This window comes from Talpa occidentalis, unplaced genomic scaffold (assembly GCF_014898055.3).
Source record: "Talpa occidentalis isolate TD23 unplaced genomic scaffold, MPIMG_talOcc4v2.1, whole genome shotgun sequence".
In the NCBI taxonomy this organism is placed as follows: Eukaryota; Metazoa; Chordata; class Mammalia; order Eulipotyphla; family Talpidae; genus Talpa; species Talpa occidentalis.
The window spans coordinates 152,952,148-153,072,513 of NW_026555331.1; the positions used below are offsets into that span (position 1 = coordinate 152,952,148).

Consider the following 120,366-nt stretch of genomic DNA (forward strand, 5'->3'; position numbering starts at 1 on the left):
ATCCATAGCACGTGCCTGCTTGTGGGAACAAGCACTCCGAGTGTTGCCTTGGGAATGTCAGTCTGGAATTGTAACATACAGAACTAATTTCCCTCTAGTTCCTTCCCTCCCGTTCATTCAGTTACTGTGCAAACACATATTAAATGTGTACTATGTTCCCGGCACTGTGCGAGAAGCTGGCAATACCCTGGCGGATCAGACCCTACCCTCGTGGCTTATATACAAATGGGGGGGCTGGCGCGCGAGAGGGGTAGGACAGACATGGGGCCAGGCCGCCAGCATAAAAACATGTATGGGGGCTGCTGGGGCCACACATTGGATGCTTTATCCTGAGCATCTCTCCTGGGAGACACTGATGCAACTTCTTGCTGTCCATTCTAAGCTTCTAGCAGAGATGCTAGGTACCGCTTTTAGACAGTGTCCGAGCCAGGGGTTCTGTTCCACAACACACCCTCGATGTGAACTGGTGATTAGCTTGCATCTGGTTCTTTGGAAGGTACAAAAGTTTAGGAATGGGGACTGGGCAGAAACTGCGGGCAACCGTAGCCTGGGTAAGGCCCGGGCACGGCCTGGAAGCCAAATGTATGTAAGAATGACACATGCCAGCGGACATGGGGGTGGCCCTCAGGCTGGGGCCAGTGCCCTGCACATGCCACCTCTTGTGGGCTGGGGAGGTGGGCGGCCAGCAGAAGTGCAGGCAGCGCTGGCAGTGGGATATGGAGGAACTGGGACACCGAGGGACGCTCCCTGGTCCCAGAAGGCCTAGACAGAGCGGAAGATGGACGAGGGGGTGAGGACGAGGGAAATTAAGGGCAGTGTGGGCTTTGGTGATTTTTGGGTGGGGGAAAGGTAGAAGAGCCCCCCCTCTCCACCTGCTCAGTGCAGGTAAATGAGCCCTCCCCAGCCCGGCAGGGGGGCTTTCAGGAGAGCCTGGAGGAGCGCGGACTGTTCAGTGTCACATACGAGCCCTGCTGACGAAGCTCTGAAAATAGAAGCCGGGAACCCAGATTTCCAGTTTCTGTGCTGCAGCGGGCAGCGGGGAGTCCAGCGGAGGGTCAGAAAGGAACCTCGGGTGCGGGGGGCCTCCAGGATGGCCCCAGGAACGGGAGGGCCCGGCCACCCGAGATCAGCACTGCGGGCAGGGTGCCGCGGGCCGAGTGGGTGGCCCCCTGGGCCGGCCAGTCACCCAGGCTGGTCAGCGCCCCCGGGCGCAGGGCACGGCCCGGAGACCCGCCCCCCGCCCCGACCGCGCCGGGGCGAGAGCGGCGGTGGGGCCGAGGGGGCCCGGGCGGCCGCCCCTCCCCGCGGGCCTGCCGGGGCCGGGTCGCGGCCAGCGCGGCGGAAGGGCCGGCGCGGTGGGAGGGGCCGGCGGGGGGGCGCGCGGGCGGGGGCGCGCGGGGGGCGCGCGGGCGGGGGCGCGCGGGGGGCGCGCGGGCGGGGGCGCGCGGGCGGGGGCGCGCGCGGGCGGGGGCGCGGGCGGGGGCGCTGCGCGTGCGGCCGCGGGGGCGGCGGTGCGTGCGCATGACGCGGGGGGAGGGCCCGGCGCGCGCCCGGCCGTTGTTGTTGCCGCCGGAGGCTGCTGCGAGCGGCGGGATCGCGGCGCCGGGAAGCGCCGGCAGCGGCGGCCACAGCGCGCGGCTTCGCTCCCGGCCCGGCGCCCGCGCGGCCCGATGCGCTAGCCCCCCGCGGCCCGGCGTCCCGGCCCGCCCGCCCCGCGCCCGCCGCCCCGCGCGCCGCCCCGGCCCCGGCCCCGGCCCCGGCCCCGGCCCCGGCCCCGGCCCCGGCCCCGGCCGGGCCCGCCTCGGGCCCCGCGGCCCGGAGCCATGAACTTCCAGGCGGGCGGGGGGCAGAGCCCGCAGCAGCAGCCGAGCCTGGCGGCGCCGGGGGGCGGCGGCGGCGGCGCGGGGGGCGGCGGGCAGTTCGGCGGCGCGGGCGCGGGGCCCGGGGGCGGCGGCGGCCCCGCGCAGCAGCTGGCCGGGGGGCCCCCCCCGCAGTTCGCGCTCTCCAACTCGGCGGCCATCCGGGCCGAGATCCAGCGCTTCGAGTCCGTGCACCCCAACATCTACGCCATCTACGACCTGATCGAGCGCATCGAGGACCTGGCGCTGCAGAACCAGATCCGGGAGCACGTCATCTCCATCGAGGGTGAGCGCCGGCTGCGCGCGGGCGGGCGGCGGGGTCCCGGCGCGCCCGGCCGGCCACGCGGCCTGCTGCTGCGGTCGGAGGCGCCGCCGAGCCGGCGTCCGCGCTCCGCCCGGTCCGGGGGCGCCTCGGGGCTGGGCGCCGGGCCGCACGGCCGGAGGACGCGTCTTCGGCTCCGGGGCGCGAGGGCGGTGGCGCCCCGGGGCCGGGTGCCCTGGAGCCGCCGCGGCCCCGGGGCCCGGGCCAGGTGCGGCCAGGCCGGGCCGCAGAGGGTGGGCGCGGTGGAGGCCCGCGACTGGCCGGGAGGTGGGGCCTCTCGGCGCGGCCCGGCCCTGCCCCGCGCGCGCTGGGGACCCGCGCCTCCCGGGGGTGGGGGGCAGCCTTCCCCGCCAGCGCCCCGGGCCTCGAGGGTGGCGCTCGCTGCGGCCCCCTCTCCCGACGCACGCCCCCTGCGCGCTGGCCGGGCCTGGCGTGGGCCTGGGGCTCTGCGACCGCGTGGGAGGCCCGGCCTGGAGAGCTGCGCTCTGGCCAGGTCCCGCGCCCGCCAGCCCCACGGTTACTCTCCGGGGAGCCTCTGGGGAGGGGGCGCTGGCCTCTGGACGCTGACGGGGACACAGTGCCGGATGTGGGGACCGGAGCCCCAGGCCACAGCGCTGCCCAGCGCGCCTTTCTCTGGGCTCTTGGGCCCTGGGCTGGGTGGCCAAGGGGGCAGAGGAAGCTGCTGGCAGATGCCCCGCAACCCCTGGTGTGGTGGGGCGGGCTGCACCACCGCGCTCTGGTGGCACGGTGACCTTTGAGCACCCGGTGGGCAGATGGGCCTCGCCCTGGGCCATCTGCTTCCACCTCCCGCTCCGTTTGAAGAGGGACGCCCACCAGCAGGTGGTGGGTTTGGCCGCAGTGGAAATGCAAGGAGAGTTTGAGGCCTTTGGCTGACTTGGAGCTGTGAGCAGCGGCCTGTGGGCTACTTGGGCCTCACAGTGAGGGCCCCAATTCCATCTTCCTCTCTGGGGGCTCCCTCTCAGCTTTCAGAGCTCCCCATGACTGGGGAGGGAGTCTTTGGTTTCTGGAGGAGTAGAAAGCCCCATTTAGAGCTGGGGGTGGTCCTGCCCTTTTGTTGGAACATTCCAGTCTGACTTCCTTCTGCCCTTTGCCCGGCTCTTTCTCTCCTCTCTCTCTAGACTGAGTTCCTTGTGAACTAATTAAGTGTCAGAGAAAACTCATTAATGTGGATCTGAGTAGATGGCCTGAATCACCATTGTGGCTGGGGACAGGGAGATGGCATTTCTGTGAGCCCCGGGGCCCCAAGGAGAGGAGATGACCAATTTTCCTCCCAGTCTGAAGGGGGTGGGGTAGAGGGAGCCGCCATTCCCTGAAGTTTCTTGGATGGAGGAAGTAGAACTTCCCCATCAACTCCGGGATTCCCCCCCACCCCTTCTTGGAGGGTGAAGACTGGGTGGGACAATCCCAGAGGGGCGACAGGACATCCAGGATGGGCAGGAGAGGCAGGCACGGGCCGCTTTGACATCTAACTCCGGTGTCCCTTACTGAGCCCCCGGAAAGCTCGAGGCCTCCGCTGGACATTTTTGCCCTGGAGGGCGTGATTCCTGGGACACGTCGGTGTTCAGTCCTGTCTTAAACACGACAGGCAGCAGGCAGAATTCCCCCCCGCCCAGCCCGCCCCCATGACCAACTTCCCCATTGTGGTTTGGAAGTACCCCTGTTCCCACTGCCTAACTGGGAAGCCGGGCAGCGCCACGGCGGAGCCTGGGACCTGATGTCTCATTGTCAGCAGGCCCAGCTGCTCCGCGCGCAGCCCTCCTCAGCACCCCTGGCCCCGGTCTCCCTGCTCTTTCTTGGCAAAGCCTCCCACCTCCTTCCTCTTTCTCCCCCTTTTATTCCATCCTCTAGCCTGGAACCCGTCTCTATTACCCACCTCACCCCTGCTTTGCCACTGTCGCCCCAGCTTTTCTGCTGTAGGCAGCCTTCAAAGGAAAAAAAAAAAAAACCAGAAAACTCCTTCTCCAGTTTCTTCTCTGTATCCTTCCTCCCCATCTGCCAAACCATATTGCCGCTGTCCTGCGCCGTCCCGCCTTCCCGTCGCTGGCGGCGGGGGGCCACTTTCTGGGCGGTTCCCTTGCTCAGGCAGAGCTGAGAGCCCCCCCACACCCCTGGGCCCAGAGGGCTGGGTCATGGGTGTTACATAAACAGGGCACCGCCTGGAGGACCGGAGCTTACCAGGGTGAGCTTCTTAGTGACAAAGGGTGACATTTCCCTAGGGGTTCATGAGCCTCGCCTCACTCTGGTAGTATTTGGGGACAGGATTTATTTGTCCTGGTTCTGAAGGTGACCTGAGGGGTGCTGCCAGGATCCCTCTGGGGTGAAGGAAGGGCAGCGGCTCCTACCTCCCTGTCCTCTCTCTGCTTCTCTCTGGCGCCTCTGGCCCCACAGCGGGGCTGAGTGAGCCGAGCGTCGCTGCGTCCAAGGCTTGAGACCATGCAGCCCCTTGTGCAAAGTTCCTTCCCCTCCAGAAGCCAAGAGAAGAGAAAACCTGTCTCCCCTGTAGTCTTAGGAGTGGAGCGGGCTGGCTGGAGCCAGGAGCAGGGGTCACCCCTGGGGAGACCTCAGCGCACAGCCAGGGGCCCGCAGGGCCTCCGGGAGAGCCTGCAGGGAAGGCCCTTCTGTGACTGTCTGGGGCCTCCGGGCTGTGTCCTAGAAAGAGGACAGCAGAGGGACCAGAGCTTCCCTCCAGGCGGGGACAGCCCAGGCCCGTAGAGCACGGGGACGCTGTGCCAAGTGGGCAGGCGCCAGGAGGAACTGTGGGGAGAAGGAGCCCCTGGGGCCCCTGCCGTGGGCCTGGGAAAGCTGGCTGCCCCCTGAGCAAGGTGCACCTGGAGGGACCAGGCCCCGGGGCAGGACAGGCAGGCTGGGTGCCAAAGGTCTCGCATGGAGAGCCTGGAAGTGGGCCTGGAGGTGGCCCGTGGCCATGGTGTGCCATATGGCTGCCACCGAGTGGGGCACAGGCCTTTGTCACCTGGATGACTTGCCCCTTTGTGTCCTTGGCGTTCAGGAAGGAGCGCTTTTGAGGATCCTAGCGGCCTCACCATCTCGTTCCCCTCCGAGGCTCACTCTTCACTTCCGTCCCCCTTGAGCCGGGCCTGGTGACAATCTGAGGGACAGAGAAGGTGCAGTTTTCCCTGTTTGGTTCAGATCTAGGCTAGAGAAAGGTGGTTCCCTGTCCCGGCCAGCTGTGGACCCCCGGCGTCCTGTGACTCCTCCGGGCTGCCTGCCTACCGAAGACAAGATTCGCATCCATTTTAGAACAGGGAACTCTCTGGGCTAATTTGTCCTCCTGCCTGCTCCTTGCTGGGCGTTGTCTGACCTGGTGCTAATCTGCCTCCTTTCCAAGGCTCCTTCCAAGGGAGCTGATTCAACAGGCCGGAGAGGGAGGCCCCGGGACCTGTGTTTGCCGCCTTCTGGGGCCATCCTGGTAATTTGCAGCCCAGGCAGCGAGCTCCTGCTGGGGACCGTTGCTTATTTAGGACTTTGCACAAAGGAGCTCTAGGAATTCTGAAAAGGAGGGTAGCCATGTGGGTGCTGGTGGCCGGGGAGCTGTGTTTGTTTCAGATGCATTTAGTTAGCTCAGCCCGCGAGGAGCACAGTGGAAAGCAGGCGGGAAGGTGGCGGGGCGGCGGGTGGGAGTGGAGTGGAGGGGCCGTGCTGGCACGTGGACACCCCTGGCAAAGGCAGGGGGTATGGGCCAGCCTGTAGCAGGTGCCAGCGCAGGGGGCAGGCAGGAATACACTGGTCGGAATAAGGTCCAGGACTTTAAGAACCAAGGGCAAAGGCTCGCGACCCCTCACAGTCAGAGGAGAGGGATGGAAGGCTGCAGAACCTCAGGTGGTGGCGAGAGGGACCCCCTCATAGAAATAATCCACACCCACTGAGCTCTGGCTCTGCCAGGTGGACCACACCGGGCAAATACGGTTGTTTTTGCGGCCTTGCTCTCTATTTAGTATGTGGGTAACTCAGAACTGCAGTTGACCTTTTAACAAGAGGCGAGAACACCCCACTTTGCTGTCAGAAATCTACCCGGCTGCTGCCACCCACTTCCCTCGACCGCTCACTCATTGTTTCACCAACAGTGAATGCCGGGCACGGGGTCTGCGTGCAGAGAGAACAGGTTTGCAAAGGGAGCAAAGGTGAGAGCCTGGTGGTGTTTGAGCAGCTGCGGGTTGGTCTGCGTGGCAGGGGCCTCGAGTCCCGGGGGGCAGGCGAGCAGGAGTCTGGTTCTGGGGTTTCTAATGCTCGATCCTGTCTTAATTCATTTACACCTCACCGTGTTCCGGGAAACCAGTGCAGATGGCGCGTTATCCTGCAGCACTCGGGTGTCACGGGCGGGTTGCAGCAGGCACGGGCCGGGCAGGTTGCCTTGCAAGCGCGTTCTCACGCAGGGCAGCGGCTGGGGCAGGCCCGCGGGAGGCCAGGTGGCAGGAGGAGCGGGTTTAAGAGCACTCAGTGTCCACAGGGGCCTTGGCTCTGGGGCCCTCCACCAGCTGTCAGCGGGTCTCTGTGCTCGAACCTCGGAGCAGAGGGAGCAACGATGTCCTCCGCGCAAAGCAGGGCTAGTCCGGGGAGCTGAGGCTTGGCGGGGAGGCAGGTGGCCCTGGGTGGTCCTGCGTCCCCATCAGCATCCCCTGAACACCGCGACCCCGGCCCCCCGCCCCCCCCCCCCCCGGAACATGGCCTGTCCTCCTTGTCTTTTTTTTTTCAATAGGGACTTACATTTATTTATTTATTTATTCATTCATTCATCCATTTATTTATTTATTTATTTTTGTGGGGCCCTCGCCGGTGGCCGGGGAACGAACCGGCGCTGCAGACGCTGCAGGCAGCCTCTCAGCCCAGCGCTCAACTGCTGCGCCACCAGGGGAGGCCCCCTCCTTCTCTTTTTAACACGTGGGTAACTCAGAACTGCAGTGACCCTTTAACAAGGGGTGATGACACACCCTCACAGTAAAGAAATCCGCCTGTATGTCGTGACTGTCCCAACACAAAGCCGCAGTCTTCCCTGCTGTGGAGACAGACGTCTGAGCAAGCCGCAGATGCAAAAGTAACAGGGCGCCCTTTCCAGGGGCCTTCCCCAGGCACTGACCCCACATCTGGGGGCTCAGCCGGCCGTCCCCATGGCCAGTTGAGTCGGTGAACCCGTGGCTGTAGGACACCGACTGTGTTTACTGAAAAACACCTGCATGGGAGTGGCCTGCAGGGTGCAGACCTTGCTGTTCCGGGCCCAGCTGTAGCCTGTCCAGACGCCTGCCCTGACCCCATGCTCACTCCCACCCACAGGCCCCCGGGGCCGGCACAGCTGACCTGGAGGCCTGGAGCCCCTGCTGCGAGGGTGCAGATACAGACAGCGGTGCCTGCTGGCCTTGGCAGGACCCGCAGCCCAGCCCACCGTATCTTTTCCCACCGGCCCTTTTCCCCCTCTAGTTTGCCGACGACACAGCCTGGCCCTTCCTCAGATGACGCCCCCGAGGAGGCTGGACGCCATGCGCTTCGGTGGCCAGGCTGCGCCCCACTGCGCCCACAAGGGCTGCTCAGGGGAGCGTCTTCAGAGGCAAACTAGGAACTGAGCTTGGGAAACTTAGAATGTGACTGAAGGGCCCGAAGGCCTCTTTGCCCTGCACGCACCTGCTGCCGCCTGTATCCCGCCTGCACCCCCAGTGGAAGTCCCTTCTGTGGGCAGCGTGGGCACGGTTGTGGCATAACGGGGAGAGGCTGGCTCGAGCCAGCCTTGAACATGTTTACACACTGAGAAAATCGGAATGAGTTTAAATGGCAAAAGGAGTGCCTGCTTGTTAGAACAGATTCATAGGCGGGAGGAAGTAGGATTGAGTCTACCCCACCACCCCGCTTCCCGCCCCCCTTCCGAGGGGCCCGCTGGCTTCCGATGTGCGTCCGCCCGCATGTGGCCGCTGTCAGCGACTCGATCGACTTGACGTGGTTGGTGCTTCAGGTGCCGGTGGGCGTTTTGTGGAAAAGCGCTTCCCTGGGAAGAGCCAGGCCCCCCAGATTCCCATCAGGCCCCCTCTTGCCCCCGCTCCGTAGCAGCTTCCTGCCTGGCCACTGACAGGCAGTGGGGACGTGGCAAGCCCCCCAGCCCTGGCCTGTGTGCTGGAGCCACATCCGGTTGCACCTGTGCCACTGGGTGACCCTGCCCAGGGGGATTCGGTCCACCCCTCTCGTCTCTGACTGCAGCACCCCATCCAGGGAGCACAGGCTGATCTTTGGGGGGCATCTGAGCCTGCTAGCACCCCCCCACCCCCCGCCTGCTGCCTGGGGTGCTCTAGCAGCTGGCCCTTCACAAGGTCCGGTGGGGGAGTGAGATTTCTGTGCCTCGGTTTCCTCATCTGAGATGGGGGTGTACCTGGAGGCTGGCCGACGTGCGCCAAGGCCGGGCGTGCTAGGGCGGCCGAGATGTGGGATGCTGGTCGCTGTGGTGCTGGCTCAGGTGCCCAGCGCAGGGCGGCTGCTTCGTAGGCTTCTCCCTCCCCGGATCTTCCCCTGGGTCTTCGTCCCCTGGGGACACATCGGGGAGAGGAGGACCCCGCTGGGTGCTGCCTGTTTTAGGACGTTTGCCCCACTGCTTTCCCAGCAGCCGGTCCCGTTTCCGGGGTGAGTCCTCCAGTTCCCTGCCCCCCTCCCCGGCGCCCCTGCCCTCCCATAGGTTAAAAAGGAAAAAACGATAAAGCGCCGTGAACTTCTCGCTCTGTTTGGTCAGAGGGGTGACGCCGGCCGTGCTGGTGAGAGCCGACGTGGAAAGGCCTTTTTCTGGTCTTTGTGTTTGTCTGATTTGGTTCCTCTCCTTCCTCTCCTTCTTGGTTCGTTCATCTTTTTCTTTTTCTTTTTTTTTTCATAGCTGCCTAGGAAGTAGTTCTTTTTTTTTTTTTTTTTTAAGATTTATTTATTTATGCATGCAAGAGCTGGGGTGCAGGCCAGAGATGCGGGGGCAGGGAGGTGAGAGGATTCACCAGAGACAGAGTGGGGAGCAGAACAGGCAGATTGACTGAAACACACTGCTGAGGGGAGCAGCGGGGAGACAGGAGAGGTCTGCTGCACCATGTGGGTTGCTCCCTGGCCGGCCGGGGATCGAACTCGTGCTGCAGAGGCTGCGGACAGCTTCACAGTGCTGTGCTTAACCCCTTGCACCACCAGGGAGGCCCCGGTTGTCTTTTTCTTACCCTCGTGGGGAGCTTGCTGCAGCGGACACTTCTGTTTTGCTGGACGTGAGCTGCCGTCTCTGCCCTCCGGGCCCTGAGCCAAGGGGACCCCTCAGTCCCTGGCCCCTTGGCTGACCTGCATGTGCTCTTAGGGTCTTGTGTGGAGTGTGTATTTCCCGCCCCTTCCCAGAGCGCCTCCTTGCCCCGGTGCCAGCCACCATGGCAGCTTCTCTTTTGCCTTTTAAAATTTTTTTTTTTTTTTAAAGATTTTTATTTATTTATTTGTTTGTTTGTTTATACAAGCACTGGGTACAGTCAGAAGCGCGGGAGGGTGAGAGAATTCACCAGAGCCAGAGCAGGGAGCAGAGCAGGCAGAAGGACCGAAGCACACTGCTGAGGGGAGCAGCGGGCGGCAGGAGAGGTCTGCGCGCCATGTGGGACCCTGCTCCAGTGGCCGGGGAGCAGCCGGGGATTGAACCGGCGCAGCAGAGGCTGCGGGCAGCTTCGCAACCCAGTGCTCAACCGCTGCGCCACTGGGGAGGCCCTCTTTTGCCTTTTAATTAGATGTTTTGGTGCCTTGCAAGCCCCGGGCCCAAGCAGGCGAGTGGGATGGAGCCCAGCTAGTCTCAGCTTTTGACGCGCACGCGTGTGTGTGTGTGTGTGTGTGTGTGTGTGTGTGTTGCATGGGGGTGGGACTGCTGGGGCACCTGCTCAGCTCCTGGGGGCCTCCAGCATCAGCCGCCCAGTGACAATTCCTGTCTCAAGGGCTTTTGTGTTCAACAGGCCCCGAGCCTGTGCTGGCCAGAGCTGTGAAAATGGGTCAGCTTTCTGTCATCACAAAGCCCCTTGTGCTTGGTTGTGGTTCTGGATGGTTCTACATTGGTGATGCCCTCTGTCAGAGCCTGTGGGCTTGTGGTTCCGACCTGGGCTCTGGAGCCAGGGGACAGGACTTGAGTCCCGGACCCGCCACTTTTTTTTTTTTTTTTAAGATTTATTTGTTTATGCATACAGGCCAGAGGTGCAGGGGGTGAGAGGGTTCACCAGAGACAGAGTGGGGAGCAGAACAGGCACATCTACTGAAAGACACTGCTGAGGGGAACAGCAGGCGAGACAGGAGAGGTCTGCTGCGCCATGTGGGTTGCTCGTGGTAGGCCAGGGATCGAATTTGTGCTGCAGAGGCTGTGGATAGCTTCATAGTGCTGTGCTTAACCCCTTGCGCCACCAGGGAGGCCCCCGGACCCGCCACTTATTGGCTGTGCGACCTCGTAGGCTCCTGCACGTCTCTGTGCCACAGCTTCCTCCTTGCTAAAACGAAGCACTGAGCCCCCAGTTCTCAGTGGGGTGTGCAGGGAAGGAAGTCAGTGGGTGCAAGGCTGTTGGACTATCACCATCCCGCTTCGGTGCTGGGGAGGGGCAGCTCTGTCTGCCGTGCATGATACTGTGCGACGGCGGTGGTGAGGAGTACGCAAGGGCGTGTGAGTGCCTGGCACAGGTGCCCACAGCTCCAGCTCTGCCAGCATCATTCCCTGAACCCCAGCCAGTGGGCGGGCAGCCTGGAGCTACAGTTTGGGGTGAGCTGGCATCGCCGCAGAGTTTGGGGTGAGCTGGCATTGCCTGGCAGGCTCTGGGGAGCCGTCCAAGTCAGTCGTTGTCTGAGGTTCCAGCTGCCAGTGCGGCCTCGGACTTGGGCTTGCCCTGAGCAGCATTCTGGCTGCCAGCGCTGCCTGGATGTGACTGTTGCTTCAAGCACTGCCTCTAAGTCAGCGGCTGTGTAGGTGAGTCCTGCGCACATTGGAATTTTCAAGTCGTCTTGTTAAGATAGTCAAAAAAGACGAAGTTGACTATTTTTTTGAAGGTTTATTTATTTATGCATACAAGAGCTGGGGTGCGGGCCAGCGGTGCAGGGGCGGGGGTGAGAGGACCCCCTAGAGACAGAGTGGGGGGCAGAACAGGTGGATCCACTGAAATACCCTGCTGAGGGGAGCGGCGGGGAGACAGGAGAGGTCTGCTGCTGAAATACACTGCTGTGGAGTGAACTCGTGCTGCAGTGGGTGCCGCTAGCTTGATAGCGCTGAGATTTTAACTCTGCACCACCAGGGAGGTCCAACAAAGTTAACTGTTACAGCGTATTTTATTGAATCTAGTATATCTGGAATATTATCGTGGCATGCTAGCAAGAGAAAATCGTCAGTGAGCTGTTTTATGCTTTGTTTTGTACTGAGTCTTCCAGTTCTTTGTCTCACGTCCAACGAGCCTCTCCTCCCAGACTGGCCGTGTTTCCGGTGCTGGGCAGCATGGGTGGCCCGTGGCTGCCGTCAGAAGAACAGCTTTCATTTTAGCCAATAACAGAAGATGCTTTTTGATCAAAACTGAACCCATGTCCTTTTTGTTTCACCTTTTTTAAAGTACTTAAGATTGTAGAATAATGCGCCTTTCATACATGCCCTGCCATCTTTCATTCATTCATTTAACAAGCGCCACGTCTTGAGTGCCCGCTGAGGCTGTGGTGATTGACAGAAGACAGATCTACTTACAGGTGCTGCTGAGTTCACAGCAGCTTTTTGTCTGTTTTCTTAGAACCTGGGCGTGCAGCCTCTGTTGTGAGGGTTTGGCCCCGAGCTGGTTAATATCAAGGGGTTCACGTATGGAGCCCAGTCACACAGTGCTGACCAAGGAGGCCAGGTGGGCAGGCAGGCCAGACCCCGCCCCTGCAAGGTGGACAAGAGTGCGTGTATCTGGGGGGGCTGTGTCATGAACCCTGAGTCTGCATCTTGGTGGGTTGGCCACAGGCCTCAGTGTGGCTCATGCCATTTCCGTTGGTGGTTCACCCCACATGGCTGCTGCTCGGGGTCTGTCCCCGCCCCTCCCTCTTCAACCCTCCCTCCTTACCCCTCCGTCGCCAGCCTGAGGATAATCCTGAGTTAGGGTGAGAGGAAGAAAGGCAGGCAGGAAACGTGGGCTCCCAGCTCCTTCCATCTCCTCGGGCTCGCCCACGAGTTATGGAGCGCCAGCGGGGCCTGTCCAGGCTCGGCGGAGCCGCCCAGCCCCTGACAGTGCGGTGTGACGGCCTCCCTGGCCGTGGCCTCACCACCCTCCTGCCTGCCGTGCTGGGCATCCTCCCGAGACCGCAGGCACCGCCCTCACTTTGCAAAGCCAGAGAGGGTGGAGGGAGACCCCAGGGTTCAAGGTCACAGTTGAGTGGCTGGGCCGGCCCTCTCCCAGGTGCTCACCCCTCCGCCTCTGTGGCCCACAGTAGAGGTGCTGGGCACCCCCAGCCAAGGTCATGGTGTTCCGGGGGGCCCCCTCCCTGCATTTCAGGCAGGGGCTGCATTTTCAAGGCATTTGTGTTTGTGCTTCATCCTTAGCTTCTGTGCATCCTTAGCTTGCGGTGCGCCGTGGCAGAGACTGTGGACTCTACACTTCCCCTTAGAGAGCTGTGGCTGCCACTGCATCCCCGCTCTCTCTCAACCCCCGCTGCGCTGTGAACTGGGGATCCCCTGCCCTGCTCAGGGAGGAGGTCATGGTGGACCAAGCCCAGGAACGCTACCTGCTGTAGCAGCCAGCGTGGGGCCCTGGACACCCGCCCTGGGTATGGGCGGGAAGGGCTCGGCCCTTTGCCCTGGCAGCCAGCAGGGAGCCTGGGGGCCCTGGACTGGGCAGCCCTTGGCAGGACCGTGCAGCCCCTCAGCCAGCTGCGGAGACAGGCCTCATCTGTGGTGCTTGTCCTCCAGCCTGTCACCGTGGGGGCCCAGCCAGAACCTGAGCCAGCAGGTTCTCCCCTCACCCCGGAGCCTGGCTCCTGGTCCGCAGTGACCCTCGGGCCCTGGCTCTTCCCCATGGCCTGGCCACACCGCAGCCTCAAAGGGGGTGTTACTGCCCTTACCCTGTGAGAAAAGAGTCCCACTGAGGCACCGACAGACGTGTCCCCCTCAGGCCCAGCCTCCCCTGGCCAGGCCCTTTGGGCCGGAGCAGCCCCCACTTTTGTCTCAGCTGGTGTCTGCTATACCTGAAGCTCCCCTCGGGATGTGGAGTCAGAGCCAGCGGTGGGAAGGCCAGGCAGGGACTGGCCTGATAGGTAATGCCTGACCAGCCACCGGGAGCCTCCCTGCATCTGCCCCCAGCCCCGGGCCCACTGGCACTGGCCCAGCCTTGGTGCTGCCCGACAGGTGGGCCCCAGGGCACAGGAGCACCAGGCAGGTGGCCGCAGCCATCAGGCCCTGAGGGCAAGGTCCCTGGTGGCTATGGGGGCGAGGGTCCCCTTTCGGAAGCCTGTGTCCTCGCTGTGGGGGAGTGTGGACAGGGATCCAGGGTGGGCCCACTTGGGCCTCCCTCTTGAGTGTCTTACGGGCACCGGGAGCAGGGGAGGGCAGGATGCTCGAGGCCCTGGTTGCCCTGCTTCTGTTGCTGCAGCCATGGGAGGCACAGGTCCCGCCCCGCTCAGCTGAGGCACACCCTGAGCCAGCAAGGGTTGACCTCTGCCCGAGGAGTCTTCTGGGGGGGGTGGAAACTCAGAGGGGCGGGGACCCTGGGCCCTGGAATGAATCGCTTCCCTCAGCTGTAAGAGACCATTTGTTTCCCGCCTTCTTGTCCTGTGAGTGAGCGAGGGTGGGCTGGGTGTGCCAGGTGTGTATCAGTTGTGTATCAGTTGTGTGCCAGGGAGCTGTGACTGGTGTGGGGCTGGGATGAGGGTGGTGGAGGTGGCAGCAGAGAAAGGTGAGGCCCCTCTAAATTCTTGACGTGGGGCAGGGGTCACAACCAGACTGGCTGCTGCACACCACAAACCTTATCTTTCCAGGGCGCCTCCAAAACTTGATCGAGGGCAGGGCAAGATTTTGTTTTTCGTTTTTTTAAAGATTATTTATACAAGAACCGGGGTACAGGCCAGAGGCGCAGGAGGGTGAACGGATTCACCAGAGACAGAGTGGGGAGCAGAACAGGCAGATCTACTGAAATACACTGCGGAGGGGAGCAGCGGACGAGGTGGAGAGGTCTGCCACGCCGTGTGGGTATCTCCGCAGCCGGCCAGGATCGAACCTGTGCTGCAGAAGCCTCAGACAGCTTCACAGCACTGCGCTCAACCCGCTGCGACACCAGCGGGCAAGATTTTCTTTTGCCACAGCAGGGGAAGATCCGAGCTGCCCTGGCTGGGCAGGCCCAGGCGGTGTGGCTTCTGCTGGGGACCACGGAACAGGTCCCAGGGCCTCTGTCACCGCTAAGCGCGCACCCCTGGCGGGTTTCTAAGGGTGACCCGGCTCCAGAGCTGCGTGAGCGCCGCCGCCAGACACTATTGTACCAAGTAGTGATTTTATTATGAAAATTGCCGGCGCCGTGTGTTTTTAAACTGTGCACACGAGCCACCCCACCACCCAACTCTGTGTGCTGCAGATGTCACAAGATTGACAGCTCTGACGGTGACAGGCGGCGCGGGGTTCTGAGCGCGGGGTGGCGGGATCAGATCTGGTATCTCGGGTAGAAGGGGCTGAGCACCCACAGATGCTTCCTGACGGCGAGGGGCTCCTGTGGTTCTGGGGCGGTCCCTGCAGGGTGGCCCCAGTTTGCAGGGGAGGAAACTGAGGCCCAGAGAATGAGCCCGTGGGTGCCAGTTCACCTGGCAGAGGTGCAAAGCCAGGACCAAGCCTGCACCAGGCCCAGGGAAAGCGAAAGCCTTTCAGACAGAAGAGCGGCGAGACGGACACTGTCTAATCTGGGAGTGGGGTCATCTCCGGTCAGCAGGAAGCCCAGACTCTGCAGATGGGCCCAGCGGACCCACCCTGCCAGCCTCTGAGGCCCGCTAGCCTGGGCCATCACCTTCTCAGGCACGCAGGATGCGGTCAGCACTGCCCGAGCCCCCCAGCAGTCCAGGGCGAGTCCTGCCAGCCGTCCTCCAAACAGGCACGTTCTCTCACAGGTCACACGGCCACAGCCCTCACCCCTCCACTGCTCTCCCCTAACCAGGGGTCCTCAGTTGCCCCCCGTGTCTTGGTATCGGGGTGGAACGGGGCCCGTCGTGACCCTCTCCCGGTCGCACAGCTCAGGACAGCGGCCAGGCCTCCTGCAGGGCCCTGCTCTGGCTTGAGACGTGCTTGCCGCTGGGCCTTAGTAGCCTCCTGGCCCTGGGGCAGCCCTTGACCCTGAGTGAGGCCTGAAGACTGGGAAGTCCCACCACTCACAGGAATTCCTCCCATCAGGCCCCATGGGGCTCTGCTTTCTGTGGTGTTAAGGGGGTAACTACCTGGTCTCCCCATCTGGAGGGTCCATCCCCTATCCTACCCCTTTGTAATATGTAATAACCTGCAGGGGAGGCGGCTGCTGTGGAGATAAATTGCTCCCAGCAACTTATCTCCCCAATGGTGCCTCAGGGACCCCTGCCTACTCGGTGACCCTGGGGTCCCCACGTGGAGCCTCTCCACCTCCTGACGTCCCCTCTGCAAGGCCTGGCTGACACTCCTCTGTCCAGGAGAGCGCCGTCCCCACGCGCCACCTCTGTAAGGCTCTTGTCTCGTGGATTTTTTTGCTACTATTGTTCAGGTCATCCATCTCACAGTTAGCAGATTTAATTCAACATTTCTGTTGAACAGATTGAATTTGCTTGCTCTGCCAGGACAGGGTCCACACGCCTGTCCTGCAGAGAATCCCACAAACCATTAAGGAAAAGATTTTTTTTTAAGGTAGATTTATTTATTTGTTTGTTTATTTATTTATTTATACAAGCACTGGGTACAGTCAGAAGCGCGGGAGGGTAAGAGAATTCACCAGAGCCAGAGCGGGGAGCAGAACAGGCAGAAGGACCGAAGGACACTGCTGAGGGGAGCAGCGGGCGGCAGGAGAGGTCTGCGCACCATGTGGGACCCTCGCTGGCAGCCGGGGATCGAACTGGCGCTGGAGAGCCTGCGGGCAGCTTTGCAGCCCAGCGCTCAACCACTGCGCCACCAGGGGAGGCCCTCTGCTATTAATTTATTAACAACGGTGTTTCTAGCCACACTTGTTTTTATCTGAGGTAAGCAGAAGAACTATTTTGGGAATTGCATTCAGAAGTTTTATAAAAAGTACAAACATACCCATAAGTGCATATTCATAAACAATTCAGATGTTGATTTTTATACAGAAGTTTCTAGAAGTCTGTTTTTTCCCAATTATACCTCCGAAAAAGTGCTTTGCTTGCTTGCGTTAGGCCTGATTATCATCATCCAAAGGAAGCCAATCGCGGGCTCTCAGATACAACATCTAACTTTCCTAAAGATTACGGACAAAAAGAAAATTCTCTTAATTTTGCACGGTTCCTTTAAATAATTGGCAGGCGATTTCTACTGTTAAAAGTTTTCTGGAGAAGGAAAAACAGCAACAACGAAACTACAAGGCCCACCTCAAAGGACAATTGTGTGAGAATTTAGGGATGTGCTGTGTGCCATAAAAGCTTTTTGTGAGAAACTTCTTATGCAGATCTGGTCTGCACACACAGGGGAGCACTCCTCGGCCATCAGAAAGACAAACTCAGGCCTTCTGTGGCCACGTGGGTGGAGCTGCGAGGGCTGAGCCAGCAGAAGGAGGGTAAATACAGGATGGTGTCACCGGTGACCTCAGGGTCAGGGTCAAAGGGTCAAATGAGGACAAACATTAAAGCCTGCAGACTTGAGGCGTCTAGAGCGAGGCAAGTGCGAAGGGGGGAGAGCACCGTGGACAGTGGAGGGGGACGGCGGCCACAGAGGGGAGCCATCCCGTGCTGTCAGGACGCGAGCCAGGATGTCAGCGGTGCTGTGATCAAAGAGAAATAATTAAAAAAGAAAAAGATTTTCAAGCCCCAGCCACACATGGGCAAAGAGCAGGCCCCCCGGGGGAGGGTGGGGGCCGGCCCTGGCGCCTCTGGCCACAGGAGCCCTCACGCCCCCGGGAAGAGCCACTCGAGGGCCGGCCGCAGCGGGGGAAGGTGGGCGGGCTCCCCGCCTGACCCGCGCACGGGCAGCTGTCCCCGGCCCTCGGACACACTGTCCTGCGGGGCCCGGGGTTCCCAGCCGCGCCGAAGCGCCCGAGGGGCCGAGCCCAGTGAATTCCGTCGGGACGGGGCAAACCCTGCACCTGCGGACCCTGAGAGCCCAGGCGTGAGGCTCCTCGCAGGGACCCGGAGGAGGGCTCGGGAGGAGGGCTCGGGGCGCAAAGGGTGGCGGGGGGACATCCCAGGTCTTGGAGTGAGAAAATAAATGTAAACAAACGTCAGACAGAGTGAGCCGGAGCCGCGTCCGCTGGGGGCGGGGTGAGCTGCTGAAGGCCAGGTCCCATGGAGGTGCGGACGGGAGTGGACGCGTTCTGGAAGCTTCTGAGTGCAGGAAAGGGAAGCGGGGAGGGGGCCACGAGCAGCGTCTGAGCGTGTTGTGAACGTGGTTGGATGCCTCAAACGAACCTTTGAAGAGCGGGGAGAGGGGCTGCCCGCCTCTCGTGCCCCCAAACCGCCCACCCCTCACCCACCCTGCCCGCGGGGAGCAGGCTGCTTGTGGAAGGGCTGCCCCAAAGACGTCAGGAGACAGGGAAGCGGGGACAAGCCAGGTGGCCGCCCCCGCCCCCGGGCCTTCCTGTGACCATGTCCTTCCCCCGTTTCCCACGTCCACGCTCTTCCTTCCGTCTTGCTTTTGGGGAAATGATGGTGAGAGCCGCTGCCCTTGCCGGGTAGAGAATCCAGCACGCTTGAAATGGGGGCGCCATGCGGCACCCTCAGGGCCCCACTTCCTTCCCAGCTCCATGAGGCTGGACGTTGGGTGTTGACTCCCTTCGGGGGACCGCTGGACCCCGACCTTTCCCTGGTGTCCCGGTCTCTGGGATCCCCTGTGTCTGGGGGTGTGGGGGGGCGCCAGGGGGCAGGGCTTTCGTCCCTAGCCTGCTGGGCCGGGCGGGCCACGGGTCTGTCTGCACGTCTGTCCCCGGGGTGGGGTGGGGGGCTGGTCCTCGGGGCTGGTGGCCGCGCACCTGTGTCGGTGGACGTAGCCGCCTCGCAGGTGTTGCTTTCCCTTTGATTACGTTTTCCTGGACTGTACCGGTGTTTGCTGTCGGGGATCTTTACGTTTCCTGAGCAAATCCATAACCCGATGAGCCTTGTTCTCTGCTGCGGTCGCCTCCTGGCGTGGCCTCCTCTGTGGCTTGTCCTCCCAGCTCCACACAGAGGCCCTGGAGGACAGCAGGGGCCACGCAGCTGGGGGCCCCTGGGTCAGCCACGGAGCACCTTCCTTGATGTCCCCCTGTGGGTCGCACGTGGGCACCGGCCACCAGGCCTGGTGCTGGGGTGGACCTGGCCTGAGAGCTGAGGTGGACCAGGCTGGCTGGGGTGAGTCTGGGCACAGGTGAGGGGAGTATTAATTAGAACCAGCTGCTGCTGGGGTGAGGCTGGTACCGGGTCCGTGGCTCTGGTGCAGGACACTCAGGTGTGCTTAGGAGGAGAACTGTGCCGTCGAGCCCGATGCATTTTTGGGGTGTCTTTGGCCCCGTTACGACTTAGCCGGTAGCCCCGTGCCAGTCCTATGCAGACCAGGGCCATGCTTGGCCTCACCACGGTCAGGCAGAGCTGGGTGGTGGCAAGGGACTCAGTGTATGTGTGTGGGGGGTCTGTTCCTCATGGCGCCAGGGCCCTGGGGTTCCACAGCCCATGGGACCTGTGGTTCAAGGGGTGGGCTCCTGTGCTCCCCACTACGCTGACGGCCTCGCGCCTCTGGCTACGTGGCGTGACAGCCCCAGGGGCTCCCCTTTTGCTGTCACAGCAACTGTTGTTCTGCTTCCTCCTTTGTGGGTGCAGGGTCTCCGGGGTGGGGGAGCTTGTAGTGTCTCCCCCTTTTTGACCCAAGGCTGGGAGGGCCGGAGGTGGGGACAGTGGGTGAGGAGGAGCCCAGGCCGGGGTGCCTGGTAGGAAGGCCCAAGGTAGGGGGAAAGGAATGGACGCGGCCGCCGGCTGGTGGGGCTGGGCTTGGCCTGTGTCTGCAGAGGACTGGCCGAGGCATGAGCCAAGGCCAGGGCTGGCGAGGCCCCAGGGCATGGGGCCAGCTCGGCCTCCTCAGCGGGCAGCCCCGGGCAAGCTGCCGTGTCTGGGGCTCAGCGCGCTCTCCGTGGAGTGTCCAGTTAGTGTCTAACTAACAGGTGCCCTGGTGGCTGCTGCCTTGCGTGGACAGAGCACTGAAGGGGACCTGGCCGGAGGCGGGTCAGAGCTGCCAAGGCCCATGCCTGCCCTCCTGCCTGTGCTCAGAGCCCAGCCCGGCAGGTGAGGGCTGGCTAGAGACGAAGAGACAAGATGAGTTTGGGTGGGGAAGGAGGCCTGGGAGGCCCCAGGGACTGCGTGGGGCACAGGAAAGAGTCTCTGGATGGGGAGGACGGGGCAGCCTCCCCTCGGGCTCCCGGGTGTGGGGCGGTGGGTGGGCTTGGCCTTGGGAATGGGCGGAGCCCCAGCTCCCTACTTCCCCCCACGGGAAGTTACCTGCCCACTTTCAAAATGTGTGCTGGAAAGCAGGCCCTTCAGATGCTTCTCCCTGAGACTCAATGGCCTGAGTGTGCCCGGTGACCCTCAGGCCAATTTCCTGGACACGCTGCGGGGAGCCGGGGCGACCCCCTCTTGGAGCACAACGAGCTGATTCTTCGTAAACTTTCGCCCCTTGTTCCTTCGTTAGCTCCTTGCTTTTGTAAACACAAGACAGTGCCCACTAGAGGCCGTCCGGCGGGTGGCAAGGAGTGTTGTCCAGTCAGTGCATCTGAGGAGCCACCCTGGAGGTGAGGCCACGCGCCGTGTCCAGCGGGTCATGGCGGCCGAGTGACGGACAGAGAACCTGTGGCCCCAGGGGTGGGTCTGGGCAGCGAGCAGTGTCTGTCCAGGCTCCTGCCGGGGTTTAGAGGGGGGCTGGAGTCGGGGTGTAGGTGGGGCTTTCCAGGCGGCCTTCAGACAAGCAGAAACTGCTCTGGCAGCTGAGTGGTGCTAGAGGTCACTTCAGGGCTGAGGTGACCGCCCACCTTTGCTGCCCTTCCTTTGACCCCTCCCACAGGGGACACCGGCGAGGGGGCAGAGCCCCGCGCTCCTCAAGGCCGGGGAGGGTCAGGCAGTGGGGTCAGCCCTGCCAGCCCTGGAGACCGTCCCCTTGGAGCTCCCAACCGCGTGCACGACGGGGTGCGTGGGGTTAGGATGCAGATTTATTCTCACAGCTCTGGCGGGAAGCCAGAGACCAGGGAGCCGGCTGGGCGGGGGCAGGTCGTGGCCACCGTCTTCTCTCTCCTGTGGCGTCCACCCTGTGGCCGGTTTCCTCTTCCTGCAAGGACTGGAGTCCCTCGGGGCCGAGGGCCGAGGCCCACCCTACTCCGGTGTGACCTCATCTCAGCGAATGACATCTGCGAGCTCGCGGATACCACATCAGGCCCCATGTGGACGCGGGCGCACAGCCCAGCCTCGCAGCGTCATCCACGCTCTGGAGAAAGATGGACGTGCCCTGGGCAGCCCGGGACGCAAGGGCTGCATCCAGGTCCCTGGACAGAGATTCTGGGACAGAGATGAGGCCGGCGACGGTGCCCACGCAGAGCTGCTGGGCTGCCCACCGGAGCCCAGTGACGAGAGCGGGTGCTGGCTTATTCCACTCTGGCTCCCCCGGCGGCTCCTTCCGCTGCCACCTGTGTCCAGCAGCCACGCCAGGACTCACCGCCACCCCACAGTCTCCGTCCAGCTTGTGCTGGACCAGAGGGGTGAGGGCTAGTCTGGGCGTGCCAGCTGGAACGGAGGCCCAGGGGGAGGGGGAGGCCAGCTGGCCCCCCTTGGAGGTGCGAAGGCCGCGTGATCCCCACTCAACTCCAGGACGTGTCCTGCCCCACCGCCCGGCCCCTTAGCACTGGTCTGTGCACACACGCTGGCCTGTGATTTTGTTCCTAGACTCACCCAGCCAGCCACCGCCTCTGAGGAGCCTGCCACCTCCTCCACGGAGAAGAAAGCCCGGGGCAGAGTGCATGCCCAGCAGACACCGTCATTCATTCATTCATTCACTCACTCACTCGTCCATCCATCCACCCAAAGAACCCCCCACTCCCTCACGCCCGCTGGGTTCTGGTGGGAACCATCAAACACTCCAGAGGAGCCCCCGAGGGGCGGAGAAGAGCACCCCAGGGTGGTGTGCTAGATGGGCGAGTTGGCCAGATGGGCCCTGGGAGGCGAGGGCAGCCTCCGCAGAAGCGCGACCTTCGTGGCAGCCGCAGGACCAGCAGGCACGAGCCCTCCCCCTGGTGGAGGCGGCCGGCGGAGCGAGTGAAGAAGAGGCTGCTGGGAGCGAGCACCAGGGCACTGGGCCGGAGCGTGGAGCTTGCTGGAACTGCGCCAGGAGGGAAGCTGGAGGGTGGCCCTGGGATGTGCTCGGCCCCCCCACCACCACCTCTGGGTGGGGGGGGGGCGGAGCCCACTGTGCTGACCACAGGTTGGAGAGTGTTGTGGGGGGTTTCCCCTAGAAGGTTCCAGGCTGTGCCCTTTGTCCTAGTGGAGAACACTGGGGTGGAGGGCTGTGGGATGAAATCTGGGCCTTCCCTGCTGTGTCTCCTGCTGTCTTGGGGACAACTCCCGAAACTTGAAGCGGCCTCAGGTCACAGTGTGAGTGGGAGGGTCGGGGACGCCTGAAAAAAACTGGGAGGCAGCCCAGAGTCACCCCCTTTCTCCAAGGACTTCCCAATCCCCAATCCAGAGACCAGTGCAGGGGACAGTTTGCCAGGGACTGTCTGGCCTCAGCAGCTCTGAGGGGATCCCCGCCTCGCCCTTGGGCCTGTGGCATGGCCACCTCCATCCATCTCGGCTGGGGTCCCCCGCTTCCCACCATGCGGTGGGCGCCCTCAGCTGCAGGGAGATGCTTTGCTGCCACCTTGTGGGCAAGAGGAGGCAGACCGCATTGGACCCGGCGCTGCCCCAGCCCTGTGCTGGGGGAGGCAGAAGCCGCCCCGGGTGCCCCACAGGCCACCTTGGCTTTCAGCCCGACATTTGCACCTCCTTATCTCCGAGCTCCCCTGGGGTGCGTCCTCTCAGCTGGGCACACCCGGGCACTTATCAGTGAATCAACCAGCAAATATTTGAGTGGAGAACGAGGTGGAGTTCCTCGGGGTCCCCTGGCAGGGTCCCCTGGCGGAGGCGGCCCTTTCCTCCCCCACCGCGGCGTCCTCAGTGCAGGCCGATGGCTTCTTCAGCGGGGGCACCCCGTGCGGGCGGCGGTGTGTCCCCCACACCCAGACACTGTCTCGCATTCGGTGTCCACTTCCTGGGCAGAGCCCCTGCGGCCACCCACCCTCCCACCGGTCTGTGCCCGGCGCGGGCGTGGGCAGGGGCCAGGCCTGGCCACGGCTGAGGGGCCGCCCCAGAAGCAGAGCGCAGAGCAGCGGCCTGGGGCAGCAGGTCCGTCCTCACCCACACCGAGCTTGCATCTTCACCTCCCAGCATCCGTGGGGTCCTTCAGCCCTAAGCCTGGTGCTTGAGAGGCAGAACTGGCACCGGGGAGTTTTGTGGGGTGCCGGTCCTGTCCACGGGGCGAGCCTGGAGCTTTGTGGGACTGGCACCGTGGGAAGGAGGGCCGTGCCTTGCCAGGTGGAGGCTCACCCCTGCCCGCGCTGCCGTCCCGCCAGGAGCTGCTCGTGGGACTCGCTGGCGGGCGCCTTTCTGGGCTCTCCCACTGGCTCCATACCTTGCCGGACGCTGCCGGACAGGCGTGCCCTGGTCCCCTTTCTTGGGTCAGGAGGGGTTCTGAGACGGAGTAGGAAGGAGGCAGCGGGGAGGAAGCAGAAGTTGGCCCCCATCTGGAACTGACCCCGCAGACCATTAGCCTGCGTGATGCGTGGGGCAGTGGGCCCTGCTGCGTCCCCTGAGCACAGGAGGCCGGGAACCCCCGGGCTGCCTAAGCCTGTGTGCATACGTGTAGGGGTGTGCACACGTGTGCACATGTATTGTGTGTGCAGCTGGGGGCCTTGCCCCTCCTACCCCACCCTGTTTCCCACTGACAGAGCCAGTTAGTTGGGTTCCAAAGCAGCCCACCCCCTCCCGGGGCACCCGGTCCCTCCTCCCCTGGTCCCCGCAGTGGCTGCCCTGGGGGGAGGCTTTGTGGATGAGCAGCCTGGTTATTTGAGGGAGGGGTAACTCCCTGTGTGTGGGCTGGACAGACAGACATGCTGACGGAAGTTGAGTGTGGGAGACTAACCCGGACACTGGAGTCAGGATGGGGCTTGTCCTGTCACCTGAAGCATCCTGGCTGTTACGTGGGGGCCCTGTCCTGAGAGGAAGAGGTCCCCCCAAGAGAACATGGACTCACCCAGGGGATCTCCGGGCTGCAGCTCCAGCCCGGGACTTGGGAGTTTCCGGCCAGGTTCTGCGGAGCACCTTCCCGGGCCCTGCCTTCCCCAGGCATTCCCCACCCCAGCCCCTCAGGAATGCGCCGCTTTTATCTGCACTTGGCTTCTGACGGTGCTGTGGAATTCTAAGGCTGAGGGGGACGCTGGCAGCCGGGGGCGCGGAGGGGAGGGCGAGGGCGCCTGGGAGCACTGGCTGTGCAGGGCCCTGCAAGCCCCTCGTCCTCCCACCTGAACTGGTTTCTCCTGCTCAGCCCGGGGCTCTGTAGACTGTGGTGAGCTGGCTCCACTCCAGGGCCTGGGACAGACGGGGCTGCTGTTGAACGCAGGGGAAAGCGCTGCGGGGCCACTCCCCGCCCTGCCCGCCCTGCCCAGAGCGGGCTGGGCCCTGCCCTTAACAAGCCCGGAGCAGCCTTCTGGAGCCGGGGGCCAGCGCTGCGGGCCAGCGCCGTCCTCTGCTCGCTGCCCACTTCTGGACGGGAGGCGAGACCCAGTGGACCTCCGGGGACTCGGCTGTGTCGCCAGGGCTGAATGGCCCAGAGTCGCCTTTTGGATTTCAGCCGCCCGCATTTCACAGCCGCCGGGCCGCGTCCAGCCACGGGCAGAAGAGCCGGCGGGAGCGCCAGCAAGTCAGCGTCTCGGCTCCCCGCCTCGGAACGCGGGGCCTGCAACTCAACGGGCGCCCTCCTCGGGGTCCCCAGTCTCCGGATAAGGAGACTGAGTCCAGGGGTCTCCGCGGCCGAGGCCTCCTTTGGGGCGAGCAGCCTTCCCGACCCGCGTCGCCTTCCCGCGGCTCTTCCCCCGGAGAAAGCGCGGATGGCCCCCTTTCCTCCAAAGCGGGGCCCCGAGGTGCTGCGCTGAGGACTGCTATTTACCTGGCCTGCCCTTAATGACGGCTGCTCACCTGCCTGCCCCGTCCGAGGAGGAGCCCTGGGCTGGAATTTCCTGTTTTCCGAGGGCTCCGGGGGCTGCCCCGGCAGGCCGGCTCCCCGCCGCCGTTCCGGGGTGTTCCAGGCCGGGCTTGCCGCCTTTCTCAACTGCTGGGCTGGCGCCCGGCCCCGCCAGGTCTGGACTTGCCGGCTGCGAGGCGGAGGAGCCGCGGCGCTCGGCCGGCCGACGCCAGGTGCCCAGAGGCCGGAGGTCCGTGCGCCCCGGCCGCGGCCCCGGCCCGGGCCCCGCCGCGCGCCCCTCGCCATGGGCCTGGCCCCGGCCCGCCGGCCCTGAGCATGGAGCGGGGCCGGCCGCCGGGGGACAGCTGCAGCCGGGAGCGGCCCGCCGCCTGCCGCCGCGCCCTCAGCGTCTGCGACTCGCTGGACCTGCGCGGCGCCCCGGCCGACCGCGCCGCCGCCGCCCTGCAGGCCGCCCTGTGCGCCGCGCGCGAGCAGCCGGCGCGGCCGCGGAGCGTGTGCTCGGGCGGCCCGGGCCCGCCGCCCTCCGGCGCCCGCGGCCTGCTGCTCGGCCTGCTGCGCCCGCGCCCGGGCCGCCGCGGCGCGCCCGGCCCCGCGCCCCCCGCGCCCCCCGCGCCCGCCCGCCGCAGCCCGCCCCGGGGCGCCCCGGCCGCGCGGCCGCGCCCCACCAGCATGACGTTCCTGGAGGTGAACCGCCTGGAGCTGGCGGCCGACGCGGAGGCCGCGGGCCTGGGCCGCGCGGGCAGCGCGGGGCTCCTGCGCGGCGCCGCGCCCTGGAGCAGCCAGCGCTGGCCCGGGCTGCGCGGCGCCCCGAGCGCGCGGCGCGGCCTCCAGGCGCTGCGGAAGAGCTTCAGCTTCCGCCTGCGCCGCGGCCAGGAGCTCCGGCGCGCCGAGTCCGGGCCGCTGCCCCGCGCGCGCACCCGCAGCGACGGCGACGCCGCCGCCCTGGGCGCCCTCGGCGGCCCGCGCCCCGCGCCCGCGCCCGCCCGCCCGCGCGCCGCCGGCCTCTGGGCGCTGCTGGCCAGCCGCTTCCGCCGCCGCGCGCCCCCCGCGCCCCCCGCGCCCCCCGCGCCGCTGTGGAGCCGCCGCGCCGCCGCGGCCCCCGGGCTCCTGGGCGCGCCCCGCGGTAAGGGTCGCGAAGCCGGGCCCACCGGGGAGAGGGGGGTGCGCGCGGCCGGGGGCCCGGGGCGGCGGGGCCTCCCTCTCCCTTGGCAGTGGCAGGGCCGTGGGGGCCGCGGGGCCCCGAGCACGTCTCTTGCTGCGGCCGGCCGGGGCGCCCCTCTGGCTGCCTCTGCAGCTGAGCGGGGGGCTGCTTGGGGCCCCGCTCCCGCGACTGCTTGCAGCGGTCACGCCGGCCCGAGAGGCCCAGGCCAGCTGCCCGGATGCTGGCGGCGGATGTCCACTCCCACCCAGAGGCTAAAGGCGAGGGGGCCGGCCACGGGGTCGCTGGGACGCTGGAGACACCCCTTCCCTGGGACACTGCCAGAGCCGGGCGGGGCCGGCCTGATGCTGAGACTGGAGCCTGGGCAGGGACCCCGGAGGCGGGGCCTTGGGAAAGACGGGGTGCAGGCCTCCCGAGGAGGGGCTTGGGGGGAGGCTGGGCGGAGTCCCCGGCTCCCAGTCGCCCCGCCCCTCAGAGCAGGGCCAGGTGGGGCCCCTCCCTCTTCACCCTGGCCAGGAATGCAGTGGGTGGCCCCACCCTGCCTGGGGGAGCTGTCCCTACTCGTCGTCGCAGGAGGCTGTCCCCCGCCCAGCTGCCAAGTGCCCAGCCGGGCATAGGTCTGGGCTGAGACCTGCTGGGGTGGCCGCTGACCTGTGCCTGGTGTCTGGGTACTAGGTGGCTCAGGTGGGGACACGTGCTTGGCAGGCGCAGTCAGAAGAGGAGGGACCCAGGTCCAGGCTAGGGCATCTGAGCCCGCACCCCTCAGAGCCTGAAAGAATTGGCCTCTGTCCTCCAGGATCTAGGGGGGCTGGGGTCCCCACTGCGTGGCACTGCCCCCCAGGAGACAGCGGGAGGTGGGCAGTGCCGGTGTGGGTGCCACCCGGTCCTGACAGGCCCATTCTCTCCCGCAGACTCATTTGTCAACAGCCAGGAGTGGACCCTGAGCCGCTCGGTGCCGGAGCTTAAAGTGGTGAGTGCGTCCTTGGGGGGCCGACCGCCCTGGGGCTGGTGGATGCTCGGGGAGCGAAGGGCCTGGGCGTCTTCCCGCCCCCGACCCCTGGTCCTGCAGGCCTCTCCCGAAGCCGCCTCCTCCTGACCCTCCTCCCTGGCCTCGCCTCACGCAGTCTTCTCCCTCCCACCGCCCGGCGCTGACGTGTTCTCCCCACCGCCTTTCCCGCAGGGCATTGTGGGGAACCTGTCCAGCGGGAAGTCGGCCCTGGTGCACCGCTACCTGACAGGGACCTATGTCCAGGAGGAGTCCCCCGAAGGTGAGCAGCACGGGCTGGCCGGGTGCTGAGGCCGCCCTCGCCCCTTCCTCGCCTCCTGCGCTGTGTGGGGCTCGAGCCCCTGCCCTTCTCGGCCCTCCTGGGGGCGTCTGCTCGGCTCGGTGAGCTGACCGTGCGTTCTGTCCTAGGGGGTCGGTTTAAGAAGGAGATAGTGGTGGACGGCCAGAGCTACCTGCTGCTGATCCGGGATGAAGGCGGCCCCCCCGAGCTCCAGGTGACGCTCCTGCCCCGCCCTCCCAGGCGCCCTCTGTCCGGGGTCCGGGCCCAGGCGAGGGAGTAACTCTGCCCCATGCCCCTAGTTTGCCGCCTGGGTGGACGCGGTGGTGTTTGTGTTCAGCCTGGAGGATGAGATCAGCTTCCAGACGGTGTACAACTACTTCCTGCGTCTCTGCAGCTTCCGCAATGCCAGCGAGGTGCCCATGGTGCTGGTGGGCACGCAGGGTGAGCCGCAGGCTGTGGGCTGGGCAGGCCGGGTGGGGAGCCTGGCACTGGCCGGCCGCGTGTGCAGGCCACGAGCCCTCTGGTGCGCCTCTTGCTCTAGCCACACTGCATGGTGCCCCCTCCGCGTGGTGACATGTCCACATTACTTGTGGAGAGTGGCTTGCTCGCTGCTGCCAGGCCGGTGGCAGAGCCGAGATACGGCCGAACACTGCGTTCTCGTGCTAGCGCCCTCTGTGCAATGCCCTGCGCCCGTGGCCTAAGTCAGCCCCGCCTCTGCCCCCAACAGACGCCATCAGTGCCGCCAACCCGCGGGTCATCGACGACAGCAGGGCCCGCAAGCTGTCCACTGACCTGAAGCGCTGCACCTACTACGAGACCTGCGCCACCTACGGGCTCAACGTGGAGCGCGTCTTCCAGGACGGTAACTTGGGCGTGGGTGGGACGCCCCCAGAGCCAGCGGGGCCAGCGGGGCGTGTGCTCTGGGGGGCGGCTCTAAGCTGGGCTTCTCCCTTCTCCCCAGAGGGGTAACTGACTCTGCTGTCCCCTGCAGTGGCCCAGAAGGTAGTGGCCTTGCGGAAGAAGCAGCAGCTGGCCATCGGGCCCTGCAAGTCCCTGCCCAACTCCCCCAGCCACTCGGCCGTGTCCGCCGCCTCCATCCCCGCCGTACACATCAACCAGGTGCGCCAGCCGCCCCGCCCCTCCGCGCGCACTGGGGCTCTCCCCGTGTGTCTGCTGCGTGTGCCCCTCGTCTGTCCTCTCACCTGGTGTGGAAGCACTGGCTCGGGCTCCATGCCACCCGCACGACTGGCCTGGCCTCTTCTGCCTGCGCTGACCACCTCCCTGCTCGATTCCCCTTCCCACCCACTCATCCCAGCCCCGCAGCCCCCCAGCTCAGGCCGCCCCAACATTGCTCTGGATGGCACAGTCAGAGGGTTAGGAGCCAGGCTGGGGGACGAGAGGCCTTCTCTCGGGCCTGCTCAGGACTGGCACCTGTCCGTGGCACTGGTGCAAGCTGTGGTGGGGGACCACGGTGTCTGCACTTGGAAGGGCGGTGCTTGCCCCGGGAAGATGGATGACCTTTGGGGCAGGTGGGACTGTGGGGTGGGTGTCCTGCTGGCGTCCTTCCTGTGATGCGCCTGGACACTTGCCACTCTGTGGCCGCACCGCCTGGTTATTTGGGCCCTTGGCACCTGGGCAGAGCCTCCTTGTGGCCCACACTGGTCACTCCTGTCTGCTGGACTGATGCCCTGAGTTGGCACAGAGGCACTCAGTCGAGTGACCAGTCACAGCCGCTGCCGTCCCAGGGCGACCCCTACCCCAGGCCTGCCCTGCTCCGCCTGTGTTCTGATGGCTTCTGGGTGCTTTTCCAGAGACCCTCCCTTAAGGACTTCCAGAGGGCAGTGGGGTTCCCCCAGGAGCTCCACGTGGAGCAGGGGGCGTGGTCTCTGAGCAACTCTGCCCTGCCCGTGGGGCCAGTGGCCCAGGCGGCTCCTCTAGCTCCTGCGGGGGCTGGGACCCCTAGGAGTCTGGGCAGTGAACAGCTGTGGGCAGTTGGGGTGGCCCGTGGGACAGGACGCATCCTGAGTCCCGAACAGGCACAACCGTGCACCATTCGGGCTCCATCTTGGAGCTCTCGTCTCTGCCCTCCTCCCCCGTCTCGCTCACTGACGCAGGCCCCGCTGTCCCGCAGCTTCCCTATCACCCCGCCTCGAACAAACCTTCTCCCCGCACCCCGAGCCCCACCCTCCGCATCCTGGCCATAGTCACCGACCGGGGGCACCAGGGTGACCCGCCACCTGCCAGCCCGGCTTGCTCACTGCCAGCCTGTCCCTGACCCCACCCTGCCTGTTGGTCCTGAGTTAGCTCCTTGGTGGGCACAGCGGACCCCCCGCCCACCCTAGAGGGGCCACCGGGGCGGAGATGGATCTGCTGGCCTCCAGGCTGTGTGCCCTCCGCCCAGGGACCCTCCAGCAGCTTGTGGCCCCTCTGCTGCTCCCACACCGGGTTCCTGGCCCTGCCCGCTCGCTGCCTGCCTCTGCCCCAGGGCCACCCTCAGCAGCCCTCTCTGTCTTCAGGCCACGAATGGCAGCAGCGCCTTCAGCGACTACTCGTCCTCAGTCCCCTCCACCCCCAGCATCAGCCAGCGGGAGCTGCGCATCGAGACCATCGCCGCCTCTTCCACCCCCACACCCATCCGCAAGCAGTCCAAGAGGCGCTCCAACATCTTCACGGTATGTGCGGCGCCCGCCCCGCCGGCCTCGCGCCGGCACCGCCAGCAGGGCGCCCGCAGCCCCGCCACACACGGGCTCCGAGGGCCGCGCCAGCCCCTCCTCCACATCGGGACCTTCCAGCCTTGCTCCCGGTCCACAGGGCCTTCCCGCCCAAGGCAGAGCCACATCCGCCCTCCTGCCCGCCGCACGCCCTCCGCCCGCCCCCTCTGGGCTCGAGGGCTCCCCGGCCAGCCTGACCAGCCTGACCCGTCCGTGGCTCCGAGCCCCCACCCCTGACTGGCACTTTTGATGAGGCCCGAGGTGAACTGCCCGCAGCTGCTCCGGGGTCAGCGATAGAGCCAGAGTCCAGGGTCCCACCCGCTTTCCAGGCCCTCGAGGCCCAGCCGCCTTGGTGATGGGGCTGAGACGGCTGGCCCTGACCCCCGGCTCCTGAGGCCGTTCTGTGCCCTGCTGCTCCGTCTCCACACCTCCTCCCCGTACGCCTTCCACCCGGGGTCCCCACACCCAGTGTCTCTCACAGCGCCCACCCCCAAACTCCCTTCTCCGGCCAGGACTTGGCTGGGCCCCGGGGGAGTCTTGGGTGAGACACAGGTGGGTGAGCCGCGGCCGTGTGGCTTCGCAGGGGGCCACCCTGTCGTTCCTCGTCACTCCAGTGCCTTCTGAGCAGCCAGGCTGACGTCAGCCTGGCCCGCTCTCCGCCGCCAGGCCTGGCCAGGCTCTCAGGAACCCCCTGGCCGGTGCCCCCAGGCCTTGTCATTCATTCTCGCTTCCGCCCTGCCCAGCACCCTCCTGCCCGGCCTGCCTGCCTCCCCCACCTGTGCCTGCCCTCGCCCCTCCCTGGCCATGCTGACTGACCCTCTTTCTGCTGACAGCTGCTGCCGCACACTGCACCCCAGTCTGCCCCTGCAGAGACCCCAGCTTCTTGTCTCTCCCCTTCTGCCCACTGAGACCCTGGCTGCCTGCTTGTGCCTGTTGCGGGGACTGCCGTCGCGGCCGGGCGCCTGCCCCCTCACCGCCACTCTCAGGCCCCCACTGTCCTGCTGCTGGCGCCCGGGCGTGTGGCCGCCCCGTGCCCGGCCCGGCTCCGGGTCCTCCGGCCTGGCGCGCCGCCCTAGCTCTCCGCTCGCTGCCTGCGTGCTGCGCTCCCGCCTGCCGCCCTCGCTGCGCCCCGGCCCGGCCTCCGCTCCCAGCCCTTCCATCTCTCCATCGTCACAGCGGCGACCTTATTTTTTCTTTCCATTGTTTCCATGGTGACCTCACTTGCGCCATTGTCCCCAAAGCGGCCTCCAGTCGTGCCGTCTCTAGGGGTGCATCTCGGGACCTCCCCTCTCATTGTTGCTGTCGGGGCCGCCCCCCCACTCATGGTCCTTCCCAGCAGAGAGAGCCCTTCCTGCTCTGTGGCCGGCGCCCTTGTGACCCCCGCTGGACGTGGCCCCTGGCATTCCCGTCCATGTACTTCATGTACTCATTTTGTCGTCATGCTCGCCCGGCTACCCCCGGGGGTGCCCCTCTGGGCTCCTGGGATCCTCTGGCGGTTGGGGGTCTCTCGGCTCGCCAGCCTGGCTGGGGCGGGCTGCACCCCACTCTCCCTTGACTGGCTTTTCTGTCTGGGGACCCGGTGGCAGCGATCCCGTCCACTCTCCTCCTCCCTGGGCCGAAGGCATAGAGGCCCCGGCCCCCGGGACAGGCCCCGGCCGGCGCCGGCCATGGGGCTGCGAGCGCCCTCGGCCCGGGTCTCCCGCTCCTCTGGCTGCGCCCCCGCGCTGCCCCGCAGTTCATGACCCGCCCTGTGCCCTCGGCTCCTGGCCTCCGGGGAGAGCAGAAGGGCTGCGGGACTCTCCCCGCTGAGATGCCGCTCGGCCTCCTCCTCCTCCTCCTCCTCCTCCTCTTCACCCGCTGCCGCCTGGGTCTCTGCCCTCACCAGTGCTGACCGACGTGTGCGGGGCTTGAGTATAACTTGCCAAAATCTCTATTCTTTCGATATTTGCAGATATGTGCCACTGTTTCCAACTTTTCATCAACAAAAAGGCCTTTCCAACTCCTTCCAAATTAGAAGACCAGGTGGTGACACAGCACCTCTGGACATTCTCCCCTGTGCGGGCCGGAGGCGGGCCGGGCCCTGGGACTGCTCTCAGATGAGAAGCGGCCGCCGTGCTCCCCACTCCAGAGACCCACAGGAACCTTTGTAACTAACCCCACCCCCAGGGAAGGCTAGGAGCGCTGGAGCCCACGGCGGGGGGCTGCCGGGGACCAGGCCCGGCTGGAGGCGCTGCGCCAGGCTCGCTGCATGGAGAAGAAGGGAGCTCGGCCCCACGCCCGGCGCGGGCCAGCGCGACGAGGCCAGAGGGGCGGGCGTCCTAGCGCCCGGCAGGCCCCGCCGCTCCTGGGGGAGCTTTCCTGTCCTCCCCTCCTCTGCTCCTTCCTGCATGGACTTCTGCGTTCCTGCTCCGCTCCACCCCGCCCCGGAAGCCGCCGCCGCGCCGCGCTTGCCTTTCCCCTCTTTGGCCTCCCCGTTTCCTAGGATCCGCATCCGGGCGGGCTCTGCCCCAGGAGCCTGGCGGGCACAGGGCCTCGTCGGGCCTCTCTCCTCTCTCTCTCCATCCACTGTGCCCCTGGGGCCGCGCCGGCCCGCCCGGCCGCGTGCCATGTGCCGCGTGGCGTCCGGGCCGCAGTCGGGCCGCCGCCCGCTCACTTCCAGGCTCGGCTCCGCCCGGTGTCGTGCCCCGCACTCCCGGCCACCCCCAGCCCACCGTCCACCTCTCCTGCCCCTCCCCGTCTCTTCTGCCCCGGCCCCTGGGCTGCGCGCTCCTCGCGCCCTCAGTATTTCGTGTCCTTGCTCTTTTGTAAGGGGCGGGCCCGGCTCAGTGCCCTGTGCTGCTCTGTATGGTGCCGTGTGTAAGAATAAACCCGTTGGAATACTCGTGGTCTCAGTTCCTTCCCGGTCCCGCCGCCCCGGCCCGCCCACCGCTAGGGCCTGTCCAGGAGGAGGGAGGCCGGGAGGCGGGGGAGTCCAGGTGGGCAGCCGTCCCGCCCGCCCGGCGCCGCCCTGACACGCCGCTTCTTTTCTCTTGCAGTCTCGAAAGGGCGCCGACCTGGACCGCGAGAAAAAGGCGGCCGAGTGCAAGGTGGACAGCATCGGCAGCGGCCGGGCCATCCCCATCAAACAGGTCAGCACGCTCTTCCTCGGTGGCCCCCAAATCGCTCCAAGATGCTCTTTCTGGGGCCTGTTTGCTGAGGGTGATGGTGGAAAGGGCAGGCCCTCCCCGCCCAGCCTTAGTCCCTATCCAGACCGCGCCGCTCTGGCGGGTTGCCAGGTCTGTGCCCCAGCTGTGGTGGCACTGGGCACCCCCTTTCTGAGTGCGCGGTGCCCCTGGTACTGCCGCATCACCACCGGGGGGCAGCAGAGAGCCACTGCCGTCGCCTTCCAGCCAGCGGCTCCGAGTCTGGGCCCAGAGCTGGGAAGCCAAGCCTGGCAGGCCCAGCGGGAGGATGGGCCCTACCCCACCTCCCTGAGAGGAGAAAGACACCCCTAAGCTAGGGCATTTGGACGCTGAGGGCCACCCCGGTTCCTTGTGCCGCAAGAGCGAGCGCGGTTGGTAATAGGAGCTTAGCTGCGCTGCTCCTCCTGTTGCCCCCGCCTCCGGCCTGAGGAACTGCTGGCTGGGCCGGGCTGCCCAAAGCCGGGGCTCGCTGGGCCCTGCGACTGGTCCCGGCAGGCCCGCACCCCGCTGAATGATGGCGGTGCTGCTGAGCTGCGCTGGGCGGGCGGGAACCAGGAGTCTCTGGAGCCCAGTCCAGAGGTGCCCACGGGGCTGCCCAGGGACTCGGGCTGGTCTGTGTGCCCACGGGCTGCTGGGCTGGGCAGAGAACTTTATGGGAGCCGCCGGCTGGAGAGCGTGTCTGCAGGGGCTACGAGGCCGGGGTGGACCACTGAGGAGATGTGGCCAGGCACCCGAGCCCAGTGGTCAGGTGCGGCCTGCAGGCTGAGGCTTCCGGGTCCCAAGGGCAGTGAAGTTGGGGTGCATGTGTTGAAGCTGGGGGTTTCAGGTCCAGTCAGAATGGTGAGCTGGGAAGGAGTCAGGGTCGCAGAGGGCAGCGTGGACACCCTCACGGCCCGCGTTCTTGCTGCGACCCTCCCTGAAATGTCACCGCGCTGTCCGGCGGGAAGGCTGGGGCAGAGCTGGCCTACCTGGAGGCCAGTGGGGAGCCCTGGGGAGGAGGCAGCAGCCAGCCTCCTCTGTCCATGGGTGTCTGGGTGCAGAATCGGTCCCCACAGACCTGTTGGTGGTGCGAGCCCGTTGCTCGGGGCAGACTCGGGGCGCCTGTCTCCCAGGCGCTCTCTGGGCGGGTGCACACACAGCAGTTAGTTAGCAGCAGAGTTACCTGGCGCCCTCACCTGGAGATGAAGAGCCCCCAGTGCTCCCCTTCCTGTCTGGAGTGGAGTGGCCCCACTGACTTACCTGTTCCCAGAGTCCCCCACGTGCAGGGGAAGGGGAAAGGGGGGGCGGGTGTGAAGGGTAAGGGTAAGCCCTGTGTCCTGGCACCGGGTCTGGAGCTTGGACTCTGGGGTTCTGGCCTGGCAGGGGTCAGCTGGGTCGCTTGGCTGTCATAGGCCCCCGGGAAGGAGCGTGGTGCCGGGCAGGAGCCCAGGTGCTGGGCGCAGCGGCCACACGGGAGTGGGGAGGCACCTGCCGTCAGGGGGCCTCCTGCCGCTCTCCCTCTCCCTCCGGGTGGCCGTTCCCCTGCCCGCTCTGGGCCGACCTGCTCCTTTCCCGGCCCCCCACCCCTCCCTCCCCTCCCCCCTCGCTCCTGCTGGGAGTGGAGATTGCATTTCAGTTGCCATTTGCATTCCCAATCAATCCGGACTCCGCAATTAAGCCGGCTGGCGGAGCTGGGAGGGAGGCGGCGGCGGGAACGGGTCCTCTGGGGGCTGTCGCCTCCGCACCGCTCCCATTCCGCCCCAGATTGCTTCCTGCTCCGCGGCGCGCAGCCGCCGGCCTGGGAGGGAGCAGGGACCCCTGGAGCTCCTCTTCCCTCCTTGGAAGCTCGAGGGCGGACGGCGGCCCTGCGGCCTCTGCTCCGCGGGCGCAGGGGCCACGGGGTGGCGCGGGGTGGCGCCGGGTGGCCGGGAGTGGGCGCGGGAGTGGGCCCGGGCCAAGCCCCGGCCGCCCGCCTGCGCTGCCCTCGGCCGCCTCCCCACCCCCGCCTGCGAGATCATTACCTGGCCCGTCATTACCTGCTTGCTGGGCTGCCCCTGAGGCGCCAGGTGGAGGGAGGGCTCGCTCCTGCTCCCGCCCCACCGCCTCTGTCTCACCCTGGCCCCCGCCCGGCCAGGGGAGACTCTGGCCATGAGTCCCTCTTCGCGTCTGCCTGAGGAAAGCTGAGACCCAGGCAGTGGGGCCACCCCTGGGTGGCAGGAAGGGCGAGCAGCAGGAAGGGGCAGGGCTCTGCTCCAGGGGCTGGTGAGCAGAGACGCCAGTGGGCGGTGGAGCCCAGGAGCTATGGGAAGGGGGTATCACGGGGGCTGCCCCCTGCAGGGTCTGCCCTGGGGTCATTTTCCTTCATCCAGGGAGAGGGAGTTGGTCTCTGTCCTATTTCTGACCTGTGAAGGGGCAGGGGCCAGGCCCAGAGGAAGGTCACCAAGGGCCTTCTGGAATGTTCCAGGCACCCTGTGGCCCAGCACTTGTCTCCAGCAGCTCCTGGCGAGGATGGGGTCTCACACTGAGGAGAGCCCCAGCCCCAGGGCTGTGTCCTCAGAACCACTTGAGACAACTTAGTGCCTTTTCTTATCTTCACCTCAGCCCCAAAGTCGGGGTGAGCGGGTAGGTGAGACAGGGGACCCTGAATCCCTTTTCTGCTCATTATTTCAACAGAGCAGGGACGGGGTGTGTAACGGCATCGGGCCCAAACCCCCCCCCCCTCCCCCCCCGCCCAGGACAAGCTGGGACAGCAGCTTTCTCAGCTCACCCTCGGTTGCCTCTTCCTTGATACCTGTTGGGCTGGGCCTGGTGCTTCCCTCTCCCAGTTACTGCTGATTCTGACCCCCGGGCCCACGACTGGGGGCTCTTCCCCTTAGGAGTTTGTCTGGGACTCTGCAGGGAGCACTGCCCTGTGCCTGGGAGGAAGGAGCTGGCAGGGGGAGGGTGCCTTCTGGGGCCACATGGACTGGGGGGCAGGGGCCGGCCTCAGTATATCCCACCTCCTGCTCGTCCAGACCCCATCCCGAGTCTTCAGCTGCTGCGGTCTGTGGCTGGGCCAACCCACTCTCTGCCTTGGAGGGAGTCTGGGGCATTCCGGGGGCAGCTTGGGGGGTTTGGCCTAGTTCTGGGGCTCCCACGGAGGGGAGGCCAAGGCCCTTCTGGCATCTCCAGTGCAGGCCGTGGAGTGCTGCGGGGTGCCGGGAGGCCCGTACAGTTGCCCCTGTGACTGACGTGCCACGAGCCGGGTGACAGAGGACCCCGTAGGGGGTCCCAGTACCTGGAGAGGGCGCCCCCGTCACTTCTGGTGGGGACTCCGCGCCCTGCGGCCCGGGGGCGGCCCCTGTCTCCGACCTGCCCTCTGTCCGCAGGGGATCCTGCTGAAGCGCAGCGGCAAGTCCCTCAACAAGGAGTGGAAGAAGAAGTACGTGACCCTGTGTGACAACGGCCTGCTCACCTACCACCCCAGCCTGCACGTGAGTCCGGGGGCGGTCAGGCAGGCACGGTCCTTGCTGGGGTCACAGGGCTCGTCCCCCTGGGAGACCGTATGGGGGCCAAGGCTCGGCTAAGGCCTGCATGGAGCTGCGTGTGGCCAGCCTGGGAGGACACGCACCACCCGGCCACTCCGGGGCCTCCACGGCCGCAGGAGTCAGGGCCGAGCCCACTCCCACGGCGTCGCAGAGCCAAGAGCCTGTGTGCCCCGCTGTCTCTCGTGGGCCTGGTGGGAGGACGGACACCGAGAGGCTGATCCCCTTAGGGCTGATGGGCCCGCGAGGGCCTTGCCTGCCCCTCTTGGGAGGAGGGGGTGGGGTAGGGGTGTGTGGGGGTGCGTGGCCCCTGTGGCAGCCCCTCCTCCCTCCCCTCACTGCGTGGCTCCAGCACAGCTGTCACCAGAATCCATCTCTGTCACCACCCCACTGTGGGGCTAATGAGTTCTCCTGTGAAGCCCCTCGAGCACAGCACGTGGGCCGGCCCCACCCCCGGTCCTGAGGCCCAGGGCCTGCCTCAGAGGGTCCCTTGCTGCCTTTGACTCTGTGCGAGGTGTCAGGGTGGCACGACCCCAGAGCTGCTGGGGCCCAAGGTCCCAGCACTGCGTGGGGGGCCGGGCCGCTGTCCTGGCCGGGGCTCAGCGGCCCTCCCCCTTTGCACCAGACACCAGGTAGGGACCCTGCTGAAGGGGGGCCGCACCCAGGTGGCCACTGGTGTTTGGTCCGATGGCTCCATGCACGCAGACCAGTCCCGCGTCTGGTTAGGGCGAGGAGGGTGGGCGCGTCCTGCCCGGGCCGGGCCTGGGTCCCCTGGCTGTCTCCCCACACGCCCAGCACCATGGCTGTGCCTCTACCCTGCGGGTCCTGCCAGCAGCTGACCTGTTCGCAGCTCCTGGTCGTGCGTGGGGCGGCCTCAGGCTCCCCTTTGAGGGCCCCTCACCTGGTCCTGCTTGGAGCTGGCCCTGCCAGGGGGAGCACGGGAAGGTGGCGTGTGGCGCGCGGTGTTGGCTTAGGAGAGGTGGGTCCAGGCCAGAGAGGACGCAGGTTCACGCGAGACTCAGCCGCGGTTGCACCTGGAGGCTCAGCGGCGCCTGGGTTTCCCCGCGTGCGCCAGGGCGCCCCCTCTGGACTGGCGGGGAGTGCTGGAGCGGTGGGGGCTGGAGAGATGGCGGCTGGAGCGAGGGAGGCGCGCGTTGCCAGGATTTAGGCCTGGCGCGGGCGTAGGGGGCCGAGGCCAGGCTGTGTCCCTGTCCCGGGCGCCCTTGCAGCCGCACCTGTTGCTCTGAGTGAGGCTCGGGGCGGGGGCTGCCAGCCTGCGCGTGCGCTGTTGCCAGGTGAGTCTCAGTGGCAGGCCAGGCCCATCCTGAGGGTTGGGGTGAGTGCAGGGCGCCCCCGCGGGCCAGCTCCCCTGGGCCTCAGCTCTCCATGGGCTCCCCGCCGGCTTCATAGTAGACACGCACGTCCCTCTCCGTGCTGTCCGCTGGGAGGAGCCGGCCCCACCTGTAGACACTTGTTGTTTGGAGGACGGAGTCAGGCTGGAGAGTGTGTGGTGGGGGCTCCAGTTCCCCGGAGCTGGGCCTGGGCTGGGGAGCAGGGTCCAGCTCGTGCCCCGCAGAGGCTGCCCCTCCACCGACCCTGGCCTGGGAGCGGCCCCCGGGGCTCTGCATCCGCGCTGCTGGCTCACCTGCCTCCAGCTTCCCTGCGCCATCTTTATCCAACCTGAGCGGCAGGTAGGCCTCCTTCCTCCCGGCCAGCGGCCCGTCCGCGGCAGGAGGACCCCCGCCAACTGCAGGCGCGGGTGGCTGTCCCGGGCGGCTGCGGGCCGCCCCGCCGGGGCTCCTGGAGGCGGCGGCCGGCCGGGTGGGCGTGCGGAGGAAGGGCGCCCGGGCCTCGCCTGGCCCCAGAGAGCCCGCCACAGCCTCCCCCATTTTGCAGCCAGCGGAGCCATTCACACAATCACCTTCTGTTAATTCTATCTGCAACATCAATTAAATTGTTTGTAGAAACTAATTGAATGTGGCTTAATCACACATCTTAATAGCTTTCCACGCTCTGAACTCGTTGTTAATTCCAGTAATAAAACGAGATGAGAACGCTGGCTGGGTAATTAGCGAGGAGGCTGGGGAAGAAATTGCTGTTTGATGGTGGGTAATAAAGGCGGCCGTGGTGACCGCTCTCCTGAGCCGCTGCCGCCGCTCCCGGTTCTGCTGACGGAGGGAAACACTGGCCACAGACGTTCTGGGCCCTCGGCGCTCTGGGCTCCCCTCCGCTCTCCCCTGGGGCCAGGCGCCCCGAGGCGGCCAAGCTGGGGCGCACCCTGCTGGCCCGAGCCTGTGGAGCCTTAGCTGCGTCCTCCTCCTCCTCCTCCAGTTCCCGGCTTCTGGGCCCTGGAGCTCGGCGCGTGGGGTTGGCTCCCCAGAACACCCCAGGCCCCGGCCTGGGCAGCCCAGGGCTGCTGGGGCCTGAGAGCTATGGCGGCTCCGACCTCCTTGTGAACTGGAGCGGCCCGTGCCGGCCCCGGGGAGAGGCCTGCAGCTGTGCCTTCGGCCCCGCCAGCTGTTGACAGTTGTCTGGAGCGGCCTGTCAAGATGGTGTGGGGCCGGCCGGGCGGTCAGAGGCCCAGGAGCGAGGGAGTGGGGTGTTGGGGCTTGGAGTGGGGCGGACCGAGACAGGAAGTCCCCAGACACCAAGCTGGAGGGGGCCCTCGCCTGGGCCCACGGTGTCCCGGTGCCCTGAGTTTGCTGGAGGACCGGGAGGGCTCTGCGCCTGCGTCCTTCCCAGCCACTGGGGCGGGGCCGGGGGCTGAGGGCGGTATGGAGCCGTGCTGGGCGTCCCCAGGGGCAGGAGCTGGGGCTGGGTTCTCAGTCACGTGGTTCTGTGCTGGGGACTGCAACCCAGGGGCTGGGGCAGGGCTGACCGAGGCCCTCAGCTTCCGGCACAGGTGGGGCAGGCGGGCACGGTAGCACAGTGCCTCAGGGAAGGGAGCACCCCCGTGGCCCCCAGGGTGGCCCTCTCTGGCTGGCTAGGCTCCTCCAGCCCCCTCTGAAGGGCCGCTACCTACCAAGGTGGCAGAGCCACTTGCAGAGAAGCGGGGCCTCGCTGGAGTGGATGTGGGGTGAGGCCGCGGGCCTCTTCCTCCTTGCGGTCCCCTGCACGTCCCAACGGCCCGCCCCGCAGTGACACTTGTGACAGTCGTGCAGGGGGAGGCTGGTATTTGGTGGTTTCCTTGTTCTACCTTCATGTAGGCCCGTGTCATCTTGGCTCCTGGTGACCCCTTTCTACTTAATGTTCTCTTGGGCCCCTGGTGAGGCACCCCATGCTGGCCTTGCTCTTCTAAGCAGGAGACACCATCCTGTTTTCCGGAACTAGAGGGTGAGGCCAGGGAGGCCCGGGGACAGGAAGGCTGATGCTTGGAGCAGGTGGGGGCCAGGCATGGAGGGTACACAGCACAGGAGTTGGTGGGTGCCTAGGAAGCCCCCGGGATGCAGACGTCCAGGTGATCCCAGTCGTTGGACTTCCAGCCACAGTTGAGTAGGCGTCACGGCCCAGATTCTGCTCTGGAGCTGGTATTTTGGGAGCTGCAGCGAGGGCATGGGTTGGGAACTTTGGAGGAGCCCCTAGAGTCAGGAGTGGGCAAGCGGGGGCCCACAGGATGGGTTACCTGGGGCGCCGGAGGCAGGCTCTGCGCTGCAGCCACGCGCTGCCTTCCCCCCCGGCGGGGTCACCTAGCTGCTGCTCCCGCGCTCTGCCCCCGCCCCCAAGGCAGGCTGAGGTCCTGGCTCTACCTGCTGACCTGGGTTTCGTCCCCTGTGAAGCGGGCATAGATGCGTCTCCCGCCGCAGGGGAGGTGAAGGTGACGGTGCAGCACGGGGCTCAGGGCAGAGAACCCCGGGCTGACTGCAGCGGCGAGCACCGTGTTGGCCCGTGAGCCCTGGGCCTGTCTGTCCGGGAGGACGGCCAGCAGTCCAGGCTTCCCTTCAGCTCTGCCCGAGACTGACGTCAGGGCCATCTGAGCACAGGTCGAGGCCCCGGCTGGCAGGGGAGCTCCTGAAAACGGGGTTCACGGGCATGAGTCCAGCCCCCAGAGCCCGTGGGCCATCACACCTCAGCCAGCTCTCCCCTGGGGCCCTGTGTCCCTGCTCCCTCTGGGCCGAGCCCCTGCTCGGCAGGTGAGCCCAGGTGTGACCCAGGCTGGGAGCGCCTCTGGGCCTTGCTCTGGCGGCCTCTCCCTCCCGCGCCCCAGCAGCTCCGAGGGGGCCAGGCGCGTGGGTCGGGGCACCCTGGGCTGCGGGGGCGCAAGGCCTGACGAGTCCTTCCCGCCCTAGGACTACATGCAGAACATCCACGGCAAGGAGATCGACCTGCTGCGCACCACCGTGAAGGTGCCCGGCAAGCGCCTGCCCCGCGCCTCGCCTGCCACAGCGCCGGGCACCAGTCCCCGGGCCAACGGGCTGGCCTTGGAGCGGAGCAGCACCCAGCTGGGCCCAGGTGAGGAGCTGGGGGGAGGGGAGCCCGCCGGGCCTGGGCGCCCGGCTCTGGCCTCGCGCCTCGGGGGCCAGATGATTCCACGAGGGCACCTGCGGGTGTTGGGGCCCTCGTCCCTGGACCTCTCTGCCCGGTGAGGCCGAGCAAGGTGAGGGGGCGCGGCCAGGGTCAGCCGGCACAGGCCCGGCGTCCGCGGCACGGGTGGGGTTCGTGGGGTTCTGCTCGGAGGGCCGAGGGCACGGTGCGGCGCGGCGGCTCGCCCGGGTGCGGGGAGCAGCTGGGTCTGGGCCTGGTGGGGGCTGGAGGGAAGAGGCCCAGCACCTTGGAGGCTCCTCCCGCTGCTCGGCCCGCCGCCCCTCCTTCCCCCAGCGCCCCGAGTCCCAGCCGCCTGGAGGTGGCTCCTCTGGCCCCACTGCCCGGGTCAGCTCTGAGCCGCTCAGGTGCTGCCTTCCCAGGAATAGGGGTGTTTCGGGTGCTTCTGCCCACCAGCGTGTGGGAGTCCCCGAAATGGATGGGTCAGACCGGAGCGAGCTTGCGCGGTGTAAAGACTGCCGGGGCAGGCAGGGGAGCCCGGTGGTGTGTTCAGGCTCCACTCCCCGGGGGAGGCCTGGGAGGCCCAAGGCTCTGCCGCAGGCCTCTGTGGAGGTGGGTGCCCCCATTTTACGGATGGGGCCCCATAGGCTCAGAGGGGCAGTGCGCCTGCCGGGGGCCGGCGGGGGGGCTGGGGTGTGAATCCAGGTGCGTCTGGCTGGAAAAGCTGTCCTCTGGGTCCCGCGTCAGAAACCAGCCCTCGCTCGGGCAGGGGCTCTGGTGGAGGCAGGGGAGGAAGGGAGCTGAGAATGAGAAAGACCACCGGCTGGAGCTGGGGCGCCCCCGGCGGCGGGGGGGGGGGGGGGGGTGCCCCCGGGGTCCTCGGTGCTGTCTGAGCCGCAGGGAAGTCTCCAGGCTGCGGGAGGGAGACGCGAGTCGCCCCACCCCCGGCCTGGGGCTGCTCGCGGGGACCAGAGGAGGAGAGCTTTAGAGCCCGAGTGGGGGGCCCCCGAGTGGGGGGCCCTGCCTGGCCCCTGCCAGCCCGGGAAAGCTGGGCTGTTTCCCCCCAGAAAGGCGTCCACACAGGCCGCGCTCCTGGGCCCGATGCTGCTGCACCTGGGGAGAAGGGGTGCAGCAGTCACCCACACACTCACCAGCACCCGCCAGCACTCCCAGCGTTGCTGCCAGGAGCCCATGGACGGGCGTCTCCGAGCCCGTGTCCCTCCGCCTCACGCTGACTCCGACCTGGCGCGCGGCTCCCGCTCACCGGGCGATGTTAACATCTCATTATCTTTGTTACTGTAATTACATTATCCGCTGCTTTATGCAGAATTACCCTCCGAGGACTAATTGATGGCTCCATGTTTAATTCATTAATCATTAGCATCAAATTCGACAATTACAGTGCACACTGATTGTGGGATTGCAGGCGTAATGAGGGGAGAATTAACAAAGAAAAGGGAAAGCACTTTCCCCTCCCTGGGGTTTTGGGCTGGGGGCTTGGGGAGGAAGTGGGGCCTGTGAGGTCTTTGGGTGGGGTGAGGGGTGGGGGTGAGATTTGGAGCCCGGGAGGTGAGGGGCTCCCCGGGGGGCCCTGCAGGAGGGAGGGAGGGCCTCCCAGCCCGAGCGCGGGGCCTGTGAGGGGAGTGGGGGGGCCTGCGGAGGCCCCAGCGCGGTGTGAGGGGACGGAGATCCCTGGCCTGGCCCCCCCCCCGTGCCCACGTCCACTAAGGAGCGCTTGCTGTGTGTCTGGAGCTGCTGGGCGCTGCTGCAGCCGGACAAGAGCAACAGGAAACGCCTCCACCTTCCAGTGCCGCGCCAGCCCCAGGGCGTTCCTTCACCTTGCAGTGGTTTCAGCTGGGCCGTGAGGCTTCCAGAGCTGGGCCTGTGTGACTGGGGCTGGCCCTGCCTGGCTTTGTCCCCCCAGGCCCTGTCTCCGCCCCTCACTAACCAACACCCCGGCCCGGCCCCTCTGCTGCCTCCCGGACCCGCGGGCCGCCCGCCTCCCGGCCCAGTGCCCCTGGCTCTGTCTCCCCCACACTAGGTGCCGGCCCCGGCAGGGGCCCCGAGGCCCCCGGCTGTCCACACTGGCCCTCCACAAGGGTCTCGGGCCCGGGAGGCAGCCCGCCGCCCGCCGCCTCCACTGCCCGCCTGCCCGGCCTCGGTTCCCCTTGGCTCTGACGTTCTTCCCTGATGGGAAACGAAAGATTAATTTTCTCCAGCCCAACAGGATAATTACTAATACTAATTAGACATAATTACTTGAATTTGATACACTTATTTCTCGTCAGAATGGCAGCAAAGCTGAGGCAAAGCAAATGGCATCTGTGGACTAGCGCGAGGGGTCGGGGCCCGACCTGGGGAAGGGGACGGGGAGGGGGAGGGTGGCCGACGAGCAGCGCCTGCCCCGGCGGGCTCCCCGGTCACAGAGAGGGGTCGAGGTGTGGACCTCTGTTCACAGAGGAGGGGGTGCCTCCTAAGGCATGGGGGGCCCTTGGGAGGCCTCTGGTCTTCCCACAAGCCTGGGCCCCGAGCCTGGTAAACGCAAGATCCGCTGGTTGCGGGGCAGCGTCCTGTGGGGCTCTCGGGCTCTGCCGCAGGCCTGTTTTCCAGAAGTACAGTGTGCCCCTCCCGGCCGCCCCTCCCAGCCTGACCCTTCCCCCCTCAGGTGCCCCCCACTCAGCCAGCAGCCCGGCCTGGGCTGGCCCGCGCCCCGAGGGGCTGCACCAGCGCTCCTGCTCCGTCTCCAGCGCCGACCAGTGGAGTGAGGCTGCTGCCCTGCCCCCAGGTACGCAGGACCCCGGCCGAGGGACGCGGTGTGCCGGCCTCTGGCCTGGGATGCTGCGCCTGCGGTGCCGGGTGGGGTGCTCGCTTCCGCGCCCCGCCGGGAATACCCTCTCCAGCCCCGTGGCTTCCTGCCCCTGGGCCCCTTCCCTTGCCCCAGGCCCTCGGCCAGCCGCAGGCCTTGATCCCCAGGCAGCTCCTCGGCTGCCTGGCGCTGTCCCCAGGCGGCGCTGGTGGCCCCGCATCCCCATCAGCCCCCCGCGCAGCCAGCTCATCAGCCTCTCCGCGGGGGGCGGGGAAGCGGCTGAGTAGGGAGGTCGCGGGCTGGGGCCTGAGGCCTGTTCTGAAGGCAGCGATCTGCCGCCTGCAGGCTCGGTCCCCGCGCCCAGCTTCCAGGGTGTTGTCTGGGAACTGGGTCTCCCCCGGCCGCCGCCGGCACAGCCCTGTGTCCACGAGGGGGTTCCAGGAGGCCGGGTCCACCCTGGCCCCTCCCTGGCCTTTGTCCACCCTGGCCCCTGGCTCACACTGTGCCGCGGCCCGCCCCGCTCCTTCTGCCTGCCTCTTGGGGAGCACCTCCTGCCCCCAACTCCCCCACATCCCGCCCTCTGGCCGGAGCTTGGCATGGCTCCGAAGGCCGCAGGCTCAGGGCACGGCTCTGCCTTCCTGAGGGTGTGAGTGGAAGCCGGGAGGGGGGCAGCCGGGGCACCCCATTCCCGCTGCTCCTCCGCTGGGGAGGGCCGCACACCAGCGCTTCCGTCCGGTTTGCTCCCCAGAAGCCCTCGCCCCGGGCCAGGCCGGCGGGCACGGGGTGCTCACGGCCGAGTCCCGGTCCCCTGGCCCGGGTCCTGGTCCCCTGGCGGCCTGCGAGGGGCCCCGGGCCCTTCCCGGGCCACCACCCCCAGGGCGGGCAGGCCGGCCGGGCCGCGGAGCCGGGAAGGGGGAAGGCGGGGCGGGCGGCGGCGTCTGCCTCTAATGAAGTTTGACATTTAGTGGTGAGCACCGGGCGGGGTGTGGGAGCCGGGAGCTTGATTAGCGCGCTCTAATTGACAGTAATTAGGCAGCTCCCTGATTGTTTCTAATTCTGCTATTAATTGTGAGGAGCGGGGAGTGTGATTGAGGATAAATTTGGTGCGGAGCTGCTGGGGCTTCGGCTCCCCGCGAGTCCCCGGCCGCCTTCCACCCCGCCAGGCTGCAGGAGCCGGCGCCGCCTGTACCCCGCCCTGCCTGGTCTCCTGCACCCCGCTCCCCACCTCCTCGGCCCGCGGCCACAGCTTGGGGTGCACCCCTCCCCGGGGAGAGGTGGGGGCCGGCTCACCCGCCCCGGGGTGGGGGGAAGGCCCCCCCCCCCCCCCCGCGGCGCTGCCCGCCCTTCCCACACGTCTCCCACTCTCCCCTCCCCAGCCAGTGGCCCCGCTGAGGTGCTCAGTTCCAGCCCCAAGCTGGAGCCCCCCCCATCTCCCCACTCCAACCGGAAGAAGCACCGGAGGAAAAAGAGCACCGGGACCCCCCGACCAGACGGCCCCAGCGGTGCTGCTGAAGGTTAGGGGGCCCGGAGGGAAAGCGGGCGCAGGAGGCGGGCAGCAGGGCGGGGCTGCGACCCTGAGTGGCGCCCCGTGTCGGGTCCGGCGTGCGCCTTCCCGCTGGCAGCGGCCGCAGCGAGGCCAGGCCCGAGGCGCGGCTCTGGAGCCCTCGGCCTGGCTCGCGGGCGCTCGGGTCCGGGCCGCCGGCGCTTGCCGGGCTCACGGGCAGGACCCGCTCTCTGTAGCTCTCGCGTCCCCGCCGCGCTCGGCCTGGGCACACAGTAGGCGCTTCGTGTGTGTGTGTGTGTCGTCGGCTCGGCCTGGCCGCGGTCGCCTTGGGGCTCGGGGTCCGGCTCCCCCGTGTTCTCCCGCAGACGCTCCCCCAACCCCCGCGTCGCCGGCGGCTCGTTCAGGTCCCCCCGCTCCGCGACGCGTCCCCCGCGCAGTCCCTGCTCCCACGCGGGCCGGACAGGCGGGGTGGGGGCGGGTCCCCTCCGCGGGACAGGCCGCCTTCCCCAGCTGACCCGGCCGGGGACGGCGCTGAGTGCGCGTGGCCCGGCCCCCCACCGGGGAACGAGCCCCAAATGCTGGGGGAGACTGAAGGGCCGGGTCGGAAGCCTGCAGCGACGCGTGGGGCAGGGAGGGTGCGGCTTCTCTGTGGAGGAGGCAGTTCGCTCAGCCGGGGCCTCAGGCGGGGCCGGCAGGGGGCTGGGGGGTGTCACCGAGGAGAGGACTGGGCTGTGGGCCTCCTCCCAGGTCCCCCCCGCTGCCTCTCCCGTCCCCGCGGCGGGGCAGGGGTCGGGGACGGCCTGTGGCCTTCTGGGGCGGGGAGCAGGGCCTGGGCCCGCTGCACCGTGTTGCTTGGGTCCGTCTAGCCCCGAGCCCGTCCCTGCAGTCGCCCTCGGTCCGCACGCGCTCCCGTCGGTGGAGGAAGCCTCTCCCCGCCCACTTGCCCTTCCTGCCTGTCTGTGCCAGGGCGGTGGGGGAGGGGCCGCTCCCAGGAGCCCCACGCCGACGCCGTCAGGAATATTGGGTTTAATGAGCTGCAAAATGAGGCGGCTGCAGCTGACATGTACGGATGGTGCCCACACCCGCCTTCCCCCTCCCGGCATCGCCTCCTAGCACCCCAGTGCATTCTTCTCCAGATACTCAGCTCTGCCTTCTCCAGGGAGTACCCCTCTCGGATCTCCAGGCCCATCCTTGCCATTGCCAGGGATGCCAAAACGATGCCTCACGCCCCCACCTTGGCACGCAGACTCCACAGGTGGCTGGGCGTGGAGGTTTGGGACTCCACTGATGTGCAAGTTACAGCGAGCAGAGCCTTCGAGGCTGGGCCGGGGGGAGGAGCCATGCCAGGCAGCAGGGGAGTGACTGGAGCTGTGGCAGCAGGTGCCCCTGGCCGTGGTGCCTGCCCTGATGGCAGCAATGCCCCCTCCGCAGAAGCAGAGGAGTCCTTTGAGTTCGTGGTGGTGTCCCTCACCGGGCAGACGTGGCACTTCGAGGCCTCGACGGCAGAGGAGAGGGAACTGTGGGTGCAGAGTGTGCAGGCCCAGATCCTCGCCAGCCTGCAGGGCTGCCGCAGTGCCAAGGACAAGGTCAGCATGGAGGCCTGACCGGGGTGGGACCTTAAGGTGACCTCGTGACTGACCAGCCACCCCTTGTCTCCCTGCTCGGCAGACCCGACTGGGCAACCAGAACGCAGCTCTGGCTGTGCAGGCCGTCCGCACCGTCCGCGGGAACAGCTTCTGCATCGACTGCGATGCCCCCAGTGAGTGCGGGGCCTGCGCCGGCCGGGCCGCGGCAGGAAGGGGAGAGCGTGGAGCCGGCAGAGGAGGGCAGGGAGGAGGGCTGCCTGCTGCTCTCACGCTGCTTGCCCTGGACTTCATCGGGCCTCCTCTCCTCCCCCAGACCCAGACTGGGCCAGCCTGAACCTGGGCGCCCTGATGTGCATTGAGTGCTCGGGGACCCACCGACACCTGGGGGCCCACCTGTCCCGCGTCCGCTCCCTGGACCTCGACGACTGGCCACCTGAGCTCCTGGCCGTCATGACTGCCATGGGCAACGCCCTGGCCAACAGCGTCTGGGAGGGGGCCCTGGACGGCTACGCAAAGCCGGGGCCTGACGCCTGCAGGTGCGTGGCTGGGCCCGAGGCTGGCCGGGAGAGGGGCGGCAAAGGTGGGGTGGGCTCGGCGGCTGCGACAGGGTTAAAACTGGCCGTTGCTCTGCTTGGCAGTTGGCCCCTTGGGGTGCCCCTCCCCCGCCTGGCCTGTCGCTCAGGCTCCTCACAACAACAGCCCTTTCTGAGCCGTTATCAGCAGGTCAGGGGGCCAGCAGGAGGCGCATGCGCGGGGGCCCTATCGCTCTGCGGTGGAAGGTGCTAGCCCCAGCCCCGAGATGGGGAGAATGGGAGGTAGATAGGCCAGCGCCAGGGCCCCGCGCAGGCCCCCAGCCCCTTTGTTCCAGCGCTGCCAGTCGGAGGGAGTTCAGACGGCCAGATAAGCTGCCAGGGAGCCTGCCTGGAACTGCTGCCCCAGGGGCCGCCGGCAGTGTCCTCCCCGCAGCTTCCTCCACACCCTCTGCACTGCCCCCGCCCGTGCGCCCTCTGCCTCGGACGCGTGCCTCGCCCTCGCGCCGCCCCGTCGGGCACTCGCTCACCCTTACCCCTCTTCTGGGTGCTGGGGTCACTTCCCGACACCCTCCCCGGCCCCCGGCCGCCGGCGGGGCTCTCCGCGCTCACGCGGGCTGACCTGTGGTTGCAGAGAGGAGAAAGAGCGCTGGATCCGGGCCAAGTACGAACAGAAGCTCTTCCTGGCCCCGCTGCCCAGCTCGGACGTGCCGCTGGGGCAGCAGCTGCTGCGGGCGGTGGTGGAGGATGACCTGCGGCTGCTGGTGACGCTCCTGGCCCACGGCTCCAAGGAGGAGGTGAACGAGACCTACGGGGACGGGGACGGGCGCACGGCCCTGCACCTCTCCAGCGCCATGGCCAACGTCGTCTTCACGCAGCTGCTCATCTGGGTGAGTCGTGGGCTCCGGCCGCCTCCCCGCCGCGTGTCCGCCTCACCCCAGCCCTTCGCGCCCTCTCCTGCCTCGCCGCGCCGACCGCGAGCATGTGCTTTCGCCCGCAGTATGGGGTGGACGTGAGGAGCCGGGACGCCCGGGGCCTGACCCCTCTGGCCTACGCCCGCCGGGCCGGCAGCCAGGAGTGTGCAGACATCTTGATCCAGCACGGCTGCCCCGGAGAGGGCTGCGGCTTGGCCCCGACCCCGAGCAGAGAGCCCGCCAACGGCACCAACACCTCCGCAGAGCTGCACCGAAGTCCCAGCCTCCTGTGAAGGCCCGGAAGAGGGAGCAGACGGACTCCGGGGCCGGGGGCCCGCCTCCTCACGGGCACTGGGGGAAGCAGACGCGGCGACGGAGAGATGGGGACATGCAGAGAGGAAGGAGGAGAGCGACCAAGGGCAGAGTCAGAGGCGAGAGTGAGGCGGAAGAAGGCTCAGAGCCGCGCGGGCCTGGAGCCGAGAGGGCGGCAGGCGGTGTCCGCCCTCCGCCCCGAGGCGCCGTTGAGAAGGGACAGGACCCTTTGGAGGTGCCTGTGAGGAGAGGGGAGCAGGACCTCTCCCTCCTCCAGCTTCCTGCCTTCTACCGCCAGCCCCCTGCAAGCCCGCATCCTAACATGGAGACTGCGCGGGGCAGAGATTGGGGGTGCTGGATGAAGACGGGGTGATCTGTGAGTCCCGTGTAAATGTGTACATTGGAGTATTTATGTTTGTGTACAGACTTGCCGTGTGCGTGAGCCAATAAAGCAGGCTGTGGATGTGGCCTCGCTTGCCCCTTCTCTGTCTTCCCGACACCCTCGTCTCCTCCGCCGCGCGAGGGTCTCCCCCCTCGGCCAGCTCGGGTCCTGGCTGGCTTCCCTCCGCGTCTCCCGGCGCCCTGGCCAGAGGAGGGTGTCAGGACTTCCCACTGGAAGCCTCCCGCTTGCTTCCCCGCTCACCTCGCCCTCTTCAGAGCTTGCCCAGCTGGGGTCTTCATCACGGTCATGCCACGCCTGGTACTGGCCAATGCTCACCCCAAGAGAAGCCGCAGGCGCCGCCGCCCTGCCCGAGCCTGGAACTGGCCACAGCGGGAGACGCTGGGCGGAGCTGACCGGCAGCCCTTGCGGGAACTTCTGTGCTACAGCCCGACGCGCTCTGAGCCCGGAGGGGGCGGCTGCTGCCCACCGCCACCGCCATCCTGCTACACGAGGCAGCATCCAGAGCCCCTGCTCTGCCCTCCGGCTGTGTCCCAGACAGACCCGGAGGGCCCGGGGAAGGCCCTGGTACTGACTCGCGGGAGGAGGACGGGCTCGGGGGGGGGTCCAGCTCTGGCGGGAGCCGCTTTCCTCGCCCTGGGATGCGCCGTGCCCTGCGGCTCTGAGCAGGCGCTGGGCGTGGCGGGCGGGCGCTCTGCCTGGGCACCTGCCTGCGTGCAGGTAAATAACCAGCAACACTTCTGAGAGAGGAAACCAGATTTTTTTTGGCCCACAGTCCCCTTTGCAAGGCTGTGAGAGCCTTGAAATAAGGACGGGGTGGAGACAGGCCGTGCTACGTGCGGGCCTGGGCCCTGGGCTCAGAAACCCCAGCAGTCACCGCCTCCAGCTGCCCTCGCGCAGGGGCCGCATGGGACAATCCAGGACAAAAAGGCACATGGAGGCCTTGGTTTGGACCATTCGCCCTCATCTTTCTGCCCAGGCGCCAGGTCCGCACCACAGAGGCCTGCTCGAGCCTCGACCTGCAGATGGGGGCGCCTGATAGCCGAAGGTCAGCGGCTGTGACCTTCCACCCCCGCCTGGCCCCTCGGGCTCGAGCCCGCAGGTCCCTGTGCGGGCAAGTCCGGGACGCAGCAGCCTTGTTCCGGGTGGGGCTGGGAAGGGGGTCGGCCCGGACTTTATTTTTTTAGCCTAATTCTCAAGCCTTGCCGCACCAGGCAAAGAACAGGGAGGCCCCACCCCGGCTCGGGGTGTCCCCGCCGTGGCTGCCACCGCCACAAAGGATGGGCCCTGGCCCGGGGCTGCTCCCCGCGTGGCTGCCGACACCAGCGGACGGCTGTCTTTCTGTCCTAAGGGGTGATGGATTTGGGGCCTGTTTGCTCAGGTGTCGTCGGGAGGAGCAGGGACTCGCACCCGCCCCGCCCTGAGCTTCCTTAGCCTGGCTCGAGGTGCTTCCTCCGCAGCGGCTCTGCTCTCCGCGCCCTTCCCCCAGGCAGCGCAGACCCCGCTTCTCCCCGGCTCTCCAGGGCGCCAGCGCAGCAGGCCCGCGCCAAGGCCAAGGCGTCTGCGCCCCGCGCCGCCGTCCCCAGCGCAAGGCCCGGCAGCGAGGGGAGAGACAGGCAGCAGCTCCGCTCTCGCGCCCCTTGCTGCGCGCGCTGCCAGCCGGTGCCCTGACGCCGCCCGCCCCCGCCTCCTTTGCCACTCACGCCGCTCGGGCTGCCCATGGGGCCCCAGCCCCGCCTCGGGCTGCCACTGCGTGGCTTCCCCCCAGTACGTGTCCTTCTGGAACCATCACAGATTCCCTCCTGTCGCGTCCACTCTGCCACTCTCGTTCTCTCGCAGGAGGGGCTTGGGGCCCCCGAGCTTCGTGAGTGGAGGGGAGACCGCAGCGCGAGAAGAAGGGAGAGAAAGGAACGGGCCTTCCCCCGGGCCCTCGAGCCTGGGCTGTCGGAGGACGGCAGGACACACGAAGCCGCCGTGTCTCGCTGGGAGCTCAGCGGACGGGGCGCCCCCGGCCCGCCCTGCTCGCCGGCGGGACTGGCCACCTCAATCCAGTCAGACGGGGCCTGGCTACACCCCGGGAGCCAGCGTGTTTCATTTCCTAACGCCAAAGGGACCTTCCGCCACCCTAGAGCCGCCAACGCCCCCCAGAGCAGCGGGGTGAAGAGGGGGACACGGGCGGGGGAGGAGGCCCAGAGGTGCGCAGCGGGAGGGCACAGCGGAGGTGGCTTGGGGGGCGGCGCGCACCGAGGAGCTTCTCAGGAGGCCGGCGACAGCTCCGGCTCACGCCCGGCGTGTGGGGAGAGGGAAGGGAACTCTGGCCAAGGGTCGGGATGCGGAAATCTCCCAATTCCTCCCAGCGCAACAGACGACAGAGGCGGACACTTCCATAGATACAAACTTTACACAAAATAAATACGGAGCCGCGGCCAGCTCGGCCAGGCCTCAGCCCGGATTCCTCCCGACCCCGTCAGAAGCGCTGCCAGGGCGGCGGCCAGAACCCTTCCGGCCCGGGCGTGCTGGAGCCCCCCCCTCCCAGGAGCCCCTCTCCGCCCCAGCCCCGCAGTTCCTGGGCGGAGAACCCGAGTCTCTGACCCTGAAGGCCCCAGTCCCGAGAGTCTGTGGAGCAGGTTCGGGGCCAAGCGCCCACCTCTCGGCCCCCGGGAGAGCCACCGAGAGCGAAGTTATTTGCCGGTGGCGGCCCCACCCGGGGCAAAACCGTAGCAGCAGCCCTGCTGGGGCTCGGAGCCCAGGCCAGGCCGGGCGGGCCCAGGCCAGTCCTTTGCCTTCCCACGTCCTCGGGAGCCGCTCAGGGCCGCGCCCCCTGCTCCATCTGCTGGTGCTGGCTCCGCACGGCGAACCTGTTGACGTGCACAGGGATGGGCACCACGATCTTGGGGTTTCTGACGGGCTCCCCAGAGCGGCTGCTCACGTTGCCAGCTTTGATGCGCTTCCACTTAGCCCTCCGGTTCTGAAACCAGATCTTGACTTGCACCTCGCTGAGCTTGAGGGCGTGGGCGATCTGGGAGCGCTCCGTCAGGCTCAGGTACTTCTTGCAGTGGAACTCCTTCTCCAGCTCCAGCAGCTGCTCGCTGGTAAAGGCCGTGCGGCGCCGGCGGCTTTTCCCCCCGGGCGCCGTGACTCCCGGGGCCACGGGTGCCCCCTCCTCAGCTCCAGTTCCCAGGCTTCCCTTCAGCTTCGGTTTAGGTCCCAGGAGAGCCCCCGGGCCCCCCGCAGAGCCGTCCAGGAAGCCGTCGTCCTCGCTGTCACCGCCCGAGCCCTCTTCCTCCTGCTCGCTGCCCGCTGGGTCTCCGGCCGCCGCCTCCAGCTTCTCCTCATCCGAGCTGTACACCTTCCCCTCCGCTGGGGGCGCCGACACCGAGGGGGAGCGGGCCGGGGAGGCGAGGGAGCCACGGCGGGGCGGATGGAGGGACAGGAGGAGAGAGACGGACACGGAGGGATGAGGTGGGGCGGGGTGGGGACGGGGTCGGGGATGACAGAGAGAGAGGAAGAAAGAATTAGCCGGCGCGGATGTCACTAGGAAAAGCGGGGGAGGCAATAAGCGTCTAGCAAAGGCGTAACATTCCCAGGACCGCGACCCCTCATCTCGCCCCACACCCCGAACCCCCTTGCCAGCCCTCCCCAAACCCTGACCAAGCGGCCCCACCTGTCCCTCCTCAAGCCCCGACCACGCTGCCTGGGCCCTGCTGGCTCTTACAGTTGGGGAGCCGGCGGGGCGCAAAGTTGGCTTTTGCAGGACAGACGGGGAGACGGGCCGGCGGCCCTTGTCAGTGTCCTCAGAGTCCGGCCCCACCGCCCCGAGGGCCGAGCCGGGCACTGGCTCCACTCTAGGGGGCGGCCCCTCCTCTCCCCTTCCCGGCTCTAGAATCACGGCCTCCTTTCCAAACGGAAACTTGCGGGTCCCGTGACTCCCCGTCGCACCCTCCCAAGCTGGGCCCCGCAACTGTCGTCAAAGGACCTGGGGTCGGAGGTTTCCTCCGTCCCTTCCCAGCGCCGCTCGGGCAGGCCGCCCCCCAGGCCGGGCCCTCGAACGCCCGCCACGCCGGCCCGCGCCCGGTTCGCTCCTCCTCGAGGCTACCCTGGCCCCTCGCTCCCACGCAGGCTCCCCGAGCGAGCGGCACCCACAGCGGCCTCCAGCTCAAGGTCACGGTCCGGGGGACTCTGAGCTTCTTGTCGGCCGGAAGGTTGGGCGGGAACGCGGGGAGCGGAGGAAGCAGCCGAGGACCGGCAGGGAGAACGCAGCACGGAGACGAGTGGGCCCCCTGCCAGCACCACCCCCCCCGCCAGCCCCCCCACCTCCCCTCCCCGCCCCCCCTCCCCACACCACCTCCCCTCCCCGCCCCCCTCCCCACACCACCTCCCCTCCCCGCCCCCCCCTCCCCACCCCACCCCCAGCGGCGCCAGCGCGAGTGTTTCATTCACGCGGTGGCTTTAACCTCCCCACCCGCCGCCCTCTGCTTAGAGCGCGGGGTTCTCCGTGTTCTCCCCTCACCCCACCCCCATTTTCTGCCCAAAGGACCAATAAGCAGCGAGCGCCACAACAAGCCAAAAGAGAAGGCGGCCACAGGAGGGCGGGGGAGAGAAGACGAGGCGCCACACACAAGCCGTCGGCTCCTGTCCCAGGGCTCGCCGGGGCCCCCGCAGCCCGCGCCCAGAGCCGCCCCCTCCCCTGCCCCTTTTCCACAGGGCCCGTCTGCAGTTTCCTTAGGGGCGGCCCACGTCCACTTCACCCCCCCTTCGGCTTCTTCACAAGGGTATTTTTTTTTTTTATAGAGGCATGTTTTATTTATTTATTTATTTTGTTTGTTTGTTTTGTTTACACAAGCACTGGGTGCAGTCAGAAGCGCGGGAGGGTGAGAGAATTCACCAGAGCCAGAGCGGGGAGCAGAGCAGGCAGAAGGACCGAAGGACACTGCTGAGGGGAGCAGCGGGCGGCAGGAGAGGTCTGCGCGCCATGTGGGACCCTCCTCCGGTGGCCGGGGAGCAGCCGGGGATCGAACCGGCGCTGCAGAGGCCGCGGGCAGCTTCGCAACCCAGCGCTCAACCGCTGCGCCACCGGGGAGGCCCCACAAGGGTATTTTTACACCCCACTCTGCTTTTTCTTCCTATGGCACCCCAATCTTCAGGTAACCTCAAAAGCCAGGTTGGACACCCTGCTTTGGCTCCGCCATCCCACGCCCTCCGCCAGCGCGCGGCGCCCTGATCTCTCCGGAACACCCTGCCGACCCCGCTGGCACCCAGCCCCGGGCGCTGTCGTAGAGACCCCATGGGTGCTCCTCGGGGGCGCTTACACCGCCCCCCCCTTAGAGCGCCCGGGCCAGAGGTTGACAGCCTTGGTCTCCTGCGGCTCACCAGGCTCCTCCCCGCGCCTCCAGGGCCTGAGGACTGGAACAGAGCTTGTTCCAAACTCAACTCCTGATCTTTCTCCCAAACAGGCTCTTTCCCACCCGCACGGGCTTTCCCGCCTCGGTGAAGGCGACTCCATCCTCCCTGGAGCTCACCGCACCCCCGACGTCACCCTTCATTCCTCTCGCTCGCCACCCAGGCCCCATCGGCCGCCAACCCCCGGCAGCGCTGCTGGCCTCGCGTGCGCCCCCGCCGGCCCCTTCTGGTGCCCCCCTCTGCACCCCTCTAGTCCAGGCCCCCCCTCACCTGCCCCATCACCCTTGTCTCCAGAATGGCTGCCCCGTCTCTGCTCTCCTTGCCCCTGCCCCTCGCCCAGATCCTCCCACCTGCTGGGAGACTGTAGCCTTCACCTAGACCCTCGCACTGACTCATTCCCTGTCTCTCTCAGGACCTGATCGGTGAGACTTTCCGGGATGTGGTTTCAAAATGAAACCTCCCGGGCCCTGTGTTCCCCAACTCCCTCCTCTGCTTTCTTTATTGCTATAGTACATGTCACCAACTTTATTCATTTATTTCTGTGGCTTTCTCTTCCTGTTAGAATATTTTTTCCCATTGTATCTCTACCAGCGACGCAACCACCCGCACCGCACAGCCGCCTGACAAGCGTCTGTTGACTGAATGAAAGCAACCGCTCCAGGCGCCCTCACGCACACTCGCGCTGCCCCATCCCTGCTCCTCCCTGCCCCAGTCTCCCCTGGATGCCCACCGCATTCCCCGCCTCACGAACATCGCCCCCCCGCCGCTCAGTGCGCCCGCAGTCTCACGCCAGCTGCGGGAGAACCCACACGCAGGGGCAGCTGGAGGGTCTTATGCTAAAAGAGATAAAGGACCATCCCGACATCCTCACTCAATCCGCCCACCCCACCTTGTCAACAGTCTGCGGGAAACACTAATAGAGAGAATAACCAGCTTGTGAGAACTCAGCCCAGCATTACAATATTTTAAGCAGCTGTTTGAAGGATGAGAGCATTTAACACGGCTCCAATCCCCCAGGGGGTGTCCAATAAATCTAAATTGATGATGACTGAGACGAGGTGCCCAGGTTTCTGGATTTGGCGGGGCCCTCCGAGATCACGGCATCCATCCTGCTGTCTTCTGGCAGATTCCATAAAATCAGGCCTGCACCACGGCCGCCCGCAGCGCTGCTCTAGAGCCGATCAAGGAGCGCAGGTCCACGACTCTCCCAGCTGCTGGATCGGGTGGGGCGCCGAGCGGCGGGAGCCGAGTTTCCCCCGAGCCTCCACAGCCATGACACGGAGGCCTCTGCTAAGCAGCTCTTACAAGGACCCGGGAGCAGGGTGCACAAAGAAAGCAGCCAAGAGGGGGAAATGCAGCGACATGCTCAGAGGGCCAGGCCTGGGGTGGAGAGGGAGCAGGAGGGCGCAGGGGAGGAGGCAGGCGGAGCGAGCACCGCTGCAGGAGGGACGCGGGGTGGAACACCGGTGGAAGAGTGAAGTGATGAGTCAGAAAAACTGAGAAGTTTAGAGAAGAGAGAATGGAAATAGAAAAAAAATAAATAACGGGGAGAAACCAAAAGCTTTTTTTTTTTTAAAAAAGCCACCCCTATCTCCATCCCGCCCCCCAAAATCACGGATGTGTTGGGAGAAAAGCAAGACTTTCCCCCCCTGCCACTGGCTCTTTGCTCCCCCCACGGCGGGGCCTCTGAGGAGGCGGGTCGGCGGTGCCTGCGACCGACCTTGCAGGGCAGACTCAGAGGGCCTGGGAGGCGAGCGGCAGCCCGTCCTTCACCACACAGCGCCCCGAGACCATTTTCTCTGAATTAGCTTCCCAGTGCATCTTCTTTCATCAGACTCATAATGAATGTTACTGGTAAATACAGTCAGACAGAAACTGGACGTGGAGGAACGTGTTACTAAAAGCGGACAGCAGCAAATCTTTGTAAAGCTTGCCGGGAACGGCTGAGGGAGAGCGCCAGTGCCCGCAAGGCCGCCCTGCAGCCGCGGGCGCGGTGACCGCGTGCCCTGGAGAGGAAAACCATGAGCAACAAGAGCTCGCTGGGAGTGTCGCGTGCTGAATAATGGTGCTGGGGAGAGTAATTTCAGCCAAAGCAAAGTTTTCAAATTGGAAATGATCTGACGGCTGGGCAGGTAGGTCCAGCACGCAGAAAGGTTTTGCTCTTGGAGGCCGAGAATGACACAGAGGGGAACATATTGGGGTTTCCGTTGGTTCCCTACGGGTAAATCTGGAGTCAGTGAGAACAACTGGTGTCTGCTCGGGGGGGGCGGCCGTCAGGGAGCCCCCAGAGTCCTGTGACTGCTGCTGGTGTGTGCCAGGACCCCAGGAGCCAGACATCACAAGGTTTCGACCACGACTACCTGTCGGGCGGCGCCAAGGGCAGGGAGCAGCTCCCCGGAGCAGCGCCCGGGCTCCAAGGCAGCGCGTGCATGGGGTCAGGTCAAGCTTGGGGAGAAATCCAGGACCCAAGAGGCCACGACAGGCATCCCCCAGGAGAAAGGAAAAGCAGCACGAGATGTGTGCCATCTGGGGGGCGTCCTGAGGCTGGGATCGCCGAAGGCCTGGGGCCCGCTCTGTTCTAGCTCCCAGAGAATCAGTGGTCTTTACTACTCACCCCCTTATGCTCCGTTCCCCTTTCTCCCCCTTCCATTTCAAATCCTCTCCCCTCATGCTCCTCACCCCCCAGGCTGCTCTCATGGAAGGTTCTCTCCTCGCCTGCCCTGCCTGGCCCAGGGCGGTGAATCTCCTCTGTGTCTTCCAGGGTGAACTGCTCGGCTTCTGGACACAGCACCCGTGTGGGAGGGGCTCCCGGATGGGAAGAAACCGGGTCATCCTTCAAAAGAGCTACGTCTGCCACCGCCGTCGCTTCGAAGTGTCCAGCTCCTCCCCACGCCCAGAACAGAACTATTTCTCGGTCTCCCGCTGCTGACCCCGATGTCCCGCCGGGGCGCTCTCTGTGGCACTACCACGCCCTGCCACAACGCTAGGCACAATAAGGAAACTTCCTTTTCACTTTCCCGCTGCGCTATGCTGTGACTCTTCAGCATTCTTTTACTCCAAACGGACCCGAGAGTTTTCCCCGCATCACTGGCACCCAGAACCCCTCCCCGCCCACGACAAGTTCAGGGCCACTTCCCTCCACGGAAGGCTCAGGGCGCCCTGCAGGGCTCACGGCCACGGTCCTGCCAACAGCACGCTCTCTGACCCGTGGCTTGCCCAGGACTCCCCACGGTCACTATTTTCCCTTCAAGGAAGTCACCGGAGCAGTGGTCACCCATCAGCAGTCGTAACGGGTTAGTGACCTCATGTTCAGGTGAAAACACCCCGCGCTTCAGAGACGGCACGATCTCCTCAGTCCCAGAGCTAGGGAGAGAGCCGCGACTAGAACCGGGGTCTCCTAAATCTCAAACCAGTATCTCCTCCCCCCACACGTGAAGTGAAAGTCCTTCCCTGGATACCGCATCAGACACGTGATCTTCCTATCAAATCCGGTTTTAATTCAGGCCTCATTCCTTTCACTTGGCACTAGAGATCAAGCCTAATTTATTATTAACGTCGCCCCTTAGCATTCCTGGAGGAGATGCTCACCAAATGTTACCCTTGTCTTTTCGCAGGCCCTTTCTCCCCAAGTCACACTCCCCTCCAGATCTTTCTCCCATTTCTTCCCCTGTCATGGTCGGCTGCATGAAGCCACGCGGCATTCCGTTCACACACGTGTGTATTTTCTCATTTGAAAAATATTACCCAACTATGGAAACGGGTTTAATGTCAACTGTCTCTAGCTCCTGGTTCGTAACTTTCTCCCTCGTCCCTCAAATACAGCTTTCTTTAAAAGGAATCTGTCTTACTGGGAAGAAGAAAATTTCCGACTATCTTTCTCGCCGTCCTCCCTGCAGCGCGCTCTTCAGAACCGTCCTCACGCCCACTCGCCTCTCTGAGGACGGCAGGAAGTCTCCTGTGGTTGAGGTAGCGGTCGGGGTGGGTTCGTTCTTGTCCTCCCGGCACCCCTGTCCCTTTCGCCCACTCGCAGCACACCCTTGTCCTCGGCGCGCTCGCCCCCTCTGCTCCCCAGCCCCGGGACTGTCACCGCGCGCTCCGCCTTGGCGGCCACGCCGGCGCACGCCCTGGATCTGCCCATCCCAAGGTCCCCGCTCCTGGGAACTTGCCTCGAGCTAGTCCACCAGGCCATGTGTAAATATGCCAGAACCACCCTCGCAGGCCCCGACCTGGGGGGATGGAAACGTAGAGCTGCTCTTGCTTATGTCCTCCCCTGACTCTCCAAGGGGAGAACGAGGGGCACAGACTGAGGCGTCAGGCCAAGGGAAAGGAAGCACCTCCCAGCACTGTTCGCATCCCTGGACCCAGCCCCCGACGGAGGTACGGGAACCAACACATGCCCACTTTGGCTTCCAGCCGGGCTCCTGTCACGGGCAGCCCAGAGAGTTCTGACTGCACACAGCTGCAAGCAGAGGCGACAAGAGTCCCACGACTCCAGGGAAAAGCAGCTTCCGCCTCGGATTCCCGTAACGCTCCCGCGCCCACCCTCTGAAGTCACTCATCATCCCACCACCTAAGGTTCTATCCGTTTAAAATTCATTTGGCCTTTTTTTTTTTTTAAGTTGGACTTTAAAAAATCTTCATCCGAGTGTGGATTACTTTAGTACAAGGGCTTTGCTCTTCATATCAAGTTGACTCAGACATGAGGGAGTAAGGATTTTGATGAAGAAAAAAGAAAAGAGGTTTTTTCCCCAGTGGAGAGAAAGGAAACCAGGCCCCACTGGACGTGGCCGGGGGCTTTGGGCAGCCTTGGGTCCCACAGAGCAGCCCCCGGCGTGAGCCAGGGAAGCCGAAAGGAAGAAGGAGCCAAATTTGAAGTCGACCCCATTAGAGTCACAAGGTTGTCTCCTGCCACGCCCCACGGAGACGGAGCGCGGGGGCCGTGCTCCCTCCGCCATCACTCCCGAAACACTGTCCGCACCAGGAGGGGCAGTGCCACCTGTCCTGCACCAGGCCTAGTACAGAGGTCTTGCCCAACCTTCATTCCCAGGAAAGCGGGCCCCCTCTTCCAGTGCAAGGACTGGAAGAGGGTCATTTCTTGCACACCTCTGAGTTCAGGAGGCCACACAAGCGTCTTCTCTCCTAGCCCTGACACCTGCGCGAGAAGCACGGCTGCCCTAATTCTCCCGAGGAAGCCCACTGCAGAGGTTAGCACTTCCCTGCAGACCACGGAGCGGCACCACCACCTGCACCCGAAGCCGGTGCTGTTCCTCCAGTCCACATCCTTGTGAGTGCTGCACGGGCAGCAGTGAACTCTAGTGCCATTCTATTCCCATACCAGCAGCCAGAGAAACCAGCTAGACGGCCACAACTTCCTCTTGCTCCCTGAGGGGCACTGCGTCCTTCCTCACCAGGTAAAGTCAGTCACAGCTGATCCCCGGTCTTCCTGGCCTGTGTCAGACACTCCCACCTTTACTAACTGTTTCTCTCTGTCATTGACTGTGATGGGCGACCCAGCCAGAGCCCAGGGCACACCTCCCCCCACTGCACACAACAAAGCCTTTTCTATCCTAAAACCCAGCCCCACGTCAACCCGGGATGTGCATCTCCCAGCTCACCTCCTCCTCGTCAGCTCCCGCAGCTCAGCACTGAGAAGGACAGAACTGCCCCCCGTCTCTTTGCCCAGGATGCCTTTTTTTCCTCACAGGAACTATTCATTAATAAAGGTATCCTTATAGAGTAAAAGCAGAATTACAGAGCTGGAAGTGACCTTAGAGATCACCCAACTCAAACCCCTAATTTTACTGATGAGGAAGCTGAGACACACAAAGGTGTGATTTGCTCAAGACCACCCAGTACCGTACTTGCAGGGCCTACACGGGATTTATGGAACATTCCAGCACAGCCTCCTTCTAACCCTCGCTCCCGGGACATCTTCCTCTTCCTCCCATCACTCCTCATACAGGGCTCCGTCTTCTCCGATCTCTCGAGTACAAAACTATTTTCTCTCTATCTCCAGGCCAAGCAATCTCTCCCCTACCACCCCCAGTTCAAAAGTTTTTTCCCGGTTCTTCATTCCCACGTTCCACACCTTAGTCGGTTCGTCCTGCAGCACCCCCTGCTTCTCACACAGGTCTTGTTTCCTCCCTCCCTCTGGAACGTGAAAAGCACGGGTTTATTAGGCAAAGGAGAAAGAGAAGAGGCACCTGCGTAGACAGGGGCGCGCGGAGCTGCTGCTGCTGCTGCTCCTGGAAGGGCGAGCTTTGTTCAAAGGGAGGCCCGCGCAGACCCAGGCGCGGACAAGAAGTTCCTAACACAGATTTTTCATTTCATCGCCCAGATTATTCCTTTCCCTTCCATGACGGGCAGTCCGAGCAGAGCCGGCTGCAGCGCACAGGCGGGGCAGTGTTGGCTCGTCTACTGCAGTTTAACGCGGCCTGCGGAAGTCTCTCCCGTCACACCAGAATCCAGCACCCCCGCCCCGTCACCCCTGCCCCCTGCCAGTCGGTGCCTCGTTCACTGCTCTGAGCTCGGAACCCTCCCCACCCGACCCCATGTCCACAGGAACGGCAGGCCGCAGGGCGGTCTGCAGCCCGGCACCCCCGCGCAGGGCGCGCGGCCTTGCCCGCCGGCTGCAGGTGTCTCCTCGCCCGCGCCGGCGGGGCCGCTGCCCATGCCCTCTGGGTAAAGCTGCCCGCCGCACCCTTCCCTTTCCAACATCCCCATTCGGTCTCCCTTTGCCCTCCTGCTCCATCTCTCGTTCCATTTCTCGTTCCTAATTTCCAGCCAGCCTCGCAGCAAGTCCCCGCTCTCCCGTCCTCCCGAGGCAGAGGCCTCGCCTGCGGCTGCTCGCGGTGCCGCCGCTCGGCGCAAAGCTCTCTGCTCGCGACACCATGCTCCTCGTCTCCAATGAAGATCGCTCTCCCTCATCATTCCCAGTGCTGTCTCTCCTGCTACTCCCGGGATAGGCCGCTCACTCGGAGCAGCAGACTTCCCGCCCCGCCCCGACGACGCGCGTGGGCCAGCGCAGAGGGCGCGCGGCCTCCCAGCCCTCCCGAGTGGGCCCCTCGCTGCGGGACAGGCCTCTCGGGTCACATCCCAATCCGCCCTCCCGTCCCTTGTGGCTCTCACTCTCAAGCCGGGATTCTTAACCCTGTTGTGCCGTCAACTCCATAACAAGCCAATGAATTCCTTTTCAGGGAGTGCCTTTGGGTGCATAACCTAAAACACACAGGATGACATTAAAAGTCAACTATATTAAACTATAGTGGCCAAACATTTTTAAATTAATATGATGTAATGACTCTTGATTGAGTGAAGATGTCCCCAAAGACCATAAATTTATATAAAAAAAAAATGTGCTTTCAACGGATGACAAAAATCCCAGCTATCACTACGACGACTATAATTTCTGGCCCACAATCATAATCAAAGGAAGCACCAAATTTTTGTTAGAAGCCAGTAAAAACACTTTTTCCACTCATAGCACAAGAGATCCGTGGAGTCTCCGCTAACAATCCTGCTTTAAACAGGAAGGCTAGAAAAATCAGCTTTTAGTCCACGGAATTGAAAGGAACATGAAAAATCATCTGAACCCAAACTTTTATGTTACACATGAGACAACTTAAGTCTAGACAAGTCCCACGACTTTGAATCTCCCACAAGTCCTGCCTATACCAAGCCCATAATAAAACACAGTCAATACTTCCCAAATTGAATTAAGCCACTCAGCCCAAGCCGCACAGGCGAGCGCCAAAGCGAAGACCTGGCCCGTGTGTTAGGACTCCGAAACACACGTCCTTCCGGCACACGGAGTTACCGCAACGTTTGTCTTTCCTGTAAATGTCCATGGAATCGTGCCCCGTGTATGCTCTTCCTCAGCTTTTCCACAGAACACGCCCTGGAGCTCCGTCGCCTCCAAGCAGAATCTCACTCCTGTTACTAATCACAGAAGTCTCTGCTTCCACGTCCCATTATTATTTTCTGTTTTTCTCCCCTGAGGAAATACCATGTCTTGACAGTCACACTGGACGCCTGTGCAGAGAGAAACTGGTGGTCGTCTACACTGTGCTCTAGCTTCCAGCAGCCGGCACTCAAGCCTCACGCTGCTAGGAAGCTTCCCTGGTCCCCAGACGTGATTTCAATTATTATTGCCAATGTTTGTTCAGAAATTAACCAATCTTTTTCTGTTTAGTTTTTAAAAATAATGTTCACTCGCTGCTACTCCCAGGTTTGCCCAGTCTATTTTCTTATACTGCACATCATCTCAACCACAAATGTTTCTGTCACCACGCCCCACGACTGGCCTTATCTTTCACATCACTCACTCACTGCAATTCCATCATGCATTTGACAATTACATGTGGAATAGTTCCCATCCCTCACTCTGAAGTGTTTATCTTCAGTCAGTCCAACCCTCTTCTCTCTGAATGAAACAGTTGCTCTAGACATTGCCAAATTTCAAGTTCTCTTCTGCATCTCTCCACAGGGACAGCTCTTTTCATCATCCCTCCCAGCACACGGCACGCTCTTCACCCACCATCTTTGTGACGCCTGTTTGCACCGCGTCTCCACGTTCGCTTTAGTTACTCTCAGACCTCACACATGCCTTCACCACGAGACCATCTCTACCCAGCCCAGTCCAGGCAGAACTCTCTTCCTTCCTGTCCCTTAGCACCTCCTGCTCTTCTCTCCATCATGGGCTTCACTATCCACCCAATTCAGAGTTCCTTCCCCCCCCCATCTTCACATGGCTCTGTTCTCAGCTGTGTCCTGTTGGATACGACGCCACTGGCCACGTGCGCGGGCAGACCACCTGTGGCCTGCGTGGTCTGAACTGAGATGTGCTGAATGTAAAACACAGACTCGATTTAGAAGACTAAGCGTGAAAAGAGAATACATTTCATTAAAATTTTTATATTGATTAATTTGGAAATAATATTTTGGACACTTGGGTTAAAGTAAATATATATTAAAATTAATTGCACCTGTTTCTTTACTTTTTTCATGAGGCTATTAAAAAAAGTTCAAATGACACGAACGGCTTGCCAGATAGCACCACTCTGGGCTCTTCTATTGATTCATACTTTGATATCCCCCACCAATTCAAATTCTTCCCTCTTATCACTCCTACTGAGACACCGTCTCCAATTATCCCCTCTGCTCCTCACACTCCATATCTAGAAATTTTTCAGCCTACTGCTTTAATACCTTTTCTACCTTGTTATTTCTGTACCTAGTATTTCTTTTTGCCCACTAATATAGCTTCTTCTTTACTGCACTACTATTCTGTAGTCAGATCTTCATTATTTCTAGCAGAGTGGGGGCTACCTTAACCCTCATCAAAACTTTAAAAAATAGCACTTGAAATTCCCAACAAAAAGAACTTCACTCACTATCCAAATTGGCCTGTCTTTTTTTTTTTTTTAAGATTTATTTATTTATGCATACAAGAGCTGGGGTCCAGGCCAGAGGTGTGGGGGTGGGAGGATTCACCAGAGACAGAGTGGGGAGAACAGGCAGATCTACTGAAATACACTGCTGAAGGGAGCAGCAGGCAAGTCGGGAGAGGTCTGCTGCACCATGTGGGTTGCTCCTTGGCCAGCTGGGGATCAAACTTGTGCTGCAGAGGCTGCAAATTGCCTCATAGTGCTGAGACTTAACCCTTGCGCCACCAGGGAAGCCCTGGCCTGCCTTTCCTATCATTTCATTTTAAAAGGAGAGTAACTGAAAAACACTAAGCAAATGAGTATTAATAATTTCAGACCAATATCACCCATTCATACTAGGACAGCAGCTCCTGTGGTTTTGAAGATAGCATTCTTCCTTCAAACTCTGCTCATATACAAGTTTCAATCCCATTACTTGCAGCAGAGACTCTCTTTTTTCACACTGAGTGCTCCAACACAACTCCCAAAATGGAGTCTTCATTTCCCCACCATTTTCAGCATAGACTATGTGTTAGCATTACCCAAGCTGATTTTCTGTCTAACATTTCTGGAATTATCTTTTTTTTCTTTCTTTCTTCAACTACTTTGGGGGGTGGGGGAGGATCAAGACTGGAAAGTTAGACATGAGTGGCTTGGTGAAGAGGAGTTGGGAGAGTTTTGACTGAGTGATAAGGAATGACGAGCACAGATAAGATCCCCTACTCATCATCCTCTTCGTCCATGCCCCAAAATCTTTATTTCTCTGCCCTGGTAGCCCCACTGCAAACCCTTTAGGTGTATCTCTTCCCCGTCTGAGCAATTACCTTCACTCCAGCACCTCTTTAAATTCTTCCCTGTAAGGCCTCCTTCCCATCATTCTTGGCAAAGAAATTCCTATCTTTACTCCAGGAACAACGCAAGTCTCTCTCTCTCTTTTTTTGCTCCCAATTTGAAGACATTTACTTCATTCTATAAAGTTTCCCATCCTTCCCAGTATGGAAAAATTAAAAATAAGAAATTTACTTCATTCTATAAAGTTTCCCTTCATTCTCAATATGGAAAAAATAAAGATAAAAATCATTTCTAGTATTGAAACTGTTCAGTTTCCTACTAGTATATTTATTTAGCTCTATCTCAGTCCTCTCAAGACAGAATTCTTTCACACACACACACACACACACACATACACACACACACACCCCTTCTAGACCAGAGATATTGCTCCATTTTCATTTAGCCCAAGCTAGAAATGCCTCTTCCAGTGGACAACTCTCTCCTTCCTTGTAGTCTCTTTTTGAGGACTCCAGCAGCAGCTCGTTTCTCAGTTCCTTCCTCTATTCTCTCTTCAATATAAGCTCTGTCTTATAGCCACAATTCAGAAAAGCCCATTACCTACAGGTCAAAGTAAGAGCTGCGGATCTGAAAGGGGAGGCCAAGTTGCTTGTTTTTCCCTATCTTGGCCATGTTACCCCTCAGTCCCTCTCCAGCAGGTCCCCCTCCCGCCCTTCCCCTCAGCGCATCTCTTCCCCGGGTGTGCTAATTCTCCCTCCAGCTCCTTCTGCCTCCAAAGCCATCCCTCTGAGGGATCGCCTTGTATTTTTTTTTGCCTTAGGACTACCCTAGTCCAAAAATTCTACCAATGTTTTCTTCTTCCAATCCTCCCCACCAACGCCCCCCATCTTGTGGACACTGCAGTTGCTACTCTAACATTTCCCTTTGCTCCCCCTTAGGAGTTGCTGCTCAGACTTCAGTTACTGGATGCTCTGGTCCAACCAGGTACAAAAAAATAAACTAAAACAAAACCAACGGCTGAACCCCAAAGCCTAAATGTCCAAGGCTAAAAGGGAAAATGAGAGGAGGAAGCCCTAGGCAATCCTAGAGGTCTGGAAGAGTGATGAGCCTTCAGGCAATTTCAAGGAGGCAGCCAGAGACCTATCCACAGGAACTACCCTCTCCTGGCAAAGGACAAAAGGACTCTCCGATCTCCTCCTTGTCATGGTCAAAGGCAGTCCCGTGCCTTGGGGGTCACTTCCTCCCAAGCTGGACAGGAAGAATCATTAAGCACAGGCAGACTCATCCTGATGCTAAAGAAGTTTAAGCTTTAGGAGCCACTTGCATGCGGCTCCTATTTTTTCCCAAATAGGCCCATCACATTGTATAAGCTCAGCACACCTGGAGCTGCCCCTGAGCAGGGAAAAGACGCTCTGACTTCTGGGGTGAAGGATCAATAGGAAGGCCAGAGGGCTCTAAGTAGACGGATTCTAACCAGGGCCCCGCTGAGTACGCCCTGCCTCTGCAGAGAATGCATCCTGCTAAGGAGGATCCAGGCATCCTGCATTATCTCTGAGTCGAATTTCACTAGTTCCAGAATCTTCGCTTGATTCTTGACTCCAGGCCTTTGGGCCACACCCACCCCAGCCCAGCCTTGAGCTTCTCTCTTGGCCTCCCAGGGAACCTTGGTCCAGGGGGTGCTATCCCCCCCTAGCTAATAGGGCTCCAATTCAGTTCTTCAAAGCTTCGCTCTAAACCCGCCAGCTCAGAAGTCTCTTTTCCTCCTAAGTCCAGACAGGTCATCCACACGACACCACTGCGGCCAGCCTCTTTCCCCTGCACCCCGGCGCCCGTGGGAGTCGACGCCGTCTTCTCAGACGCCAGAAAGTGTCCTTTCCTTACTGAACCGACAGTGCCTCGCAGTGCCCTCGCCCTGGGGTCTTGCTGGTGTCCCCGGGAATCTCACACTTGCGGCTTCTCTATTCCCGCAGAGGGAACGGGATGAAGGCATTCTGGGAGCAGCCACGGGGCGCGGAGCCTGGACCGACGTCGGGAGGAAAGGCGCCAATTTGGGCGGGAGGGCTGGGAAGTCCTCGGGGAGGCGTGGACGCTGGAGACCGCGGGCCGGGGTTCTGGGGCGCAGAGGCGCGTCGCTGCGAGGGGGACCTAAAGCGGCCCCGCGGCGGCCGCCGGCGCTGGCCCTGGGCGGGCGGGGCGTCTGGGGCGCCGGGCCGGGCCGGGCCGGCCGCTGTCCGGGTGTCCCCGCGAGCGCGCCTCGCGCCTCCCGCCCCCCGCCCGGCGCGGGCACTTACCCGGCAGACTCGGGAAAGTCTCCGCGAAGTGCTGCGGCGGCGGCGCCGGCGGCTCCGACACTTTCTCGCGGGCCGGCAGCAGCTCCTCGGGCTCCGGCCCGCCCTCCTGGCGGCGGCCGCCGGGCTCGGGGTGGCCGCGCGAGGCCGTGGCGGCGGCGGCGGCGAGCTCGGGGGGCCGTAGAAGGCGTCGGGCGGCTCCGCGAAGCTGGGCAGCGCGGTGGTCAGCGCCACCATGGAGGGCACGGCCTGGCCCAGCCCCGCGCAGAAGGTGTTGGTCAGGCGGCCGGCGAAGGAGGCGAGCGGCGCGAGCGGCGGGAGCCCGGCGGGCAGCGGCGCGGGCGCCAGCGCGGGCGGCAGCACGAGCGGCCGGTAGGGCATGAACATGGGGTAGCCGGTGTAGAGCAGGTGGCCGGCGCGCGGCGGCGGCGGCCCGATCAGGGCGTCGATGGAGAACGCCGCGCCCGGGCCCCCGCCCCCGCCGCCCCCGCCGCCCCCGGGGGCGCCGCCGCCGCCCGCGCGCTGCATCGTGCCCGCCGCCGCCCCGGGGCGCTCCCCTCCGGGCGCCGCGCGGGCTGGCAGCGCTCGCTCGCTCGCAGGCCGGGGCCGAGGTGGCGGCGGGGCGCGCTCGGCGCAGTGTGGCTCCGCGCCGCGCTCCCTCGCGCTCATAAGGCGGGGGGGCGGGCGCGCGGGCGGGCTGGGGGTGTCGCCCTCCGGACTCATCCATCTTCCTCAAATTACGCTTCACTTCCTCCCTCCGCCCGCGCCCGGCCCCGCTCCCGCTCCCGCGCAGGCCGGCTCGGGGCCGGCCCGGGACCCCGCCCGCCCCGCGGCCCAACCAACTATCAGTAATGGAGATTGATGAGCCGGACGCGCCGCTTTGTGAAAGTTTGCGGCCCGCGAGGCGGCGGCGGCAGCTGCCCGGCCGGTGCCCCTCGGCCGCCCGCCCCCTCCAGCCCGGCGGGGCCCCGCGGGCGGCGGGCAAGGCGGCCCCCGAGCCGGCCGGGCGGCTGGACCCGCCGCGGGAGCCCCCCGCCCGGCCCCGGGCCGCGCCCTCCGCCGCGGGAGCCCCCCCACCCTCCCCCGACGCCCCTCCCCGCCCCGGGCGGGCTCGCGGGCCGCACGGGCCCGACGGCGAGGCGGGGGCGGCAGGGGGCGCGCTCGGCCCGCGGGGCCCCGGGCGTCAGGGCCCTTGTCCGCCGCCGCCGCCGAGGCTGCTCCCCCGGCCTCTCTCCCGGCCCCGGCCCCCCCTGCTTCCTTCTGCCCCTCCACCTCGGGCTCAGTCCCCCCGCACCCCCGGGGGACCTCCTCGGGCGCCCGCACGGGCTACGTGCGTCCCGCTCCCCACCTTCCCGCCGCCCCCTCCCCGCCTCCGCTCTGCTGCCGCCCGCTCCCCGCTCCCCGCTCCCGCCCGCTCTCCATCCCGGGCCTCCTCTCGGCTGCGGCTCCGATTTCCGCTCCCTATCCCAGTCCGTCATATTTATTTTTTCTCATTTCTCACCTATATCTGTCCCTCTGTCTGCCTGTCTGTCTGTCTGCCGCCCTCCCTCTCCCTCTCCGCTATTAATTTCCCTGATTGGCTCCCAGCTTCAGCTACGCTGATGAGCCCTATTCATTCCCGGGCCTGACACTCTCGACCTGCCCTGGCTGATTGCTGGGGGCTGGCCCCGGAGCACTGATGAGCCCCAAGGGTCAGCCGCGCTAATTATCCGCTAATTGCGGATGACTCTGCTCACCTCCCCCATTCTCAGGCGCAGAAATGGTGGCGCCTTTTACCCTCCCCCTCCTCCTGGCTCCCAGCAGCACAGCTGTCAATCTGGAGGCAAAAGTCACGGGCACTTTCACTTGATAGAAGCCTCAGGTCAGCAGCCACAAAAGACTGCAGATAGGCAAGCCAGCAGGGTGAGAGCGACCGAGCTTCAGGAGCCTGGAGTCTGATCAGCTAAAGTGCAGGTCACCTGGTCACCGGGAAGTGGTTATTCAGGTGGGAGCTGGATTCAGGGAGAGGCAGCTAGTCAAGCAGACATGCAGTTCGGTTAGGGGAAGCGCTTCAGCTCAGGTGAGGAGGAAAACCTCCGCCACAGAGTCTCACTGCTCCTGAGCCAAGACAGAGCAGGGCAAGAGGGAGCCCTGGGCCTCAGGGATATTTGTTCAGTGTCGCTGCTCATGAGTCTGCACTAGCTAGCCTAACGAACACTGCTAACGCCAGACTGATGTATTGAAACTCAGCGCCCTGCAAGACACGGTCGCCAGCGTGAGAGAAGAGCAGGACCCAAGAAGGGAGCGTTACTAAGTTATACTTGATCGACGATTCACGAGCAAGGTGAAGAGACAAGAGCGTGACTTCTCTGCAGTCCTGATCTATCTGGGGTTCTACATTAAACTCAGTTAAACTTCAAAAAGATGAATCTAGTGGAAAGACATCACCTGAAGAAAAAGAGGTGCCTCAACTTAGGTCTGGGACACCCCCCTCCCCCAAATACTAAAGTACTAAGGTAATTCTTGCGCATCCTTCTGAGGATTCTTTTTTTTTCCCCCCAGAATAACCCTTTGTTAAATTAACCAAGAACTTCACAGTACCAATGTGAAAGACCAGACTTCAAAAATGTTTTTTACTTAAAAAAGAGGCCAGCTGGTTTGATGGCTTACAGTGTTTGATAGCTTACAGTGTTTGGATACAGAGTGGAGACTTATTGAGTTAATTCACGTAAACTCAATCAGGCCAATAAACTCAACTGATAAAACTGAAGGACCTCTGAGCTACAATCACTGAAGTTAAAACTACAAATAGTAACAGCACCAATCAAATAAGGCATGAAAGAAGAGGCATTTTAAAAATTACATTCATTTTTTCATAGATAATAAAGTCACATAATACAAAATTCCAAAAGCACAAAGGCTGTATGTTGAAACACTTCCCTCTCAACATCCCCTCCTGCAAAAGGTGACTTTAATAAGCCTGTCTCTCTCTGATGGGACGGAATGGATCAGGTATTGTCAAGGACTCCAGGGGAAAAGACCCCCTGATCTTGAAGATGTATGTCACCCAGCTCAAGTCAAAAGTTTATAGCCCAGAACCATACTCAGTAAGGTGGAATTCTCTGCTCAAGCTAACACAGAGTACAGGCTTAAAGCTTGTTGCCAACAAATCCCAGTGGGCCACCAACTCTGAAAGCAGCAAGTGAGACCCCAGGGACTTTGTTTTGCCCTGGTTGAGGGTATATTTATTAGATACTGCTATTTTATAATTCGTTTATACCTTTAATCTGTTAACTTGCCATGCTGGAGTCATGAAGGGTGACTTATGCATAGTGCTTGACATTCTGTAGCTCAACTAGGATAAAAGTCCTCAAACACACAGTGAAGTGACCCATTTCCTCTCCCTGCCCTTCCATGGACCGTGGAACTTAGGCTGCAAGGTAAATGGAAAAAAAGCATTGGCTGGAGTTAGAAGGCCTGTAGTTAACTTCCTGTTCTGACGCTTCACTGGGTCAGGTGACCTTAAACCATCTTTGATTGAACTTCTCCAGGTTATTCTCTAGCCTGGTCAAAAAGCAGGTGCAGGTGCGAGGATCTAATGAATAAGAGGAAACGCCTGTCAAAAATGTGTTCTTGCACTAAATGGACAAAGCAGAGCTGAGCGGCCAAGGATGGAAGTCCCCAAATCTGCTTCTTACTCGCCCATCAGTACCAAGGACAGAAGCTGTCGCTCTCCAATCTGCATAAGGAAGGCTGACTCCTTTCTTTACCAAACTGTTGTTCCACTGAACCCCCAACACTGTAGCTAAACGGCTCCCACCATTATCCAAAGTGAGGTTCACAGGTGCTTCTTGAATTGTCCACAGGCTCTGACTTGTCCCACGCTCGCTACACCCACTGGGGAAATTCTCCTGCAGAGTAGTTTTGTTTTCAATCGACGCTCTGCGTGTGCGTCTAGCGGACGCCATCATGTGGCTTCCCCTTCGTGGGCTGGAAGCCCGTTCCGAGAATGCCAGGAACGAAGTATTCCAAAGTCAAAGTCAACCTCCGCCTCGCGGGCTGGCGGGAGGGCCCACGCGGGCGGGCCGCGGCGGGCGCTGTCCGCGAGCGCCCTCTGGTGGCGGCCGCGCGCCACGCGTCTGTGCGCGAGAAGCGCGGGAGCCGCAGCGCCCCCTGGCGTGGGCCCCGCAGACGCGCCGAGGGCCCGGCCGGCGAGCCCGGGAAGGGGCGGCGGGGGCGCGGGGCCCGCGGGCCGGCCGGGAGGTCCTCAGGCCGCGCCGGCCCCGGCCCGGGTCCGCGGCGATCCCGCGCGCCGGCGGCGTGTGCGCGCGCGTGGCCCGCGGTGGCGCGGCGCGGGCAGGTCCGCGCCTCGAGCGCGGGGCGGGGTCCTCACGGAGGCGTGAAATTGGTTTGGAGCAAACACATTACGGAAAGCAATTACCGGGAGCGGCGCGGGCCCGCGGGACGCGCCGCCAGGAGGCCGGGAGGCGGCGCCCGGCCGGCGAGCTCGGGCTGTCCGGGCTGTCCGGCCCAGCCCGCGTCCCGCCGCGCCCGCCGGGGGCCCTGCGCAGCGCCTCGCACGGCGCCTCTTCGCGCCCCTCCAGGGGGACCCCGGGACCCCCGGCGAGGCGCCCGGGCGACGCCTTCCCCGGCCCGGCCCGCTCGGCCGCGCAAGGACACCGCCCACGGCTCCTCGCGGGCTCCGGGCTCCCCCCCCGCGTGTCGGGGAGCCCCGGCCGGGCGACGTGGGCGGGCCACGGGCCTCCCCCGCCCCCGCCCCGCAGCTCCCGGGGGCCCGCGGGCGGGCGCCGGCGGCCGGGGCCGGGGCCGGGGCCGGGGCAAGGACACCCCGCGCCGCGCCACGGCCCGCGCCCACCGCCCTCCAGGCCCTTCCGGCCCGGCCGAGCGCCCGGGGCCCCGAGGGAGCCACCCAGGCCCGGGCCGCCCGGGAGGGCCCGCGGGGAGGCCCGGGCAGGGGCCACGCCCCCGCACGCGGGCAGCGCCCGGGACTTCGGCCCGCGGGGCGCAAAGGAACGCCAGGCCCAGGCCCGGGAGGCCCAGCCAGGCCCGCCCGCGCCTCGGAGCCGGGAAGCCGCGGGGCCTGGGAGGGGCAGGGGCGCCCGCCGTTCTGGGGTCGCCCTCGCCCAGGGGCCCTCCCGCAGCGCCGCCCGCCCCGGGAGCCCCAGGCCCGCCATGGGAGCCCCAGGCCCGCGGGCCAGGCGGGAACGGGCCGCTCACCTCGCCCCGCGCCTCGTCTCCTCAACGGCCGCCTCGACAGCGCGCTCCAGCGGCATCGCGTCACCGCCGACTCGTGCCCGCACCCAGGCCCCGCCCCCTTCACCCAGGCCCCGCCCCTTCACCCAGGCCCCGCCCACACCACCAGGCCCCGCCCCACATCACCCAGGCCCCACCCACGCCACTCAGGCCCCACCCACACCACCAGGCCCCGCCCCACACCACCCAGGCCCCACCCACACCACTCAGGCCCCGCCCACACCACCCAGGCCCGCCCCCCACGCCCTCCAGGCCCCACCCGGCCCTGAAGCCCCGCTAGCCTCGCCCCTCACCAACATGCGCCCAACTGTTGGCGGGAAAGGCGTGAGCTCTCGCGCATGCGCACTCCAGTGTCCTGGAACATCTGTCCCGCGACCCTTGCGGACGACAGTGCGTTTGGCCGTTCGCTCTACGACCCTCTGTCAGCTCCACCACCCGCCGCGTCACGCCCCCCTCGTGTTGCCTGCGGGCTCCTGGCTGCTGGGGCTTCCCGCGGGTTCTGAAAACGCTAACACTGCAGAGACCCTCGGGGCTCTCCCTTCTCTTGTTCTGCAGATGTGGAAACCTGAGCGCAGAGCGGGGAGAGACTTCTGTTCCGGCAGCTAATGGCCGAGCTGGGGCTGGAAGCCAGGGATGGGGCGCGAGGCTCAGCTGCGGGGAAGCTAAGAGACAGGAGGAGAGACACAGGGCCAGGGCCAGAGACAGCCAGGTGCGCGGCGGCCTGCACTCCCGCCCCACTGGACAGGCCGTAGGGCGAGTTGGTTTGCGTTGGGGTTTGGGTTTTTTTGAACCTGGGTCTTTCACTCTCCCCTGAACCAGGGTTCCTCCTCCACATACCCGTAACAGGTGCGCCCACCTTCTGTTTGGCTTTCCTGCCCCTTACCTCACCTCCCGACCCCAAGCTGCCTTGCTGTCCTGCCCCACTGCCTGCAGCACATCATTCCACGGTGCCTGGCACCCCCCAAGCCTCTCCGCGGGCCCATCCTCTAGCTGGCTGTCCTGCAGCTCCCTCTGCTGCCACTCTGACCTCGTGGCCAAGTCACAGGCAAAAGGGGCAGGTCTGCCAGGGAGCCCCCAGCAGCTGGTGGATGCAGCCGGCGCTGGGGGCACAACCAGGGACCCTGAAGTTGGCCCATGTTGAGTCTCCCAAGAGGGAGCCAGCGCAGAGGAAGGAGAGTACCAGCGGCATGGGCTGGAGGCTTTTAATGCATGGATAGGGTTGTATAGCTCAGGTGACCCCCAGCACAGTGTGTTGATTCCCATGAGTCCCAGCTCTTGCCCTCAAACATCACCTGGCTGTACAGCCTGTCCACCTCTCCCAGGTGGGGATGGAGGCGTCCGCAGCTATGTGGAGGGGGTGTGCTGAGAGGTCCACCTCGACGTGAGTGCGTTCAACTCAGCCCTGGGTCAGGGTGCTGGGAGAAGCAGGCCGGAACCCTCTGGGGCGTCTGCTTTCAGGCTCTCCCCAAAAGCAGTGGGCATCTGGAAGGAGAGGCTTGGAGTCTGACCAGGGCCCTGCCACCAACTCTTCCCTTGCCTCCTCCCCATGCCCCATCCCCAGCTGGCTGGGATGGTCCCACAGAACCCAGGACTCACCTAGTACAGCACGTCCTCAAACTCCAGCTGCAGGTAGCGGAGCAGGCGGGGCGGGAGCGGCAGGCGGGGCAGGGCGTGGGGCAGGCAGGTATCCAGGTGAGCGCGCAGTGCACAGCGGCTCAGGTGCTGCAGTGACCGGGGCCGTCTCACCAAGGCGAAGAGGGAGGAGTAGAAATGGTGGTGCTTCTGGGGGCAGAAGGAGGGGGTCAGTGAGGCAGCCTTGGATAAGTGGCACCCACTCCTCCTAAAGGCAGGAAGCCAGTGGGTGTCTGCAGGAGCCTCTTACATGTTGGGTTTGGGTGGTCACTGAGTTTTCTCCTCCAGGGACATGAGCAGGGCTCTGGGTAATTCTGAGGTCCTGAGAGGGGGGAATCCTATGGTGGGCAGACCTTTCAGGAGGTGGGCATCTCAGGGATGGCTGAGCAAGTGGTTGTGTGTTCAGGGTCCTAGACTCTGACCTGCAGTGTCTCGGCAGGCACCAGAGCCCTGGCCTCCTCGGGTAGCCGCACGATGCTGTACGTGTTCATCAGGACCTCAATGGTCCTCGGGGAGTTGCACCAGCGCTCCAGCACCTGGAGGAGGCAGCCCCAGTCAGAGTGTCTCGAGTCACCCCACAGGATGAGTCCCTTGGTCGGTCCACAAAGCATGACAGGACAGCAATAGGACAGATGGATATTGGGAGTTGAACTGAATCCCCCACAATGAAATCCTAACCTGAGTTCCTATGATGTGACCTGTTTAGAAACAGGGTGTTTGCTGAGGTGATCAAGTTAAATGAGGTCATTAGGGAGGGTCCTAATCCAACATGGCGGTGTCCTTACAAGAAAACAGTGAGACAGATGCACAGTGAGGAAGTGGAGGCTGAGGTTGAGGGATGTGCCCGCAAGCCAAGGACTGCCGGACTCGCCTGAAGCTGAGTCCTTCCGCACTGCCAGGCAGACCCAATCCTGCTGACAGCTGGGTTTCGAATTTCCAGCCTCCAACACTATCTCTACCATCTGCCTCTTCAAGGTTCCTGCAGGATTTTCTTGGATGGAAGGGGATCAAGTTGGAAACAGGTTCATTCTTTCATTTCTTTGCTCAACAAACATTTGCTGAGCTCCACTACGGGGGAGCACTGGGGACCTGGCAATGAGGAGACAGTCAGATCCTGGTCAGCTGGGAGCTTCTCTTTCAGAGGGAAGAGACCCCTTGCAGATCTGCTGCTCTTAAGCAAAAGCAGTAGACTCAGGCCTAAGCGTGGCTGGAGAGGGTACTGTCCGAGACGGGTGGTCCAGAAGGGAGGTGGCAGGATACGGTGAGTGGTGAGCCATGCCTGAGGAAGGGGGCAGCCTGAGGGGGATCTGTCCTGTGACCAGAGAGGCAGCTGGACACACATAGTCCACCCACCCCCATGGCTGCAAGTAATAGCTCCCAGCAGACCCATGCTTCATCCACTCCATCTCTTGCTGTATCTCAAGCTATAGGCAGTGGCCACAGGCCCTTTGTAAAATCTGAGAATGGTGCCATCTCCCAGGCTGCCTTCCTCATCCTCCTGCCTATAGGGAGAGAGATCCTGTTACTGGTAGGTGGGGAGTGTTGCCTGTGCCGGGAACTGCTGGGTAATGGAAGCAGGTGGAAGTCTGGTCCAGGCCTGGGGCCCAGGAGGAAGCCCTCTCTCCCTCTTCCCCTATTTTACACATGAGGAACTTGAGCCCAAGGCCCTCTGCCTCTTACCCCGCATCTGGGCGGTGGTCACCAGAGTGACCCCCACCCGCTGTCGGGACTGAAGACGACGCAATGACTGGCCTGGTCACAACAGACGACGTCACCCGTCTGTTCTGAGCCAACTTTTAAAAGGAGAGAACCCTGTGCCAGGGAGACGGGCTTTTGGGGCCACTCTGCTGAGCCCTGCCCAGATGCTGCCTCCTTTCTCTCCAAGCCTGCCCAGCCCACGCCCGTCCCCCCAGGAGCCCTCCTGCATGGCACTCCCCTTGGATTCCCGACATTGGGGTGGTGCCCAACAGCTGTCCACGAGCTTCCGCACACATTATTTAACTTCAGAGCCACCCCACCAGGCCGCCAGCGCTAACTCAATCCTGTGATCAAGCCTGGTCTCCCAGGAGCCCTCGGGAGCGGGCCTCCCGTTGCGTCCCTGTCTCACAGGTGAGGAGCCGGCTGGAGGGAAGCGACTTGCCGGGGGCCACACAGGCCGAGCACCTGGCTCAGGAGTCTGCACGATGAGTCACCCCCTACTCAGAGGTGGCCAGGAAGACTGAGGGACAGGTTGTAGAGGAGCCTGCTGTGCTTGCGCCCACGACTGCCCGCTGCTCGTCACGGGATGGTGCCATGTCACGGGCAGTCCTCTCGGTTCAGAGAATCCCAGGGACTTGCCTGTGGTCACATGAACGGCACCCAAGCCAGAGCCGAGGTCCTCGCAAGCACCCAGTCCAGACGGAGGTCCTGGGGAGCTAGCTGCAGGAGCGGCTGGGCTGTGGGGCCCCTTGCCGGGAGGCGCCCCCCACCCTGGGACAGGCGCCCCAGCCAGGCCCGAGCAGCTGCAGAGGAGGGAGGCGGAGGCCGACTCCTTTCTGTGTGTACTGACCACCTGGGACGTGGCGCCTGGGTGCGAGGACGGGCGGGGTGCCCTGCTGTGCCAGCCCCCTGGGTCCCCGAGGCAGGGCAGAGCGGGGGCCGGCAGCGGGGCCCCAGAAAACCCGTGTGCTGTTCCGCTGCCTCCTCCCACCCCTCCCTGACAGGGAAATCATTAGCTGTCAGAGCCGCCGTCAGATTACAGGGAATTGCTCGTCTCCTAATTATCTGGTGTTAATAGGAGATTAATTAGTGTTAATTGTTGATTTTCTTGTATTTTCCCAAAGGGGAGACCAATCTGCCGAACTCTCGGGCTGTTTAATTATTTGGTCTTGCTTAGGAATCTAGACAGATGCTTCTAGGTTTGTGAGTGAAGGGGCGAGGCAGGAAGCCAGGGCTGGCCAGGGCCAGGGGCACCAGCCTGGAGTGGGGCAGGGGTCCTGCCCACGGCCGCATCAGTCCCGACCCAGCTTCTCGGAGAGCATGGGACCCCAACCAGGTCCTGAGCTCCCCCGACATCATGGCTTCTCCAAAACACAGCACGGGACAGGCCCCCCACCAGGGCCCCATAGCACAGGCCTCAAGGTGAACCCACTCTGGGGAAGTGAATGTAAAGTAAGGCAGGTGGGAAGTTGACGGTCAAAGGGGTTTTCTCCGGTGTCGGAACGGCTCCTGGCCTGGGTGACGCGTGTCCTGACCAAACCAGAACCACACCCGCGAGCAGGTCAGGAGACCTGGAACCTTGGGACGGGGCTCATGGCTCTACCCTTGGGGAGCTGCCCCTGTGCCCTGAGCATCTCCCTGAGTGGGACCCGCTGCCCGGTGGGGCTCCCTAGCACCCCTTTCACGAGCTGGCCCCCCTGATGAGAATACTCCTTGCTGCCCCTTCAGCCCTTGCACCTCCTGTCTTTCCAGACCTTTATAATCTGACCTCTCCCCTTGGGTCACCTTCTTCACACTTGCACACTTGTGCACACCCCCCCACGTGCACACACACACCCTTCCAAGCTGGTGTGCGCTCGCTTGCCCCACTCAGGCTCCACTTGTCAAATGAGAGCAGGAACTGCCCCAGCGCCAAGCGTGGCCACGTCCAGCGCAAGCGGGAGCACAGCCCGGCCCTCCCTCCGTCCCCAGCCCCGTACCTTGGGGAGGGCCCCGGGCCAGACTCGGACGGCGCCGTGGTTGAGCAGAGCCTGCACCACGCGCTCCGGGGTCTGGGCCAGGGCTGCCGCCGGGCCCTGCAAAGCACAGTGCAGGGGGGTGTGTCCCCCATAGTCCATGGCGTTGGCACTGACCCCACAGGCCAGGAGCAGTTCCACGACCGCCGCGTGGCCACGGCGACAGGCCAAGTGCAGGGGCCGCCGCTTGTCCCGGTCGGCGTGGTCGGCGTCGGCTCCGGCTGCGAGCAGCAGGTGGCACAGCTGGAGGCAGCGGGCGGTGGTGGCTTTGGCGGTGGCCGGGGACGGGCAGAGGACATCACAGGCAGCCAGCAGCGGGGTCCAGCCTTCGGCATCCTGGGCATTGGGGCAGGCCCCCCGTCGTAGAAGTAGTTCTGCCAGTTCCACATGGCCAAGCCGGGCGGCCACGTGCAGGGGCGTCTCTTCCTCCTCCTCAGACCGACCATCCACGCTGGCCCCAAACCTCAGGAGCAGCTCTGTACACCTAGTGAGGGCAAGACAGCAGCGGGGAGAAAACAGGTGCACCCCTGCCTCCTTGCTGCTCCGATCAGAGCAATGGTGAGCCGTGACTGACTCCGGCCTGCTGTCTCTCGCCCTCCGTTCTGTGTGCCAGTCATCCCGGGGACTCTGCGCAGGATCAACAGGGCCGACACCCTCACTGGGACTACCAGCCACGAGCAGCTGTGAGCGCTGTTAGGACAGGCCTTCCGTGCTCTCGGGCATTCACTCTCGGCATTCCCAGGGCAAGGCAGGTGAGGAAACTGAGGTCACAGAGGAGGAACTGGGCCTCGGGGCAGCAGGGCAGCTGGGGCCTCTGCATGCAGGCACTGGAGGGGAAGGGGGCAGGGACCTGGCCATGGGCATGAACAGAAGTGGGGGCAGCGGGAGAAACATCAAAACCAAAATTGTTCAGATTTGCTCTAAGCTTCCAGTAGGTCGCCCCTGCCTATAAGGATATGCGCACCAAAATTCAAGTTTTCACATCCGTGGAATGGGGAACACTCCTTCCCTGGGGACCTGGTGAGGTAGCTGCAGGCGGCATAGGACAAGGACCTGCAAAGCTGTCTGCAGGAGCTCGCCCTGGCCGCGTCCGGCTTGGGAGCAGGTGCAGGTGGGATAAGGGAGGGGTCATTAGACCACCCTGCCCACTTCTCTTAAGACTAGATGTTTAGAAACATTTATTTCCTCTAGAAAAGGAATGATCACCGCCGGGCGTGGCCAGGGGCCATGTGCATGTCCATCAGGCTTGTGCTTACTGAGAAGTGCTGTGGTGTGCAATACACACCGATTTTGGTGCAAAAGGAGAATGTAAAATACCTCGTTAATTTTTTCTATCAGTTACATGTTGCCACGCTAACGTTTCTGATCTATTGTGTTAAATAGAATATATTATTAAAATTAATTTCACCCGTTTCACAGGTGGCTGAACACCACGTGCATCGCAACAGTGCTCACAGCAGCCCAATGTGGGAGCACTGTAAGCATCCACGAAATAATGGGTGGATAAACCAAATGTGGCAGCAACATGCAATAGAATATTATTAACACCTGAAGAGGAAGGAAATTCTGACATGCTTCTCACTGAGTGAACCCTGAGGATGACGATATGCTGAGTGAAATAAGCCCGTCACTAAAAAGAAATACGGTGTGATTCCATGTTTATGTGGTGCCTACCTTATCAAAGTCATAGGGACAGAACGAATGGCAGTGCCAGGGACTGAGGGAAGAAGGCTTGGGAGTTGGTGTTCAGTGGGGCCAGTTTCTGTTTTGCAAGATGATAAAGGTTCAGGCGATGGTGGTTACACAACACTGTGAATGTCCTTGGTGCCTAACCCGTGCTCCTGGAAATGGTTGGGATGGTCGCTTTTACAGTCTGTATATTTTACACAATGGAAAAAAAATCCACCTGCTTTTTGTTTTTGGTAGGATGACAGGAGCATTTTAAATCATGTACGGGCCCTGTGCTGTCTTTCTTTTTTCTTTTTAAAGATTTATTTTATTTATTTATGCATACAAGAGCTGGGGTGCAGGCCAGAGGTGCAGGGAGTCGGGGGTGAGAGGACTCCCCAGAGACAGAGTGGGGATCAGACCAGGCGGATCCACTGAAATACACTGCTGAGGGGAGCAGCGGGGAGACAGGAGAGGTCTGCTGCGCCATGTGGGTCGGCTCCCCGGCCAGGGATGGAACTCGTGCTGCAGTGGCTGCTGATAGCTTCATGGCACTGAGACTTAACCCCTTGCACCACCAGGGAGGCCCCTCGTGCTATCTTTCTAGCAGGTGTAGCCCCCACTTTAACCCACGTGGCTAAGCCCAGGCTGCTGGGCTAGCAGGAGGGAGGAGGCCCATGGAAGGGAAGCCAAGGTCAGAGGCTCGGGCTGCTCTGGGCAGATGTGCAGCGAGCCTGGTGCGCCGCTGGAGAGGGGCTCCATTGCATGTCGTCACTTTAGACATGCGCCATGGTCTTTGCCAGATTCCACGCTCATCAAAATGTTTTAAGTGAGGACTCGTTCTCCAAGGTGTCCTCCACGTAGGGTGTAGTTACTCGGGTCACAGCAAAGGAACTTTCCCACCAGAAGGAACACATTGCCATGTGTGGGTCTATCCATCTGTTTCCTGTGAGTTTGGCTCATTGGGCTCAGCCCCTGAGCCGCTACCTGAGGGTGCCCCTGCCAGTGCTGAGTGAAATAAGCCCGTCACTACAAAGAAATACGGTGTGATTCCATGTTTATGTGGTGCCTACCTTATCAAAGTCAGGGACAGAACAAATGGCAGTGCCAGGGACTGAGGGAAGAAGGCTTGGGAGTTGGTGTTCAGTGGGGCCAGTTTCTGTTTTGCAAGATGATAAAGGTTCAGGCGATGGTTACACAACACTGTAACCTGCCAGTGTGGAAAGGCCAGTCCTGTCAGGTTGAGAAGCCTGCCCTGCCCGTGGGGACCACGATGGCCCAAATTGGGGACCAGGGTCTTTTACGGGCCGTCTCTTCTTGGACAATCTGCTCTCTGAGGTTTGTGCCTGAGCTGCTGTTACACTCATTTAGCACCATGCCAGGAAAAGCTCAGAAGATATCAAGCCTTCACACACCTCCCTGCATGGCTACAGACACCTTCAGTGTGCAGCCAGGTCGTTGCCTGAGTGCCCCCGCCCTGCCCCGGGGCGGAGGTGTCCCAAGCCCCAAAGGGCCAGTGGTTGGTTGATGCTTTGGGGAGTAATCTCATCCTGACCCCCCACCCAGCCCTAGCTCCTCCAGACCAGCCCCCCAGGCCTGCCACCTCCTGATATGCACCCCTAACCCCCAAGGTCCTCTCTTGGTCTCCCCTAAAAATGGAATGGTGTAGGGGTGCCACTCACTCAAGGGTGCCAGGCCCCCGGCACAGATGCAAGGGGCGTTTCCCATCCTGGTCAGGGATGTTGGGGTCTGCTCCCGCTGCCAGCAGCACACGGACACAGGCCACGTGGCCCCCTGCACAGGCCTCATGCAGGGCAGTGTGGCCCCCAGGGGCGCTGTCGGGCTGGGCCCGCCGTCTCAGTAGCAGCTGCAGGACCTCTGTGTGGCCCCGGCTGGCAGCCACATGCAGTGGGGTGGTCAGCTCCTCTTGATATGTCAGAGACCAGAGTCCTAGGGCGAGAGGAACATGGGCTCAGGCCCTAGCTGGAGGCGAGGCATTCCCAGAAAATGAGGGCAGTGGGCAGCGGCCGGAAAGAGGGAGCCCAGAGCTCCGTCCCCAGCCTCCCCTCTCCCACTCAGGCCCCCGTGTTCCCCCCGGTGCCCCGGCCCATACTCAGAGCGCGGATGTTGAATCGGAAATCCCTCCACTGCTCTGGGTCGCTGGTGTCAAAGACGGAATCCGGAGCCAGGCCCGTGCTGGAGTCGGCGAGTAAGCGGGAGACAGAGGCCCCGTCCCCAGCCAGCACCGCCTGCCAGAAGGCCAGGGCAGCTCCCGAGGCCGTGCGGGTGGCGATGGGGCGCGGGCCAGACTCCGGGCGCTCAGGGGACCCGCCGCTGGGCCGCTCCACCAGCCTGGCACAGAGGGTGTTGTGTCTGTCATCGCGGGGCTCTCCCTGCCCCCTGCACTCTTCTGGGGACCAGCTCATGAGGACAGAGTGTAAGCACTGGGGGGTGCTGGGGCAGGGAGAGCTAGGCGCCAAAGGCAGAGAGAAGGAGCGCAAGGAGGACACCCCGACAGACACGGGGGTGGGGGGGTCTCTGTCCCTAGACTGTCTGACCCGCCGCGCAGTTCAGCGGAGCTATTCTGGGCTCCACATGACTTCCCTCCAGGGCCAAGGCTGAGGCCAGCTCCAGGGCCAGAGCAACAGCCAGGACAGCTTCTGTTCCGTAAGAGCCTGCTCCCCCTGCCCGGGCGCTCCTCCTCCCCGCGCCCTCACCTGGGTGGCGGCTGCTCCAGCGAGGCTCGGCAGCCCGGCTCTCCAGCAGCAGGTGGGCCGTGCTGTGCGGGGGGAAGAGCTCCCGCAGCCTCGCCAGGTCCCCGGTGTACAGGGCGTTCTGCAGGGCCATGTCGCGGCACAGCAGCGGTGACCGAGGGGGGCCCCGGGCCGGCTGGGACCGAGCTCCCCAGACCAAGCAGGCGGGGCCCGCGGGGAGGCAGCCCTGGTGGGGTCCCCGGCGCGGAGGGGAGCTCCTTCTCCCAGGCATGGCCAGTTTCTGGGAGAGTCACAGAAGCCGTGCTCAGGACTGCTCAGGGCACTGGGCCCCGGAGGAGGCCAGGGCGGGCGGGGCGGGAGCACACGGGCCCTGCCATAAATAGCCCCCAGCTGTCAGGGCAGGGAGAGGCCTCAGGCTGGGAGTGGGAGTTAGGGAGGGGCCTGGAGGGAAGAATGAGGGGAACCTCGAACTTCCAAGCCTGAGCTTCGCCCAGAGTCGTGCACAGCAGGGTTAAGAGGGACCTGGTGTCAGCCTGGGACATGGCAGGGGAGGGAAACAGTCAGAGCAGGCTGGGCAGCCGGGGCCTGCAGCCTCAGGCTCCTCTGGTGGCCGTGTGGTTCCCGAGGCTGGTCTCCAGCAGGCACGGTGCTGAGTGTAACAGCAGCTCAGGCACAAGCCTCAGAGAGGCGGCGCCCGGCAGAGGAACCCCATTCCGCCTGTCTCCAGGGGTTCGTGGGTAGAGAGATTCCTGCCCCGGGAGAGCGGGACGTACCCTCAGGCCCATCCCTGGTGCTGTCCCTGCGCTCCACTCCGGCACAAAATTACGTGAGCAACAGTTCATTAGGGAGCAGCTACAAGGCTGGTAGGGAGCTGGAGAGCTGCCCGCAGCAAAGCCTGCGTCTTGACGGTCTCTTTCTGGTGGGGAGGGTCCCTCTCCATCACCCATGCCTTCTTCCGCCGGCCCTCCGCGTGCCAGCTCTTGAACTCCCTCGCCCTTTCTGGGTATTTGTCTGGGGGCAACTGTAGACTCTTTGCAGGTTCCTGGACCTGCCTGACCTTATCTGGGTATAAATCAAGGTGACAGCGCCCGCCCGCAGGCCCTGGGCCTCCCAGAGCATCTCCCTCAGTGGGAGGGTCTCAGCTAGTGAGGATGGGGGGCGGAGGGCTGCCTATTTAGGCACATTAGCATTTGGGGATGTAAAAGGGAAAAAGAGAGAAAAACTCAAAACCCCGCCCCTGGCCTCAGCCAACATGGGCCTCACGGGGCTCTGGGCTGGGCTGGCCTGACCCCCCGGGGGGGCCGCCTGGTCTGGTCTTCAGCCCTTGTGGCCCAGGGAACACACCCTGGCCTTGATTCACACACACGCCCCACACTGCTTCTCAGAGGACCCACGCTCCCAGCCGGAGGTGGCAGGGCTGCCCCCAGCTCCCCGAGTTCCCCAACTGTGGTCCCCACAGCTTTACTCTCCCCAATAGGGGAGCCCACAGAGGCCCTTCGCTGCATCCCATTCAGCCCCACAGGGCGGCTCTGGGCAGAGGGAGGCCGCAGAGCTTGTGCAAGTGGAGCTGCTCCAGAGAAGGCACGGCCCACAGGTCCCCAAGCCCGCCCAGCCCCGGCCCCCCAGACACTTCTGCAGGGTTACCAAACCCCAGAGAAGGGCCACAGCCGTTGGCTGGTCCAGTCTCTGCCCGCTTTGCAGGTGAGGAAGCGGAGGCGCAGGGAAGGTCACCCAGGACAGTGGGGCCACAGCGGAGACAGGTCTGCTCACCTCCAGATTCTCTCCTTTTCCTGCACTCACTGGAAGCCTCCCTCCCGCTCCCTCGCCCCTCTCTTCTCCTCTTCCTGTTGTTCTCCCTTAAATCCCTAAGGGCAGAGGGCAGGACACAGCAATGACAGGAGATGAAGATGGTGGGTCAGAGGACAGGCCTCTGGGCACTGAGACTGGGAGGGGGTGCCAGGGGGCACCGGCACAGGCAGGGGCAGGAAGTATGGAGACAGGCCGAGAGCTAGACCCCGAGCCATCTGGGCATTTATGCCTCTGCCCGCTGGCCCCCCGCCCACAGGGCAGTGCCAGGGTCTCAGGCACCACCTGGCGCCCTGTCACTTTTTCTTTTTTGCTAGCTTGGTGTCCTCGGTGTCCTGCTCACTGCTGAGTTTCATCTTCTTCTTGCCCAGAGGGGTCTTGAAGTACCAGTCCTGGGGCGGTGGGGAGGACAGAGGCCCATGGGGTCTGCCTGGGCCCTGCCTCCCAACCCCACTCACCACTTCCCGGCTTAGGGCAGGTCCTTGCAGTCTTTCTCTTGGGGTTCAGCTAGAATTGGGGTGCCCCCTGCTCCCTCCCCTGGGAACCCTCTTTCTGGTGAGCCCATAGCCATCGTGCCACCCCTAGAGGTGGGCATAAAGCCAGGGGCGGGAGTGGGCGCAGCTCCTGACACACAGGTGGCCCTTTGGGGTCCCCACCCTCGAGGAGCCTGTGAGTGGCCCTACCCACAGCCTGAGCCCACGGCCCCAGCCCGCGCCTTCCTGTCCCTTGTGGTCCCTTTCCAGCTGGACTCTGGTGGGGGCAGAGGGAGGCCCCCCTCTGGCTGGTGCTGGCTCACCACCCCCCCCTTGCCCCCCCAGAAGCCTCACCTTCAGGGACTCCTCCTCCTCCCTGTACACCGGCTCCTGCTTGACCAGGTGCCCCAGGAACTCGGAGGCCGCAAGAGGCTGTTTGTTCAGGAGCAGCAGCCGCCGGTCTGTCAGCACCGCCTGGACGGCCTCGTGAATGTGCCCGGGTGTGTAGCCATCAGACACCTTGGCCAGGGCGCTGATGTCCAGGCTCTTGGTCACCTGGACTTTCCGGGCCTCCAGCATCTGCTTCCAGAGCACTGTGGGCACAGGGAAGCCACGGGCAGGGAGCGGCTGTGGGTGCCTCCACCTGCATCCGGGCTGAGCTTTGTGCTTCTAGAGAGCAGCCAGCTCCCCCACCACTGAGGTCTGAACGTCCACAGAGCCGCCAGCACCCAGGCCGCCGGCTGCCCATCACGCAGCACTTCCTGCATGCCCGGCCGTGGAAGCGCGGGCTGGCAGCAGCAGTGAGGGATGAGAGGAGTGGGGAGCTGCGAGGGACATCCCTACCCTCTGACCTGTGCCCGCGTGGCCGGGCCTCACCATAGCGGGAGGCGTAGTCGGGCCGCGGCATGAAGAGGATGCGCTCGTACATCCGGCACAAGCCCTTCATCTCGGCCAGCTGCGGCTGCTGGGTGGTCCCGATCAGCATCACGCGGTCGCCCGGAGCCAGCTGCCGCACGGCCCTGGTCAGGTCCTTCTTGATTCGCTTTGGGTCCATCTGCTCTGGGGAGGGAGGGCGTTGGGGACACGGCGGCTTTCACGGGTTTCTCAGGTTTTCAGAGCACACGCCACACTCACACGCCCCCCACCCCGTGGGCCCTGGGAGGTTCAGTCTTGCCTTGAGAAGAAAAGGCAGGAGGAAGACGGGGCGACGGGGGAGGGGGGCTGGGGGGCAGCGACCTGACTGGCCCGGGCTCCCCACGCCCCTCACCTCCTTCTCTTCCTTCGGGACCCTCCTGTAGAAATTCTTCTCCGCGTTCCCAATCCAGATCACAGAGGGCTGGAGCAGCCGAGCCACCTGACAGGCCAGGGGCGGAAACCTAGTGTCAGACTGTAGGGCTACCCCCCCACCTGGCCCAGCCCAGGGCCAGGGCTGGCCTCGGGCATCAGCGCGCCTCAGGGCTCCGCCTCTGCAAGCCCCCTGCGTGGCCATCACACCCCAGGGGAAGGGAGCCCTGCCCTCCCGTGCGGGGGCTACTGCGAGGCCTCATCTCTGCGTGCTCCGCCCCCACCACCCGGGGACCCGGGCCTCGTCCACGGCTAGAGTAGGGCTGGGAGGGAGACGGCCCAGCCCCTAAGCCAAGCCCCAGGCAGGTGGGCGAGCCCGGGAGACAGAGCCCACCACCCCGCTCTGACGCGCCGTCTGCGAGTGGGAGATGCCCAGGTCAGACCTTGAAGACCATGTGCACCAGCATCTGCACCCCGGCCTTGCCAGGGTACTTGTCCTGCAGGTTGCTGGGTGACAGGTCAAACAGGTTGGCACCGGTTTCTGTGCACACGGCCTTAACCAGCATCTTCTTCCCCATGCCAGAGGGGCCCACCAGAAGGATGGAGCGGATGAGGGGAGCCATGGCGTGTATGTCTGGGGAGCCTGAGAAGAAACGGGCCACAGGCAGGGGGTGGGCCAACAGGGGGCCGGGGTGGAGATGGGGTGTGAGGCGAGCCCCAGTCGAAGGTCTGGGCAACCCCCTAGGCTGCACACCCAAAGAGGCAGCCTAGGGAGTTCGGATAGCTGAGCAACCCCACTCCCAAGAGCTGTGGGGGTGTCGGGACGGCGCCCTGTCCTCCTCTGACGGCCTGTGGTTTCCGCTCCTGGGTCACAAATGGGTAGACTTAAAGGATGCGTGGCCAGTGACTTCACAAAGACGCTGGACTCCCGTGAGTGTGTGTAGAGGGCGGGGAAGGGACAGACCATGGATGCCACTTGGGCCCGAGCCAGGGGTTCACTCCGGGTGTGGCCTCAGCAGGGCCCGTGGCAAGTGGCGCTGGGGACCGCAGGCCAGGCCGCACGGGCCCGCCTTGGCCACCCTCCCCTGAGCCCGGGCTCCCGAGAGCACCTGCCGTGCTGGCTCCTCTCCCCAGGGCCTCTCACCCAGCCGGAGGACCGCATACAAGGCCACGTTCTGCCGCGTGTCAAACAGGGACGGCATCGGCAGCTTGTGTGCTAGGCTCAGCGTGGTCCCAAGGTAGAGGCAGTCACCTGGCAGGACAGGCGGCCACCTGGTGAGTGGACCCCACTCCCCAGCCCAGGGCAGGCAGGAGAAGGTTCACTTCAGGGGGTGAAGGCCGGCTGCAGGGGCGGGCCAGGGCGGGCTGGGGCGGGCCGGCGCTCACCAAGGTAGCTGCTCAAGGGCACCATCTCACTCTTCTTCAGAAAGCCTTGGCTGACGAGCTCCTCAAACAGGGATTCCAGGGACCTGGCAGAGGCCCCGAGGGATGAAGGGAGAAGGAGACTGAACGAGGAGGGGGACAGGGGCCAATGCCCCATGGTCAGAGTACCCGTAGTCACCCCGAAGGCCAGACAGACGGTGTGGCCCCAGACCACGGCCAGGGCAGGGCCGCTCTGTGGGCCGAGCGCCTCCTCACACCCCCTGCACAGTCACTGGCAGCCCCGCCTGTCATCTGTCATCCACGACAGAAACCACAGTTAAGGGGTCCGTCCTACGGGGAGGGGGCCTGGTGATGAAATCAGCCCCGTCTGTGCCGGTGGCCCTGCTGTGCCAGGGAGGTGCCCAAAGAGGGAGCCTCTGAAAACCCTGGAGCCAGAGGCCTGGGGAGATGCTGGGGGCTGGGGGAGGGACAGGGCTGATTAAGGCAAAGCCAGGAGGGCGGGGAGCACGGAGGATGGCACTCCGCCCCCATCCTGTTCCGCATCATGTCAGAGCAATCTCTGAGGCTTTTACGTGATCCTCTCGGCTCTCTGTGGGCTTAGCAGGGCAGGCCCTTGGGGAGTGAGGACCAGGAATCAGGGAGGTTAAGTGACTTTCCCAAGCTCGCACAGCAACTGAACTGGTCCCAGAAGTCCGATGTGTCCTGGACTGGGGTGTTGGTCCCACCACCCGCAGTGAGGGGGGTCAGCTACCTGTTTGAGGTCAGGTCTTTGTCCTTCTTCTTCTTCCCAGTTTTCTTCCCCATCTTGTTCTGGTTGGAAACAAGCACGTGGGCCACTGGTTTTTTTGTTCGTTTGTTTGTTTTTCAAAGATTTAATTTTATTTATCCGTGCATATAAGAACTGGGGTGCAGGCCAGAGGTGCGGGGGTGAGAGGATTCACCAGAGACAGAGTGGGGAGCAGAACAGGCGGATCTACTGAAATCCACTGCTGAGGGGAGCAGCGGGGAGTCAGGAGAGGTCTGCTGCACCATGTGGGTCAGCTCCCTGGCCGGGGATCAAACTCATGCCGCAGTGGCTGTTGATAGCTTGATAGCGCTGAGACTTAACCCTTGAACCACCAGGGGGACCCCTGGCCGCTGTTGGTCCCCCCACAAGTATGCCACCCCCCACCCAGCCCAGCGTTCATCTTGCCTTCGGGCCCTTCAAGGTTCTTTCCTCCTCCTTGTCTACAACCCGGCGCAGGTTCTTCAGTTCTTGACGCATCAGCTCATCTACCTGGGGGCACAACAGGGAGTGTGGGGCAACTAGAGACTGGAGAGGCCATGGAGAGGAGCCGTAGGTGGGGGTGGGGGGGCCCAGCACTGGCAGTGCAGATGGCCCCCAGGCCCTCCTCCTGCATTTGTGGGGCTCTTGGTCTGTGCCCCCAGCCCCGCACCTGCGCACACTCCATCCCGTTGCACATCCTGCCCATGCCAGCCTTGCTGTTAACAGGCATCGATGTGGGAAGAAGCCCAGGATGGAGTCACTGCCTTTCGGTGCAAGCCCCAGATCTGCTCTCTAAAGCCTGGGGGCGGAGCAGCCGCCTGACTCTCAGCCTCGGTACCTGCCCCAGCTGGAGAGTCCAGGCCCTCCTCGGGGCTGCTGGGTCACCTGGCCTGACCTCCCAGGTACATGCATGGGGCCAGCCCTTCAAGGTCTGGCGAGGGTGAGGGTGAACGTGACCCCAGCTCAGAGCCCCGCCTACTCCGTCCTATTTGGGGAGAAAACTGGGAGGCAGAGGATGGGGGTCCAAGATGGAAAGAAGACTTACAGGGAGACAGTGCAGAGGAGGCTGCGGAGACAGGGAGGGAGGACAGCGGGGAGAGGGCCTGAGGGGGCTGCTCCTCACCTGTACCCGGATCTCCTGCTCCACCTCCTTCCTCTTCTCCAGCCGAAGGATCTCGGAGTCAAAATTCTGATTGGGGTGTATGTCCTCTACCCGGTTCTTCCACAGATCTAGCAGTGGAGAGACGGATGGACAGATGGATGTGAGAGTCCCAGGTGTGCATGCACACATGCACACACACGCACGCACACACACACGCATGAGCACACACACACGCATGAGCACACGCACACTAGTCTGGAATCTGACTCCGACTAATCCACTTCTCTCTGTGTTGGTCTGTCTGCCTCGGTGTCTCTGTCTGTCTGTCCCCTGCCCCCCAATCAGTCTGTACACACACCAGGAACCTGCCCTAGGCCGCTGGCCCTCTCCCCACCCAGCTGCTGACCACACGCAGAGGCTGGTCCCAAGTCCATGACTGCAGGATGCACACCCAAGCCCCTTAGCGCCCCCAGGGAGCCGTGCCCCACACCCCTTCCTTGGCATTCTCTTCTCAGCTTCCACCCCACACCCTCTTGTGATCATGGAAAATGCCCATGTTCCCCAGGAGCGGGTCCCCCCCAAGTCTTGTCCAGCTTCCCCCTCTTACTCATGTACTCCTCGTGTCCAGCATTGATCACGGGGACAAATTTGGATGGCAGCACTTTCAGCATCGTGTCTGCCTCCTAGAACAGAACAGAACACTGACCTCTGACAGGGGCCCTCACCTCCCGCCACGCCCTGGGCCGGCTCTCCTCAGAGCTCCCTGGACTTCATCCCGCCTCCCTGGTGCCCAGCCCAGCAGCCGCCTTACCCCCCTCCTGGCCTTTTCCTGCTTCTTCCTCTTCCCTTTTTTCTCCTTTTCTTTCTCTGCGTTTTTCTCTTGGGCCTTTTTTTTGCCCTCCTGGGCCTGCCCCTCCAGTTCCATCTTCACCTGTGACCAAAGACGGACGCCATTTTAGAAGAGAGGAGGGTAGGCTGGGAGCAAGGGAGCCCAGGCCTGAGGCTGGGGTGACCAGGTTCAAAGCTGGGGCCCACGAGCTGAGAATCCAGAGACCTCACTGGAGTGCAGGAAGAAAGGGGTGCCAGGGACAGGAGGGTTCCCTTCAACACTGTCGCTCTCCCAGCCCCTGGGGGTGAGGGGGCCACGGTGGTCTCGGAGGACGCACTTCCTTTCTGGGCGCACTTCCTTTCTGGGCCCGAGTTGTCTCCTCCGGCACGGGTGACCCCTCCCCAGGCTGTCTTGTAAGTTACACGCCCACCCCCGACCCCAGCTCACACTCGGGACTCTACCCCTCACTCCGCCCGCCACCATTCCTGCCCCTGCCTCCGGGTACCTGTTCTGGAGTCTTGTCTGCAAAGATCACGTAGGATCCACCTACAGACTCTTGCGGATAATCAGGGAACCGACCGGTAAGGTCACTACGTGGACAGAGGGTGGCGGGAGAGGTGGGCAACTGGGTGGACGCCCAGGTGGACGCAGGGAAATGGGTGGCAGGATGGGCGGACGGAAGGATGCAGGCTGGGAAAGGCCCAGAGAGGGGAGGGACGGGAGGCACAGACCACTCAGGGCATTCAATTCCCATCTTATTCTGGCATTTTCCCTTCCATTCTGGAACACGGGGAGATGGTTGGGTAGGTGGGGGGCCTGGGTTGAAGCCAAGTGTGTTGGCTGCGCATTGGGGGGCTGGGCTTGGCTGGAGAAATGGTCCAGCCTGGACTAGAGGACGGGAGAGGTGTGGGGGACACTGGGCTGGGGCGGGAAAAAGGGGCGGGGGATGGGTCAGCAGAGGCCGGGGACACTGACTGGCACTCGATGAACCACTGCCGGATCTGCTCCTTCAGCCTCTCCTTCATGTCCGGGCCCTCGGTCTCCCTGAGAGAGCTGGAGGCCTTGGCGATGGCCGTCTGGAACTCCTGCTCCTTCTCCACCTGCCGGAGCCTCCGGACGTCCTCCCCTAAGTCGGCCTTGAAGAGGATGTCCGTGCGCTCCTGGCTGGTCGAGGGGAGCTGGGAAGGGGGCGGCGGCGCATCGGGAGAGGGCGAGGGGCCGGCCCGGGCGGCACACCTGCCCCCACACGCCGAGCCCCGGCGCACCGCGCGGAACGCCGGGCGAGGCTGCATCAGGAGAAATTGTGTTCGCCCCGAAACTCGTCTGTGTAAATTACTCTGATAATGAGTTTGCTGGATGCATGGGGGCTGGCCCCCCCGCCTGCTCCCCCCGGCACACCCTCCCCTGCGAGCCTCCGGCCCCGGCACCCCCCACCCCGCCCGGCGGCCCGCGTTGGCAGCCGCTCCCGCAGCCACTTTCCCGCCTCATTGGCTCCCAAATGTATTTTAAATATCACTCTGCGCAGAGACAATTACTGAAAACGCTGAGCTCACACTGCTGATGGGCCCGGGCGGCCAGCTCATTCCTCAGCCTCTGTGGGCCGGGCCCCCGCGCCCCCACGGCCAGCCCGGCCTCCCCCTGCCTACGTGTGCTGCCGGGGTGCTGCCGGGCCCCGCTCCCGGGCGGGCCCCTGGGCTGCCCGCCTTCTGAAGCCCCGGCCCCGGGTGTCCGTCCCAGCCCGAGCCCCCAACCTCTCTGGGGGCTCTGCCCACTGCAAAGTCCCCCCTCGATCACGACCCCTCAGCCGCACGGCCTCTCAGTGGAGACCGGCTGAGGAAGAGCCCCCAGAGAGCAGAGGAGACGGGGAGAGGCCAGGGACCCCGCCCCGGGCTGCCCACGCCCGCCCGGGGCACACGCAGCCTCCGTGGAGCCCACCCTCAGCCGTCCTCTCTGGACACAGTGGAGGAGGAAGGCGGGGTATCCAGAGCAAGCGGGGAGCCCGTGCTCCCAAACATTGATGTGAGGGGGCTGTCCAGACCCAGTCATCCCCCTACAGTTCTCCCAGAGGGGCCAAGAGCCCGGGAGGGGTCTTCCGGGTCCTTTCCTCTCCTTCTCAAGCAAACCCTGAGGGACCGTCACGGGGGGCTCCGCCTCAGCTCGCCCCCTTCCGCTCAAGCCCCCGGCAGGCGGAGAGGAGGGCAGCCCGGCAGGGCAGCGAGGGCTCTACAGGGCGTCTGGGGAGGGGTGCAGGCGGAGAGGGGACGAACCCCGCCCTGGCCAGCCTGTGCCCGGGGCCGGCGGGAGGGGCTCACCATGCCGATCAGCTCCATCTCCGCCTGCCGGTCGTGCTGCGTGCGCTTGCGCTGCATGTAGCCTTTCCACAGCTGCGGGCAGACATGGGCTCCGTCCCCCACTGCGTCTCAGCCGGGATGGGGCGCCTGGGCTGAGCTCTACAGAGGGGCCGCTCTCTGCCTGGAAGGTGTGGCCAGGAGGGTCGGGGAAGGCGGTGGCGGGGAGGAGGGGGTGCCGGGAAGGCAGCCCCAGGTCACCCGGAGCAGGAGTGCCCACAACAGGGCAGGACCCGCGCGCCTGGGCACACGCTGCCGATGCAGGGACCCCTCCGGCCTGGCACCCGATCCCTCCTCGCCAGGACCTGTGTTAGCAGCACCTTAGGGAGTGACAGGGAGACCAGGACCACACTTAGGGGGGCGGACAGCCAGGCTGAGAGGTGCCAAATAGCTGCCCAGAGCAGAGGGGAGGTGTGACGGCCAGGAAAATAGATGGGGGGGGGCAATCCGTAGGCCGGGCTCGGTTTTCTGCAGCGAGTCAGGACGGGGTGTGACTGTCGCTTCCTTGTTAAGTAAAGGGTGACCCCAGAGGGCACAGACCTTGCGCACACCGGGGTCGCATCAGCTATCAAGTGCAATTCATCACTTATCCTTTGACCTCAGCTGCCCCTGAGACTCAGGATATGTTGTAAGGACTCAATGTTTACACTTGATTTAACCCAGTTGAGAGTTTCTGGAATGATCGTCTACTCTATTCTACTGCCTTATTCTGGATCTTTCTGCCTTCATATTAATGATCCTTCTGTTTCTGGGGTTTTTATGGCATCCCACTTCAGACGCTTTTGGGAATAAATAGGTAAATGAGACACATGCTTATTGACCATTTCAGGTGCCCCATGTGGGGCCAGACAACAAAAGCACCTGCATCTCTGTGACTGACTGCTGGCCCAGGCAGGCTTCCTGGAGTCAGTGACTCTCCCATAACCTCCCCTGGTGCAAAGGGTTACCTTCTGTATCATGATAGCTGCGTAGTCCTGACTGAACTTGAAGCGTCCCTCCTCCAGCACCCTCCGGTCTCGCTCCTCCTCTCTGCGGATCTCCTGCATGAAGGCCGCGCGGAGTCGGCCTTGCCTGGCTCGCTCGGTCTTTTGCAGTGTGATTATGGCCTCGGTCCGGGACATCCCTGGGTGGCTCTGGCAGAGCAGGGACAGGGCAGCAGGAGATGAGGGAGGACTCACCTCCTGGTAGGCAGCTGGGAGGCCCGCGCAGGGCACACTTCCATCTTGGTGCTGGGGGCGCAGGAGCCTGCTTGAAGGCAGCCAGGGGTCACCCAAAGCACCAAAGTGGGCCCATGGCTGGGTGTCTGCAGGGTGGCTTCTCGGTTCTGGAAGACGGGTTCTGGGAGGGCCTCTCCCCCACATACCTCTTGGGACAGCACAGGTTCCATTCTGGCCAGGATCTCTGCTAGTATCAGCCTTCGTTCCCTCAGAATTTTTGGCTGCTCCAGCAGGAAATATCTGGGAATTGGAACCTCCAGGTCTGCCTTTGGGGTGATGTGGGGGGGAAGGTCAGGAATCAGTCCAGCCGTCTGGCAGCTGCATTGTCATTTCAGCTTCTTACGCAGACCAGCCCTGTCTTTCTCCATCCTAGTGTCCCAGGACGGGGCATGCATGACTTAGGGGGGCAGATCCCCCCAAGATCTCTTCTCTTGCCCCACCGTGTGGAGAGGTGAATTCTGGAGGACTTGGCAGGTAAAGGGCGGTGCCCCAAGCCTGGCTGTGCCTCAGAATCAGTGGGAAGCTCTTAAAATACAGGCTTAAGGCCCTTGCCAGGCGACGAGGTCGGGAGGTTGGGAGACTCTGGTTTTTTTTTGCCCAAGCCCACAACAGAGCCCCATACAGCCTGCAGCGGGTTAGGGTTAGGGTCCCGGGGCAACCTGGAGCTGCTGCTGAAGCTCCCATCCCAACTTCCCAGACCCAACAGATCGCCAACGGGTCTTGCTAAAGCCAGAGACCACCAGAAGGTCTGGACTGTGGACCGGGACTCTGCATTTCTAACAGGTTCCCGGGTGATGCGGCTGCTGCGAGGGGGTGGGGGAGGGTTTGAGGAGGAAGCCCCTTCTGGTGACCTCTCCCTACCGACCTCCAGTGCTGGTCCATCCTGACTCTCCGTTCACCCCAGCCGACCAACAGGCGGCCCTGCTTCCTGCTCAGCTCCCGAGGAAACCCAACCCCAGTCCCTGGCGTGCTCCACCCTCCTTCCTTCGCACGGTCCCAACCCAGGGGGACCCCGAGGTCCAGAGGGCCCGCGCTCCGGCTCCCCAGGGCCCGCCGTCCCTCCCGCGGGCGCACCGGCGTGAGCGTGAGGTCCTGCAGCACGCGGTCCAGGCAGTGCGTCTCGCTCAGGTCGGCGCGGACCAGGTCGTCCTTGAGCTCCAGCACGCGGCCCGCCACGCCGTCCAGCAGGCGCCGCAGCAGCCGCCTCTTCTGCGGCTGCACGATCTGGTCGTACAGGGTGTTGAAGCGGCGCAGCAGCCCCAGGTAGTGCAGGTAGAGCGAGGAGACCCTGTACTGGAAGGACTGCCGCTCCCGGTCCGGGAGGGCCTCGAGCAGGGGCGGCTCCTGGCCCAGCAGCCCTTGCAGGGTCACGTGGGAGGAGTCCCACAGGCGCTGGTAAGCCCTGGGGGGAGGCAACGTGCGCCCCATGGGCACTCTGAGCCTCCCGCCTCCAAGCAGTGGGGGCGGAGGTCGGGGGCGCTAGATTCCAGATGTGACACTAATGGCACCAAAATGGAGCTCAATGAAGTGGGGGGCCCTCTTGGGAACGGGATGGTGCTGACAGGGTGCCTGGGCAGGGGCCCTGTGGATAAGGCTTGAGATGGGGGTCACTTATTCACTCCCCACTGTGGGGAGCAATGGGCTGGGCCTTAGGTAGGGACTCCTGGTCAGGAGGGGACCTTTTGAGCCCCCCAGGGTGAGGGTCCTTCCCAGGGATGCTGCATTGATCCAGCAGGGCTGGTGGGAAGTGGAGGGAGGGGGTGTGTGTGAGGAAACCTCCCCCAAAGCAGAGCCCTGTTTCTGGAGCAAATGGTCATGGGACGCAGGAAGGGCCAGGCCCACCACAGGCCGGGTGAGAGTCGCTGTGTAGTCGTGGGCCGGGGCCCTGGGGGGCACCTGAGCCCACCAGCTCTTCTCCCACTGAAGGCCCAGGGAGGCACCGGGGACTCACTCCAGCCCCCACTCACCCCTCAGACATGGTGCCCACGCCTCCCGCTGCTCTTTGTGAGCTGGGCTGGCACCGGCCCCATTGGGGCAGAACGGCCTGGTTTTAAGCATTCTGTCCATTGTCCCAAAGTTCTAGGCCAGGAGGGGAGCGACAGCCCTGCGGGATGAGGTGACCTGGGGGTGGCACGCGGAGGGAGAGCTGCCCCGCAGGCTGGAGCTTGGTCAGCTAGGGCTCCTTGTCTTGTGGGTGTCAGGTGGAAAGGGTCTCTGTGCGAAGGCCCCCGCCAGCTGTGGGGTCTGGCTGGGGGTCTGGCTGCACGCCTCAGCGGGGGAGTCCTGTTTCCCTCCCTGCAGGACCAGCCTCGCCCTCCTCTCAGAGCTGACTGTCTTGGAGGTGACAGCCAGGCCAGGGGAAAAGGGCATGGGTTGGGTCAGAAGGCTCAGCCAGGAGCTCTGGAGTCACAACTTGAGGTGAAAAGGGCACCTGACTCCCTGGGTTTGGCTGGTGGGCACGTCATCTTGTGTGGAGAGCGTGAGGAGTCACAGCAAAGGGCTGCAGGTAGGGCCCGTGGTGCTGGGCTCTTCCCGAGTCCGCAGCAGTTACCCCAGCCCTGCTCGGGCTCAGGGCCTTTCTTCAGAGACACAGCCGCAGCCTGGCTCCAGTCAGCCTGGTGGCCGATCTGGCTCAGCGCTAAGTGGGGACTTCCGAGGCGCGGGGTGGGCAGCGTTACAGCAGCTGAAGGATGCGCGCGGCCTAGGTGCCCCCTGACTGGGGCTTGGGTGAAGAAGGCACAGCACATGCTCAACGCCATGTGGTTCAACTCGAAGACGAAAATGTGCCATTTGCAGCAAAAGGGAAGCCCCTCGAGGCAATTGTGCAAAGTTAGCAGAAAGATAAAGACAAATGTTGGGTGATCTCACATAGGTGAGCTATATAAGGAAACCAAGTGATGAACTGATGAAGCAAAAATAAAAATAAACGAGTGGACATTGATGGCTGAGGTTATGGGGGAAGCGGGGTGGGGAGAGGTGGAGGGGGCGGAAGGAGCGGAGCGTGCTGGGCGCTTTTGTCTTTCTTAAAGAAAAAGGCAGCTCTCCTCCCCCTACAAGCACAGGGCAAAGGAAAGGGGGGAAAGGGGCACAAAGCGAGCCAGAGAGGCCAAGTGCAGCCGACAGCTCCGCAGTGGAGGGAGGCGGGGCTGGAGTCAGCTTTCTAACCACGTCCGACTCGTGCCGTGGCCGGTCACACCGCGAGTGTAACTCAAGGTCCGAAATAAAGCAGGAGCCACTGGGCCTCCCTGGTGGCTCAAGGGGCTAAACACAGCACTGTGAAGCTGCCCGCAGCCCCTGCAGCCCGAGTTCTATCCCCGGCCAGGGAGCGACCCACATGACACAGCAGACCTCTCCTGTCTCCCCGCTGCTCCCCTCAGCAGTGCATTTCAGGAGATCCACCCGTTCTGCTCCCCACTCTGTCTCTGGGGAATCCTCTCCCCTCTTGCACCTCTGGCCTGTACCCCAGTTCTTGTAGCATAAATAAGTAAATCTTTTAAAAATAAATAAAGCAGAAGCCAGGGAAGAGTTGGGCTCAGCGCACAGGTCCTGCACCCGCCCCTTCCCAGCTGGGGCTGAACGTAGATAGTTCTCACCTGGCACCTCCAGGTTGGGCCTGACGGGAGATACACCCGAGCCACGTCTCTAGGCTGCATCCAGGAGCAGCTGGGACGGCACTGTACAGCTTTTCAGTATGTGGAGTCAAAGGGGAGCAGCTGTGTCTCTCCAGAGGGGACAGAAGATATGGGAGCTGGTGCTAGTTGCCCCTCATCCCCAAACACACACACATACACCCCTTCCAGAGCTTGAAAGAGGACAGATGGATTGTCTGCCCACTGACAGGGCAGAGGCTGAAGGAGAGAAAAGCAAATTGTGGTCAAATGTGGAGTGGCAAGTCGAGGTGAAGGGCATTGTATTCCTTGCAACTTTTCTGGGGCTTGGAGATCTTTCAAAATAAAGCCAGGGAGACAAATTAGGCGTCTCAAAAATATGCCCACCGATTTGTTCTGAAACGAAGGGGGAGAAAACCCGAGGGGAAACAACATCTCCCAGACCCCCGCAGGCCTGGGCCTGCTGTGTTTGGACTTGGTGGCCGGATGGGTGTAGCCCACAACACAGGGCAACAGGGGACAAATGGGCTCGTCTGTGGGCAGTGGCAGCAAAAAGCCAGGGCAGAAGAGTCACCCACGTGAGGATGTCCAGCCCGGGGGGACAGCAGGCGGCAGATCCGGGGTTCTCACCCACACCCTGAGTCCCACTCTGGCTCTCTACCTGTTTGAACACTTATCACAGCACTGTCACATCGCTCGTGGGACACTGGACAGCAGCGTGTAAAGTGTGCAACAGCGCCACGTTCCGCTTTGGCTGCCCCCAGACGTGACCCCAGACTGCACTGCGCCTACACGCTCCCTTTTCTCAAATGGACGCAGCGCACAGGAGCAGTTCACCGTTTATTCATGTCTGCCGGGCTCACTGGGAGCTGGTGTACTTGGTGAGGGCCTTGGTGCCCTCGGACATGGCGTGCTTGGCCAGCTCCCCAGGCAGCAGCAGGCGCACGGCTGTCTGGACTTCGCGGGATGTCAGGGTGGTTCGGCCCGAGTACTGGGCCAGCCGGGCCGCCTCGGCTGCCAGCTGCTCAAACACGTCGTTCACAAATGAGTTCATGATGCTCATGGCCTTGGAAGAGATGCCGATGTCGGGGTGCACCTGGAGAAAGGCAGCGGGGCTGGGTTAATTAGAGGCACTGCCACTTCCAGGCAGGACCCCTGGGCTGCCCCAGCCTCTCCCCAGAGGTCAGGAAACATGAAAATAGGGACTGGGTTTTACCTCCTTACTACTCTATGTGTCTAAGTTAGAAAGAGGTTCCTTCAACCTCAGAGGTAACACCCTCGGCTCCTGCATGGGCACCTGTGACAGCGCGTCAGCAGCCTGGCATCCTGCTTGTTTGCCTCGTGTTCTGTAGCATGGAGCGTCGTAACTGCTGTCACCGTGCCCTCTGCATGGGCACCGGGGGCGGCTTTACGCCGTTGAATTGTGCAATAGTAAATAAACATTTTGAACACTTATCCGAGCGCGTGGGAGCAGCGGTGAGAGCGGGGTCTCCTGTAACGACCTCCTTCTGCTCCCCTGCCCTTGGCAGCCAGCGCCATGGGCATAATGAAGGTCATTTCTAGGGGTCATGCCCCCGGAGGTGGGACTGCCGGCTGCTCGAAGGCTTTGCATGCTTAACTCAGGAGACGGTTACCAAGTTCCCCTCTAGAAAGCACCTGGTATGGCGCAAGTCACCGCAGGGGCTGGAAGGAGGCGTGGTTATCCCGGCCTCCGTTTCCTCCAGTCACTCGCGCTTTTGAAGGAGGTGACCTCCAGTAAAGCAGAGCCAGAGCAAGAGCAGTGGACCCGAGCGCCTCTTGGCAGCAGGGTGGGGCCCTCATTCCTCAGCTGGAAGTGGAGTCCAAGCTACAGCTGACGCTCCCTCCCCACAGCCACACACTCCTCTCTGCCTCTGCTCTGCTGAAGGCAGGAGATCTGAATGGGCTGGGCAGCCTCAGCCCCTTCTCTTGCCATCACATCCTGCTCTCTGCGAGGTGCCAGGGCGCGGGTCAGCCCTCAGCCGCTCTCCCCCAAGTCCCTTCCTGGTCTAGTCCTCCCTCATGTTTGAGTCAAATTTGGTCAAGTGCCAGCCTGCGATCCCCTCCCAGCCTGCCTTTGGGACACTGACTCTGGCCTCTGCCGCTGCCCTTACCACCAGACCCCTCAAACGGCCCTCGTCCCCAACCTGCTGATGGGGTTCAGACTGGAGGTAGGCACCACCCCGGGGACCTAAGCTCAGGTGGGCAGGGCACTTGGGCAGGTAGGGGGCCCAGGGCAGGGGGGCAGCTACCAGCCTGCTCCTCCCCGCTGGGCTGCGCAGGGCAGAGGCTTAGAGGCCAGGTTGCCTCAGGTCATCCGGACTCTGGGGCCTCCAAACATTTGTCAGCATCCTGAGTCCCAGGAGCAGGAGCTTCTCACAGGTGCTCCACGAGGCCCTCAACAGGAAGGGCCTGGGGGGCCCCACCCTCTGCTGCCGCCGGGTCATGTGACTCAGTAACCGAGGAGGCTTTAGAGTTCTGGGGGTTTCTCTTCCAGAAGGTAGGCCAACCCCTGAGCCCCTCCCAGGCGAATGTGTGCATCCAGGAGAGCTTCCCAGGGATTCCCTTCCACACAGCTCTCCTGTCTGTGCTCTGCTGTCTATGGTGCTGGCCCTGCCCGTTTGTGCCGTGTCTTCAGCGCCCTATCCCCTTCCGCCAAGTTCAGTCCTTTCTTGGTCCCTCTGTCCTTGGATGGGTCGCCTCACTCCATGTCCTCTGTCCCTGCCAACTTCTGGGTGGTGGTGGGGCAGGCCTGAAACGTCTTCTGCACACACGAGATCCTCTGAGATCTAGTGTGACCCCCCAAGGGTGCCAGGGCATACCTGAGGTCACTCCTCAGGGCCTGGACGAAGCCAGCACCTGCCCTTTCTGGCTCCCTGGCCAAGCCGTCCACACGCCCACGGGGCGCTCGCGCTCACCTGCTTGAGCACCTTGTAGATGCACATGCAGTACGTCTCCTTGTGCCGGCTGCGCTGCTTGGGCTTCCTGTCCCCGGCCCTGTGGCCCCGCCGGCCCCCGGGATGCGCCGGTCCACGCGCCGCGCTCATCCTCCGCTTCTCCACAGCTGCCGCGGCTCCTGGGGGCCACTTTTATGAAGTCAGCTGCCCGCCAGGTGGGGCTGGGGGTGAGCACCCGGGTGAGGCGGCGAGGGGCGGGGCTCGGCCGACCCCTTGCAGAACATGCTCCAGTCAGCCCTCCCCCCGGCCCGCGGGCTGACACCCTGGCAAGCGCGCACACACCAGCCAGCACGCCCCGCGGCCGCTGGGCACCCCCTGGGCTCACCCGGCTCGGTGATAGGGGGTCAGAAGGGACACGGGGCAGCCCCAGGCAGCGGCCCTACACCGCAGCGGGGCCGGCGGCTTCACATGCCGTCCTCGGGCGAGCCAGAGGGCCGACGTGGGGGCTGAGGGCAGCGCAGGACGAGAGATTCAGGGAGGGCAGCAGGAGCCAGGGGCGCCTTCGTGGGATGAGCGGGGTCAAAGCTGGTCTTGGTGACATTAAAATGGGGAGAAAGGGGGGAAGCGGTTGGGGGGTGGGCGGGGGAGGGAGGAGAGGTGTGTGGAAGCAGCGCGCGCGAGGACGGCGGGCCTGGACTGAGGTGGCGCCGAGCTGTGCGGGCCGGTGGGGCAGCCACGCGGAGCCCTGGTCCCGGATGCTCTCCGGGCAGTGGATCCTCTCCGGGGCCGTGGCGCTGGCTGCCAAGGGCCGGGGAGCAGAAGGAGGTGGTCACAGGAGACCCGGCTCTCGCGGCTGCTCCCACGCGCAGGGCGTGCCTCGGGCTCCGAGCGCCGGGCAGCCGGGCAGCCGCATCGGGCGGAGGGCGGTGGCCGAACCAGCCTCACCTGGCGGCCGCGCAAACAGGCGGAGCAGCGGACCCCCCAGCCTCCTCCCACTCAGTTCCCAGCATCGGCCCCACCTGGCGTGGCGCGGGCTCAGAGGACCCGGAGGTTCATTTTAACTCTCCAACACTGATCATTTGCGAGACGAGGAGAAACACATGTATTTTTGGGGCTCCTTAAAGCATTCTGAACGCCGTTGAGATTAGTGTTTGGACAAGCTGACTGGCCCGCTCCCCCCCCTGCCGGTTCTAAGCCCTCCATCTCTCAGTACCTGAGGCCCACCCTGCTGCAGACCCCGGCACACCGGGGCACACCTGGCCTGCCCTCTGCTGTACTGCCCGCCCCGCCCCCTGCCCTGTGGACCCGGTCTCTGTACAGCCACTCGGCAGACTGGCCGAGACCATTTGCTCCGGCCCCACCTCAGGCACAGAGCAGCAGGGGTCCAAGATGAGGGCAACGGGCTGCGCTCGGGGTCTCAGGTCCCTGCTCCGTGTGCCGTGCCCGTGCCCTCCGCCCGGGCGTCCCGCACGCCAGTCACCGGAGAGCACCAGCCCGCCTCTCCGCACAACCACTCCCGAGAAACTGCCCCGACTCCTAATCCTCAGTCACGATTTGGCTTCTGCTTCTGTCCCCTGCAGGATTTGCCGTTCCTTGGCGGCTCGGGGGCCTGGGGCTATCCCCCCAGGAGGGCTGCCGACGCTGCACAGGTGGAGCAGGTCCCACGGGGAGGGCGGCCCCTGGGTGCTGCATCTAGACGCACCTGAAGCCACCCTCTGGGCTGGGGGATGGCTTAGACTCAGTGCTAATGAAAACCACACTGTGAACAGGTGAAATACTGACTCCCTGCACCCCACCAGGACCGCGGCCTGCAGCTCCTGACCACTCCCGCCTCTCCCGTCCCTCCACCCGGAGCCAGTCTGGAGCCTGGGCACCTGCGTTCTAAACAAGCCCCCCACGGTGTGGTGCTGCAGGTGGCAGGAGCCCCTTGGGCCCCCCACATGTGCTCTGGGGGCCGCTGAAGTGCAGGCCAGCCCAGAGGCAGAGCTCCACCGGGAGCCTGGAAGACGTGTCCACTCTTGCTCTCACCCAGACCCACTGGGCCAGACACTGAGGCAAGACCCAGCAACCCATGACAGACCCAGTCCTCGGGGTGACCGATGCGCCTCGGGGTTTGGGAGCCACACGTGTGAGAAAGGCGTGATCTCACAGAAGGGCGAGGAGGTGCTTGTCCACCCTCCACCCCCGCCCCAGCTCTGGCCAAGGGGAGTGAGGCGGCATTACTGGGAGGGGAGAGGCTGGAGAAGAAGTGGGGACCATGGCTTCTCTCTTTATTGGGCGCTGTGTAGACGTCGCGCAGGTCTAAAAGTTACACTGTTAAATAATTATTTAAAAATCGACCAGGACTCAGGCCCTGGTCCGGAGCTCCAAACCAGAAGCAGAGGAGTGGGGGCAGCGGGCTGGGGGTGCTCCTCCAACATCACCAACACCCAGAAAAATGAGGATCCTATGCGCCTTTGCAGGTCAAACCCAGGGCTCGGCGAGCAAACCCTCGGGTGCCTCTGGCCACAGTACAACAGGGTCAGGCAACCAGCAAGGGCCGGCAGTGACAGCCGGCCGCGTCCAGACGCGGACCAGAGTAACTGGAAGGAAGGAGACGGACAGGTGCTGTCCAGCTGGAGAGAGGTCAGAGTGCAGCTAAGGCAGGTGGGGGCGGGAGGGGCTGGGGAGCGGTAGTGCAGCAATGCAGGAGTGTGGCCCTGGGGCCGGCCCGGCCAGGGGCTCACACGTTGTGGGTCCTCCTGGCGAGCTGAGGCTCCTCGCCCACCAGCTTGGACTTGAGGTGCTCCTTGTAGGCCAGGATGTCTCCAGGCCACTTGGTGATTGTCTGCTTCTCACAGACCCAGATTTCCTGCGCCACCTAGAAAGCAAATGTTGACGTGACCATGCTGACCAGCACCCCAGCCAGAAGGCTGCTCTCAGGGGACTCCCCAACATATCCAGCTCAGACTTCCCTACACGGGGACTGTAACGGGCAGGCAGGGAGCCTTCCGAGGCTGCAGAGTCAACCTGACTCCCGGCTCTCCAGAAGGCCTGGGTGTGTCCAGAGGTTGCACCCTCGGCCACCTCTGCAAGGCTTCAGAGGGACAAGAGCACTTTTCCACCAGAGACTGCTTAGCCCTCTGTCTAACCCAAATGCTCCCCAGAATAAAGCCATCTTGGGCTGAAGCGCCCTGTTGTCTACCCAGCTCCCCACCAACTTCAGCCACAGCACTAAATAGGGCACATCCCCAAATAACCACTGAAGCAGTGAAGAGCACTTTGTCCCCATCTGCACCCTCAGCCCCTTCTCTAAATCCCACGTGCCATGACCCCAGCCCACCTGCTGCGAGCCCGCTGCTCTGCCTCCACCCAGTCAGAGCCTCACCTGCTGAATGAGCCGGAAGTCATGGCTGACCAGCATCATGCCACCCTCAAACTCATTGATGGCATCAGCCAGGGCGTCGATGGTCTCGATGTCCAAGTGATTGGTGGGTTCGTCCAGGAAGAGCATGTGAGGGTTCTGCCAGGCCAACCAGGCCAGGCACACTCGGCATTTCTGGCCATCAGACAGGTTCCGGATTGGGCTCACCTGAGTGGAACCGGGACATTTTGTAACGTGCTGTCACCTTCACCACGACTCACCTCTCCCTTTTCCCCTGGAGCCTCCATTAGCCTTACCCCGATCTTACAAACAGCGGGGCTCAGAAAGACCCGAGATCACAGCAAGATGGGAGAGCAGCCAACAGTCTCCCCAGGCCTGGAAGGGGCACACCCGGAAGCCCGCAGCCCTTGTCACTATCACGTGACAGCGCACATGTGCGCACACACACTCTCTCGCGCTGCGCGCTCACGCTCTCTCTCTCTCTTTCTCTCTCTCTCAGCACAAAGGTCGTAACGACCTGCATCCATCCAGGGGACCCTGGTCCAGATCTGAATCTAGGAGCTTGTTTTCTAGGTCTCAAGTTCCCTCACTCTCAGGCACTACGGCTCACCTGCTGGCGGGGGCAAGGGCACGCCCACGTGGGCCTGCTCTCCCTGCCCTGCCCTCAAGAGACTGAGGTGCGCTGCCACGTAATCAGCCAGGGCGAAGGCAGGGAGCAGGCTTCTCAGGAGCTGGCATCAAAGGGAGGGGACTTCGGTGATAGCTTCCGAACCTGGGTGGCCAGGACCGTGTCCCCTGACCCACAGCCTCCACACTGACCTGCTGTTTTCCAGTGAGGCCGTATCGGCCGATGATCTTCCTCATCTCCTCCTTCTCCTTGATCTCTGGGTAGCACTTCATCATGTACTCCAGGGGCGAGAGGTCCAGGTCCAGTTGCTCTTGTAGGTGCTACAGGATAAACAGGGTGTTGACTGGGGTCCTGCTTCACGAGGCCCGCTGGGTCCCCCTGCCAATGACTGTCCACCTCTACCCCAGGCACCGTGCAGATTCCCAGGAGGAGCAAGAAGGAGAGGCCCTTCCCAGCCCCGGCACCAGCCCCAGGCCTGCACCTGATGGTAACGTCCTATCTTGACGTGCGAGTGCTTTCGGATCATCCCGTCTGTGGGGAGCAGCTGGAAGCGAAGAGTGGAAGCAGAGGGGGAAGCAGACACAGAGGAAGCCCGGTCAGCGGCAGACACAGGCAGCGCGGGGAAACGTGTTCACGGGGAGCCAGATCCACAGCTTCCAACAGACTACACCTCTACCTCTCGGACTGCCACTCTGGCCAGTCTACTCAGGAATACTGCCCCAGATGGCAGACGGCCGGGAGGCAGAGAAAGCCCACGCAGTCTACTCGGTAGCTACTAAGTGTCTACTACAAGATGCACCACAGGGGCAACCAGGTGGAGGCAGGAACAACACATTGTCTAAAATACAGTGGGGGGGAGGGCAGGTGCTCCTGTATTCTAAATGCTGTGACTGAACACGCTGAAGCACACAGTACAGCGTGTCTGTCTGTCTGTCTGTCTCTCTGACTCCCCTTCTTCCCTCGAGAAAACAGCCCCACCCACTCAGGAGACACGGTTAGTTCCTTTCTTAGCCACCTCAGGTCACCCCAATGCTGCCCAGTGACAACACCCCCACCCCAGAAACTGGATCACTTCAGGTGCTCGGGGCCCCCACGGACCATCCTTTCCCTGCTCTGAGGTGCCCCGCCAACCTGGCCCTACCTCTCCAGTTAGCAGCTTCAGGAGAGTTGACTTCCCAGCTCCGTTGGGTCCCACAAGAGCCACTCGTGTGTCGAGATCGATACCAAATTCGAGATTGTTGTAGATGCAAGGCTGGGGGGAGAGCGAGCGATGGCTGGGGCACCAGTCACCCGGTGGGTCCCTGGGCACCGCTGGAGAGATGGGCGTGAGAGGAAGATGGCGGCTCTCACGGCAGACGCCCGCCCACTGCGTCCACGCGCCAACGCGGGGAGCCCTTCTCCTGCCAAGTAATTGACAAGGGGCCCCTGCGGGTCCCTGGGAGGGAACCCCAACTGCCGTGTGGGGAGATGCGTTCCTCAAACAGGAGACTCTCCCCGCCAGCTGATGCTCACCTTATATGATGCACCCCATCTCCCAAGCGCACAAGCACTCACCCCATCCTGTGTGTACTTGAAGCTGACATTCTGCACCATAATGACAGGAGGAGGGATCTTGCCACATGGTGGGAAATAAAATGACAGCGTCTAGGAAGAGGAGACATTGTTAGTTCTCAGGCTGGTTCCTCCCTCGCCACCTCAGGCCCCCTCACCCCATCCCACCAGACCCCACCTTGTCGCTCACGACCCTCTCTGTCAGTCCTGACGCCATCATTTTCTGGAGTGTCTTCTCCTTGCTCTGGGCTTGTCGGGCCAGCTTGGCACTGCCGTGACCAAACCTGGCAATGTAGTTCTGGAAGAGACCAGGAAAGGGCTGGGGTTGAGACAGGTGCCAAACAACTCACTGAAACATCAGGCAAACCGTGACAATGTCTTCCTGACTTCCGCCAGTACCCCCACACTCACGAAACGCCCTGCTGGAGAGCGTGGCTGCGGCTCCTCCACTGCTCACCTTCATGTGTGCAATCTGGTCTTGCTCCCAGTGAAACCTCTTCATCTGGTTTTCCTCCAGCTCCAACCGGGTCTTCACGTACTGATCATAATTACCCTACAGGGAGACGTGCAGGAGAGGGCAGCGTTAGCCACACTCCTGGGCTCTTGTTTAAGGCTTAGGTGGCATGGACGGCCTCCAGACTGGCCCCAGCTGCATGTAGGCAGTTGAGCATGAGGCTGTGCGTTACAGAAGGCGATCCCAACCTCAGACCTGTGCCCTTTCAGACAGCGTCTCTCCTCTCAGCTGAGCCACCCCAGGGTTCCAGCCCAGACGCTCTGCTGAGCCATGAAGACACCCATGGGACTCGGAATAGCCCTGAGCACACAGGGTGCCTGTGACTACACCCCACCTGTGGAGGCTACAGCTCCGTGCAGACTTCAAGCACTGCTCCCAGGGGAGGAGGCGTTAGGCCTACCCATTAGAGGGCGTGGCAAGCCCTACACACCCAGATTATCTGCAAAGCACCAGGCTCACCTGCACACCCATCAAAAAGGGTGTGACAAGTCACAGGACAGCCAACAGTGAAACGCACCACTGTTGCTAAAAAGAACAAGGCTGTTGCTGAAAAGAACAAGATTTACATACACGCATACAAAAAGCAGCCTGTTATAGTAAAATTTAGATGCAATTTAGAAGCAAACTGGGCCAGTATGAAGTTTCCTATGGCAAACGCTTTCACGGACACGGCAAAGTTGTGGAAAGCTGCGTAAGAAACTCTTCGTGCTCCCACGATGAGCGTGACCATGAACGGAGAGGTCTTCCTTTTCTCATTTGCTGTATTTTTTGCAATACTGAAAGTGCAAAGGCAAGCGGCGAATGGCTGTGGCGACCCCGACTGCCGTCCCTCAGTCAGGGAGGACCGTGCTGCTGTCGTGAGGAAGAGCTGAGCAGCTTCTCAAGACGGCGGAGCGTGATAGAGCTGCCTGGGCACCAGGGAAAGGCAACCCCTTGGCCGTAAGGCCAACATGCATCATGGGCACAGGCTGCCAATCTGAGGCCCAGGGCCTGAAAGCAATTACTTTGGAACTAAAATAAGACTGGCCACAGGATGCCTTGTCCACAGCTTTTTATAGCAAAAGCAGAAAGTCTGCTACATCTTGACTGTTTTAAAGGAGAGCTGCAGTGCCAAGGTCCCCGTGTCAGGCCGCACTCACTGTGTAGTACTTGAGTTTCTTGTTGTGCATGTGAATGATGTTGGTGCAGACGCCGTTCAGAAAGTCCTGGGAATGGGACACGAGGACCAGGATGCGCTTAAAACTGCAAAGGCAAAGAGCCCATGGGGGCATGCTCAGAATGGAGGCCACAGGTGCACCAAGCAGGCCCTGAAGGCCTGACCCTTCCCCCTCCGTGCACCTGAGACCCTTGAGAGCTGCTGGCCAGTCCCAGCTCTCAGCCGCATGTGAGCCACCACACACCCTCCTCTAAAGACACTGGAGGGCACCAGAGGGAGGTGACAGTCTGAGCTTCCTCCATCTTGTTTTAATTTTCAGTGGGATGGAGACGGTCGTGACAGTGTAAAAGCACACCCACAAGCCTATCTAAAACCGTGGGGGGAAAGAGCTGGGACAGACCAGCGAAAACCACTGCCTGTCAGGTCACAGGCAACCCCTGCAAGCCTTTTTTGAAAGTGGCTTGAAACCCCAGGACCATTGCCAGGTTGGCTGATTCCCCTCATCACTGCACCACGGGCTTAGACGGTTCCCCCTCTCCATGATGGACAGAAAAAGTAAAAAACTACTGCCTTTCATAAGATGTTAGACTTTATAAGTGGGAAAATCAAAGACAGCTGAAAGCAAAAATAAAAATGGCTCAGTCATCTAAGACTGAACAAGGAAAAGCGCGGCCCTGAGGGTGTGCACCCGCACACTCTGGCCTCCCCGCTGCACCTTGCTCCCCGCTCTCTTCACTCTGGTCTCTAGACCGTCCACTCCTCTCAGACTCAGCTCAACCCCCTTCAGGCCTGCCACACCCCCAGTCCTGCCCCTTACGTCTTTAGCTCTTCCTCCAGCCACACGCACGCGTCCAGGTCCAGGTGGTTGGTGGGCTCGTCCAGCAGCAGCATGAAGGGACGGATGAAGAGGGCTCTGAGGGCGGGAGGGAGACAGCACCACCTCAGGGTGATGGAGCCATGCACAGGTCCGCCTCACCTGCTGCCTGCACCTCTGCTCAGGCCTGGCTGGAGTCCTGAGGCAGTGCTAGGGGCGACAGCTCAGACGGGAGGGGAGAACTAGGACAGAAGCCCCTGCTTCTACGGGGCAAGAGCGCAGACAACAGGGCAAGGCTAAGAGCAGGGTGGCGCTGTCAGGCGAGGCCGTGACAGTGCTCGCGGGGCTGCCGGAGGTTTACACCGAGCCCACATGGTGGCTATGGACGAGGAATTGGAGGAAACAAACTGCTTGTGCAGAAAGGACTCGTGTTAGAGTATCTGGTGTGCTGCCAGGCTCTGGCAAGGAGCAAAGAATGGTCTTAAGTAAAACCTCAAGACAGAAGAAGCAAGGAGACAGCACTGATTTCTGGGCCTGCAGTCACCGCAGTTGCAGAGCTTTCTAGAAATAAGATTTCTGGGCACTAAACGCCAGTGTTCTGACTGCACAGATCTGAAGGCAAGGCTAAGGAGTCTGCCCTAGGAGCAGCTCAATGGGCAGCGCAACTGTGCCAGCACCTGGAGCCCTGCTCTCAAGTTCAGGCCATGCAGGCGGCCTCACCACCACCTGGCAGAGAGCAGGGGTGGGGCAGACACTCGGGGCTTCTCTAGGGGTAGCTGGGGGGTGACAGTCTGCGGAGGCTCACACTGGGTCCAGTCACAAGAGGAAGGAGGACGGCTACCACGTCTGTCTTGTGTTCTGCCTTTATTAGAAGGACTGAGCCCCAGAGAAGGTGGGCAGGGCGTCAAGAAGGACAGACCTGTGCCGCCACCTCACCTTGGGCTGGTCCCAGGGTTCCCAAACCAGCACTGGAAGCAGCAACAAGGCGCCCATAACCACTTTAGTCAGGCGCTTACTCTTTAGCCCGTACATCACACCCCTGCCACATCATCAATGTCCGGTTCTGTCTGGCACTTGCTGCACAGGGATCCCTGTCCTCAACAGCCATGCCACAGTGGGCAGCCAATCCTGAGAGGACTGGGGTGCCCCCGAGGTGACGGAGGAGGGAAGGACTCACCTGGCCAGGGCAACCCTCATGCGCCAGCCCCCACTGAAGTCCTTGAGCTTCTTGCGCTGCATGGCAGGCGTGAAGCCCAGGCCGTGTAGGATCCGCGAGGCCCGCATCTCCGCCTTGTCGGCATCCAGCTCCTCCAGCCGCTCGTAGAGCTCCATGAGCTTCTCGCATTCGGCTGTGGGCAGTGCAGGGCCTGTGAGACCCTGGGCCTGGCCTGTGAGGAAGCCCACCCCGATGCCCGGGCCTGCAGCCTACCATCCTCATGAGCCAGCCGCTCGGCCTCCTTCTCCAGCATGGCCCGCTCCGTGTCCACCTCCATCACACACTGCAACGGCGTCTTGTCGCTGGGGGGCATCTCCCGTGTCAGGTGGTAGATGTCAATGTGCTCAGGGATGGGCACCTCGCGCTTCCCGACGGCAGACAGCAGCATGGACTTTCCTGAGGCAGGCAGAGGGGGAAGGGGACACTCAGTGCCTTCTGCTGTCGCTCAACAGTCTCCTCTGCTCCAGCCACGCCACAAGCTCACCCTTCTCCTGAGCACCTTCCTTCCTCTCGTCCATTTAAATCCTACTAGCACTCCACTGCACACCACCCGGAACCGTCGGGACACCTGTCCAACTTCCCTTTCATCCACAGCTCTCCTCTGAAAAGCCTGCTTACTCATGATGGCTTCACAGGCCATCCCCCCTGCTCCTGCTGCCTGACCACTCTCGTGGACCTTACCACAGGCCAGTGCCTTTTCCCAGGCACAGCTGGCGGCCCACCACACTGTACACGCCTTACTGGGTCCCCAGTGGCCGCTGAGTGACAGATGAGCCAAGGAGAGCTCCCTCCCACCATGCTGCCAAGGGCCTCACCGATTCCATTTAAGCCAATGAGGCCATAACGACGGCCTGAGTTTAGTTCCAGTTTGGTGTCACTGAGCAGCTCTTGCCCGTGAAAGGTGAGGGAGAGGTTGATAATGTGGGCGTCAGTACTGTTGGGGTGAGAGGCGAGGACACCGGTGACAGCTCGAGCAGCAGCTTTCTTCATCTCAAAGTCCTCCAGCTCCTTGGTCAGCAAATCCACTTCTAGGGACAGAAGAGAAAAGCAGTTGGGAGAAGGCTGTAGGTAGGCTCAGTGCGCGCAGAAGAAGGCTATCTTGGAGGGCCTGGACAGCTGTCTGCGGGCAGGCCGTCTCAGCTCAGGAGCAGCGTGTTAGGGTAGGGCTGAGGGATACTTTTCAAATCCAGCATTTTGTTTTGACTGAAAGAAGGAATTTAAAGCCTGTTTGCTGCGTGATTAAGTGAACAGGTTTCCTGCGGTACAGCTTTGTGCCTGTTCTATGTTCTGGGAAGACAGAGTAGAGAGAAGCTTATGATCTCAAGCAGGAGTTTATAACCACTTGGAAAATGTGAAATTCATCCTTTGCTTGTGGCGGGGGATTACTAAGAGTGGCCTGATTTGGCCAACTGCTTGCTTTTGTAAATCAAGTTTCACTGGCACACTCATCATGCCATCATTTCTGTATTATCTGTTGGTGCTCCCCATTACAAGGGCAGAGCTGAACAGCTGCAGCGAGCCTAGAAGGCCACATTTATGATCTGGAGCTCCATCCCTGGTCTACATCTCCATCTGCTCATGGAGGGTAAGTTCAAAATTAAGGGAAAATCCTTCTCTCTTGACTCTTCCAGTTTGACCTAAGTCATCTCCTGAGCTTAAAATAGACCTCGCTGTCCCCGCCTGCAACATCGGAGGAAACAGGCCCAAAAAAGACAAACGAACAGCATTAAACGACTGGAGAACAAATTCTGGAATAACATTCATCTGCCAGAATACCAGAATCTGCCACAAAAAGTCCCCAAACAGGAGGATCAGCTGAACTCCAGTACCCATCCTGAGTCCCACATTTTAAAGAAGATTGAATTGATGGTCAAAGGTCACTCTCTTTCATATCCATCTAGATCCCTCCACACCTTACTACCTAAGGAAGGCCATGTGGCAATGGCAACCTGAACAGCGCCCTCAAGTGGCAGCGGTCCCAAACTCAGAGAGGCGCGGGGCACAGTCCCGGGGGAGGGGACCGATGACCCACCAATCACGAAAGCAGGAATGACCTGGTCCTTGGCAATAACAAGTACTTTGAAAGGGTTTGAAAGAAAACAAATTTCAGAGCAGCATTTCCCTGAGGAGGGGAGATGAAAAAACCTCAAATATTACTGAAGTAGGGAGGTCCAGCTGGGTTCCCTGGAAAATTCTACTTTCCGAGGGGGGAAGGTCAACAAAAAGTGTGTAATGGGAACAGTGACGATGATCCAAGGATCTGCCTTGCCAATTCCGGAAAGGAACTGCAGAACTCACGATCTCCATCGTTTCAACCACAGTTTCTGAGGCCGCCCAACTGTCTACCTGCAGAGCCCTCACTCACTGGCCCTTTATACTACCATTCTTCATTTCCCACCCTTCCCTACCCGGAATTAGTGCTACTCGGAACAATGCTTCCCCACAAGTGACTTTTCTGTACCATTTTCTCCTAGATTCCTTATTTTAGAGACAAGTCCTACCACTCCTCTCCTCTCAGTCATTTTTAATTCATTGTTTCTGAACTCCTGTTTATTATAGTTTTAGTTCTCCTTTCCTCTTCAAAGATTTACTTAGTATCTGTCTGCAAGGCTGATCATACAAAAAAGATTATATTCAAGGATCAAACAATGTAGATAAAGTAACAGAAAATGTAACATAAAATGGTAACACTGTAAGAAAGCATAGGGGTATAGGGAATGGAAATATTGATGTAAAATGTAACACTGTAAAGCAGTGAATGGAAATATTTGACTAGGAAAGGCTTTGCTAGCTGGAGCTGGGTGGGCCTTTAAGAAATGTCAAATGTAGTTAGCACATAATGTGTGGTATTAAAACTTAAGAGTGTAAAAGCATGGAAATGTGGCTATTCAAAAGACAACGTGGTCTGGATGGATGGAGCAGGTCTATTTAGGGAGTTTTTGGAGGGCAGGGAAGGCTGGGGATAAATTACCCAGGGCCTAGAATAGTGTTTATCATGCTGCCATGTTTCCCCATCTAGACCCTAAGATGAGGAGATGCTGAGGAGGGCTGGCTGCATTAAGAGTGTCTGAGGAGCTAACTGTGTCTAGCTCTTGGGAGCTGTTTAATGAGCATATTAACCAAAATATAAATAACAGAAAGGCACCTCTTCCCCAGGAAAAAACCCATCAAATAATTCGTAAGTTTCTCTCTGGTTGGTACACTCATTACCCAGGGAGGACAAGGATACAAGGTGGCAAAGAGTCTGCACACGCCCCTTGTGCTGATGCTGGAACTAAGAGGCAGGGACCTGGCCTTCTCAGAGTCCAGTCAGCAGAGCGGCAGCGCAGCACAGCTCCCATATGTGTTTGCCCCCGGGCCGTGAGAGCCCTATGTTCAGTTTCCTTGAGCAAGGACAGGAGGGCACAAGTTCCAACTCTACTGGTGTGGTTTATCATGAAAAGTTCCACTGGCCCCAGGGTCAAGTGTCTGTTTCTGGCTGGAGCATCCATCAAGTGGCAGCAACCAATCCGGAGGTCCCCCCTCCCTTCAATTCACCTGTAGTCTCTCTGCCATTGGCTTCCTCATTTTTCTCCTCTGCCACCTGTGGTTCTGTGACAGCATCGCCGTTTTCTTCATGTCCCTTTCTCGGTCGCTGCCGTGCTTTGGCAGCTTCCTTCTTTTTGGCTGCCTTCTTCTTGGCCAGGTCGGAGGGCATGGTGATGAACCACAGGGGTGGGTTACTGTTCCTTCAGGGAGCCTGAAGGGAGGCAAACACCCCAGAATTCTAAACTTCCGGCAGCAGTGCCCGGGATAGGCCCCGTCCAACCCGTCCATCCCTCTCAGGAATTTCCATTCAGGCCCCTGACACCCGGCTCCGCCCCTGCCTAGTCAACTCGCAACTTTGTCCGGGTCTCCAGCCGCCAAGTTTGAGTCCCGGACGCTCTCCTTATAGGAACACCTCTTCCCGGGGCTTTGGCCGCCAATCCCCACGGGCTGCCTCACTCTGGAAACGCTCCTCCTTTCGGGGTCTCCGGCTAAGGACCTGCTTCCGCCCCGGGGCAGAGGTCCCCGTCTCCGGCCACCCCACAACTTGGCGCTCCGCGCTCCAGCCGGCCGCCTCACTTTCCCCACTTTCCCGGGCTTGCTCCTGCCTTCTGCCTCGGGCCTCCTCCAGGTCGCCCCTCCGCACCGCCGGGCCGGCCCGGCTTCTCCCCGGGGCGCACCCGTCTTCCCCCGGGTCACTCTCCTCTGGGTCTCCTCCCTCGCCGCCCCCCCGGGCTCCCCCACCCCGGCGCGTCAGCGTCTCTCCCTGGGCCCTCTCTTGCCCCTCGCAGCCTCCGCCATCCCGACCCCGTCCCTCCTCCTTCGCCTCGCCTTCCCTCCCCCTCACCGGCCGTCTCCCTCCCCCCAGCGCCCCTTCCCCCAACTCACTGGGCCTCGCCGCTCGGCCTCTGTCGCAACAGAGCTGGTCTTGGGGCTCCTCCGCGTGCGGCCGGCTCACCAGCCAATCACGGGCTCGCGCGGCTCTCCGGGCGCCGCCGCGCGGGCTCCTGGGAAGTGTGGTCCTCGAGTAGCGGCAGCAAAGCCGAGGCCGCGCATCGAGAACTACCGCGTATCCCAGGAGCCTCGCGGCTCCGCGCGACGTCATCAGAAGGCGCGCGGCTCGGGCATCCGAGTCCTGGAGCCTTCTCCCCGCAGCCGCCCTGCGGGCCCTGGAAACTGCAAGTCCCAGGCTGCTCCCCGGATAGGCGGGCCGGGGCTCCCGGACTTGATCCCTCCTCGGGAAAATCTGTTGATTCTTGTTCAGGTACCGAGTTTATGGGGCAGCCCCACCGGCTCGGTGCGCAGGGCGAGCGACTACACTTCCCACCGCGCTTCACGCGGGCAGGGGTGGAAACAATGGGGAGGGGAGGGGAAGAGCGTGGCCGCCGGGGAGAGCCGGCAGGGAAGAGGCGCGTCGCTACAAAGACTGTGCCAAGGACGGCTTTCGATTTTTGAAAGCGAGATTTCGTGAAAGCGAGATTTTAGCGGCCGGTCCCCGTATTACCCAAACTCTCAGACGGTGCTGATGTGATTCCTTGGCCGCTTAGCCTGCCCACTGCACGATTGTTAGGTCTCCATCGAAGCCACGTAAGTTTGGTAGGAAGAGCACACAAGTAAAACCCTAGAGGCCTGAGTCTAGCTTTGTCGTCATTGGCTTTGCCCGTGACTTTTTTTTTGTTTGAAATCTCGCAGGCTTCTCATTGCCTACATTGCAAATCCCACCTTTGTAACCGCAAATATCAAGCAGGCTTTTTGTGGTCCCTGTTACTTTTCCAGGTGTCCCTCTAGTGGTGCCTCATCCTTGACACAGCAGGAAGGGAATGGTATGCCCCAAAAGTGGGCCCTGTGATAGATTTTAAAAATAAGCTCACTCTTTCCCCCATAGTAAAATTACTTTTCCTTCTCAACTTGATTCCAGTAGAATCCGTTAACATACTCTAAAATGTTCTGGAAGATGACCCCTCCCTGCTCTGGCCATCTGCACAGACTTGCAGTCTGAAACATCTGTGCAAAATCACTCCCTGTCGGTAATGCCAGTCTCTTCACCCCCACTGAGGACCTAGTGTTACAGGACAGGGAGAGGGGCAGCCCAAACCCCGCAAACCTACCTATTTTAAATGGGTTCTGCCATCCGCCGCATCAACACAAAACATATGAGACTTTAATGAGAAGGAACTTTAATACAACTAGGAAACAAGACAGGAAAGGCAAAGAATTTAGTTTCTAAATCAAGCACCCAAAGTTACCCGTCCCCTTGTGGGTAAAACTCCATCCAAATGGGATTGGCCCAGAGCAAGGCCCCAAAGCCTGCCACAAGTCTAAAGCATCTTCCAGTGGGGACCCACAGAAAAGGGTCAGAAACAACCAGACAAACCCGGAAGGAAAAGATCAAAATCAAGATAAAAGCTGCCATTGTCTCACCCACATCTGTGTCTCACCCACATCTGTGTCACCCAGTCCATGACCAAAAGGCAAGCGCAGTTTCTTCACGTGTCTCTAGGCTCCATACTCCTCCTCCAGGTCTCCTGGCTCCATCCTGCTTCCTTCCTTCCTCAGTCTCCTCTGCAGCTTCTTCTCTCCCTGCTCAGCTCCACCCTCCCTTGGGTGGGCAGGGAACCTGGAACCTCCCCCTTTCCTGGGACCACCCTGTTACACTAGGAGCCAGGAGACCCAGGCTTTTCATGCCTACACTGCTCTTTAGAAAGGCCTGATGTTAAATCCTGTGGCTTTCCTCTGTGCATTGATAGCATCGGCATATCTTTACAACTAGAAGCCCCTCTGTCAGTGACTCACTTCCTATGGATGTAAAGGAAAGTCAAACTAGTGTTTGTTGGAACAGTTCTCGCAAAGCAAAACTGCTGGACTGCTTCTTGGGTTCAAATACTCCTCACTTTGATTATCTGATAAACTGTCTAACTGTTGTTGAAACTTTATCTCCCATTAGCAATCCTAACTACTTATATTTCAAATAAGCCATGCTATTTCACACCTTTGTGCATTTGAACATACCTTTTTCTGGAATACCTTTCACCAACTAAGTGCCTGCTGACTATATGTCAGAGCAAAACCAGATGCTAGAGTTGCAATCGTGCAAGACTTTCTTGACCTCAGGAAGGTCACAATACTTAACATGTAAACAGAACATCACTTTCAGGTGACAAGTGCCACAGAAGTGAGGGATCTTCCTTGACACAGCATGACTATGAGTATGAATTTGGGGGGCAAACAACCCTCGCTCAGACTTCAGCTCTGCTATTCAGTGTGTGACCTCAGAAAAAAATCCATCATCCTCTGTAAAATGGGAAAGATGGCAGTACTTACCTCATATGGCTGTTAGGAGGATTAGACTTCCATTTTTGTTAATGGGAAATTGAATTCTGCTAGGCTTCCTTCTTGCCTTTCCTGCTACTAGTAGAATTCGTGGCCTAAATATGTGTTAGTTGGAATATTTAATACATTTACAAATATTAAGAATCTAATAATAGCAAAAGCATTGCTTTAGGTTAAAAGGAATATGGACAACAGTTAACTGCAGAGCCTTTTATGATGCAAAGAAGTTATATATGGTTGTGCATCACATAAAAATCACTCATCCAAGCTCCTTGCCTCCTGGGAGCACTGTCTGCAATATGCTTCCTTCCCCAGCCTCATTAAAATGCAGGGTTATGGGCAGGTTGCATGTTACAGAGAACTAACATTTATTAGACTTTTATTTATATGCCATTGCTTCTGTGCCCTCCCCCCTCCCCGCAAACAAACTGCAGTGGGTATTATTACCATTTTCCAGATTGGAAATGAAGGCACAGAGCTGTTTATGAAACACAGAGCTGATAGAAGACTGTGCCAGGCTTTGAAGCTAGAATATTCTAGTCCATAACTCCAACTCTGTAAAATGGCTCAGGACAGCAAGAGAAAGGCTAGCCAGTTAGTTCTCTGACACCACCTGTGTAACAACCAATCACAGCCACGATTTCCCATGAATTAGCAGTTGCTGGGCAGAGTCTCCCTCTAAACAGCGAGAGTGGCTAGAGACCGTGTGTTGGTCCTTAGACATTCTGCCGCCCCCCACACAGGGTTTTGAACTCTTACAGGGGACAGGCCTGGGGATGAGGGGAGAGGGAACGGGGAAAGGAAAATGGAAGAGAGAGAGACAAAGAGATGAGGGAGAGAGAGAGAAGAGGAGAAAAGGACTAAAGAGAGGATCAGTGCTGGCTGGAAGCAAAAACATTTGGACTCTTCATTTAACATGTGAACACGTGGAGAGCTAAGGAAGGAAATCTCTCATTCGGAATTACCTAGAACTTAGTAACTAGAAGGATCTGCAACTGTGTTCTCACACCATCTGCTGCTGTGGAGCTTGAAACTTGGCTGATCAGAATGGAGATGTGCTGTATGTGCAAAATATGCAGTGGGCTTCAAAGCATGCATGTAAGGGAAAAGGAATCTAAAAATCATTTCAACTTTTAAATATTGATTACATGCTGATTGGATATATTTAATAATGCAGTTTAAATTAATTTCAACAACCTAGATGCTCATTGATGAATAACTGCATAACGGTTGGTACATATACACAATGGGATACTACTCAGCTATAAGAAAGATAAAATCTTGCCTTTTGTGGCACTATGGATGGAAGTTGACATGATTATGCTAAGCAGAAGTCAAAAGGAAAGGCATACTGGATGGTTTCACTATGTGGAATATGAAGATGGCAAACTAACAAAACACAACAAAAGCAACTCTTAGACTAACAAAACTGGGTGGTTATAGAGGGGTAGTAGTGGGGTGGATAGGAGGAAAGGAACTGGTAGAGGGTGTCAGTGGTGAGCGGCACTAGAATTTTGATGGTGGGTGTGGTGTGGTATTTACATGTATTGAGGGGTGAAGCTGTACTCCTGAAATTTATAGTATGGTACACTGATGGCAAGTCATTTTCACCTGCTTCTTTTTGTTGTTTTAAATATGTGGCTACCAGGAAATGTAAAATTACATTTGTGGTTCGTCTTATATTTCTTTTTTTTTTAATGTTTATTTATTTATGCATACAAGAGCTGGGGTATAGGCCGAAGGTGTGGAGAGGTGAGAGGATTCACCAGAGACAGAGTGGGGAGCAGAACAGGCAGATTTACTGAAATACACTGCTGAGGGGAGCAGTGGGGAGACAGGAGAGATCTGTGGGTCATCTCCCTGGCCGGGGATAGAACTCGTGCTGCAGTGGCTGCCATTAGCTTGATAGTGCTGAGACTTAACCTCTTGTGCCACCAGGGAGGACATCAGTTCACAGGTCAGACCCCCGTGTTGTCCCAAGTTAGACACCCATCAGATCCTCTTGTATCAAGAGAAAAAAAGATTGGTGTCCACGGCAGGAGAACTCCTGGAGCGAGGTCTAAAGATTCAAGAGTAGGAATTACAAAAAGACAACTCAGTTACTGGAAACTCAGATACCTCACTCAGCTGTTTCATCATGGCTCGGGGGTCTCTACTGCTGGTCTTCATAGGTGTCAGTGCAAAGCCAAGGGTGGGCGACCTTCCAGCTGCTCCCCTGCCAGGTTTGGCTGTGGAGTGTTCTCTGCCTGGATGAGCGTGTGCAGGATGCTGGCACTAGGCGAACAGGGCCTGCCAGTGGAGCCAGATGCTTGTGTGGCAGAGGCCATGCTGAAATGACTGTGGAGCTTGAAACTTGGCTAAGTTCAGTTTTGTTAGTTTGAGCCCTTCTTAACCAGAAGGAAAAGGGAATGCCAGACCCCACTTCCACATTTTAAATAACCAAGCATTTTCTCTAACACCCCCTCCACTATTTTAAAATAAAGATCATAAATGACATAACCTAGCTACACATACACATTTCAAAAAATCAGGATGTCTTAACTCTAACAGCAAAATAAAATCTTTTATAATAAAATGATAGTTATTTCGGTAGAGTAGAAAATCTAATTCATCATATGCTTATACCTGTATGTGGGACAACCTTGAACGTGACTGTAAATGCAGCTAGAGCTCTCGGAGCAGCCTTGGCATTTGATGGAGCTCTCTAAAGGAGGGAGTACCTCAGTAGATGCTGGGATTAAATCTTCCATTTTTCATGATTCCTTGGAAATTTGCCACATCACAAACCCGCCAAATTATGTGTTTTCTAGGGGTCTCCCTGGTGGCGCAAGGGGTTAAGACGCAACCTACAAAGCTGTCTGCTATCACTGCAGCACGAGTTCTATCCGAGGTGGGGGTGGGGGTGGGGGTGGGGGTGGGGGCTGCAGCCCACATGACGCAGCAGACCTCTCCTGACTCTCCCCTCAGCCCGCTGCTCCCCTCAGCAGTGTATTTCAGTCAGTCTGCCTGTTCTGTCCCCCATTTTGTCTCTGGTGAATCCTCTGGCCTGTACCCCAGCTCTTGTATGCATAAATAAATAAAGCTTTTTAAAAAATTATCTTTTCTAGATCTATAAAGGTGAGCTAGGCTCAAGGGTCAGCTGATTATGACCAGTGCTTGCACCTCCGTGCATGTTCAGTGGGACTTTTGAAAGCTACAGACACTTTGATGTGTGATGCCACCTCGCGATGTGTAAGATGCCAGCATCCTTAGCTCCTCCCCTCCGCCATCTGACCCCGCAAGAGAGTGTCAGTGTGGTCCGAAGCCCGGCGAGTGCCTATTCCCTCTCTCACCGAGCTTAGCCGCTCTGGATGGAGGCCAGGCCAGGCCTTTTCCTCCTTCAGGGCCTTCTGTGCTCCGCTCAGCCTGCGAAACTCCTCTCCAGCTTCTTGTCCGGGGTACCTTACCGAGCCTTTGGATCTCAGCATCCCCAAGTTTCCAACCTAATTCAAATCTCCCCGCTGTGCGCCTCCCGGCGCCTCCGCCCTCGCCCCCGCCCCTCTAGGGCCCTGCCCGGCTCTGCTGTCCGCCTGAGCCTCCACTCCGGGGGCGCCGCCGCGTCCTCGCCCGCCGCCCGCCTCCCATCGCCGGGGCTAGGCCCAGCCCAGGCGCGCCCCAAATCGGCTGCTCAGTTCTCGGCGCTCGGGCGCGCCTAGGGCGACAGCACTGCCTGCAGCGAGGCGCAGTGGGGCCGTCGGCCGGGGGGCCCCCCCAGCAGATGGAGTTGGGGTGAAGACTTGGGTCCCCTGGGGTCCACTCGGGGTTCTCTCAAATTGCAACTGGGGCGCGCGCGGGACCCGGGACCCCCGAGCCCCCCCAACCCCCCCCAACCCCATCGCGCGTGCGCGGTGCCGGGAAGGGGCGGGCCGGGCGGCCGGAAGCGGTCACCATAGAGACGCGCTGACAGCGGCGGAAGCGGAAGAGCGGCGCGCAGTGAGGTGGCAGCGGCGCGCAGCCAGCACCGGGCGGCCCTGGGGCCTGCGACCCCCGGCCTCCCGCAGGGCGTCGGGCGCGACCCCGCCGCCCGCCCGCCCGCCCCGCCGCGGCGCCCCCCGCCCGCGAGGGCCCGGCGAGGCCGCGCTGGTGCCGCCTGCGGGCGCGGCCGGCCTTCCTCGGGCCCGGGCTGAGCCTCCGCGCGCCGCGGCCCCGACAGCCCGCGCCGCGCCTTGTGCTCCGCGGGGCGGCGCCGCCCGCTCGCCCGGCGCCCTTGCAGGGCCGCGCTTTGCCGTCGCTGGGCCCCGCCTCGGCCCCGCCGCCTCCTGCGCTCGGCGGGTGTGCTTGGCCCGGGGACGCTGGTCGGGCCGGACACCCACTGGCCGCCGCGCGGCGGCAGCTGCTGCCACTCGCCTCCCGGGGCCCCGAGGGGAGGGCGGGCGCTGGGGAGGCGGGCAGCGCCGGCGGGCAGCCGCGGCCCCCAGGAGGCCCTGCGGAGTGGCCCGGCGGGCAGTGGGCGCCGCTGGGAGGGGCCGGCCCTGTCTCTCCATCTCATCTGGCTGCGCAGGTGACCCGTGCCGGGGCCTCCTGCCCACCCCAGACAGGGAGGGGCTTACCCTAATCGGGTCCCTTTGGTATTCCCCAGCGGAGTAGAAAGAGGGTGACCCCTTAGCTGTGCCGGCCTTCAGCAGCCAGTCAGCAGCCCCTTCTGTAGACCG

At 62.5% G+C, this 120,366-nt stretch overlaps 6 protein-coding genes across 11 annotated transcripts; 1 reads left to right on the forward strand and 5 right to left on the reverse strand.

The window, feature by feature from the left end:
- Window positions 1-1,559: 1,559 nt before the first annotated feature.
- Window positions 1,560-49,120, forward strand: AGAP3 (ArfGAP with GTPase domain, ankyrin repeat and PH domain 3). Of its 4 annotated transcripts, XM_037515815.2 has the most exons (18): window positions 1,824-2,145; window positions 26,660-26,718; window positions 26,929-27,016; window positions 27,163-27,248; window positions 27,334-27,475; window positions 27,762-27,896; window positions 28,026-28,153; window positions 29,551-29,706; window positions 32,781-32,873; window positions 36,275-36,379; window positions 40,717-40,879; window positions 43,575-43,694; window positions 45,092-45,229; window positions 46,651-46,805; window positions 46,888-46,978; window positions 47,119-47,341; window positions 47,970-48,225; window positions 48,336-49,120. In XM_037515815.2, the coding sequence occupies exons 1-18, from the start codon at window positions 1,824-1,826 to the stop codon at window positions 48,540-48,542; spliced, it is 2,667 nt and encodes an 888-aa protein (XP_037371712.1). In that variant the 3' UTR covers window positions 48,543-49,120. The 4 variants fall into 4 exon arrangements, with proteins under 4 accessions (XP_037371703.1, XP_037371712.1, XP_037371689.1 ...); XM_037515792.2 differs by lacking the exons at window positions 43,575-43,694; window positions 45,092-45,229 and having other exon boundaries at window positions 48,336-49,119; XM_037515806.2 differs by lacking the exons at window positions 32,781-32,873; window positions 36,275-36,379; window positions 40,717-40,879; ... (5 more) ...; window positions 47,970-48,225; window positions 48,336-49,120 and adding an exon at window positions 31,697-32,644 and having other exon boundaries at window positions 1,560-2,145.
- Window positions 49,121-51,721: 2,601 nt separating this feature from the next.
- On the reverse strand, window positions 51,722-67,394 carry GBX1 (gastrulation brain homeobox 1). Its single transcript, XM_037515827.1, is given in 3 exon segments — window positions 51,722-52,321; window positions 66,870-67,040; window positions 67,043-67,394. Coding segments are annotated over 3 exon segments (1,077 nt in total). The 3' UTR covers window positions 51,722-51,767.
- A 5,925-nt stretch (window positions 67,395-73,319) lies between these two features.
- ASB10 (ankyrin repeat and SOCS box containing 10) lies at window positions 73,320-82,117 on the reverse strand. The gene is made up of 6 exons (XM_037515840.1): window positions 81,850-82,117; window positions 80,815-81,082; window positions 77,429-77,948; window positions 74,174-74,287; window positions 73,716-73,901; window positions 73,320-73,601 (listed from the first exon to the last, which is right to left on the reverse strand). Exons 1-5 carry the CDS (start codon window positions 82,115-82,117, stop codon window positions 73,716-73,718), a joined length of 1,356 nt encoding a protein of 451 aa, XP_037371737.1. The 3' UTR covers window positions 73,320-73,601.
- A 1,358-nt stretch (window positions 82,118-83,475) lies between these two features.
- Window positions 83,476-95,035, reverse strand: IQCA1L (IQ motif containing with AAA domain 1 like). The gene is made up of 19 exons (XM_037515878.2): window positions 95,022-95,035; window positions 94,129-94,456; window positions 93,201-93,320; window positions 92,785-92,970; window positions 91,802-91,873; window positions 90,465-90,667; window positions 89,995-90,079; window positions 89,472-89,591; window positions 89,268-89,343; window positions 88,682-88,788; window positions 87,985-88,068; window positions 87,544-87,602; window positions 86,796-86,878; window positions 86,554-86,661; window positions 85,853-86,052; window positions 85,393-85,479; window positions 85,002-85,179; window positions 84,480-84,718; window positions 83,476-84,044 (listed from the first exon to the last, which is right to left on the reverse strand). The coding sequence occupies exons 1-19, from the start codon at window positions 95,030-95,032 to the stop codon at window positions 83,949-83,951; spliced, it is 2,442 nt and encodes an 813-aa protein (XP_037371775.1). The 5' UTR covers window positions 95,033-95,035; the 3' UTR covers window positions 83,476-83,948.
- A 2,460-nt stretch (window positions 95,036-97,495) lies between these two features.
- LOC119251596 (histone H2B type 2-K1) lies at window positions 97,496-100,490 on the reverse strand. Its single transcript, XM_037518852.1, is given in 4 exon segments — window positions 97,496-97,758; window positions 99,599-99,664; window positions 99,666-99,798; window positions 100,411-100,490. Coding segments are annotated over 4 exon segments (516 nt in total). The 3' UTR covers window positions 97,496-97,521.
- A 1,316-nt stretch (window positions 100,491-101,806) lies between these two features.
- Window positions 101,807-113,304, reverse strand: ABCF2 (ATP binding cassette subfamily F member 2). Of its 3 annotated transcripts, none has more exons than XM_037515891.2 (15): window positions 113,234-113,304; window positions 112,358-112,559; window positions 109,636-109,848; window positions 109,034-109,216; window positions 108,782-108,953; window positions 107,608-107,703; window positions 106,774-106,876; window positions 105,578-105,673; window positions 105,299-105,418; window positions 105,124-105,213; window positions 104,711-104,821; window positions 104,051-104,113; window positions 103,761-103,889; window positions 102,945-103,148; window positions 101,807-102,437 (listed from the first exon to the last, which is right to left on the reverse strand). In XM_037515891.2, the coding sequence occupies exons 2-15, from the start codon at window positions 112,515-112,517 to the stop codon at window positions 102,300-102,302; spliced, it is 1,878 nt and encodes a 625-aa protein (XP_037371788.1). In that variant the 5' UTR covers window positions 112,518-112,559; window positions 113,234-113,304; the 3' UTR covers window positions 101,807-102,299. The 3 variants fall into 3 exon arrangements, with proteins under 3 accessions (XP_037371788.1, XP_054548746.1, XP_037371798.1); XM_054692771.1 differs by lacking the exon at window positions 113,234-113,304 and adding an exon at window positions 113,193-113,217; XM_037515901.2 differs by lacking the exon at window positions 113,234-113,304 and adding an exon at window positions 112,703-112,778.
- Between the last annotated feature and the right edge of the window lie 7,062 nt (window positions 113,305-120,366).

Bases quoted from the DNA above. Each gene is read 5' to 3' on its own strand.
- ABCF2 (XM_037515891.2), bottom strand. From the start codon at position 112,517: ATGCCCTCCGACCTGGCCAAGAAGAAGGCAGCCAAAAAGAAGGAAGCT. The intron at 107,704-108,781 runs GTGAGTCCTTCC...TCCCGCCCTCAG, and splicing joins ATGAGGGTTGCCCTGGCCAG to AGCCCTCTTCATCCGTCCCT. The intron at 106,877-107,607 runs GTAAGGGGCAGG...TTGCCTTTGCAG, and splicing joins CTGGAGGAAGAGCTAAAGAC to TTTTAAGCGCATCCTGGTCC.
- AGAP3 (XM_037515815.2), top strand. From the start codon at position 1,824: ATGAACTTCCAGGCGGGCGGGGGGCAGAGCCCGCAGCAGCAGCCGAGC. The intron at 43,695-45,091 runs GTACGCAGGACC...TCCCCTCCCCAG, and splicing joins GGCTGCTGCCCTGCCCCCAG to CCAGTGGCCCCGCTGAGGTG. The intron at 48,226-48,335 runs GTGAGTCGTGGG...TTTCGCCCGCAG, and splicing joins TCACGCAGCTGCTCATCTGG to TATGGGGTGGACGTGAGGAG.
- IQCA1L (XM_037515878.2), bottom strand. The intron at 85,480-85,852 runs GTCTGACCTGGG...CTGGCCTGTCAG, and splicing joins TGGTGCACATGGTCTTCAAG to GTGGCTCGGCTGCTCCAGCC. The intron at 85,180-85,392 runs GTGAGGGGCGTG...TCCCCAGAGCAG, and splicing joins TCCCGAAGGAAGAGAAGGAG to ATGGACCCAAAGCGAATCAA.
- ASB10 (XM_037515840.1), bottom strand. From the start codon at position 82,117: ATGCCTGGGAGAAGGAGCTCCCCTCCGCGCCGGGGACCCCACCAGGGC. The intron at 77,949-80,814 runs GTGAGTGGCACC...TGCCCTCACTAG, and splicing joins CGGGGGCCTGGCACCCTTGA to GTGTACAGAGCTGCTCCTGA. The intron at 74,288-77,428 runs GTACGGGGCTGG...TGCCTCCTCCAG, and splicing joins GGCCCGGGGCCCTCCCCAAG to GTGCTGGAGCGCTGGTGCAA.